Here is a 144,179-nt window from a genome sequence, read left to right as displayed (position 1 = left end):
GGAAAAAAAGAAATAAAAATCTCTCTCCACCCCCAGGTGCTAGAATTCTGTTTTCTCACCTCCATCCCACCATTAAACTTGAATCTGACAGTCATCAGCTATATTTTGTCCTCAGTCCCAGCACTCCAAGCTTAAACCTTTTGTGTTGGTATGGTGAGAAAAATTATCTAAGGGGACTCCTCCTAACACCACCTTCCTGTGTTTGAACCTTTAACAGCATCTTCTCTTAATCTGAAGACATTGAGAGACAGAGAATTCATTCTTTGCTGGATTGTTCCATTTATTTATCTTGGTCACTTGTTTTTTAAAAAGTGCTCTAGTCTTAATCTGAAGTTTTCTGGCTTCTTCTTGAAACCATAAATCTTGTTATGGCTTTCTGTACTAGATTTTAAAATCCTCAGTTCCCTGCATTTTCCATCTGGGATGACAACTGTAAGTTTGAAACCATTAAAAAAAAATAAAAGTAAACACGTGAAAACCTTTACATCTCTCACTCTAAGACATTTTCTGTAGCCTGCAAATGATTTCTACAGATTTAGGTATCTTGTCCCCAACTCTTAATCTCCTTTCAAAGCTGTGAATGCTGACTTGAACGCAGTTTTCTAACATCAGCCTTACCAATGTTATATTTAACCATAGACTCTTAGAGAGTTGCAATTTTTAAATTTTATTTTTAAATCAATAAAAGAAAGAAATAAAACCACTAAAAAATATTAGTCCATTCACCAGTTTTGTGTTTAGGAACTATGTAACATAAAACTTAAACCCCTAAGAAACTTTCCTAAGCAAATAAGTAGAAAACATCAAATAGTTACAGAAGTCCTCCTTACTTGTTGCCAGAAATCTGCTTTGAAGAATGATTTATTTCCTGCTGATTTTGTGAGGTGGAGAAAGTCCTTTAAGGAGAAGCTAGACTGATGACTTCATGGCTGCCACAGCTGCATTGTTCAGTTATGCCTGCCCTGAGTTTACCAGAAGAAAGAACAGATAGAAATCATTCTGGTTAAGTTTCCTACTTTTCTCTAAACTGTATCTTCCTTGCCAGGCAGGTGAGGGCAAAGATAAAAAAGACAGAACATGGATTTGAGTGCAGTGGAGTATATTTTTTTCTTGGAATAATTTAAGCAACAAAATCATATTTTAGATGCTTTTTTGGTGCATGTAAAATGTGAGAATGGAGTGGACAATTCAAGAGACTTCCTCACTGATGGTGTTAGATCAAAACATTGACATTTATTCCCAGGTCAGGGGAAACATTTTCCTTTAATGCTCTGACACAAATGCTGAAACTTGCCTGAAAGGACAATTTCAGGAATTTAACATTAGAGTCTATGTTAAAAAATTATTAATTTATTCTCAACCCCAGAATAGTTGCTACTAAGGTACATAGATACACGTCTGTAGCAAATAATTTGGGCTTCAACCAGACTTCGCCAGATTTTATTAGGTGACAAAGACTTTTTATTACATTTTTAAATTCTGTAAGCAATGAGTCCATTTAATTGAACGGAGGGAAGAAAGCAGCTCTTTAACCTCCTCTCTCCCTCTCAAGTCCTGTTACAAGTCACATTTCCACAGTGAGGCACTAATGACATCATTCACAGCCATGAGCCTGCTGCAATAAGACATGTAATTTCAGTGTGGCAAAGTGAAGCACCTCTCTTCTTATTAACATCAGCTCTGTTTCTTGTTTCATCACAGGAAAAAAATCTCCCCTGTCAAAGAACTGCTGTAAGACTTGAAAATAAGTGACTTCAAACTGAGAGAAGCTTAGCACAGCTATTAGTGGAAGGCTCCCTTTTGACTCACTTGGTAAACCTGCTTTCTATACGCCCCCAGGGTTCTGTTTCAAGGACTGGCTGAGTGCACACACAGCAAGTTCAGTTACCAGATTTAATCTGTCAGATGCAAACAGCTGTCATATCCATCTGTGGGACATGCTGAAAAGGTGGAGAGATCAAAACCTGAGATTCCCTGTGAGTTTCCAGGATTAACAGTCCCTGAAGCACCAGAGACCTAAATGAACAAATGTAAGTGAGCACAGGGTGAATCCGGGTAAGTTGGCAGGTCTGAGACAGGCTTATGGCAGGAAACATTGCAGGGCAAGAGTAACACTTATGTTTTTCTTTCAAAAGTGATGGTGAAAAATGTTCATTTTCCCATTGTGCTTTCTGTTTACCTTTAGCAACTGACCAGGCACTTGTCTTGGTGTCACTAATATAGTACTGTGCCTTCTATAGGGGTGTCCCTTGTCAGCATTCCTTTGACTATCTCTGACATTTTTGTCATAAAGAATAACCAGCCCCTCCGTACCATTGCTAAGCTAATTCATGCACGACTGTTAAGACTAAGATTTATCTTCTGCCTCATTTCCTTCATATCTGACTGCTGAGCTTTCAGCCCATCTTGTCAGTGTGTCAACTTGACTGCATGACTGAGTTCCTACCTTACAATTTTTACTGTGGGGAAGAAGGTATACAATGACATTCATTCAGAATTTACATTCAGATAGACAAATGTTTGATTAACTTTCATGACTTCAGATATGGCTGATTTACTGCAGAGAACTGAAAATGTGAGTCACAGAACCTTTTTGGGGTTTTATTAAAGTTGTTGAAGACCTTAAATCTGCAATGAAGTAATAATACACTAAAGAGAGAGTTCCCAATAACTAAAGTGACAATGCTTGCTAAATTCATTTTTTAGAGAGAAGGATCAACACAGTCTGTTTCCACAGCTGAGCTGCAGTTTCTCTGCAACAACTGAAGACAATGCAAAAAGGGGGAAAATACACATAGCCTGTCTTGTTTCAGATAATTTCCATATATGCTTATGCAAAAGAAAAAAGAAATGGGAAGAATTTAGGTCATATTTGAAAACAAAGTATTTTAAAGAGATTACCCTTCTTTAACAGGCACATGTAAGACACCAGACATCACATTATGAATGCTACTCTAAACATATAATTTTTTGCAAAGCCATGAAGCATGCTTGAACTAACTACAGGCCAACAAGTTAAAAATAAAAAAAGAAAGAACCTCTAAGCAAGGTCAAATGCTTCAAGTGAGTAACTTCTAATAAATCAAAGCCATAATGTTTTAATCTTCAAGTATGCTCTGTTAGTTACTTGCAATCTTAATCAGTCCTTCTTTTAAAGAACTTTTCAAAATTTTGAACAATGGCACAAAATTAGGGCTGTGATGAGCAGTTCCCCAGAGTTTCGAGTTTTGTTCAGAAAGTCCTTCAAAACTTGCAAACTAATTAGAGTTCCTAGGGAAGCAGCATTCTTCTCTGGATAGTAAGTGGAATATCAGTCACAAAAAGCAAGAGTAATATGTTATAAGCATAATCAAGTTAGCTTTAAACAGAGTAGAGTAGGCAACTAAAGAGTGAGCTTGCAGACAAGATTTATGGGCAGTTCTGAAGCCCACACTCATCTTTGTGTTGATGTGGCTTCTAATACCTTAACCACTTTTAAACTGGTAAGTGAATATGGACTTGATTCTATTGTAGGCAACACTTCAGACTTAGTCTTGAATTGCTCTCTTAGGTTAACTATTCAGACTTGAGAAATAAATGCTTTTCTCCATGAATCTCCATGACTTTGGAGACTAGGACCAATGATAGCCCTTGTAAAATTGCTTTAAAGGTTATGAATATAAACAATAATAGCATATCCCCTGAACAATTTAGGGGAAAATAAGATCTTTCAGGAGGGGGAACAAAAGCAATTGGATCTGGTCTGTATTTTCTGTATAAATTTCAGCCAGTCACTGGTTAGTGTCCTATCTGCTCTGCGTTCTTACTTCAATTAGCCCTTGTTGAGAGCAGCATAAAGTGCTCTGCAAGTATTTGAGGCATTTTAGACAGTGTAATTTCTCCAGAGTATAGTAGGCTTCTGATGCATCACACAATCCCATCTCAGACAAAAGATATTAACTATGATTATGAAAAGCTTATGAGTAGAATGAGTTTCTGAATCAGTTCTATAAGCCTACATGCTAATAAAACATTAGGTGATAGTACCCTGTGGTTTCTCTATGTTACAAATTTGAAAAGGAGTCACAAAACACAAATATAGCACTTATCAAGCAAGAATCTTACTCATTTTCATTGGCTTGATATCCAACATTTCCTTCTCATCTCTCATCCACCCTCAACCAACACAAACAAAAGGACAGACTAATATTTATGTTCCTCAGGATCAAATAGACCAAACAAACCCCCCCAACTACCCCTGCACAATCATTTTATAGAACACAGCAGATGCCCAAAACAGCTGAAAAGACAGGAAAATGTTAACACTAACACTGTAACAAGTCAAGCAGAATTTTGCTGGTCACAGGCTGCTCAGCAAGCAAGTTCAGAGAGTTAACAGCAAAACTGCTGCATATAGTTAAACCTTGAGCTGCAGGTCATGTAAACATTCTTTCCATGGAAACTGTGCTGGGAATGTAGAAACTCTCTGACCCTGCTGTGTCTTCCCTATAAGGTTTATCATAATGCTTGTGACATAACTACATACTGTATCTGTCAAAAAGATGGCATCTTGCTGTTTAAGAAAACATAGCTCATGTTTATCAGTGGAATCTGGAGAAAAGCAATACCACAGTCCTGTGCCATTGGAAACATTTCCATTGATCTTGACATTTTTTAAAACAAATCGTCATTTGAAAACAAATGTAGACTGTAAGACTGTAAGGGTTCTTTTCTAACAGTAATAAAAGCGGGTATAGAATTGAATAGGCATACTGGTCTTGAAGAGTTTAAATCTCACACTGCTTATATGGAATACTAGTGCTTCCTCAGATAATCAGGAAAAGAAATGGTAATGTTTAATTGTATGTATAATTTCTTTGCCTTTTTTGTATTATTCAGAGGCAGGGAATCTGGAGATTATACTACAGCATTCTAGCCATTTCACGGCAGTCCTAAAGCAATATGTCATTGTCAGACACTTTATCTGTCACTTGTACTCTTGCCTGTAGACAGTAGTAGCCTTCTGGGAGATTTCATGGTGACTTTTTTTTTTTTCCCAGGCTGCAGCAGGTGTGAAGTCCCCACAACTCTATTAGCTCCACTGTGGCAATGAAAGCACATTATTGTAATAGAATTGGATGTCTACTCATTGCTAGGGAAGCAACTTGCTCCAGGACTTGCCCTTTTTGTATGTAAGGCCACACTTTCCTGCCAGCTCTTTTTCAGAAGAGGCCTCAAAAATGAAGACATCAAACACTCAGCTGGAATTCAACTGCATTCCACCCTGCCATCCTCACAGACAGGATCTGAAAAGCTCATCTTCTCTTATTTCAGTCTTAACAAAAGCAGGACAATGGGTGGCTATTGGTAAAGTCTTTTTCTTGCAGTTAAGAGCCAAAAGCATTATCCCAGGAATCTCCATTCACATGAAGATAATGCACAGTCACTCTCTCCTTGTTTAGACTACAGCTCAGCCTATCTCAGACCACCTCTTACTTTCTTTCTTGCTTTTTAATCCTTGGCTTTACCTACTGGGCTATCCAACAACTGAACAAACTAAATAGGAAAATAATTGTGGTAAGCCTAAGTGCATCGAAGCCTTAGACAAAGATGCCTTGCCTTTTCCCCCCTCAGCTCCTAAGTTATATTAGTGGAAAGGAGCTTCCAAACAGATGTGTTTAAGACCACTGATTGAGTTTCTGGAGCCTGGAAAGGGTGAACATATTCTTGGAGAATCATCTATACTGCAGGGGTAAATGGAGTTGATCACTAATCTTCTAAGCAGTCAGCTTCTAAATGGGCTTTCTTACACACAAATCTGCAATTACACATGAGGTTATTACTTTAAAAAATCCTTGTGTATTGTTTAACAATTTCAGTTCCTACTGGTTTTGTTTTCTTTTTGTTTGTTTTTTTATTTTTCATTTTTGTTTTGCTTTGGGGATTTTGTTTGGTTTTTCTGTTGTTGTTTTTGTTCAGCTGGATTTTTTGTTTAATAAGAATATGCTATGAGGTTCAGAAGCAAACTTTTCACTTGCTAAGAGTGTGGCAGAGAGGGTGGCAGAGAAGGTATGGTTATGACCAAGGAAAGATTGCTCGAAAAAAAGCTTTCTTGTTTAGCAAAGATAGAAACTACTTGGAGTGTATATTTTAAAAAATTATTTTTTTAGATATATTTTTACATCTTTAATTTAAATGTCTCGGCTAGAATTGTTTTCCTTTACTCATTCTTCTACTGCTTCCAGTTCTTATCCTGTCACCAATAACAGCAATAAACAAGTAGCAAAAGGCTTGAAGTTTCATATCCTATAAGAGTTTGGACCATACTCCAAGGAACAAAGCCTGCAGATATTTAAATCCCTTCTCTACTCCATTCTCTATGTTTCTATGCCTTATACCACTAGTTTGAGAGGCTTCTGTTTGACTGCCACCTGGATTTGACCAAGTCCTGTCTTCTTATTCACAGCTGAAATGATCTAGGATCTATGACCTAGGACACAAACTTTCCAAAGTCATCTACAGGATTCAATAGCTGTTGAAACAATTAATTTTCTGAAAGATTATCCAATGTCCTCTGTGATCCTAACTCCAGCAATTTGCCAGTTATTCTTATACATCCTTATGCCTGGCTATATACAAATACATTTACTATATGATTGATTTCAGATCACTGTTCAATACAGACAAATCATTAGAGTTGTTGAACCTACTTAGGCACCTACACAGACTTATTTCACTATCTGAGAAACTTCTATAACTGCATTAAGTTAGAAATTAACTTTTTTTCACCATCTGCCTCTGAAAACCAAAACTAGGAAGGTACACATTTTCCATTTATTAAGTATATTGTCACGATGCTTATATATGTTAAGATAGAGAAGATTGAAGAAGCGGCTTTTCTTTCTCATGGGAAGTTGATCTAATAAACTCCTTTTGAATAATAATTACAGTAATTAACGTGGCCAGCTTTATTAAAGTCGTGTCTCTCTAGGATATGGGAAGTTTTCTGTTTGGAGGTTTTTGCCTGGACATGAGGATTACAGCTGTCAGTAGTGATGTGCCTCTAGAAGAATAGCTATGCTGGATACAGACTATGTAACGTTTTAAAGGTATGAATTGAGGCTGAGATCCAAAACAAGATTTAGATCTCTAAGTCTGTAAAACCAACACTTATCCTGTTCAGGGAACATATTTTTGCCTCACAAATTGCTTAGGTACTTAAGATTCTGCAACAAATCAGACCTTGAAGAATTGCCTTTTATCTGATGTGAGCACCTAGGTGTTCACCAGCTGCTTAAGCTGCCTAAAAGCTACAATCTCTTCAGCCTTATGCCCGGCATGGTCTTTGGGCTACCACAGGATTAACACACGCCAGCAATACAAAATGCAGCAGCCATGGTCAAATTTACCCAAAGGAAAATTCCAGAGGAGGAGGCTCAATGTCAGCATAGGAACCTTGTGTAACTTCAGTAGCTGACATTCTCCTCCCAGAATCTGGTATAATTCAGTCCTTCCTTGGCACATAGAGTTACAAATTCTTAACTTTCACTTTCAAAACAGTGTAAAAACAACATTACACAGAGTTACCAATATCCAATTTATATTTTTATGAATAGACATTTTTCATTGATGTTTGAATATCTGCAATTGCTCCCTTTCATTCAGTACTTTTTCTTCTTTGCAGTAAATTATCCATGGTATATGAATAGACTTTTTGTATGATCTGGTTTTATCAGATTTATATTAAAAAGTCAGAAACATGATATATAAGCAACATAGACAGAGAAACTGTAAGCTACCAAATATTTCCAACTGAGTTGATTTGTGCTGGTTAAAGCTGAAAAAATTTAAAAATGTGAGTAGTTTGTAAAAGAAGTTTTAAAATGTGAAAGAGAAAAAAAAAGAAACTCTTGACAACTTTCTCATGTCCTTCTATTCATCTCTTTCTTTGTATATACAAAAGATAAAATTCCACAAGAGATTTGAAGTTAATGTTTGAATTACCTGTAACTGACATTAGCCTTTACTGAATAAATGAAATATTTCGATAAAATTATGAAATTTAGTATAAGAAATATCTGACTGGCAAAGTTATGAAGGGCCTATGACTGAATAACCTCAGAAATCATGTGTAAAGGGCACTGATGATTCTGCTCTGTCTCTCAAGAGAGTTGGAATGAACCTGAGACATGAGCAAAGACATCATTCCTTTCCACTTAATTTCCTTGTTCTGGAATTACTTGGGATTTATTTTGTCTGGTGGCACAAACTAGATAGGTAGAGAAAAGTGGAAAACCTGCAAATTCTTACAATATCCACAAATGATAGAAAGGTATATTGCTTCAACTAGAAATATTCTTCTTCCTTTGACATAATCTGTAAATGGTGGAATACTTTATAGCATTGTATCCCCTTCATAAAGAAGATAATCATCTGTTTCAGCAATGCATATTCGAACCCTAACAGCAGCTGGAATTAAAGAGCTATATATAATAATATTCAGCGGTACCCTATTTCCATGAAATCAAATATTCAGGAATGTTCCTATCCGTGTCTTTCTAGTGTATTTTTTTATCCTTATTTTTGTTCATTTATCTACTTTTTTCCCCTGTTTATGGTCCTGCTTTATTTCTCTCTTTCTTCTTAATGACTTTATTACTTATTTTACTTTCTGAGTTTAGGGCAGAAGGGGTATTTGTGTCTTAATATTTACTGTTGTAAAGGACATAAATATTAAAAAAAATGAAAAGCCAAATTTTAAAGCGATGAAGTAGTACAACAATTTTTCAAATAGGAGACAAACTGCTGGTTTCAAATATGGCCCATTACTTTGGATACCACTACATCAAAGAAATGAGGCAATTTTTACTTTAGTGAAATTGCATGAACATTACAAAATTTTGATGTTAACATTTTCTTAAATTTTAGTATTTTTCAGTGATCTTGTAACTTAACCTGAAACATGACTATCATCTGGATCTAAAAGCCATCAAGCATAATAATCTAGCCAATATATCAGGCAAGAAACGGAAAGCTACATTAAAGAAACTGCTTAAATTAACCCACCTGTCTATAGGAGTACTATGGACATTTTCAAAGACAATTCTGTCATAGGTGAAGAACCATTCATATGTCTGGGCCTTGGTAGGTCTTTTGCAATTTCCAGCTTACCCTCCTTCAGAGAAGTCAAATAACAGTGGCAGAATGACTGAGTTACTTTCATTTACATATGTAAGAAAAAATTCTTAATACATTTATGTCTTTAGTAGGTGCTCACGTGTCCTCATGCTAATCTGGGAAGACTTTACATTAAAATGACGCCTTTAAAAATCCCTTTGTTTGAATACAATATTTTTTTTTGTAGTTATAAACCACAGATTTATCTATATCTACAGTTAAAATGACTAGACTGGAAAAAAAAGTATTTTCTGAATAAAACATCTTGGGGAAAAATACAATATTTTTAGCAAAAAATTGCATTAATAACAGAATATTAATAATAATCTATTTGAAAATTTTGCTTTTAGTTTGTTTGCAATGGATTAGAAATCCTTTTCCTCATAGTATTTTTTAAATAAACCCCCTGAATTAATTTAAGAAGCTAAATGAATTTTAGCAACATCAGCTCTCAAAGTCCTAAAGTACCCATGGGAAATATATACTTGTTTAAGTAGTCAGAATTAAAATTGCATGAAAAATTAAAACTAGCCCTTCTATTCATTGCCATCTCTCTTGGAAATGCAATACTGTCATCATCAGAAGATCAGTTTCAAACCCACATTACTGCATATTGTGCATGATTGTATAGGTATTCAAAAAAAAGGTACAAGTAATATCCTTCAAGTCATTCCTTGAAAGCCACACTGGGAAGAATGTGGTTTACTTGAGTATGGGACATCTCTGCCAAATAGTTTCTATATTACACTTCAGATGTAGATTTTCCACTATTTAATTGCGTAAAAAGTATGTGCTGCGGTTTGCAGAACTTTATCATTTTTATAACATTTCTTGAAGCTCAGCCATCCTGTGATAAAAAAACTGTCATGAGGCCAGAGGTGGCTGCAGCTCTATGTTCCTGACAGTTACTTTTGTAACACACACAAAAAATAATGAGTATGCAGAATTACCTGCTCCATACACATTTACATTTAAATTTGCAGACACTTTTCTTCGCAACAACAGAGAATTAGATGCAAATGTATTTTTCCACTAGTATTTGCCATCTGAATATTTGTGGAAGTTCAGTTCCTAAATGTTAGAAGTGTTTACAGTGTGTCTTTTTTTTCCCTTTTTTTGAGAAAGAACATCTATCAAATGCTTCCCAGGACTGTTCCAGTGTTTTCTAAAGTAATGTTGCCATCATGACTTGAATTATCTCTTTGAAGTTCTGTTCTAACAATGAGCAAAATGGCCTCAAGTTGTTTAGCAATGAAGCCTTTCAGATTGCTTCCTCATTCAGCATATTTTCTTTCCAAGACATTTATCTCCAGTTCTCATTTTCCTTACTTTTATTTGGAAAGAAAACCACAGCAAACATAGAAAGATGAGTTTTTCTGACCTGAACTTCCTTCCTCACCTTATAATTCCCAGTAATATGGAAATGATCACTTTGCAAAAGTTCAGCAAACCTGTTGCTGACTGAAAGTACTCTCCATCCTTTCATCAGCGAGTATCACCAGGCATCTAAAATACTTCTCCCCAGTGATACCAGGGGGCCATCAAGCTCTCAGTCAATGAACCTGCATTGCTTGTTGTTCTAAACTGACAATATCAGATGTTCTGAACTAGTTAATATTATGTAAATAGTATTTATGTTAATTTTACGTGCATGCACAGCCGGTTTGCTGGTATGCATCACTGTTTATCATGCTGATTATAATCATCTCATTGCTACCTTATTCTTCCCCCATCTGTTTGCTGCATTCATCTGCTGTCTACTATCTTATAATGAGATTGCAAGTTCTTTGCAACAGTGAGAATTTCCTTGTTATTTGTTTGCATGCAGTTAGGAAGAATGATTTGATGATATTCAAGGCATTATTGAGGTTTAGATGATGGTAATAAGAATGATCTAAATAACTTCTTTCCCCCTCTCACAACAGTTTGTAGGACAGATTTGTAGGCAGACATTTTGTCATACGGATATGGTAACATAACTAATGATGAATCATTTTGAGGAAAGATTTCTTTGAAATTCATCTCTTTTAAAATAATTTTCCCCTATTTTCAATTTCATGGACTTTCTAGGAAAAAGAAAAATTTGGTATGCAAATAAAACATTTAAAATTCTCTTCAGAGTTTGTGAAACAGATGTCTACTCAGATGATGCAATGAGACTACTTTTTTTTTCCTTTTTCGCTAGATGTGTCCCTCAAGGGTCTGTATTGGGACCAGTGTTATTTACTATCTTCATTAATGACATAGACAAAGGGATTGAGCCCACTGTCAGTAAGTTTGCAGGTGACACCCACTTAAGTGGTGTAATTGACACACTGGAGGGGTGGGATGCCATCCGGAGGGATCTGGACAAGCTCAAGAGTGGACTCATGGGAATCTTATAAGGTTTAACAAGACCAAGTACAAGGTGCTGCACTTTGAGTCAGGATATCAATACAGTGTGGTGATGAATAGACTTGGAGCAGCCCTAATGAGAAATATTTGGGGGTGCTGCAGGATGAGAGGATGGACATGAACCATCAATATGCCTTTGCAGTCCAGAAAGCCAGTTGCATCCTCAGCTGCCTAAAAAGAAGCATGGTCAGCAGGTTCAGGAAGGTGATTCTGCCCATCTGATCTGCTCTGGTGAGACTCCACTTCAAGTACTTCATTCACCTCCGGAGTCTGCAACCCAGGAAGGACACTGACCTATTGAAATGAGTCTGGAGGAGGGTCACCAAGTTGATCAGAAGGAGGGATTGAGCACTTCTCCTCAAGCGCAAAGTGTAGTGAATGAGAATCAAGCCAGAAAGAATTATATGTTACACCCTGAAAATACCTCTGAAGTATGGAGAGGACAGGCAACTTAAGTTTTCTGGTAACTGCTTGCACTGGCCCAGTCATAATTCCCACTTGTTCTGCTGTATCAAACTAACGTTATTTCACTTTTAAAATTTAGTTTCCCATTCCAAGTGTGATATGAGGATTAAAAAACAACAATAAGTAAATACCAGAAAATCACATATTAAAAGCACACAGCAAATTTAAATCTTGTAGGTTATCAAGTGCCACGGACTTTTAAACTTTTAAGCAGCATTATGAATAAGCCGTTACAGGCTTCACAAACTTTTAGTTTTATTGTAGGATTAATTGTTCACTGAGAAAAGGCCATTTTCCCCATGTTAAAGTAGCTGCCTACTGCTGATGCTGATAATTTTTATAAGGAATTTGAAAATCCCCTATAATTAGTTGATAAGTACCTATTAAATGCCATTCATATCATATTAATTAGCCCATGAAAGAAAACCTGACTCTTTGCTTTTTATCTTCCATGATTTATTTAAGAGATCATGAGTTCAGCTTTAAAAATATCAAATGAAAAGTAGCAAACCCCATCTCTTTTAGTCAAAATTGCAGACTTTATACCTGATCTTTTGATCTTTAGAAAATGAAATTTGTGATGCAGAGGTGGATAGGTAGATAGATAGGTAGGTAGATGATTAGATAGATAGATACATTGCAAAGCCCTGTAGAGACAGGAAAGGGTTGAAAATGGCAGTTGATAGGAAGCAGCTGGAAGCTGCAGACCCAACCCTGCATGCAGGTGGTTCAGGATATTGGTCATCAGAGACTTGAGCCCAGAGATGACAGTCTTCTGAGGCAGCATCCTGAACAACCAAGCAGCCTTTTCTAAGGACAACACTGCTTTCTCCACATGGAGAGGGGCCTAGCAAAGGTGGCCTAAACAAAGCTCATCTCCACACCCGGTTGGATAACCGCGGCCAACTGGCATCTTCCATGCGGTCAAACGAAAACAAAGAGATTTCAAAGGCATACACCTGCCTGCACAGGTGTGCTCAAACTAACACTCGCATGTTGGAACATCAGAACCACGCTTGATACTGGGGATAGTGGATGTCCTGAGTGTTGTTCTGCTCTAATTGCCCATGAACTCAACATCGATTTTGCTGCTCTCAGTGAAGTTCATCTTCATGAGGAAGGCAGCCTTACAGAACATGGTGCCGGCTACACACTCTACTGGTCAGGCAAACCCAAAACCAAAAGACACCTTTCAGGAGTTGGCTTCATGATTAAAAAACTCCATTTCCTCCAAACTTGAAAATCTGCCGACAGGTCATTCCGATCGCATTATGTCCTTACGCCTCCCTCTACACAACAAGCAACATATTGTTCTTTTTAGCGTATATGCCCCAACTCTCCAAGCTGACCCAGTGGAAAAAGACAAATTCTACACAGACCTGCGCCGCCTCACCCAAAATGTTCCTGCAGATGATAAAATCATAATCCTTGGTGACTTCAACTCCAGAGTAGGTAAGAATTCTGAAGCCTGGAAAGGATTCCTGGGCAAGCATGGCATTGGAAATTGCAACGACAACGGACGCCTCCTGCTAGAGTTTTGTGCAGAACAGCAGCTCACTATCACCAACACTATCTTTCAACAGAAAGACCGCCTGAAGTCAACCTGGATGCATCCTTGATCCAAGCACTGGCACTTCATTGACTATATCTTAGTGTAACAGAGAAATGTCAGAAATGTCCATCATACTCGAGTGATGCTTAGTGCAGAATGTCAAACACACCACCGCCTTCTGCAAATTTAACCTCCACTTCAAGCCCAAACCTAAGAGAGGTGGCATTCCAAGGAGGAGGCTTCAAGTCAGCAATCTTCAAACAGCCACAGTGAGAGACAACTTCCAGGTAAACCTTCAAACTAGACTTAAAGATAATCCCATAGATCTGTGCTGGTTTAAAGGTGAACCAGCAGGGGAAATGAACTCACCACAAGAGAGATTATAAGTCAGACCTAAAATTCAATAATAATATTACAATAGCAACACTGACACACAAGGGAAATTGCTTTCAACTCACAAAACCCCAGCAGTATAACCCAGTGTCCTGGGGCACAAACTCAAGGGGGTTTGTTTGCCCTTGTGCTGAGACCCCTGTGGTTCCCCCAAGTCCAGAGCAAAAGGAAAAGAAAAACCTGTTGGTGCAGGCAAGGGCTGTGGTCTGGGCAAGAGCGGGGATCTCCTCCTGTCAAGGGCCTGCTGCTGCTCTGGATCTGACGAGAGGTCCCCGAGGTCTTCTTACCCACCACTTATGTACCCTCAGGGAGCTCTCAGTCCCTCCCCCTGGGCGGGGACTCACACAATGGGTGATTAACTCTGGGAGCCAGGGGGTGTTGAGCTGTTGATGGCCCCTTAGCAGCTCCACCCCCCTCAGGCTGGGTGTGAAGTGATAATGGCTCCCTGGGCAGCTGCTGCTAATGGCCCATTGACCTTGGGGAATGAATAGAGGGGGTAGAATACACAGCTTTGATCACCCCCACACAGGGTTAGCTGGTCCCTCCTGCTGAACTAGGACATTATCCCTCTCCTGAAGCACTTTGGCAACATATTAAAAATTGCATCCTGCAGTCCTCTGAAGAGTCCCTAGGGTTCTCCTCCAAGAAAAACAAAGACTGATTTGATGAAAACAACCAAGAGATCCAGGAATTGTTGAAGAAAAAGAGAACTGCTCACCAAGCACACCTTGCTCAGCCATCTTGCCATATAAGAAAAGCCGTCTTTCGTCTTGCATGCAGTAAACTCCAACAGAAACTTCGAGACATCCAGAACAAATGGTGGCTCAACCTAGTAGAAAAGACACAACTATGCGCAGATTTTGGTGACAAAGAGGATTCTATGAGGCCCTGAAAGCAGTGTATGGACCCACACACCAGGTTCAAAGCCCCCTACTCAGTGCAGATAGTCAACTGCTTCTAACAGATAAAACCTCCATCCTGAACTGATGGTCTGAGCACTTTCAGACTCTCTTCAGTGCCAACTGGGTAGTCCAAGGCTCAGCAATTCAGCACATTACACAACAACCGGTGAAACATGAATTGGATGCAGCCCCTACTATGGGAGAGACACTCAAGGCCATACAACAGGTGAAAACTGGCAAGGCAGCTGGGATTGATGGAATTCCACCTGAAATCTGGAAGCACGGAGGTCAAGCATTCCATACCAAATTCCATAACCTTGTTGTGCATAGCTGGGAACAAGGGGAACTACCATCAGATCTCCGTGACGCAGTCATCATTACCCTGTACAAGAAGGAAGGAGAAAAATCAGACTGCTCAAATTACCGAGGTATTACTTTGCTCTCCATTGCTGGTAAAATCCTTGCAAGAATACTTCTGAACAGATTAGTGCCCACTATTGCAGAAGATCTTCTACCTGAAAGCCAGTGTGGTTTCAGAGCCAATAGGAGCACCACAGACATGGTGTTTGTTCTCAGACAACTGCAAGAGAAGTGTAGGGAACAGAATAGACTCTATGTAATCTTTGTTGACCTCACCAAAGCTTTCGACACTGTGAGCAGAAAAGGCCTGTGGCAGATCTTGGAATGTTTAGAATGTCCCCCCAGGTTCCTCAAAATGATCATCCTGCTACATGAGGATCAACGTGGACAAGTCAGTGTTGTAGTTTGGGATTATTATGTAAATTCTCTCCCCTGCCACTTAAGTGCCCAGGCCAGCGGTTAACAAAAGAAGCAGTTAACTGTGATCGCTGGGGTGGGGGCAGGTTTGTCTCTTTTGGTTTTTTTTTTGGATATTCTCCTCAGTCTTGGCTCGGCGGAAGGGGGGAGTGGGGACTCCAAGGAGGCAGGCTGCCCTGCTGGTTACTGCTGGGGTTTTCCCTGGCTGTCTTGCCGCTGCCTACTTCGGACGGCTGTTTTCCTGCCGTGCTGCTGCCTGCCTTGGATTTGCTGCTGGTTGCTCGTACCTTTCTGCTTCTTGGACGGGGAACACAGGGGGAAGAGACTGAGTCCATCTGAAAGCCCACTGCTCGTCTGTTTCACTGGAGAGGGACTGAAACTCACTCTGCAGCCAGCCGGGTTGTGACAAGGACACTTAAGTATAACCTTTTCTCCTGGAGGAAAACCTGCTGGGTTTTGTTGTTGTTTTTTTTTTTCCCTTATGGTGTTGGGGAAGTGGGTTGCACTAGTCTGTTTACATATATATATATATATATAGCAGTTATCCTTCTTGTATTAAAATTCCTTTTCTTAAATTTGATAAAGAGTGGTGTGATTATTGTGGAGGAGGCCCCTCCCCTTCTTGTGGGTAAAACATTTTGGTTTTTCCCCTCAAACCAAGACAGTCAGATATGGCGATGCACTCTCGGAGCCCTTTCCAATAAGCAATGGTGTGAAACAAGGTTGTGTTCTTGCACCAACTCTATTCACAATCTTCTTCAGCATGATGCTCCAAAGTGCCACAGCAGACCTCAATGAAGAAAACGGCATCTACATCCGATATCGTACCGATGGAAGCCTATTCAACCTAAGGCGACTGAAGGCCCACACCAAGACCCTGAATCACCTTGTCCATGAGCTGCTTTTTGCTGATGATGCCGCCCTCGTTGCTCACACAGAAGCAGCTCTGCAGCACTTAACATTCTGCTTTGCAGAGGCTGCTGAGTTTTTGGGCTGGAAGTCAGCCTGAAGAAGACGGAAGTTCTCTACCAACCTGCACCTCAGGAAGTCTTCCATCACCCCCACATAACCATAGGCAATTCTGGGCTTAGTCAGTCCAGCAGTTCACCTATCTGGGAAGTATCATTTCCTCAGACGGTAAGATTGACAAAGAGATAGACAACAGGCTAGCAAAGGCATACAGAGCCTTCAGAAAACTCCATAAAAGAGTCTGATCCAATAAACACCGGAAGAAAAGTACAAAGATTAGTATCTACAGAGCCATTGTACTGTCTACTCTCTTATATGGGTCTGAGTCATGGGTCATCTATCGCCACCACCTGCGGCTTCTCGAACGCTTCCATCAGCGCTGCCTCCGTTCAATCCTAAACATCCACTGGTCTGATTACGTGACCAATGTGTCTGTTCTTGAACAGGCAGGGGTCAGCGGTATTGAGGCCATGCTGATGAGAATGCAGCTGCGCTGGGCAGGGTACGTCTCCAGGATGGAGGATCACCACCTCCCAAAGATTGTGCTCTATGGTGAACTCACCACCGGCTGCCACAAGAGAGGAGCCCTAAAGAAGAGATACAAGCATTCCTTGAAACAACACCTCAGCCTTGGCCATATTGACTGCCATCAATGGTCCACTCTAGCCTCCAATCGGGATTCATGGAGACACACCATCCATGACACTGCTACTTCTTTTGAGAACGCACACAGAATCAGTCTCAAGGAAAAAAGACACTGCAGAAAGAACCGTTCCTCACGAATATCACCTAAAGAGACGTTCCGCTCTGCCTTTTGTGACCAGACCTGCCTATCCCATGTCGGCCTTTTTAGGCATCAGCACGCTTGCAGCAATTGTGGGTATTGCCCTTCCCAAATCTTCGTTCGTGGAGCCTAGCCATGATGATTAGATAGATAGATAGATAGATAGATAGATAGATAGATAGATAGATAGATAGATAGATAGATATTTTCCATAATTTTTATGCCATTACATAGATCTGAACCTGTCTATAATACATTGAATTAAAAAAAATCCCATTATTTTAGTTGTTATTATCTTACTACAGAAATGAGGAGTAGCTGGAAAGTGTGTGCAAGATGGCAAAATGCCCATGGAGAATAGGTTTTAACATCAGCTTTTCACATGCCTGTTACATTGACTCAGCCTGTACTGCTGAACCAACAAAAAGAAGTTCAAACTGTGGTTGAGGAACCTCTGGAGTCCACATGAGAAGTGCAAAAGCAGGAGAGACAGACAGACCATGTGTGTACATGTGTGTGTGTACAAGCTGCATGTGTATGATACTGTTCCCACGGGGGAGGAAGACAGTAGATTATGGGCACAAGGGAGCCATTCTTAGCTGTGCCATCAGGAATAATTCACCATTTTACTAACTGAAAATACCTGCTCCAGTATAGCCTGAATGTCAATAATAAGCCTGTGGTCTGCAGATTACAAATGATGTTACTCCCTGCCCCATAAAGCTGGCTATGAGTAGGGAGACAGTCTGGCTATCCCTATATGCATGACTGACGCTTGTTGTGACACTTGTTATGGGCCTGTTCTACATTAAAGGAAGATTATCACACTTCAAAGAGTGATCAAACTGCTCTTCTTCTTTAATGAAAGTCCATTTTGGATAAATTAGTTTTCCTTCTGTATTGGTGCTTATAATACAAAAAACCAATATTGCAGAAGGACCTCTTGAGTATTGAGCATGATCAGTTGTGTTGAAGGAGGATACAAGTAGGTGGGAACAGCAAAAAGCAGAGGAGGGGCAATCTATGTTGTTGTTTACTTTTTACACAGATTTGTAAGGAGAGCTGAAGAGAATCTGGTGATTTGAGCAGAGGGAGAGTGAATTTTCAGGGGGCTGTAGTAGACTCAGATGTGTTTTTTCCCTCTCCTCAGCTTTCTAAACTGATAAATTTATTGATTTATTTAAAAAAAAATCAGAAGGTTGTTCCTATGCAAAAAAGATTGAAAGTTTATCTGAATATACTTGAATTTTGTTTGCTTGGGCTTTTTTGAAGTGAAGTCTGAGTGTGTGACACATTTTACTTATACTTTCAGCTTGCCAGAAAAGTTACGAAAGAGAATAAAAATGACTCAGCTGGATTAAAATATACACCCCTACGTGTGAATGGGTATGTTTTTCTGGCATTGTTCTGCTTATATCTATAGTTTCTGCCTGTTTCATATAACAGTTAAGAAAGCAAATTTTTAAATATATATAAATGCACCATACATATGCAAATACAAACAGGCTTGAATCAATATTTTGTTCTCCTAGTAATGTTGATTACTCCTGGAAGAAAATCACGCTGCATTTCTGAGACAAATTCCACCATAGTTTCTGTCTTTGTGAGTATGTTCAAATACACATTCACCTTACATTAATATTTGCTGTTAACCCTAAACTGCTAAATATCCTATGACTCACAACTACATTATTATAATTTATAAAAGTGGAGTTAATAGTTCCCCTGAAGTTTGACCATCTGCTAATTCATTCAGCCATGGTCATGTTGAAAAACCAGTTAATTTTTACTTTCAAATCTAAAGTATCTCTTGACCAGAATGAGATTTACAATATGAAATTTAATAGGATATGCAGGCAGAAGAGCAGACAATTGAAACAAAATTTATTGTCAATTTCAGGCAGCTCTTTGAAGAAACTTGTTAGAACTCCACCAGTAAGATCCCTTAACTATATGCATAATTTCTTTTAATTTGATTCCTGCTGTTAAGAGACGATTTGGAATGAAAAGAGAAAACTGGTATGGAATTTATCACTACAACCAAGGTAGCTGATAAGCAAGAACTTAATTTACAGTGAAAGGGAACATATTTAAATTGCAAAGTCATAGTTATTATTTGTCTGATATTTATGATATTTTGTTTAATCACACATTTTTTTCAACAATGTCTATTATTCATGGGAAGTTGAAAAGAGTATTAAACAAAATGTTGTATAAATAGAGTTGTATGATCACACTTTTTTTTTTTTTGTATGTGTTTCCAATCACTAAGGACAAAAATCTTACTGAAAAAAAAATGTATAATCAATAACGCAGAAAGCCATGACTTTCACTCACATTTTGATGTGCATTTTCACATGACCTCTTCAGGGCAGACCTACAATCTAAGGAGTTTTACAAATAAGGTAAACTAAAGAGAGATGTGCAAGAGTAAAGCAGAAGTATAAACAAGGGTGCAAATGAGAGGAAGACATTTGAATCTGAATGGCTAGTTAATGATTCAATTAGTTTTTCACTTTGTTAAACTATGATAATCCTTCTCCACTAGGTCTCCATATTGAAGTCTGTTGAAAGAAAGAATGTAAAGTATCTTAAGAAAATTCGAAGAAAACAGTAAAGCCTTTTGCAAACCAATGCTTATGAACAATAATGTGTATGCAAGACAGATATTTCACTGAGTCTAAGATTCTGAACAGACTTGATCTGAATAAAAGCCATCAGTCTGAAGTGATTCCTTCAGTTATGCAGGCTGATTGAAGTGGAAGTCTGGCTTCAGGGTTGGTGGTAACCTATTAAATCATATGTACTGTAACTTACTTTATCCTTTTCTGTTCTCATCGCTTGATATTTATCCTTCCACCATACATTTTAACTTCTTTTTCCCTTTTCCACTTTCTCCCCTTTCCAACTTGTAAGCTTCATTAATACAGGTTAGATACCTTCTCTGTTTCTTCATAGTGCAGAAATATGGAAGTAGAGCTTTCAGAAATGCATGTTCATATACACATATCTGTATGTACAGACACATGTATATGGGTGTTTTACCACACGAAGGCTCTGCAAAGAGGGTATTCTGATTTATGGTTTCTGAAAGGCAGCTGTGAAGATAGATGTCCAAAACTGTTTATTACAATTGGTACTAATATGTACAAAGTACTGATTAAAATATACAATGTCTGACATTTGGCAGTAAGGTAGCACAGTACTCCCCACTCCTTGTGTTGTGCTGAAATTAAGCAATGGTTACATGCAGTCAAATAACTCTTAAGTAAGGGCTTACATTAATGGATTATTTAAAAATCCTGAGAAGCTATCTGATTACTTTACAGGCCAACAGATAATGCTATTTACTTAACTATTTTTCTTGGCAATCCTATCATTCCCAACCACAATGTGAATGATTATTAATGATAACATGGTAGCCATAGTATTCAGCACAGCCTCAGTCTCACTACATAATTTGAATGCCTCATGCAAACAGAGTTAGACACTTGTGATCTATTGCTTCTATGAGAAAGTAATCATGAGCAGGCAATTGATTACAAATTTTGGCTCCCATAATTTGTCTTAACCAGTTCCAGGAAGAAATAAGGCGATGTCTATACATAACCTTTTTCAGCAAGGGTAAATGTTTGTACTCGTATAGTGTAAGACTTCTGTAGGTTCCATGGGTTCCTCAAACTTAACCTGAATAAGAATTTACTCAAATAAAAGTTAGACTAAAATGATAAAATCTGCCTCATTCATCTTACCCAGTAAATATATTTTAAACTGCTTTATGCCAATTACCTGCAACGTTACTATGCAAATCAGAGATGGAAAAGAAAAGAAGGAAGCAAATTTCCTCTTGTAGGAAGTGGGTTGAGCAGGCAGATGTATTGAAGCTTGACTCCATCTCACCTCTGCTGCCTTTCCTCCCTTGCCTGTGCACACAGACACAGGCTCCCATATCACAGTGTTTCACCTGCCATTGCCAAGGTGTTTGCCTCATAGACCTATACTCCTTCACTCCCTTCAGTTTTGTCTTGGCCTGTCACAACAAAACCTGACTCTCTGCTTTAGATGGGAGAATCATATAAGCCACACAAAATGTCTGTTAATGTTACCACACAGTAATGAAAATATTTGTCACCTATTAATTGAATTTGCCCTATATAGGCAAGTATATAGGAATGGAAAGGAAATTAGGACAAGAACAATGTAAATAAATTAGGATAAAACTAACACTGTACAAAGCACTATACAACTCCCTTTTTAATGCTTAAAATATGTATCAAAAGATGTGTGTGAGTGTTGGATTTCACATTTTTAAAATTCCAAATGTCAGGTAAAGCTATGTTTCAAAATCATTTTTTTTTTAACATGATGCTTTGTAGTTTTAATACAATGTATCAAATATTCTCAAATAACAAATATGTTGTGCAATTGGTATTATTACTAAAGCTGATGGGTATATTCGAGTACCTTCTGTAGGCAGAAACACTTTTCTTTAAAACAGTAAACATAACTTTTCAGTTCCTTCAACCTCTCAAGTTAATGAGATGCATCATTTTTAAGAAGCTAAGCTTCCATTTTAAGCACTGGAATGATTTTTATTTAATTCAGCCATGCAATAAATGCAAGTCATGGCACTATTGCACAATTGCTAACATGTACATTTGAGATTCATCCTGCTTTATACTTAGTTTGTTATCTGACTCACTATAAGGATTTTCAGTTCAGTAATTTTTCTTCAAGTAAAAGGGAATATTTCTGACTTGGGATGACTGCAAGGCCTTAAGTCAGTTCTGAGGTGATGAATATATTCTTCAAATTTCCCACTTAGGAGAGAGACCTAGGTTCCTCCCGCAGCTTTGGTTTGCATATATATGAAAGCAAGAGTTACTAGAGATGAGTAAAGATTTGTATGTATGTATGGCCAAACTTCATGAACAAAGATTTGGGAAGGGCTCTTCCCATGTGGCGGTGTGCCCTTCAAGCCTGCACAGTGGGTTTTTTGTTTTTCTTTTTAGGTGAGGCACAGTGTGTGCAGAACTGGCCCCACCGTTTCAGTCCTGAGGTCCATCTGCCATGGCCAAGTGAGCTTGGACAGTGACAGTGAAGTCCGCAGGACTGTCTACAGCACCCGGTGCTAACCGGGGCTGACCCTGCTGAGCATCCGAGATCTGACGGGATCAGATGGCAGAGAGGCATTGAACTGCCCGGTATGTCTCCACTGAGACTCGAACTCCTGGCCTTGTGATCCAGAGTCCGGAGTGCTCACTATTACACCACGGGACCGCCCTAAGTAAAGATTTATGTGCACTTCTATTTGCATGTCTACAATTGAATACTTTATATAGCTGTGTAAAAGAAAAATAGATTTAATCATAGTTAAAAAACAAAGAAATAAAAAAAAGCAAACAAATGGTAGACAGCAGTAAGAAGTCCATTATTTCCTAGTTCCAGGGCTTCTGAGTTTTGTAAGACACTAGATATCTGCAACAAAAATTAGCCTATTTCCTACCTACATTGCTCAACCAAGTTTCTCCCAGTGCCTTGGTTGTTCAAATATTAATGTGTGGTAGCAATTTCCATGCACACAGACCCACTGTCTCAAAAAGGAAAAAGAAAAAAAACCTGATTAGTGACAACATTTTAAAATTAAAAATCTCAGTTTTGTGTTGATAATAATTTCTTGCAATTGCCTACTATGCTTGTAAGTTATTATGCAATAAAACAACAACCATAACAGCAAATAAAAGGAGAATAGGAAAATACCAGCTAGCCATTTCAGAAGGTCACCCATGGCAATGTTTCAGCCTAATTTAAAAATACCCGAATGAGAACACAAGAAGCCAAGTATTCTTTTCCATCCTGCTCTTTCTTAGTTATTCATTTGTCTAATACAATTCATAGCAATGGTTTACTTGCAAACTACAGATTTTAAATGTTACAGAATAAAATTCAAGACTCTTTTTTTTTTCCCTTAATGCCTCTTGGAGTGTTATGGCATAGATAATTTAGATTCAAGCTGCACTAAGTGCATACAATTACATTTGATTTAGGTCAGTCACCCTACTATAGGCCAACTAATATTTTCATTTTAAATCAAAGTGGAATTTTTCTGGTGTTAATGCTTTCAGAATGTGTAGAATATAACCCCTATGGATGTGGTTCATAGATATTTTGGCTTTACAAATTCTTCTAGAACTTGTCAGAATTCAGCATGTACTGCAGAAATGCTTCTATGACTAAGATATTTTTCTTTTCTTTTTGTTTCCTTCCTTCCTTCCTTCCTTCCTTCCTTCCTTCCTTCCTTCCTTCCTTCCTTCCTTCCTTCCTTCCTTCCTTCCTTCCTTCCTTCCTTCCTTCCTTCCTTCCTTCCTTCCTTCCTTCCTTCCTTCCTTCCTTCCTTCCTTCCTTCCTTCCTTCCTTCCTTCCTTCCTTCCTTCCTTCCTTCCTTCCTTCCCTCCTTCCTTCCCTCCTTCCTTCCCTCCTTCCTTCCCTCCTTCCTTCCCTCCTTCCTTCCCTCCTTCCTTCCCTCCTTCCTTCCCTCCTTCCTTCCCTCCTTCCTTCCCTCCTTCCTTCCCTCCTTCCTTCCCTCCTTCCTTCCCTCCTTCCTTCCCTCCTTCCTTCCCTCCTTCCTTCCCTCCTTCCTTCCTTCCTTCCTTCCCTCCTTCCTTCCTTCCTTCCTTCCCTCCTTCCTTCCTTCCTTCCTTCCTTCCTTCCTTCCTTCCTTCCTTCCTTCCTTCCTTCCTTCCTTCCTTCCTTCCTTCCTTCCTTCCTTCCTTCCTTCCTTCCTTCCTTCCTTCCTTCCTTCCTTCCTTCCTTCCTTCCTTCCTTCCTTCCTTCCTTCCTTCCTTCCTTCCTTCCTTCCTTCCTTCCTTCCTTCCTTCCTTCCTTCCTTCCTTCCTTCCTTCCTTCCTTCCTTCCTTCCTTCCTTCCTTCCTTCCTTCCTTCCTTCCTTCCTTTTCCTTCCTTCCTTCCTTCCTTTTTTGCCTTCCTGCCTGCCTGCTTTCCTGACTGCCTTTCCTGCCTTTATTTCTTGCCTTTCTTTCTTTCCTTTCTTTCAGCTTAATCCTCAGTATCCTGGTCACTACTAGACTGGATTAAGGTCCTGTTTCCAGATGAGAATAAAAAAACTACGAAGCTGGTGAATGCAAATATAACCAAACAGGCATTTTCTTTTCAGAGGAAGAAATGATGAAGCTTAAGCAGTCAGAAAAGTGGGACAAACAAATTTTGATAACAGTTACAGACTTGTATCATTGTATGTAAATATAAAGGACCCCGGGATTCATATATCTATATCTATATATACATAAAGTATAAACTACCACCTATTTTAACCTATTCCACAGGAATGAGATTCCATAAAACAGTAGTTCAATTTATTTATTATCATTAGCAGAGGCCAGAGAAAGCTTAGGCTAGGAAGTCCTGATTTAACAGCAAACAGTCTTTGGTTTAAGCCAAAGAACAGCTGAAAATACAGTCCAAGGACCAAAAGAGTAAAGCCTAGAGCTGATTGTTTTCAGGTCCCAAAAGAGGCTGTTTGGTCTGTTAAGGTTTTCAGAAGGTCCTATGGTTTTTCCTTCACTCTCTTTCAGCTGTACTCCAAAATAACAACTGTGTCCGGACACCATATATACTATACCAGATGCACTCTTATAGTTATTTCACTGAAAATGATCAATCGTGAGCTCAAACTGAGCTCTCATTGTAACAGCTCATGGTTAATCTGCTTTTTCATTTCGTTTGAGATGAGGCAAAGCTAAGAATAAAGTCTCAAATACACTACAAAGTCATACTCAGTGGACAGTAAAGTCCAACAAAATAACAACTTCTAGAACTGTGGGAGACAAAGCAATCTATTTTTTTTTCTCCATGCAGCATGTACTTGTTATCCTGAGGCAAACATTCATAACATATTGTAAAATAAATTAATTAAATTAATTATCTAAATTACTAAATGCTCAAAATCTGAATTTCCACGTTTTGGATTTACATGCTTGCAACTCCCTATGATATTAGCACTATTTACTAAAATGGAGACAAATTGTGAACTATTGGATTTTCTCACTGTCATTCAACGACTGGATTACTTTAATTTCTTAATCAAAACTCTTACTACATTTTCCTGAAATGGTAAATTTTAAACATAAGCACACTATTTGAAGCAATTTTTAGTTGCCATAGTCAGAGGGATAACTGAGTGATTGATACATACCATTGGACATGAAAGAATACTCTGTCCAATGCATGGTGTAATATTATGAAAGCTCAACACAAATTTAGGAAGATAAACATTGCAAACGAAGCAGAAATAACAACAACAAAAAAACCCTGATTTCTTGAAATTCCTGTTACATGCAAGGAAGATGGCGATTCATGGGGAGAAGGAAGCAAGAATCATACAAGATGTATTCACATGAAGTGATAAATCCTCAAAATAGAGCTGTATTGGAAAGGGGAAATCTTTAATAGAATCTTCATAGATTTAATTTTATAATGAAAATACACTGATGTTAATCTTATTAATATTTGATTTTGTGGCCCAGAAATCCAGTGACATAACCTGACCATATTCGCACTATTAAGCTTGACAAGAGAGTGTGTGAAAACTGCATGTTGGTGACTGTCCCTACTCCATGCTACCTTCTGAAAGATGTCTGGAAATAGTTTGAGAGATCTAGCTGTCCCAGGACAAAAGTAGACTAGTTCTCACTTCAGAAAAGTAATGGGTCAAATGACCAGATCTTAATAGGACTCCAAAGCCAGGAAATGCTTATTAGTAATATTTAATTTGCTAAAAAGATTTAGCCATGATGAAAGCAGTGAGAAAACAGTAAACTCAAGTTCTGGGTATATGAGGATTTCTTCAGGTTTTCACTATATTCTTCTGGTATCTTTTTTTCCTCCTCTACTGTATAATATCCATTCAGCATCTCTTTCACTGTAATCAGTCTAAATCCTCTACTAAATGGGAGATTACAAGGGATTAAGGCATTGCCTATTCAGCAGGCTGTAGCCTCAGTTTCTTTATGATCTTATTTTTCTTCAACTGGCTATTGAAATAACAGTAATAAAAATATTTCCTCTGGTTCATAGAAGACTCTAATATGATTTTTATCATGGATACTTTTGGTGCATTATAAAAAGAGGAATATTTCCTCTATGTTTTAAGAGAGAATTACTGAAATGAGAAAGTTTTGGCTACTTCTGGAAAATATCTTTCATAGTGGGACAATAGAGATATCTGGGGTTTTAAAGATGACTTTGAACATACCATTTTCCTGCTTTTTATTGTGACTGTTGAGCTAATAATTTAGCCTTCTTGGATTCAGCTTTTGGTCCATAAAATGAGAATAATGAAGACTTTTCTCATCTCATTTTTGTCTGTCTTTGATTTATCTAGATACTAAAGACTCATTCTGTGTTGTCTTTACTATTTGCAAATACTGTGTTCACTTTAATATATAAGGACTGCAATTTAGAGCACCTGGAGACTGTCAGAAAAATCTGATATAAATGAAAATGAAAATAAAAATTGACAATAATAGGTAAAATTGTGAAAGTTATTATGACTTGCCAAAATTACTAAGGGTAATATTTACTATTTAATGCAAATCCTGGCTCATATAGATAATCCTTGAAAATGGAACTGAATTTTATTACAATTTTTTTTTTTGCAGTTTGGAAAAGTGGAATAGAACAAAGAAGTTATAAAAAGGTAAAGAGATTAGCACCACTGTATTTTTCAAGTATCCATAAGTACTAAAGATATGATATTGTAGTAATTCTAGTAATCAGAATATATAAGATTAGATAATTTACATACTTTAATACATTTTTAGGTATTTCCAGGGAAACTTGAGACAAGGCTAATTGTTCAGGCTAGTGTAATGCAGCGTAGCAGGGAATTAGTATTAATAAACTGATAGATCCAAAACATCATGAGAAAAGTCACATCATGTTGAGAAAAAATTTGTAACAACTAAGATTAGATGAGCATCTTTGTGTTAAAGTAATTTAAATGCCTAATTGATAATGAAACATTGTTTTGTGTACACCACAAAGCCACTAACAGTCTTGTACAGATGGAATAGGATTGAGACGATGAAATATCAAAATTTTTTCCTGAGTCACAGATCAAAATGAAAAAGTCATGTTTCGAGTTAAATTGCTGTGTTTTGTTCTCATGGATAAAAATGTGGCTTTATCACTGGAAGATACTATGTAAACACCAATTTATTAATAAATTAAGAGACCTCCTACAAAATTAAATGAAAGGAGAAGCCAACTGAACCACAGTCTACACCTGCAACATAAATTTTCTGGCTGAGAAGAAGATAAGGCCTGGTAAAACCCGGATTCAGTAAAACTTAAAGTCATGGCTCAGATTCAACACATCTTTCAGATAATTATTTTGCATTTATTAAATAATTTGACAGGAATTTTATCACATTTTGTACCAAATGTTATCATCAGTATTTTGTAGCGGATTCTATAAGGGATGGTCAGAAGACCACCTTTAGGAACTGTTTCAGAAAATGAGGGCAAACCCAAAACTTGATGGAAGGAAAGAAGCAGCATGAAACAAACTCTTCCTTATTTAACTTCACATGCCTAATTTTGCATTAGTTTGTGTTATTAATGCTTCGTAACACCCTCAGTTAACCTCAAGTCTCTTGGCATATGTTAGAGAATCACTGGTACTCATTTGACTACTGGGAATACTTTTCCACTTTTGAGATTCATTAGCAGTACAAGTGTTGCCTGTGCCAATGGTTAAAAAGGTTATTACATGGGGACTTTATATTTTTCTTTTTGAAATCTAAAACATTGTCATCCTTTATTAAGGAAGGGGCACTGCTTAGTAGAAAGGGAAAGAAAAACAAAGGCCAGTCAACTGATGACATATTTTGTTCACATGAAATTCACCTGAATATTCTTTTTCTTACCAGAATTGAGTGGATTAGTTATTTTTTTCTTAACACTTACTTTCCAGGTAACTGATCTTTTCCCCTTCTCCCACAGTAATTGACCAGGAATTCTTTTTGTCAAGAGTTGTCTTGTTGATTTTCCTTGTTTAAATCAGACAAATTGCCACCATGTCTGTGTCAAAAATTCTACTTCTTAACACAAAAAGAAAGAGGATTTCTGTCATCGTGCTACTTGTTTTCCCTAAATAGTATAACTGAAATTAGCAGAGTAGCATAAAGTCAATTGAAATAACTCCACATACATAATTCAGCAAGTATTTTCTCAATGTTACGTTCTGATTTTGTAGCACTGCTGGCAGAACTAATACCATAATAAATTACTGTGGGTAAGAAAGTGTTTTATCTAATGAATAAGTAATTTCAACCATCAGCATTAGTCTTTGTGCAAGAAATTTCAGCAATGGCTTCAGAATACATATGGCCTTTCTTGGTTTTAACACATTGATACGTTCTGATAGTAAACACTGATTTTGAATAAGTATGTTTCCATATAGTTCCAATATAAAAGTTTGTAATAATTGAAGTTGTCAAAAAGAAAATAACATTCTGAGCCAAATATATAAAATATCAATTCAATTTCAACCTACTGTAAGTTTATGGTAGCTAGTGCCTTTGAAACATGCACTTACTTTTTATTTGGTGCCTAAAATTCAGTTTTCAAGTGTGAAAATTCAGTTACCCATTTCAAAGACGTGTATATATTTACAAAGGAATAGATGCTTCAATACATTTAATAAACTCCATTGGAAGTTTTTCTTCAATAATGCACACAATAGTAAAAACAATAACAGACAAATTATATGATATATGGTGTGGAGTGATAGCACTGATAACCTCTAGATGGTTTAAGGGGAACATCTCAGCCCATGGAGGGGTGTTCCCAGGAATCATTGTCAGGGGACAAAGTGACTCCAGTGGCTCCTTGAAAGTGCTCAAGTCATATTGATGAGATTACCGAAGAATGGAGTGTTATGGAAATGACATGACCCTTCTCTGCCACAAACCTGTGGAGACTCAAGGAGTCAGCTCTCAGGCATCTGTGTGTCACCCCCAAAATAAAAACAATTTTTTACTATAGTCACTCAACCTACCTAAGGAAAAAGGGTATGAAAAGAGATTGGACATGAACAAAAATTGGGGAGAAAAATTTCCACCATCTCTGTGAGGACAACCAACGAGCTATCCTGTCTCCCCTCACCCCATCAGACATTGCAGGGGTGAGCATCCAATTTTTACTATGTTTTTCTTTGCCTTCTACTTGTAGTTTTGTTTTGTTGTTCACCGTTAGTTTTGTTGCGGGGGGAGGGGGGTATACTGCTGGAGTTGCCTGTAGAGTGTGCTTTGTGCTGGTTTCTTATAAAGTTTTTTGTCATCAATTAAATACAATCATGCAGCTAAATGTTATCATCGACTAAGCAACCCATATTGGCATTGCCACATACTTGTATTAACAAAAGTTATTTTGGGAGCTGATACAGAGAAAGTTATTTTCTTGCTATTAAGTGTGGTCTCATAAACAGAGTGTCAAAGACCTTTCCAGGCCATGTGCTGTCCAGCGTTGTCTCTTAAGTGAGACGCAGACAGGCTGATCTGGATTATATAAAGCTTTGATGTTCAGGGCATGCTTATAGCTAATATCTTGATAAATAAAGTTCCCCTTGGCTAAAGTGTGGTCCTCATAAGAGTGTTGGTGACTTGTCCAATATGTGTTCTGTCCAGTGTCAGGTGGGCAGTATTGGGTTCGTATGACTTCAATATTCTCAGGGCGCTTATAGCTAATGACTTTGTATTAATACAGATAGGACAAGACTTCTTTGCATTTCTGTCCCTCCTTTTCACATGACACATGACAAGGTAATGATATATCAAACATTCAGATTTCCAATTCTAAAGTTGATTTGCAGGGATGATTTCTAGGTTAATATATGCATGTCTTCTCAAAAAAAACCTTCTTGAGTTGTCTGTCATCTTCACCTCACAATGCAGGAAAACAAACAAACAAACAAAAGAATAGAAAGCATAGATAGAATGTTTATCCTACCTTTTCTTTGTTTTAAAATGTTAAACATTAAAGCACAAAATTCCTTGGGTACAGATTTCATCAGCCATATGAAAAGCTATTTGTGAAAAGCTATTTGTATCTGCTCAAAATATTCCCCAAGAAGCACATCTGCCTCACACAGTGGAGTGTTGTGCAAAGATCTCTGTGCTGTCTTTGAGCAAGTTGGTGCATCCACCCAATAACAAAGAGCTGAGAGATTGCCAGTGGGTGCTACATTATCAGGATATTACTTAGTGCAGATGTGCCCTGTGTTTGCTGTGCTATTCTCCTCTGGTTCCCGCTTCTCTGTGCAAACACCTCCATCCACCTACACTGATTTTTAAAACAAAAGATATCAAACTGACAGCAAACCTGAATCAAAACCTGAAGTTCACCCACTTTTAGAGTCTGGAAAATTTCAGTTAAGATCCAATATTTCTGTCTGACTCAGCTATCTTTCTCTGTGACCAGAGCAAAACTTTGGACTGGACACATGTAGACATTTGCATCTAAAACTTTTTATGACTAGTGACACCATTCATTGAGTTCACAGGCCTAGCATAATTTGAGATCTTGTGGGGAGTATCTAATTGGCTAAATCAGATTAAGTAAATGACTTGGGTATTGAATGCATTGTATGCTTGAGGTAAAGCTTACCCTAAGTCATCAACTGTTCATCAGAGAGAGACTCGAGGAAGCAGCAGAGTTAGTCCAGTTGTTTACACACAGGCAACCAGTGAAATTTGGGATACCTGCAATTACTATTCCAGAAGGTCTCTAGTCTCCCACAGCTTTTATGTCATATCTGTCCCTTCTCTGCAGATGTCTCAGATACCCTGAGATATCTCAAATGACACTATATGCCTGTGTGTAGTCATCACAGACAATTGAATCACAGCCTAAGCATATACAATAAGCATCTGTCATACTTGTAGACATGTACAAATATAAAAGTTAACTCAAGTTCAAGCCACCTAAATTTAGGTGTCCACATCCAGTTGCTTCAAATTACACCAAGTGTTTATGTGTAGACAACTCAGCCAAACCTTAGCTGGTTTTGTGTCTGTAATTTCCATGGGAAGGATGCTCTGCTTTTCAGTGTCCTGAATGTCACAATTGGTGGTCAAAATTTTAACCTAAAATTGCAACAAACACAAGGATAATAATATCTTTAAAATGTAAATTGAGTTTTATTTCCTCTTGTGAATATTCTGGTCTCACTTACTCTTTAATGAGATAAAATGCAACTTGTGTATTTAGGTGAATTTCCTCTTTCAGAATAAGTGTGTGAATATGTGTGTAGGTGTTTTGGAAGGAGAGGCCAGTCTGAAGAGAACTGAAACACACCTTCATTAAGACAAAATGCCAATGAGATATGTCATTCCACTCCATACCCATCTTAAAGGCAAATATTATTTAAGAAAGTGATTGTAAAATAAATAGACTAGAAGATTTTACCAAGCCCTGTGCAAGTAGCTAAAATGGATAACTGATAGTTCAGATTCTGCAAAGTTCTTCAGGAACTAACACTAGTTTGTAGTCCCTTCCCTTTCTCAGTAGTTACTATTGGAAATTGGATTTTTTTTTTAGCTAAACACACATGTAAACCCACTGAATATAGTTAACATGCAGCTAAAGGCATGTACAAGAAAAATGTGCTATGTATTTTGATAATGTATATTTGTGACCTCTATAAAAAAGAAATAAACATTTCCATTTTTATAAAATTTAAACTATGCCTTCTTTAAAAATAAGCACTGGAGAAATGTTAAGAGGCATCGCTTTGTTCTGAGCTATATGTATTCTTTAACCTGGCAGCTTTGCTGCTTTTCTTGTGGTTTTTTTTTTCCTCAGTAGAAGATTAGAAGCCACTCCTTGCTGAAAGTAAAGGGAGACCAAACAACTCAGAGGGGTTCTTACAGAGCAGATGATAGATTTAACATGACAAGTCTGTGCCCCCACTAACTGGGAAAGGGCATCTGTGAGGGGTTACTGCAGGGATCTCCAGTTCTGGGTTTTCATCTCCTTGATGCTCTTCAGTGCAAATGTGCATCAGTCTGAGGTGAGTGCACTGACTTTCAGTTTGCACTGTCAAAATATGTCCTCATTTTTGACTCATTTCTGTCTCAAAAGAACTTTGAGCTGTTCATTTTCATGGTTATTCTCCATACTTTTCTGTACATGTCTTCAAATGTTTTGAATTATATCAACTCCTATTGCCAAAAAAACTGAGCAAGAACATGTGCAATTCACTCTTTGCACTATTTAAAAATTCATTATCTGGATGATTTACCTCTTCAATTTAAAGATCTGAATGTGAGGGTCAGAATCATAGCTTTTTTCAAGCCTTCCTCTGGTTCATTTATCAGAGGAGTTCAAAGTAATAACCTCCTGTAGCCCCATTAATTAAAAGTAAGTTTCTTGGATTCCATTCACCTTGTGTCAAGATGTACTGGTTTTGGCTGGGATAGAGTTAATTTTCTTCATAGCAGCTGGTATGGGCTATGTTTTCAATTTGTGCTGGAAACACTACTGATAACACAGGGATGCAGCATTTGCACAGAATTAAGGACTTTTCTGCCTCTCATTCCACCCCACCAGCGAGGAAGCTGGGGATGCAAAGGACTTGAGAAGGAACACATCTAGGACAGCTGACTCCAAGTGGTCAAAGGGACATTCCATAACATATGGCATCATGATCAGCATAAAAACCAAGTGGAAGAAGAAGGAAGGGGTATTAGTAGTGATGGCAGTTGTTGTCCTAAGTAACTATTACATATGATACATGCCTTGGCAGAAGATCTGGCCTGGTGGTTGTTACCATCTCGAAATGGTTTATTCTTTATGTGATCCCGGAAGTTGTTGCTTGTCAGATATTAGTCCCTACTCAAAGTTAGCAGATTTCCCAGAAGGGGAATGCAGAAAGTCTCAGCAACTGCTATACTGAGGGGAGAAAAACATTCTGTATGTTTTTTGGAGGGGGACAATAAAGTGAAAAAGAAACTGCTTGGTCCTGAATTTTCTTTTAACCACAAAATACCCTCCTACTCATTAACCATTGGCCCATTTGGAAAGAACCATATCAATCATACTGATAATAGTTGGGTTACTGGTAAGAATCTTGTAGGAAACACTGAGACAGAATTATATTGGGAACATTTGAACTCTGATCATCATCTACCTCTGCACTCTACACAGATTGCTAATGAAAAACAGAGTTTAGCGTCAAAAACTACTTTAGATCACAGGTAAGTCATGCAAAACCACAAGGGAATTTCTTTTCATTTTTACTTTCTCCATTCTTTGGAAATCAAAGGGCCCACTGATTTCAATTTATACTAGGAATTTTTTCACACGGTTCTCAAACTTCTCTTGTGAATGAGGATGTTGTTCACTGAATCCTATGTGAAAGACTTAGTCCTGCAGTGCTCTGAGTGCTCCTTCTAAGAAGAGACTTCAGCTTGGACTGTCACTACTCAGTATTCATCCAGAGAACTCTCAGGGTGGTTCTTGCTTTTTTAAGAAACTTTTTTAAGAGTTTACTGAGTTCAGCAGGGACTTTGACAGTGATTTCAGGTAGACAAAGGTTTTTATCTAATGAATGTGTGGAGTGCCAGCTATGTTAGTACTTAACTCGTAAGTCAGTTTACTCATATGGGCAACTACACAAGCCACCTGGTACAAGTTTATGTTTTATACATCAGAGTATTTAAGGCTGTAGAAATCCAATAAATCTTCTGTATTAATCTCTAGTTTGTCAAAATTTGTTAACATTCACCCACACACTCCTTTTTGGGGTGATATGACTTGAGCTAAACCAAGTACTTCAGTCCTCAGGTGCCTGAAGTAGTAATTGCCAGAGGCTGGCACTAGCCAGGCATCAACCAGCAAAGTGGTTGATGAAAAATGGTTGAGGAATGTACAGTGTGATTTTTTTTTTACTATGCTTAAAAAGCACCTTATAAAGCACTTCTGTCATCCAGATGTGGACAAAAATTTATTCCTATTCCCAAATTTTATGATTCTTGAAGATAAATAACTCCTGAAGAGCACTGAATATTTGGGTTTTGTGCAGAATGACACTGCTGGTGTACTGAGGACCCTGAAGAACATACTTTTATCTTCACAGATCATGAGCCTGGGATTTACATATGCCACATAGATTCTAAAGCCCAAGAAAACTACTGTGGTGGCCAAATAGAAACCTACATTACATTAGGGTTGGGGTTTGTTTTTGAAAAGAAAGACATGTTATTGACCCTGGGTCATGGTTGATCTATGGTTTTGCTAGAAGGTGGTTCCTTCATTAACTGTCTTAGTTAGATTTCTTAATTTCACTTTAAAGTTTTAGGTAATTTCTGTTTTAGCAATACAGAGTTTTTATGGTTTTATTGGCTTTTTGATGGGTCTATGAGCAGCAGGCATGATTATTCTCAAATCATAGTGGCTTTTGCTGATATCCCATCATTAATGATGCTATTTAGGCACAAATCATCTAGTTGATATATGGACTACTATTTCTCTGTAATTTGTATTCTTTAAATAGTTCAAAAACAAAATGTCAGAAAATATGGGGAAATCAGATAATCATAAACAATGTTGATTTCATCAGCCATTTTTTTTTGTTTGGTCTGAATTAAACTTTAACATTACCATATTATATATTGTTTTTCATATAGCTCTACACTCAGTTTAGAAGACTCAGAATTAAATAGGCTTCCTGAAAAATGTCATCTCTCTGTCCAATGATATTTTAAATAAAAAATTTTGAGAGTTTATAGGAGAGAAGGAAATGGAACTGATTAAAAACTTAGCACTGCCATTTCAGAGTTTCACATTAGCTTTCTTTTTTTTTTTTTTAGGAACGATATATAATGTGACATCAGAATCCAGCAAGTATGAATTGTAGCCATTAATTTACTTAGGACATGCAATTCACTGAAGTCATTAGTGCTGACTCGAAAAGCTTATTCAGGAAGTGCTTTGTGACATGAAGTCCTATCTGTGCTTCTAGAAGGTGGTACAGTAATTTGCATTCCAAAAATGACAAATAAATCAAAATAATTCAGAGTCTCCTATTTCTTATCAGTTCTTCACATCCACTCTGCTCAGATTCCCCAACAGCAATCTGAATGACAGGAATGACAGATTCAGATACTTCACATCAGACTTGGCAGCCTCTGTCTGTATCAAAAACCCCCATTTCTCTTTACTATTTGCTTCTTTGTTTGTATAAAGCTTGAGAAAATTAGTCATACTTTTGTTATATACTCTGAGTTATATATGAATAGGACAATTAGGAGATAAAAATTCAACTCTGTGTTTGTAAAATATTCTAAATCTCAGAGACTACATATGCATCTGAATATAACTATTGTGCTGAACATATGTATGGTGTTGACATGCATGGTGCATACTAAAGTCTCTTATGGTAAATTTCATATATCATGTACCTTTGATTGCCTCCTGTGTTTTAGAGCCCTGTCCTGTCTTCCCTTTATTATTTTTCATGATGGATGATTGCAGCTGCTCAGTGGAGTGGAATGTTAGAAGTCTCAACCCAGAAATGTGGAGTTGCCTAAAGTCTAGGGGTTGAACATTGAGTTTTAGGTAAAAGGCACAGTACATGGTGTCTGACTAAAATAAAAGAAGCTTGATTACAACTTGAAAGCTTCTTCTAGAGAGGAATAAGATATTCTTCCACTGTATGTGTATTCTAAAAGTTTTCTGCCTTTGACAATCAACTTACTTATTAAAAGGAAGTTATTTTTATATTGTTTATAATTTTTCCTTTCAAAAGCTGCAAAACTGTACTCATTATACTGAAATAGATGTTTTTTTTCAGCAGTGGGAAATAGAAATAAAACATCAACATAAAGGAAAAAGAAATGTCAAAAATATTTTATTGATACCCACTTGAGATAAGCTGTATTTTAAATACGTTCCGGAAAAGTTGGAAAGAGCTCAACAGAATTATACACAAATACAATTTGAAATGTGAATAAAACACATTACAATGAGACAAAATACCTACTTTACTTTTTACAAATAAGTCTGTGAGGTAATTCAGAATGTTCAACAGTATCTATGGGGAGAACAAGTTTCCTTTCTCATTTATTGTTTAGGATTATCATACTGAAAAGGAAAATAAGATCCCATGATTGGTTTTGTTCATGGTTTGGGTGTTGTTTTTGTTTTGTTTGTTTGTTTGTTTTTGTTTGTTTGTTTGTGGATTGGTCTTGGGACATTTTTAAATGTATAAGATGTAGATTTTCTCATCATGAAATTAAATAACCTTTTCCAGTGCTGTACGTAATTCTGAAATAAAGGGTTGATAACTCTTGTTTGACACCTATGAAATCTATGGCCTGACTTAAAAGACTGTTCTGATAATGCTTATACTTATGAATCCATAAGTAGTGCTCATACGTCATCACTTTGGTTAAGTCAAATGCATCCTAATAACACATTGTTACTACATCATGTAGCACACATAAGCATTTAACTCTGTGTACATATAAATATATATACACACATAATATATATATGTATATATATGTGTATGTATGTATGCGTGTGTGTATATATATATATGCCACTTTATGCAAATGTGAAAATATGATACACTATTATTATGTCAAAATTCAGTTCTGAAAAATCTCTCTCATGGATCTTAATATGACTGTCTGTATAAGAGATTTCGATGTCCAAATGGACATCAAGAATGCAGTCTAAGCCCCTCTGAAATCCCTTGAAAGCTTTGTCTTTAACAGAGACTACATAAAACCTTAATTTAAATTTTAATTTGACATATCCTTATCCAAGTCATCTGTTAGAATGTGAAAATGTTCTCCTGTTATAATGATAAATAATAAAAATTAGTGTTCCAAATTTGTTTGAATCTCTTGCAGTCTAAGTATATACAGATACACTTTTTTCTTATAATGCAATCTAAGATTCCAAAAATTCACATAAACTATAATGTTTAATTATTATTTTGTAGTTTTTCAAATGAAAAATAATGTCAGAAAATAATATCCTGGTTTATACTGTACAATTAAAATAGTAACTGTCTCGGTTTGAGGGGAAAAAAACCAAAATGTTTTACCCACAAGCAGGGGAGGGGCCTCCTCCTCAATAATCACACCACTCTTTATCAAATTTAAGAAAAGGAATTTTAATACAAGAAGGATAACTGCTATATATATATATATATATATATGTAAACAGACTAGTGCAACCCACTTCCCCAACACCATAAGAGGAAAAAAAAAAAACAACAACAACAAAACCCAGCAGGTTTTCCTCCGGGAGAAAAGGTTATACTTAAGTGTCCTTGTCACAGCCCGCTGGCTGCAGAGTGAGTTTCAGTCCCTCTCCAGCGAAACAGACGAGCAGTGGGCTTTCAGATGGACTCAGTCTCTTTCCCCTGTGTTCCCCGTCCAAGAAGCAGACAGGTACGAGCAACCAGCAGCAAATCCAAGGCAGGTAGCAGCACGGCAGGAAACAGTAATCCGAAGTAGGCAGCGGCAAGACAGCCAGGGAAAACCCCAGCAGTAACCAGCAGGGCAGCCTGCCTCCTTGGAGCCCCCACTCCCCCGTTCCACCGAGCCAAGACTGAGGAGAATATCCAAAAAAAACCAAAAGAGACAAACCTGCCCCCACCCCAGCGATCACAGTTAACTACTTCTTTTGTTAACCGCTGGCCTGGGCAGTTAAGTGGCAGGGGAGAGAATTTACATAATAATCCCAAACTACAACATTATCCACCCCTAAATTCTCTTCCATGCCGATACTCTACATTAAACTTAAATTTTCTTTCAAATAATTAAGTGTTTACAAATACAGTAATATGAGTCGTTTACCCAGAGATAAGTTCCCCTTGAGGTACACATCGTGTCTCTCCATCTTCCTGCATCACCCACCAGGTGGAACCAGATCCTTGAGCAAAGACAACCCCACGAATGGGTTTGCCTTTGCCTGAGGCAGGGTTGATCCAGACTGTTTTCCCTAGCATACCTCTCAGGTGTATTACAGGGACTTTGTCTCCATCTACAGTGTGAAGGGGTTCTGATTGGGCAGGGCCGGCTCGATTGACAGAGCCTCTAGTGTTGACTAGCCATGTAGCCTTTGCTAAGTGTTGATCCCAGTGTTTGAAAGTCCCTCCACCCAACGCCTTCAAAGTGGTTTTCAACAGTCCATTACACCGCTCAACTTTCCCGGCAGCTGGTGCATGGTAGGGGATATGATACACCCACTCAATGCCATGTTCTCTCGCCCAGGTAGCAACTAAGCTGTTTTTGAAATGAGTTCCATTATCTGACTCAATTCGTTCTGGGGTGCCATGTCGCCACAGCACTTGTTTTTCCAGGCCTAGGATGGTGTTCCGAGCAGTGGCGTGAGGCACTGGGTGTGTCTCCAGCCACCCTGTGGTTGCTTCCACCATGGTGAGCACATAGCGCTTGCCTTGGCGGGTCTGTGGCAGTGTGATGTAGTCAACCTGCCAGGCCTCCCCGTACTTATACTTATCCCAGCGTCCACCATACCACAGGGGCTTCACTCTCTTAGCCTGCTTAATGGCAGCACATGTCTCACAGTCGTGGATAACCTGAGAGATAATGTCCATGGTTAAATCCACCCCTCGGTCTCGTGCCCATTTATAAGTGGCATCTCTGCCCTGATGGCCCGAGGCATCATGGGCCCATCGAGCCAAGAACAGCTCTCCCTTGTGCTGCCAGTCCAGATGTGTCTGTGATACTTTCACTTGCGCAGCTCGGTCTGCCTGTTGGTTGTTGAGATGTTCCTCATTGGCCCGATTTTTGGGCACGTGTGCGTCTACGTGGCGGACTCTCACAATCAGCTTCTCTACTCGGGTGGCAATATCTTGCCATATATCGGCAGCCCAGATGGGTTTCCCTCTGCGTTTCCAATTGGTTTTCTTCCATCGGTCTAACCATCCCCAGAGAGCATTGGCCACCATCCATGAGTCGGTGTAGAGGTAAAGCTTTGGCCATTTCTCTCGTTCAGCAATGTCCAGGGCCAACTGCACGGCTTTAAGCTCTGCAAACTGACTCGACCCACCTTCTCCTTCAGTAGCTTCTGCAACTTGTCGTGTGGGACTCCATACAGCTGCTTTCCATTTGCGATTAGTCCCTACAATGCGACAGGAGCCATCGGTGAAGAGGGCGTAGCGTATTTCCTCTTTTGGCAATTGATTGTATGGTGGAGCTTCTTCCGCACGTGTCACCTGCTCTTCCTCTTCATCTGCTAGACCAAAATTTTCACCTTCAGGCCAGTTTGTGATGATTTCCAGGATCCCAGGGCGATTTGATTTTCCTATACGGGCGCGCTGCGTAATCAGGGCAATCCACTTGCTCCAGGTAGCATCAGTGGCGTGATGTGTAGAGGCAGCCTGTCCTGACAACATCCACTTCAGCACTGGTAGTCGAGGTGCCAGAAACAGCTGTGCTTCTGTGCCAATCACCTCTGAGGCGGCTTGGACTCCTTCATAGGCGGCTAGGATCTCTTTCTCTGTGGGGGTATAGTTGGCTTCAGATCCTCTGTAGCCTCGGCTCCAGAATCCAAGTGGTCGGCCTCGAGTCTCACCAGGCACCTTCTGCCAAAGGCTCCAAGACAGGCCATTATTCCCGGCGGCGGAGTAGAGCATGTTCTGTACGTCTGGTCCTGTCCTGACTGGTCCAAGGGCTACAGCCTGAGCAATCTCATGCTTGATCTGGTCAAAGGCTTGTTGCTGCTCAGGGCCCCAGTGGAAATCATTCTTCTTACGGGTTACCAAGTAGAGAGGGCTTACGATCTGACTGTATGCTGGGATATGCATCCTCCAGAACCCTATGGCACCCAGGAAGGCTTGTGTTTCCTTTTTGCTGGTAGGTGGAGACATTGCTGTGATCTTATTGATGACTTCTGTTGGAATCTGACGGCGTCCATCCTGCCACTTCACTCCCAGGAACTGGATCTCTTGGGCTGGTCCCTTAACCTTACTCCGTTTGATGGCAAAGCCAGCTCCCAAAAGGATCTGGATGACTTTCTCTCCTTTCTGAAAAACCTCTTCTGCTGTGTCCCCCCACACAATGATGTCATCAATGTATTGCAGGTGTTCTGGAGCCTCACCCTTCTCCAGTGCAGTCTGGATCAGTCCATGACAGATGGTGGGACTGTGTTTCCACCCCTGGGGTAGTCGGTTCCAGGTGTACTGCACGCCCCTCCAGGTGAAAGCAAACTGTGGCCTGCACTCTGGTGCCAGAGGAATGGAGAAGAACGCATTAGCAATGTCAATAGTGGCATACCACTTTGCTGCCCTGGACTCCAGTTCATACTGGAGCTCCAGCATGTCCGGCACAGCGGCACTCAGCGGTGGGGTAACTTCATTCAAGCCACGATAGTCCACAGTCAATCTCCATTCTCCATCAGACTTATGCACAGGCCAGATGGGGCTGTTGAAGGGTGAGTGGGTTTTGCTGACCACCCCTTGGCTCTCCAGTTCACGGATCATCTTATGGATGGGGATCACAGCATCACGGTTCGTTCGGTATTGCCGACGGTGCACTGTCGTGGTGGCAATTGGCACTTGCTGTTCCTCAACTTTCAACAGTCCAACAGCAGAAGGACTTTCTGAGAGACCTGGCAATGAGTTCAATTGTTCAATCCCTTCTGTCTGTACAGTGGCTATTCCAAAAGCCCATCTATGCCCCTTTGGGTCCTTAAAATATCCATTCCTGAGGTAGTCAATGCCCAGGATACATGGGGCGGCTGGACCAGTCACAATGGGGTGTTTCTGCCAATCTCTCCCTGTCAAGCTCACTTCAGCTTCTAGCACAGTCAACTCTTGAGATCCCCCTGTCACCCCAGAAATAGAAATAGTTTCTGAGCCCACATGTCCTGATGGCATTAATGTGCATTGAGCGCCAGTATCAACCAAAGCCTTATACTTTTGTGGGTCTGATGTACCAGGCCATCGAATCCACACAGTCCAATAGACACGGTTGTCCCGTGCCTCTACCTGGCTAGAGGCAGGGCCCCTCTAACACTGATCCTGGTCATAGCGGTCAGAACCTTTTCTCGATGAGTACACCTGGGAGGTGCCCTCCTGTGGGTCAGATTCTTGCCCGTGGGAAACTGGGACTGCACTTACTCTCACTGACCTTCTTCCATTCTCCTTCAGTTCTTGTACTCGGGCTGCAAGGGCACGGGTAGGTTTCCCATCCCACCGTCCCATGTCTTCTCCATGTTTGGCCAGGAAGTACCACATCTCAGTTCGTGAGGTCTGTCCACTTCCTCTGGCTGGGGGGCGTCTGGCTCTGACTTCAGAGGTTCTCATTCGCACTGGTGCCACTTGGAGACTTTCCCTAATTTCCTCTCTGATCGCTTTTACCTCTGCAGGCAGCGTCTTGAGACTCTCAACCAATGTCTCTACAGCAGAAATACGGGCCTGCATTGGGCTGTGGGTCATGCTTTCATATATCCGGAGCTTATTTGCTACTGCGCCCACTGTTTCATGGTTCTCTTCCCTATACATGGATGCCAGGAAATCGGTGTATTCAGCTGGCCCCGAGCGTGAAAGGTCCCACCACATATGTGGTGTGCATCTGACCTTGTCAGGGTCATTATTGGCTTGCCCACCTCTTCCAAAAAGCACGTCCATCATTGCCATCTCCCTCAGACGTAAAATTCCTTCTTCCATCGTCTTCCAAGTCTTCCTAATATGATGTTCCTGCAGGATTTCTCTATAAACAAACTTCTCTCTTACACTCGTTAGAAGTCGTGCCCAGAGTGAAAGGGGCTTTGATTCCCTCACGAACACCTGTTCAATAGCCACGTCCTGGGCCAGAGCCCCCAAAAACCTGGCTTCAGCACCATCCAGTTGTAAGGTTTCACCCATAAGGTCCCAAACTCGGATCAACCAAGTCAGGATGGGCTCACCCGGGTGTCGAGCAATGTCTTTCCGCAAACTACGGAGATTATCAAATGACAATGACTCAGTGATAATCTCAGGCTCTGGGTCTGCTTGCTGTGGAGGTGCAGCAGCCCCCTCATCGTCTGCTGGATGGTCTAATTTGGTCTTATATTTCCTTTTCTGAATAGGGGCAACTTCCATAGGCTTGGCCTGTCCTCCTGGTTTAGCCTCATCCTTTTCTCCCTTCACTGTGGCATCAGGGGTTTTATTCTCTCGCTTTTCCCCCTTCACTGGGCTAGGTTTCTGAATGCATTCTGGAAAAACCCTGGCCCTACCTTCAAACATTCTGTAAGCTGCAGGGATACAACCCTGCAGAAAAACCATAAAGAGCAAGATATCTCTGGCATCCAGGGAGAATTTAAACATCTCAAAAGCTGTTGTAGCAGACTTGAATGGGGAATGGACAAAGGGTTGGGAGAAGAGATTCCCCTTTGTTCCTTCCCAAGGGTCCGTACTATTATCACTGAATCCCCAGAGGTAGCAGCTTAGGTTGCGGCAGGAAAACAGCCTGGAGAGCACCACCCACATGACATCCAAAGGCATCGAATTCATGGCACCATAAATCCAGAGTAAGAACTCAATAATAATTGCGGCTATTTGAGTTTTGCTCATTGATTTGTTGATAAGACTTAAACCTGCCGCTCCTTTTGGCATGAATTTGTACCAACAAAAAGCCAATATATTATACAGGATGGTCCTGATGAACTCTAAGCTCAAGACCCATATGGTGCCACAAAATAGCAGTTATCCTTCTTTGTTTACAAGCCCCACACGTTGGGCGCCAAGAAATGTCTCGGTTTGAGGGGAAAAACCAAAATGTTTTACCCACAAGCAGGGGAGGGGCCTCCTCCACAATAATCACACCACTCTTTATCAAATTTAAGAAAAGGAATTTTAATACAAGAAGGATAACTGCTATATATATATATATATATATGTAAACAGACTAGTGCAACCCACTTCCCCAACACCATAAGAGGAAAAAAAAAAAACAACAACAACAAAACCCAGCAGGTTTTCCTCCGGGAGAAAAGGTTATACTTAAGTGTCCTTGTCACAGCCCGCTGGCTGCAGAGTGAGTTTCAGTCCCTCTCCAGCGAAACAGACGAGCAGTGGGCTTTCAGATGGACTCAGTCTCTTTCCCCTGTGTTCCCCGTCCAAGAAGCAGACAGGTACGAGCAACCAGCAGCAAATCCAAGGCAGGTAGCAGCACGGCAGGAAACAGTAATCCGAAGTAGGCAGCGGCAAGACAGCCAGGGAAAACCCCAGCAGTAACCAGCAGGGCAGCCTGCCTCCTTGGAGCCCCCACTCCCCCGTTCCACCGAGCCAAGACTGAGGAGAATATCCAAAAAAAACCAAAAGAGACAAACCTGCCCCCACCCCAGCGATCACAGTTAACTACTTCTTTTGTTAACCGCTGGCCTGGGCAGTTAAGTGGCAGGGGAGAGAATTTACATAATAATCCCAAACTACAACAGTAACCTTCCACATGGAGGAGTCTCAACTCTGTACTGTAACATTTTTGGTGGTTACTCTGATTAAGAAGAGGAGCAAGCACATTAGGGGTCCACTTAACATTAAGCAAAGTAATTTTTGATATGTGTTAGCCTAAACCCAGAGCAATTATGGCAAAATTTACTAAATCTATGTATAATTAAAGCAATTTTACAGAAGGGTCCTGGCTTTGTTTTTAAATTCTGAGGTACAGCATTAGAGAATTATGTTTTTATTGCAATATGCAGACCAATATGAAAACAGTTTTAAAAGATATGAAATCATTCTGAGAGATTTTTATATTACTATAATTATGGACCATATACAAAAATTTTTATTTGGGAAAAATAGATTTATCATAATAACCATTATTTAAGAAATAATGATTACTTTCCCCTCTTTTTATATAATGTTGCAGAATTAAATATACCACAATATGGATATATATTTATAAGTCTATGTGCTCATGAGTAATACAGGGAAAGAAAAATATAAGAAATCAAGAAGTCAGAGAATTGTAGGGCACACTTTATACTGTGGTGCTGTAGGCACTACACATTTTTTTGACATAAGCTCTGTGCTTATGAGCTCTATGTGGAAGCTTGCCACAGCTTCCCACTGATGGCAAATAGTGTAACAACACATACTCAAAGTTATGTGATATGGTTGCCAGTTCATTGGTCATGAAGTGTAAGAAGACACATAATAAAAATCAGGGGAGACTATCCCACTATCTAATCTATCAATTAGAACTCAAAATAATCTTAAATAGAGGAGGTGACATGGAGTAGTTTCAATTTGCAGTAACCAAATATATTGGAAAAAGAAGGAAAGATGTAGTCTACTCCTCTGGATGTTCTGTCTGTCTTAAAGAGTTTCACAACCAAATGGCTTGACATCAGGTTAAAAACTCAGAAGCATATAAGAACATTAGCAGTAGAATATGATGGATTTTTTTTCCTTAAAATCATAAGGAAAACCTATATCTTTCAAAGAATATAACCTGGGACAGAGGAAAAGCAGATTTATTCACAGTAAAATTTCAACAGTTCTGCTACATTTATGCTGTATATTATGAAGTCATCCACAAAAATATATTCCGTTTCCAAATACATACAATCCATGCCATTATTGCAGAAAGACCTGGCTTTAGAGAAAACAGATGACAATAGGTAAGCAACAGGGGAATGAAACAGATTAAGTATGGATCTTCTTCATAGCATATGGGCATCACAGTTAAAAGTGATAATTGAGCTGAATAATGAGTCTTCATGCCATTGGCTATTTCACTCATGCAGTGCTTAATATTTTAATTTCTAAATAAACACCATGGCAAAATAGATATTTTTGAATAAGCAAAATAAAATAAATCAAAACAAAAACCTCAGTGTAGCTGGTTCACTTGTAGGTATGAAGGTTTCTCACATTTGAAACTCAAAGTTTAAAATCAAATTAATCATATAGTTACAACACAATTGAAAGCATCTTCTTCTGGGCAACACCTGTGCAAAGCAGAACACAAATCTACCTTCCACAAAGAGGTTGTGAAAACCTATTTCTGTAAATAGCACTTGTCAGACTTATTTGCTTGTTTTACTTCTCAGAGAACATTTTGATGGAGATCATCATCCCAGTAAATTGAGCTCCACATATATATATATATTAGATACAATAGTTGCTGGGCTAACATAGAAATGGAATCCATGGGAAGTAGACATCCATTTCTACCTTCTCTCTGCCTCTTTCTCAGCAATGCCAGTCATTATATCATTATTATGTCCTTGGAAAACTTTTTCATAAATGACATTATTAGATTTGGGCAAAATGTCTTTCCCATTGTGGAAAAATGCTCAAGATTTTTTTTCTCTAATCCTAAATGAGGTCAAATGTCCAAATCTGAAAGAAAATAAATGCTCAACAACTGTCCTCCAAAGTAATGCTATTTGGTCTTTCCATTTTTTTAATAATTAAAGTTTTAATTTAAAAAACTGATTTAATTAGTTTACATATTGGAAAACACATTCAAAGAGAAAACAAAATTATTTTTTACAATCAAAAATCTAAAAATATATTTGTTAAAACGAATCTTATAAATAATTTTGCTTTCAGAAGGTAGGCATTTTGTGCCAGCAAACACTAGGTCTTGTGCAAAGGTTTGAATTACTTTGATTAAAATTTTTATCTTAATGACAAATTATGTTGACAAGTGCTTTCATTAATGTGTGTGACTAACAAGCTGTAAAACTGAACTTAATATTTTCTAAAATAAGAGTTCAGATGATTAATCTTCAGCTGTGTGTATTTGGTAGCAGATCTCAGATAGAAGCAGCATGGTATGAGGGTTTTAAAAAGTTCATGAACTCTATGTTATTAGCAGGACAAAATGCCAATAGCAAGGATTCCAGTACTATACAAAAAACTTATACAATCACCTTTCACAATTTAATAATGGTACAGAATTAAATCAGAGGCAGACTAAGTAATATCAATGTCTGGCATATGCTACTTTTTATTTTAAGACAAAAGAATTGAAAGACCCAGAACTGTGCTGCTAGTACCAAATCATTCCTAAATTTTATGTTTCTAGTTCAAAAGTTTTTAAGACCTAGACCAAGTTTTGTTATCATGAATGGCAGAGAAATGGCATAATACTGGAAAAGAATATCTTAATAACATTCATACACAGAAGTACTTTGAGGATTTGCTAAAAAAGTATTGTTCTGTTATGTTTCTGGAAAGCTGAAACAGAGCACCCCTAAGTACTTCACCTTGACTGTGGTTGCTGCTGAAAATGTTTAGTAGCTGGTTTTGGTAGAACACACATAAAGAAGAATGGGAGGAAGAAGGGAAAAGAGAGAAAATTAAAAAAAAAGAAAGAAAAGAGAGAGAGAATGGTGAGAGGACAGCTACAGTTCTCAGTTTCCATTGTTGCAATATCTATCACTGCATTTGACTGACTATGTTAAGGTAAGGAAAAATCAAAACCAAAAGCAAAGCCAACAACAATACCAGAAGAAAACTCAAAACAGCTTGCACCAAAACAAGAGGAACTGTTGACTACTCTCTTTGGTATGCTCCATTGCTTGCTTATTGATGTAGATGGGGTAGAGTGAATGTGGCTGTGAATGTAGCAGAAGAGTGAGAATACAGGTTAATAACACTCAATTCTAAGAGAAAAGAATAACTGATTATAGATTTTAACCACTGAAGATTTCCTAGCTTCCATCTGAAAACCACAGAGGACTTAGTTTTCTTCATTGTTTCAGTGAATTTGGTCCAGATCTTTAGCATTGAAATATTAACATTAAATCCGCAGATTGATGTTTAATTTGATTTCATAGATCAGATAGGCAACCAGGGGAGCAGATAATTGGATAGCTGCCATCTGCTCTTCACTGTAGAGGGTCTTTTAAAAATCTGACAAGCCACTTATTTTTTTGATTTAGTGGTTGAATGATTCACTGTAGAGAATAATTTTCAAATGTTGCAATAACTTGTCAGAGTCCTTAGAGTACAGGAAGCTGATAACAAAGAAGCCATTACCTAATTTAATTTCTAATGTAATTGTAAGTGTTGATGACCATAAAAAAACCCCTCAGTGGTACTGACCAGAATATCTCAGATGTCATTTCTCTAACATGTGCTGTTATGACCGGCTTGAATACTTTGATTCTCTGTCCTCATGTTGAATCCTGGAAACTGGGCTATTGAAGGAGGATCATAAGATCATTGTCTTTGGGATTCACTCCCTCTTGTGGCAGGAACTCACAACCATTGATGGGGTTTACACACTTTGCACACTTTTGTTTTGTTTTGTTTTGTTTTGTTTTGTTTCTTTTTTTTTTTTTAACTGTTGCTGCTACAATTATTTCCTGAGACAACAGTTATGCCAGCATTCAGTCTGACAATTTTAAAGACAAATGAAACACTGTTTCAATTTCAGTGTGTATCAGTGTATGTTCACACATAGTATATACATATTGTTAGTGTATGTGCAGCAATACATAGTCAAATCATAACCATTTAAGCAGAATGGCTGATACTGAAGTGAAGTAGAAAGAAATAAAATCTTTCCTGAAATAATACCTGACTGCATTTAAAACACCCAATTTACTTTCGAAGGATTTGTTGCTGCTGCTAAACTGTCTTATCATCTCAGTGACAGTCTGCTGCAGATTCTCCATAGGTACATATAAGATTTCATGATACTAGGTGTATTTTGCAAAAGTACTGCATGCGCTGCTGAATAATGAAGTACTTAATATTCTTCAGAACGTCAAGCTTTTCAATTTATGACACCCAGGTTACTTCAGTGTAGTGGAAAAAGTTTTATTTTTAAATTACTTGAAATGAAAAATAAATACACACTCGATCATGATTTAAAATCGCATTCTATTAAAAAGAGTTTTATATGAAACTGTAAGGTTATCTGGAACATGCCCTGAAATGGGCAAGAGAGTAGCTATATGCTAATACCAGAGGGGTGGCTGTGTGGGGGCATAAGGGTAGAAGCAATTACAGTTTTGTAAGCACAAAAGTAAGGGACTTATAAGATTAGCTGCTTAGTGGTTAGTGTGTCAGGTGGAACCCAACTCACATAACATAACAAAATGAGATGAAAACTAGGTTATTCTGAAAACTTAATAATTTTTTAGTGAGGGCAGACTAGAAATGGTGCGGAGGCTTAAAGAGACAAAAGAACCTCACCTGTCCTCTCTGCCTGCACCATCTTATCCCCAATTTTTTCCATATGGCAATAAAACACAATTATGATCATATAATATACCATCCTGCAGGAAAGTTAAGATCAGAGAAGTAGATTGTTCACACACAAAAGAATGTGCAGAGTGTGAACTACATATACAAAATGTAGGACACAAAAAAAGGATGAATTGCAAAAAAAAAAATCTGTGTTCTCAAAATACAGACAGTGGGGAAAAAGTTATTTCTTTTTCTTCTTCAAGAGCATCTTATATGAAATAAAAATCTGAATCTACAGAAGATCTTACTGACAACATAAAATGTGTCGTATATGACACATTTTGGGGAGCCTGTAAAATGTTACTCATTGATTTTTTTTCTTTTGTGAATTTGAACCTTGCAGAGAGACTAACAGTTGAAAGTGCTAAACTCCTAAGAGTTAAATATACTCATAATTACTTCTGCAACGGTGTCAAAGAAAAAAATCATGTTGCTTCTCTTAAGTTGGAAATTAACCTCCTGCCTTCCTGTCCTTTTCCAATTTTATGAAAGAATTGCCTAAACCCAGAGGATTTTACATGGCATCGTTTAAAAGGTCATGTTAAATCTCCATTAACAATGTTTTTGGTGTAAAGACTAGAGTCTTTGTTGGAACTGCTCAGTTTAAGAAAAGGAGTAGACACAAGAAAACCTTTAAAATCCAGTAGTCTCCAAACAAAACAAAACAAACAAAAAAGCAAACTAGTAGAGTAACCAAAAGGTGGCAAATGGATTTACTGTCCAGAGACAATCTGAGCACAAGCTGGTGCCATTTAAACAAATGAACTGCAATTGAACTGCAAGCTAGATCCATAAGAACAATTGAATGTTAAGTGAGATCCGTAAGAAATCTAAAGAGATTTGTTAGTGACTTCACAATGCATGCTGAATGAATTGATAATGATAAAGTCACCAAATTCTCCTTGTAAATGTCTTCCAGATGTTCACTGTTCCCATTATGGTAGGGAATCTGAAGACCCATGAACACCTATGAGGATGCATTAGTATTCTCTCAGACCATTTTAAAACATGCTACTTCATCAGTTTCTAATATTTCTGTTGATTTAAGGGTCCACTGTTAGGATATTTATGAGACTGAATACTTAAGTAAGTTCTCCTGAAGTTTTTAATAGGATTAAATCTATTTTTTTTTAAATAAGTCTCACCATGTACCTGCCTGCATTGCAGATAACCAATGTAATTTAAACATCTGGAAACAGACATTACCTACTTGTATGTAATACAAATTACATATATGTGAAAACTGAGAAGGATCTCACACCAGCTGGGTTTTGTTTGTACCCAATGTCCTTGTGAGAATTTGTATTCATTACTGTGAAGTACTTCCTTCTTCAAGTGATAGATTTATATTTAGTAATTGATTAAGTGTGAGATTGCTTTTATGTAAATTTGGCCACCAGAAATGAAATGTCTTGTCTTAACTTTTTGTGTAGACAATGAAGAGACATTCTTACAGAGGGTGTTTCTGTCTATCCCAGAACAGTTATCAAAAGCAGTGGTGATGAGTTGCCTTTTAGGAGTTTGCAATTTGTCTTCTGAGTGTCTTAACTTTAGGCACTACAGAAGGAACCTAGACAATTAGCTGAAGTTTGACACATAAATCTAGTCATTGACTTTATATGAAAGGAATCATATCCTTAAATTATTACGAACTTTGCAGGGTGATGGGCCACTCATCCATCTGTTTGACTCAATCACAGGTCTCTGACAGGAGCTTACAAGAGATACTTGACAGGAAGACACAAAATCAAGCAGGGGACAGCTAAGGAACAGATCAGTGTGGAACTTTTCAAGTTGATTAATTGAACCTTGGTTTATGTCTTCAAGTAATTAGATGAATATTAATTACTATCTTTAGATGTTGAACATATTAATTATCCTTGGAGTTAACAGAAAACCCCAAGAAAATAATTTCAGCACTTCATTTAAGTGTAGTAGAAGAATTGTGTCACCTCTTTATAAAACAGGGAACTTCTGTGCCTCTGACCTCTACCACAGCATAACTTCTGGTGACAAATGAACTCTGTCAGGGCAGGTAGTTCAATGTTGCAATCTGCCTTGGAAATGCAATATGACCACATTGCTCCTAAGGCAAATATTATTCTCTCAGAATACTCTGCTGTAAGCTATAATTTGCACATTCCAACCAGTCATGCAGTGCAAAGTTAAAGGGAACCTTGTAGAGGAAACCAAGCATATTGGGTTATGTTGTGTGATACTTATTAAGCACTGGAAAATAAGATGTATAAGATATGAAGAGAAATCCCACATGCATTTGGATACTTATTACACATGAAGGCTTTTCTATGGTAAATTACAATGACATAAAAGGAGGGCTGTAGTATTCATAATGTGCAAACAAATTGTCACTTGAATTATCCTCTAAATATAGGTGCTGTGGTTGCACTAAAACTATGAAGTAATGGCATTAGTTTCATAACAATTATAATGTATATAAACTTAGTAAATGTTAAATAACAATGAAATGCAGTAACCTCTGTACTCATGCATTATGCTCCGTTGAAATACAAAAGTATATTAAATACTTGGTTTATTTACCTTTTGTTAGTGCTATTATTAATTTAAAGTGACATCTATAATTAATATTGTTAGACTTTGCACCTTGAAATAATGCATGACACTCCTCAGATAAACAATCTGCCTCTATTGTATTTACAGAAATAAGCAAATCATAACTCTTTTACAGAATAAATGAGGGCTAGCCTATGTTTTGTTTTTAAGAAGTCCTTTTCATTTTATTTCAGAGATCCATTCAAGCAATAGATGATCACATAACTCTTCAAACTTTGTGTTTTCGGAAGTTCACAAGCTGAGTACTCAACAATTTCTTATTCTTTTCTGTTCCATTCTTTCCATTCAGGATTAAAAACATCAGGTTAGACTTCTGGAGGACTCTTGCACAGAAGTTTCAAATTCATGGGTTTAAGACATTGCAGAGATCACAAAATTTGGACTTCAGTTGACTTTCTTTGAACATAAGGGAAATGTGATGTGTAATAGTCAAGCTGATTTTCATTGGAGTGCCTAAATATTATATACAATTCCTACTTCAGATGCCAATTTTGATTTATTTCTCTTCTCTTTCAGTGTTGTTAAAATGTGCTTCTAGCCTCTGTTTTGGAGTCAATACTATCACCACAGTGACCCAAAGAGTCTATTTCTAGACTTTACCAGCCTTATATTGCCTTGCAGGAAATGTTTGTTAGCTTTGAATGCAATGACTGGAAAATGCCAGGCTTATTTTCGTAGTCAAACAGTGACTGCAAACAGTGCCATCCATCCTACCTTTCTGTGTATGACTTTATGCAAAGTGTGACTTGAACTCATTCTTGGTTATTGGAATACCTCACTGAAAACACTAAAGAAGAGGGGAAAAAAAAGTCAGCAATGAATTTCAAGTAGCACCTCTCAAAGAAACCCAAATATTGTAATGTGTCTTCCACCCTGCTCCTGCTGAAATGTTGTCACTCTGTGTCATCTCCTGTGACATACAATGTTTACAGCTGAGACTTGAAACATTCCTTCAAAGGCTAAAATCCAACTGGAATTGATAGTTTAAATCCAGAGACTTTAATACTATTTTACCTCTTGTTAGAGGAAATTAAATACATTGAGCATATACCTAAATTATATAACTTGATAAAAGAAGTAAATACCTTTGAAATACTATTTTTTAAAAAAAAAGATAGGATAATAGTGTGGCTTTTAAAGTAAAATTACTATAGTATTTTATATGTGTATGCACTTAATTAGACTCAAAAAACTGTATCTATATTGACAAACTTAACAGGTCCCCGTCTTGTAAAAAAGAGTCCTGTCTTGAAAAAAAACCTAAAATGTCCCCCTAAAAATGTATAACTATTCTGAAATTGAGCAAAGAATAATTTTTAAATTAGAGAAGTTGTATTTTGTTAATTAGTATGTTCAGATGAAATATTGAACATTATAGTTAATTATCTTGTATACTCCTAATTGAAACACTACAACATACTTGGTTACTACTTAGTTAGAAAACACATTAATTATATATTAAGGTCTTCAATTGTTTATATAGTCAAGTCTCCCCTTTGAAGGGAATTCAGCAGTAAACAAGCCAAGACTCAGCAGAGCATTCTGGCATGAAGATGCAGCATCGTGTTCTTGTGACTTACTTTGATTTGCATGGACTAAGCACTGATCAGTGAACAACTCCATGGGAATTCAGACTACATTGCTCAGATGAGTCACAAGAATGGGCACTATATTCAGAATGTGTTATGTGTACTTGCCCAGATGCAGACAATGTGTAATCATATGGAAAGATGCTATATTAGCAATTACCACAGAAAGTCCTTAAAGCATAATAAAGGAAAGGAACCAATTGTAAAGGAAACAAATTTCTTGCCATTAATTTCTTCTGATGGAGTCTATTGCAGTTCTCTGAATATTTATTGAAGAAAAAAAAAAAGAAAGTACAGTAGTTGCTTTTTGAGATATATTTCAAATATTTTGCTCTTCTGGGAGGCTATACATTTTGATAATTTATTCCCCAGCTATATATTGAATTATTGTGTAAAAGGGGAAATCAGTCTAAGTAGCCTGGAAATGACAATACACAAGAAAATCTTTATGTTAGTAATATATTGAACTAAAACAAACAAACAAACAAAAAATCCCTGAGTAAACGAAATAACAAGACCCAAGTCCACATAAGTCTCAGGTTTTATGAGGGTTACAATTTGCAAATATTTTAGCAGAAAAAAAGAAAATAAGCTCAAAGTTTTTGTCAGTCATAAAGGTATCACAGTAACAAAATTGTCATTTTTATTCTTGCAGGCATTCAGAGTGTGCTACATTGAGGTTAACTTCAGAGCATACTGGAGTCAATGTAAGACTATATAAGGAAAAAGTTCTATTTTCTCCATTCTGTTGTTAAATCTTTTCATTTTTTATAATATGCGTACATTCCTTTATTTTTGTATTTTCATTCTTTTATTTTCTGATCTCTTTTCAAATATAACAAGATAGCAATCCTAGACTAAACACATTAGTATTTCTTTTCCCTCTGAGATCCCTCTACTTCTGCTAACATTTTTTCTGGATGTTTGGATCCCAGGAATTTTGTCTTCTCTGCCAGAAGAAAAGGGAGTGCATGGCACTAGAAGACTTGTTAGCTAGACATGATTTGACTGAATTCCATTGCAAAGTCAATTCTCTGCTTCCTCTATGACAGGGGAAGGATAATATATTAACTGATATTGCTATGATATGTGCATAAACCTTGAAAAACTTTCCCAAAACACAAGAGAGAAGAGGTTCTGAAAGTTATCCCTTAATGATAACAGAATACAAAGCCCAGAGAATAAGGTAACAAACAACAGAAAATAAAAATAATTTTAGATACACAGTAAGTTTAAAACTGCGATGAAGTGTGAAATCCAAGCTTCATCTGAAAGGCAAGATGCATTTCATTACTGACTTGATGAAGATCAAGATTGCACCTCTCAGTCCTGTTTTGAAGGAAATTGTGGACTTATATCTTCCACTGAAATGAGAGTTCAGTGAAGGCTACTTAACTTTTCCCTCAGATGTAGTTAACTAATTTTTGCCAGAAATCAGCACAATTCCAAAGAATTTGACACAATTATATATAAGAAAAATTGAACTATACAATTAGAAAAGCTTGAACATAGATTCAAAGGATATGGTGTCAAAAATGATGCTGATCCTCAGACAGTTTTGCTTCCTGCACCTAACTCCATCAGAATAGTCAGGAGCTGGCTCCTGGAGCAGCCATGATCCCTTTCTCATTGCCATGCCTGTGTCAATGTCCACACCTGAGAACCTTCTTGGTAGGGAGAAAGGGAGGAAAGAAAAGACTGGCAAAAGTATTTTAGGAATTATGTAAGTTATTGGGCCAAATCTTCTTTGCTAAAATTTTATACCATGGGAGAAGTTTACTAAAGCTGCTACCAGGATCTAATTGACTGAAAAACAATATTAACCTTCATAACAACATTATAGGGAGTAAATCAATGACACTTCTATTAACTTTGAGGTCTGTCTGTCCCACAGATTATAGAGAGATGTGTGGTTTTACATTTTACCAGCCACTCTGTTATAATGTATATTATTGTACATATATATATATATATATACTATAATATGCCTCCTTTTACTCCATGGCAAAGGTGCAGCAGAACATCCATCAACCAAAGGGAGTAAATTACTGTACCTCACATTTGATGACAGAAAATGAACCAGAAAAGTGGTTACTTTGCAGTAATAGCTAGATTGATATAAATTCATTACTTAACTTACTAACTATGACTTTGTTTATGTCCATTCCTGTGGGACTATGAATGGGCTTTCCCATATTTACATAGCTATAAGGATTTATATTTTGATTTATTATGGATATGTTTCAGCAGACCACAGTCTGTCTACATCAACCATATTGGGAACTTGTATTTAACTGAGTTAAGAGTGAAATTCAATCATGACTTTGTATAAAGTAGTGGAAGTGATGGATATTAAACCCTATCAAGGACATATTTTAGTACTGCTGCACTGGAAAATACTACTCAGTCTTATTATGCAGTGGTTTAACCTGTCATTAGATACAACATCCTTCAAAAATATTTAGAAATAGGTGAAAATAGATTTATTTAAAATCTAAACAATGTAGATTGTGAAGAGAAATATATTAGTTTGAATTCCAGTTACATAAATTTGCTCTCGCTTAGAATATTTCTGTAATCACATACAACTAGGATGCTAGGGAGCAGATTTTTCCTATATGGAGCTCTATGATTGCATTTGTGATATGAGTCACTTTGCCTCTTTTTCAGCCTATTCAATAAAAGCCTGAAGAAAACAAAGTCCTGGCATTGAAATTGTTCCAGAAGAGGCATGAAGACCAAATGCCTTATGGTCAAAATTGTTTTCTACTTAAACTCACAAGACAAAATATGAATATATAAACCTGTTTTACTACATAACTCTACACATTTTTCTATTTTACTATAAATACGCATGAATTATGACATGGAAAAATGATGTTTCAGAACACTAATGCTTAAAATGTTATTCTAGTTTCAGTGAAAATTTTTTCAAAACCAGTTCGAACGGCATATATTTTTTTCTCAAGATCTAACAGTGCAACTCCACCTTTCTGAAATCAGTAAAAATACAGAATATTAACTGGGTTTACATACCACAGGACATGGTAGTTATCAGTGTCAGATACAAATGACATCAGTCTTGTAATTAAAGGAGATCAAAAGAGAGAAACCTGAGAAAATGCATTGTCCAGAATATGACAAGATAATGACTATGCAGTTATTCAAACTCAATTTTTATGGTGTAGAGTATGGTTTCCACTGCGCAAATTCAAAGGCATATGTTTATTTTGAAATTATATCCAAAATGGTGTTTAATAGTATTTTTTCTTCTTTCCTCATAATCATGTTGAATCAAAAATATAAAATTTAATCCATACTGTCTCCTTGTGTAGTCTTTGGAAGAGATGGAAAAAGATATAACCAGAGAACTGGGAATGAGATGACACCTATCATATTGTGTATTACGGTAGGTATCACCATAAAACCAAATACATAAATCATAGATTAGAAGACAAATATTCTTTAGTAAGGTTTGTCTGATTCTATAGAAGGCTATGAACTGAGTGTCAGGTATGCTGAATTGCTTTTTGCCATCAACAGGAAATACAAGTTGGTAAAGAAGGATGTGACATTCTCTGAGGATATGTGCTAACAAACATTGTGTAGGTGTCCCTGTCATGAGGATACTTCCACTGTTTCACCGAGGTGCTCTGGGATGCTTTTGGACATTGTACTTCACTACTGTTCCTGTTGCAAGGCAGCAGAGAAGGAACAGTGTAGAAGGGAATTTCTGTGAAACTTTGCTTCCAGACCTCAGACTGCCAGAATCATCTGAATCAGATAGTCCAGCATTTATAGTCTTAACATTTGGAGTGAGACACAGTGGGTTTGTTTTAGGGGAAAAAAAAATCCAACAGGCTTTAAAGGATAATACTGTTAATATTCAGTAATTTCAGTAAGAGCAATTACAGAGAACTACATATATACAGACAGGATACGCTATCAATCTGAATTTACAAAATAGATATCTCTGTCACATACAGAATCACAGAGGGAAAGAAGACAGAAAAGCATTTGCCATCTAAGAGAGAGAGCAAATTGTAAAAGAACAAAATCCACCTGCTAAATAAATTCTTCATGGCTGTAAATATATGTCTTTGCCAAATTTGCAACTGTTCATGGGGGAAAAGCATAATGAGAAAATTCATCATCAAGCAGGAATTTTCTAGACAGGAACATTAGCACTCAGCATATAAACTTGACATTTAAACGTGCATATTATAGGTAGAACTGAAAGAATATTAAGTTTACAAACCAGAATTCTAACACATGAAATAATTTTTATCTTGCAACTTGAATACGTAGTTACATCGAGGTCCCTTTTAGCTACCCAAAGAGTCCCCAGTGGCCATCAGCTACTACAAAATCCCTGGAGTTGCATCTCAAGGCTGGTAACAAACCAGTCTTTGTCATGCATAGGAATCTAGCTTGCCATTATTTTTCTTCAAAAGCTGTAGAAAGGAGAGTATAGAGATATTCCAAAGCTGCCAATGTCAGGCAACCGATTCTTGGAAAGTCCTAAGAAACACCAAAATGGCTTGTAGACAATCTCGCTTTTCTTGATCCAGGCACAAGAACACTGTGAAAATAAGGCCCCTTTTCCCCCTGAAGAAATATTTAGCTAATGTTTTGTTACCACATACTCAAGGTATTAACTGCATATGTGTGATATTGTAAGGAAAGGGTTAAATAACTCTGTCATCCTTATCCCCAAAAGTAACAGATGCTCCATATAATTTATGATGACAAAAATTTATTATCTCTATCTTTTATAATATTTCTTGATAAAAGAGTTATTCCCAATTATAAATGAAGCAATTTTAATGTCCTCTTGTTTATTCACTTTGCATTCTATTTTGGCAATTTAAAATAACCTTGCAATTGCATTTACTTTAGTAACACCTCTTCACACTTAACAACAGGGCTTACTGTAAATGAGACTCATGTGGGACATAAGGTTAGCATAAACTGATGAAACACCACACAGGATGAATGCAGTGTAAGATATGCTTTAGAAATACTTAGAAGTCAGAGTAAAACTTAGTTTTTGTTAAAAAAAAAAGGTTTAATATGCTGTTCCACTATTTAGCAAGTATGTTTTTGCTGACTATTTTGTGACCCTAGATTTGGTCCACTTCATTTATTCATATCAGAACTTCAATAGTCCTTAAACTGAATGCCTTCATTTTACTGCAGGTCAGTTTGAGGCCCAAATAACTTCTTAAGATTGCTCTGTCAGATTTATGTATCAGTGTACATGTTTTCAGTGTTCATTATTTTTTTGAAGTAACTTCTTAAAAGCTTCAGACCACAATGATTTTACATTTTATTTTATGCTTTTCATTTACTGTAGAAAACTGAAATTTCCTCTCTTCTCCTTATTTTTATTACACAGTGGAAACCTCTTAGTGTTTGCAGGGGAAAGATAGCTCTGGAAAAGATATATCTGTCACTTGGCTGTTGTAATGCACCAGTACCCAAAAGGAGGTCTTTGCACTTCAAAAAATTTTGTACTTGACCGCTTTCATGCTATAGAATTCCAGAATGTCACGTATTCATCTGGAAGTATAAATAACGATGCCTACAGAGACTGAAACATTCACAAGAAGCTTAGCAGTTGAGTTTCCATAGCTCCTACTCACGACACAAATATCAGAAGCTTCTGCTTCCTTCCATAGAAAGGAACAATAAAGAAAGAAAGAAAAGGAAGTAGCATTAGGGTCTGCTAGAAATGTCAGCTCTGTATATCTTATCTCTTCATAAGTCTCCAGAGTCCACTAGCCAAACAGCAGTTGAATGAATACAATTTACACAGATGCAGTGAGGAAAGCCTAGTGGTGACTAGTGGTGATTCTGAGGCATAAAATCCTGCCTGTTTGCTGCATCACAAAGAGAAGTTTAAGGGATTATAGAGCACAAGAACTAAAGACGTTCAATGAAACTGTCAAGTGGCAGGATTAAAAAAAAAAAAAGAAAAAAAAAGAAAAGCTAAAGATATGCAGACAAATGTTTATTCTTCTGCATGGGCTGTGCAAATCACCTGCTCAAAGATTTTCTTAGTCTATTGTCCATACTCCATACACATTAGACTGCTCCTGGCACAGACAAAATGGTCTCTCCTCAAACAGTGTTGGGCAGGGATTTGGTAATTAGATTGGTTTATTGACCAGTTCAGTAAGTAGCAGGGACAATGATAGTGTGACTTCTGTTTCTTTTCTCTGTGCTACTGATATTTCACACATCTTTACACCTGTCAAGTCTATCTGTATCAGCATTTTTCTCATCCTTTCACATTAAAAATGAACAGATTCCACGGCATTATTTGTTTTTATTATTAGCTTTTTTCATGATGTGTCCAAGATGCATTTTAAAACCTGAAAAAAATTTTCACATATTGCATATCCAAAGTGGCATAAAATAGAGTAAGAGTAAGAAAATGCTTGACAATTGCTGCCATGCACTTCCAGGTATTTCAGCTTATAAAAGGAGGACTAGTCATCTTTCCAAGAATCTCTCTAGCCATATACGGAAATGTATGTAGGATTTGTTTGGTTTGTTTGTCTGTTTTGGGTTTGGTAATTTGCTGTTTTTCTGGAATTTTTTTTTCTGAAAATCTTCAGCACAATCCCAGGAATTGCCATTTGAAATGAAAATAAAACTTCTAAAGGTATTTTTCATTGAGAAGCTGATAACTGGTGGGATCACATAACATACATAAATTACAACAGTATTGTATGTGTGTTGGAGAGGTTAAGCAGGAGAAAGACCAAGGACTGAGCTCAGAAATGCAGTCACTCCTACTCTGAAACTTATAAATGATTAAAATATGGCACAATTTTAGTCTTTGCATTCTAGCATTCTGACCCTTGTTTTTCACACTGCTTTGACAGATCAGACCTGGAAAACCATTTGCAATTTGGCAACTTATTTCAAAATTTTCCCCTAGCATACCTGGGAATCTAAAGTGGGTTCTCTCAAAGCACAGAGAATGCTGCACTATTACAAGCAAGAATAAGAAAACTGTAGGGGAGAATGCAGGAGAGATTGGAGATCTGATACTATAAGTAACAAGGCGATATTGATAGATACAGATTATTGACTTATTTTTTCTTAGTATTAATACATTTTTAATCCTGGAAGGAAATGGTCTGCTGTAGCCAAGTCTCTCATGTTTCTTTCTGATGAAGAGCCTCATAATCTATATTTTTTCCTAATATTTCTACTAAATCTAAGCTTTTCCTTGAATGTGAAGATTTTTATTTGGGATAAGATTTCTGATGCAAAAAGATTGTTCTGCAGATATAGTTCAAATTCCATGTTTTATACGCATAACCCACATTTTATTATAAATATACTGGGATGCTGGTTTACTAATTGAATCTTTGATGACCAAGTGACATGTGACCATCAGATATCTATTATTGCTCAGCATATTTTTAAGGGCTTGAGACATTAGTTGCTAAAAGCAATGATATTAAGCTAAGTAGTTTTGAATAAAGATTTGACATCTTTCTTTCTCACATAACTTTAGATTTGGTTTCAGCTTCCAGTAAAATTCTGTGTCTAAGGTTATATAACAACTGTCAGACAAACAATCCAATGAATTTTAACAGTTTTATTGTATAGATTTGGTCCTTGCTGAAGGGTAACCTGTGGCTAAAACCTTTCACTAGCATTCAGGGCCCTAGGTTTTCAGCCCTTAACCATGCTTCAACCATTTGAGTGAACCTTGAAAAGTCATGTAATTCTGGACAAATTCTCAAATGCATTTCTTTGCTTTAATTTTGTAAACCAAGCTTCTCAGATATGTTTCAGATTAGCATGTACTCATGTTTCACTATTCCATGGCTATCTCTGCCTGTGGTTCAGACCCTCAACTGAAAAAGAGAAGTAACAATACTTATCATAACTGTGAGAATAAGTCTCTCAATACTTGTTTCCTTACTTCAGTGACAGATTACTTAGATAATAGGAAAGGAGAGAAAGTGGAAAAAAACTGACTCCTGTCAAATTCCTAATAAGGATTAAGGTCATAGTGATGGATTCCTAGATATCTTGCAGTTCCTGTGTGTGTGTGGCTCAGCTTCGCGAACGAAGATTTGGGAAGGGTTCTCCCCACGTGGGTGTGCCCTTCCTAATGTGACTAAAAAGATCTAAAATCCCTTTAGTGTTTTCTGGGTCTAAATTCTCCTTTCTTAGGACCGTGAGAGTGGTGGAAATTCTCAAAGGCATTTGTACAAGAAACTATGCAACTGCAACCAGTTCTTAAAACAAGAAGACATCTTTCTTCATGAAAACCAAGAATCACTCCATCTACATTCAGTAGTATGGATGGAATTAGCCTTCATCAGATTTGTTGGCTTTATTGCTGGTCCTTTCTGTTCCAGCAGATGGATCGGCTTTTCTTTAAGTGCTTCCTTTGAATCCATTTTAGGGGAAAAGAGTACTGTCATCATCTTGAATTCTACTTTATTCTGGGTCTAATATACTATGGATCCCAAAATTAGAATTTTTCCTTGTTTTTCTGCTTTCAAGTGTTTATCAGTAGAAAGAAGGGTTCAGGTGTATTGCAATTCATATACATCCTAGGCATGTATGCATCAGGCACCTGGAAGCTGGTTACTCCTGGGCATGTGTTCTGCATATTTGGGTCAAGAACATTTGGCAGTTAAGTTAGAAAGAAAAGAAATAGCATGTGAAAATCAGATATGCTATGTTTTTGATACAAAGTTCATGCCGTAGTTTTAATAAATTGTTATGGGTTCACCTAGGTGGGCCTAAATTTGGGCTCTGGAGTTTGGACTAGGCCGAAGCTGTCAGCTGACTTGAGCTGGGCTGAGCTAACAGCTGACCTCTTCTAGCCAGTAATTTTGTATTCCATACCACATTATGACATCATCTCCAGGGAAGTAGGAACCAGTGTGGGAGTGGTTAAGGCAGTCACTTCTCAGCCCTCCTCTTGGGGGGACGCACGATGCTGCCCCAGGGGGGATGGAGAGGACCAGGTCCACCACTGGCTCACAGGGCATCTCAGGAAAGTAAAATGTGTGGTTCGGGGTCTCTCCTTTTCTGCTTGAGTTTGTCTCCCTGGGGAATAAGTCTTTTCTTAAGTAATGTGTAGTTAAGACAGTAGAATTTGTGTGTTCGTTAAGAAGGGTAAGTGGGGAATTTGTTGTTGCAGACTTGTGTGAGTGTATATTGTACTCTCTTCCAATTGTCTCTTTCTTTCTGTGAAAAATATATGTAGTTTTAGTATAAACGTGGTTTGAGGTGTTTTTTTTTTCTTTCCCCTCTCTTTTCCTCCCTTTCCCTGGTGTTAGAAGGGAGGCTTTTCTCTCTGTGCTTGGGGGGGTTGGCAGTTGCTTATCTCAAACCACGACATAAATTTATTTCTATATATATTCTGTAGAATATCTAATATTTTGGCCATCTGAGCCAAAAAGCCTTTTAAATATGAATATATAATGGACCTGGGAGGAAATTACTTTGGGGAGTTTTTCAGTTGTATATTTCTCTCATGGAAAACACAGCACATTTGTGTTTCTTTCTGAAATCTGACAGATAGATACATTTATTTATCGTGAATGATACTTTTAAGATTGCAAAGTAGATTGCTCAGTATTATAGGGAATGACATTGTATAGAGCAGTCAGGCATAAAAAGAAGAAATACAATGAAAATGAAAATGTTAGCCAATGCTATTTTGTACATCTCCCCTAAAGAGGACAAATAGTTTTTAGAACAGTGGAAGACTTTACAGGGCAAACTAAACAGAGTAATCTTGACACTACAATTCCTCTACTTTTCATAGACTTAAAACTGCGAGGTCTGGTCCTCTGTAAGTTTGCTTTGTTCTTATTTACCTATATTGATTCAAAACTTTTTCCAATTTTAGAGCTAGAGTCCTTTCAGTTCTGTGCTCAAATTGACTCACCACTGCCAGTATTAACAGCTGACTAGGTTGCTATATTTCATCTAAACACACTTTATCACATTTTTCTATTGCCTATATGACAGTAACTCCAAGAGCTTACTGCAGCAGTGCTGCAATGGACTGATCCTATGAAGTACTAGGCATCCCTTGGAAAGATGCTCAGCATCCACAAACCCAGCAGGGTGAATGACATTCAGCATCTATCAGAATCAGGTTCTTAGCCCTTGGAGGTGTAGCATTTCAGCAGAATGAAGGCTTATTGTCCTAAATCTATAACATTGCCCCATAAAGGAAATTTTGGAAAAGTTTATTTAACATTTGAAATTATGACAATATTAATTACCTTTGTGCCTTTATTCATTGCATCTATTTGCACTGATGCTGTTCTTAGCTGTTTGTAGCTGAGAATAACCCTCTGTAGCTGCTGATGTACCTTGCAGGAGAACGAATGACTTTTTGATTCCTTTGATTGGAATTCAGAAAGAAAGCAATAAAATTATCTCTGAAGACAGTTTGTTGAAAAGAAACCCTAAAGGCAAATCCATCAAAGTATCATTTGCCCATAAACTCAAAATGGAAGATAAAGGAATACAGCTATTTTTTGAATAAACTATATAAGATGTAGAAAGAACTGAAAAGGAGAAAGAATGTGCTCAGTAAGAACGTACATTTCAGTACTGTTTTTCACCATAGTAGCTGATTTTATTTTGACTTGATCACAATGTTCTGATATTTGACAATTATAAATTTTAAATGGTAAGTATTCTTTATGGTGGCAGAAACTTTTTTTTTTTATAAGAACTGCATTCAATATCACAGAAAATTTTGGAATGCAAGTAATTAACATCAATCTCCACATGAGATTGCCTATATACAGTTAATCTTCAGACCCTAGAGTCCACTTCAGGTGCTGTAGAATTTTTCCCGAGTATGAACAAAAATTTCTTTCTGTCACGGGAATGTTGCCTGTAATATATTCTCTGATCACTTCTCAGAAAGTTTATTTGAGCATTGATACTGAAGATTCCTTCAGAGATTATAGATCATTCATAGAAAGTTAATTTTTAGGGACTGAAGAAATCTGAATAGCCATACCAAATCTGAATCTATAGCTGCTATAGTGTGCAAAATGTGTCTGCAGTGTCTGGATCTACAGTTAAAACTTCTTTCTCCCTGACAGTATAGCATGTGATAGTCTGCTGTGGGAAATCATTGCTTAGTGTGGCCAGCCAGAGAGATCCTGTGACTTTCAATATTTGATGTATTTAGAGCAAGACTAAAAAAAATCCCAAAATATATCCAAAACAGGTTATCAACTACTACTGATCTTTCACGGGTTTTTTTGCTTGTTTGTTTTATTTTAATTATCTTTACTAAAGTCTATAATTTTGTATTCCTCAGACACATCTCTGGATCACAGTATGAGGTGCCTTCTAAATGACAGTGGCTATTGTATCTAATTATCACTGCGGCATTAATAACCTTATTATATATCACAGAATACTCTGAGTTGGAAGGGACTGACAAGAATAATTGAGTCCAACCCTTAGGTGAATGGCACAATTGAACGACTTTAGTATGATGTAGCTTAAGCAAGATAGAAACTGGAAGGAGATGGAGCTTTCCTCTGCTGATATAGATGTAAATATCTGAAAGCTCCTATTGGGCAACTCTTACTGTGCCCCTGGAACAGCAACACATAGGCTTGTCTTAGTGCATTAGCCACACTTCTAACATACATATCACAATTTTTTCCAAAGGTTCAGTGTGACAGTACTCTGTATGCTAAACTGTCTCCCCTTTTCTATTTACATCCAGTTCAATGTTACACTTTTAATCTTCAAAGCTCTGTCAGTATGCCCTTTGGCTACTTCAGTGATTGCCTGCCACAGAACAATATGACTTTTCCAGACAGGGATTTAGGAAATATGGAATTTTAAAGTGCAAGGATGAGTCTAGGCAGAGTAGAAACTGAATTCAGAATTTTCAATTTGTACATGGAACTAATTTAAAGAAGAAATGAAAATGACCTGTATAGTCTCCAAAACTAAATGTCAAGGCTCAAATATTTACTATTCTTTTCAACATTTGCATCTTATTTGGGCAGGAAATATCTAGAACTTTTCAGCAGCACTACTGTTGTAGGAAATATTTTAAGATTTTTTTTTGCTTATTTTTTGTTTAATTTCTGAACTTTAACTAAGACTCGTCATTTCCTTTAAATTTATATCACTTTCCAAATACGTAGGCACAGAAGAGTGTCACACAGAAATAGCATTTATGAAATTCAGTGCTCTTACAATTACTGAAAAGGTAAAAATATTTTCTAGTACAGCTTATCCCTACAGATCTAGTCCTGAGAGAATGATTAAAAAAGTATTAACTACAGATAATGTTATCATTAAACAAAGCTGGACAGATCTTACATGTAATACAGATTATCATTTGCAAGGGCCAACATTTTGGCACTGTGGTTCATGTAAAGTTATTCCAAGCAATCATATTAAATAAGTTTTTGAATCTTTGAGATCTTTGTTTAATGATTTGCATTAAGGCAGAAGAAATTCATGACTATTTAAGGATGAACCATCCAGACAAAATTAGTACATCATACATTCCATGATTTCCCAGAAAACAGATAATATTAGCATAGTTTTAACACCATTGAAAGAGGTTATAGTAGAGTATCTGATATAAAATTCAAATATTTACAGGAGTTTTGAGCTACACTGGAAGAATTAAGTTGAGCAATACATGGTGCAATTGATGTTTTCATGATCCTCATAAAAACATAGCAAAAGTTGAATCTCAGAGAATTTATGCATGGTATGAAATGATATATGATATGATCATCTAAAAACTGATCCCTGGTTTTCTGCAAGCATCTGAGCAAGAACTGAAGAATGGGCTCAATCATTGGAAAACATTATTTTTAGACTCCCCTACAGCAGAGGTTGTCCAGACTGTTTGTACTACTATGCTACTTGTTCCATTAGGATTAGAAATAACCTGGACCTTTACTTCACTCCTTCAAATAAGGCCTTGTTGAGCATCTAAAATTTAGCTGCTAATTATCAAGTCTACAAGCAGCAGTTGACAATACTTATACCTTTGTGACTTAGGTATCAGACAGACTTCATCAGTCAGAGCATTGACGTTGGGGGTCGCTCTGTAGATGCTGTATTACATTGAGTGGATCCTTGTACAACTCAACATTGGTGTGTTTGGAGTAGCCAAATTTAGATCATGAAAGGAGTCATAACTGCCTTTCCCTATAATATACTCTAACTTCCATAGGCATAGCAGTGATCATCTACAGTGAACGAATTAGCTTTAAGTGTTTATTTGACACTATAAAGAACAGCTAAAATAAAAATTATTTCCTCAGAAAACATTGAAGAGAGAAAATGGCTTCAAGATAATGGATGTTGTGGTATTAATCTATGCTATATTTTACAACTTATTAGCAATGTAATTAAAGAGTTAATTAAAGGTAAAATATTACTCCTGTGAATTGTTTCATGCCTCTGATAGTATGAGATATGCCACTCATAGAGTGTTTTACCCATAAAGCCTGTAAGTTTACAGCCTTCTTAGAACATTTGTAATCATCTATCTAATATGTTTGGGTGTTACTAAACATAACTCATTGAAAGAGTTACTTTTACTTGAATAAATGTCTGTTGGTTTGTAAACTGCCTGTTTCTAAACTGGGACTTGGGCTGATGAATTCCAGAACTGTTATGTCTGAAACTAGCACTGCAGCTATAATAACTTCAATGAACAAGACAAGTCTTCTGTTTCCATCACTTTAAGTTTGTCTGATCAGAGCAGCACTGAGTCAGATCAAATAGACTGGTACTAATGTCATTCTTTCCAGTCAGTTAACTGGTGTTGAATGACTCTAGAGAAGGTGGGAATGGGATGCGATTAATTTTTTTTGTAACAACAAAGTAGGTGAAATCTGTTAGCAGAATTCTTTAGATTGCATGTATTGAACTAATATATGGGTCCCTGGGTAGAGTCAGTGTATGCAACTTTTGTGGTGCATTTTGCTTTTTTACTGCTCCATAGACTTTCTGCTACAGAAGGTTAAGAAAATAGAATTGCTGTCTAGGGTCAAGTTAAACATAATACAAAAACAAAAGGCTCACCTCTCCACATCCACACCACACCAATGATTTCTGATTTCAGACAGCTCTACTTTCTATCCATAGCTATGGAAACATGGGAACACATATTTGAGGGAGAGTAATCTTTGCTGGGATCCACATCATCCAGTGAAATAAGAACAAAAGAAAAATATTTTACAAAAGCAAAGGAAAAGAGTCTGGAAGTTCCCAAAGCAGTCATTTAGTATGTCTTGTTGCCAAAGAAAGATCAACTCTTCAGAATTTCTAGAGGAACTTTTGCAGCAATGCCTGGGTTCAAAATTTAGGAATCCTTAATACAGTGATGTCTTAAGCCACTACCTACATATCTGACAAAATAAGACAAAGTGGAAAATACACAGGACAATATTCAATAACTAAATTTCCTTTACCCAAATGTATTCATAACTATTACAATTAATGGTCTCTGAATTTTTAGTGAAACTACTCATGCCACCTTGTTGAATTGTGCCTCCTACACCTACATTCTCTTTATATTTTAAATTATTAACTCTTATTTTTTTAGGTCCTTCATTTTATCTAGACCTCATTGTACTGCAGCTGCCTCATTACTGCGTTTCATGGTCATACTTGTTCCTTCAAAGGTACAACTGCTCTGATAAAAGCAGATATTTTCAGTTATTGATGCTCTACAATAAATGTCTTTCATACAAGTTGGTCATATGTAAGAAAATTTATTTTCTTGAATTTAAAATTAAACCTTCATGGGATATCCCAGGTCAGATTGAGCAATGTAAATGCTGTTACTAAATTTTAAAATAATTTCACTGTTTGTTATTTAGAAAAAATATTAAAACCAAAACGACTTGAATATCAAATTATACCAAATAAATATTAAGGGATGATAACACATAAAACACAAAGTTTTATGTATGTCACACTATATGGTATTCTTTCCAGTGTTTTTAAAGCAAATAATCAATAAATATTCACCATTCTATGAAGGAAGGATACATGTATTTATGAAGAGTGATACAAGCAGTGAATCTCATCCTGATCTGAACACAGGTTGCACATGGAGTAAAGTCAGGATCTTGAACTTTAGGAAGGAAGATTTTCAGCTCTTCAAGGAGATAGTCAATGGGATCCCCTGGGAGACTTCCCTCAGTGGAACCGAGCTGACAGATCTTTCAAGATTTCTTCCATAGAGTACAAGAGCTAGCGATTCCCATGAGCAAGAAATCAGAGAAGGCATGGCTGAGTAGGGAAGTGCTGGTAAAATTAAAGGGCAAAAAGAAAATGTATAGGGAAGGTGTCTTGGTTTGAGGGGAAAAAAAACAAAATGTTTTACCCACAAGCGGGGGAGGGGCCTCCTCCACGATAATCACACCACTCTTAATCAAATTTAAGAAAAGGAATTTTAATACAAGAAGGATAACTGCTATATATATATATGTAAACAGACTAGTGCAACCCACTTCCCCAACACCACAAGAGAGGAAAAAAAAACCAAAAGAAACAAAACAACAACAAAACCCAGCAGGTTTTTTTCTCCGGGAGAAAAGGTTATACTTAAGTGTCCTTGTCACAGCCCGGCTGGCTGCAGAGTGAGTTTCAGTCCCTCTCCAGCGAGACAAATGAGCAGTGAGCTTTCAGATGGACTCAGTCTCTTCCCCCTGTGTTCCCCGTCCAAGAAGCAGAAAGGTACGAGCAACCAGCAGCAAATCCAAGGCAGGCAGCAACAGCAGCGTGGCACGAAAAGTAGTCCGAAGTAGGCAGCGGCAAGACAGCCAGGAAAACCCCAGCAGTAACCAGCAGGGCAGCCTGCCTCCTTCGAGCCCCCACTCCCCCGTTCCGCCGAGCCAAGACTGGGGAGAATATCCAAAAAAAAAAAAAAAAAAAACCCAAAAGAGACAAACCTGCCCCCACCCCAGCGATCAACAGTTAACCGCTGGCCTGGGCAGTTAAGTGGCAGGGGAGAGAATTTACATAATAATCCCAAACTACAACAAAGGGAAACTAGGACAGGTAACCTGGGAAGAATATAGCAGAAAAAGAGTACAACTATGTAGGGAGCAGATGAAGAAGGCCAAGGCAAAACTGGAACTCATCATGGCAAGGGGTGCAAAGAATAACAGACAGAGCTTCTACAGCTATATTAATCAGAAAAGGAATTCCAAATAAGCTGTACCCTCTCTTATAAACAGGGCCGGTGAACAGGTAAGAATGGACAAGGAGAAGGCTGAGGTACTTAACAACTCTTTTGTCTCAGTCTTCAACGGCTACCTCTCTTCCCACATCTCTCAAGTGGATGGACAAGATGAGACCTGGGAGGGCAAAGTCCCTCCCACTGTAAGCAAAGACCAGGCTCATGGCCAGCTGAGAAATCTGAATGTGCTCAAGTCCATGGAATCTGACAAGATGTACCCCAGAGTCCTGGAGGAATTGGCTGATGTATTTGCCAAGTCACTTTCTATGATTTTTGAAAAATCATGGCAGTCAGGGGAAGTCTTAGGTGAGTGGTAAAAGGAATCATAATACCCATGTTTAAGAAGGGAAAAAAGGACAACACTGGGAACTACCAATATGTCAGCCTCACCTCTGTGCCTGGGATGATCATAGAACAGATCCTCCTAGAAACTATACTAAGACATGTGGAGGACAGGGAAGTGCTTGAAGACAGCCAGCATGGCTTCAACATGGGAAAATCCTGTGTGACCAACCTAGTGGCTTTCTATGATGGAGTAGCTAAATCAGTGGACAAGGGAAGGGCTACAGATGTCATTTATCTGGACTTCTGTAAAACCTTTGACACAGTCCCCCCAAACATCCTTCTCTCAAAATTGAAGAGTGATGCGTTTAATGGGGGGACTGTGAAGTGGTTTAGGAACTGGTTGGATGGTTGTATCCAGAGGGTAGTGGTCAATGGCTTTTATTATTTTTATGAATCAAGACCATCATTGGCTCTCCACCATGCACACAGAGAAGTTAATTATATTTCCTTGAAGATCTCTTATGCCTCAGTATGTTTGGATAAGGATAAGGCCAATGTTCATTCATTCCCAAATTCCAGTTTCCCTGATGAAGAATTCAATTTGATGTACTCAAAAATCCTGTAACTGTGAGATCTTTTTTTCACCATAGAATAAATATGTTGATGTCAGATACTCCCAATACATTTAGAATTTTTAGCTATTCCTGGTTGCCATGGCTGGATAACACAGACAGTCAGATCTGAATTTAAACTGAGCAATTAAGTGAATGGATTTATTTAAAATGTTCTGGAATAGATGAGATTTACTCTGTCTTGTCCCTCATATTTTAGATGTGACCTCATATATCGCATTTCTTTTGTGAAACACCACAGTTTGATAAACGGACAATTTAAAAACCATAAGTAATATCCTGTCCTGCCCGCTATGAACACCACAATTAACCTGATTCATGAGACATGGGTGTCATGAAATACATTGTTCAACAAGCACTCTAATTACTTACACTAACAGCAAGTCTAAAGACTGCAATTGAAACAAATCTGAGCACATATATATCATAAACTTTGCTGTATTTTTCTCCACGTAGTGTGCCATTCTTTACAGGGTAAAGAATTTTGTGCAAAATCTAATAAAGTCTTAGATTAATTTTAGATTATAATTTATGCAGAGCTGTACTTGGAATGCAAAACAAAACTTTGTATTCTGAATATGATACTGAGATAAGTATTAGAAATAAAATAGTAGTCAAGGTTGTGTGGGAATTTGTTGTTGTTGTTTCTGTATTTTTTATGATTGCTACAAACATTTAATTTTCTTCGTAGGTCATTAAAATGACTATAATATTAATTCTTGAACTGTCATAATAATCAGAAACTTAGTGTTTATGTCACAGCCTCTTCCCATTCTTTCTGATTGCAATTGCTTTCTAGACTAAAGAACTTTTTGTGCTAAAGTAAAAGATAATAAGAGAAAGAGCAGAGACACCAAATGTTTGTCTTTGTAGAAAGTGTTTTCATCACTAGTGACACTGTTATTGGAAAGACTGTACTCCAGCTTTCCTAATGCTCTACAGTTTTAAAATATCATCTCAGCTAGGGGCTGACTTGAATAAGTATTAGAATTTTTGAGTTTTTAGCTATTCAATGACCCATAGAAACAATTTTGTGGTTTAAGTTCCCTTCGTCATTTACCGATATCTTTATCATTAAAATAAACAAAATTTTAGTAGCTGAAGTTAGTTCCCAGGAATGAGTCTGAATTGACACTCAGAATACATTACAGTCTGTTATGATTACTTATTATTTGTGTTACAGCATACTCAAAGTATGATAGAAAGAATATTTGCTATTTTTAAAGAACAGTCCATGTATAAAAAAGCCCCAACAGATTTCTGAGCAAAAATCAAATCATACTCCTAAGCCTGATTTTGAGTTAAAGCATTGCAATGAGCTATCTGTGACAAGTGGCAGGAAGGTAAGATACATAAATAATTTATTTAAAAAACATTTTATCATTTCTGTCTTCATTCTTGTAATCAGAGATAATTACACTTATCTAATTATTGGAATTTAATGAATGACAACATTTATATTCAGAGTTAGGGCTATAAATTGATAGATTGAAAGTTAAAATAATAAATAGAGAATATAAGGAAGGAACTGAAAATTTTTTTCTGTGTAACAGTGTTGATAGGAGAGAAATACAGAAAAAAAAGAAATTATGAAAATTAAACAGGTAAAAATCAAGCCTAGGAGAATAATTGGTTTGAGTGGATGTTATGGGTTCACCTAGGTGGGCCTAAATTTGGGCTCTGAAGTGTGGACTAGGCCGAAGCTGTCAGCTGACTTGAGCTGGGCTGAGCTAACAGCTGACGTCTTCTAGCCAGTAATTTTGTATTCCATACCACATTATGACATCATCTCCAGGGAAGTAGGAACCAGTGTGGGAGTGGTTAAGGCAGTCGCTTCTCAGCCCTCCTCTTGGGAGGACGCACGATGCTGTCCCAGGGGGGATGGAGAGGACCAGGCCCACCACTGGCTCACAGGGTATCTCAGGAAAGTAAAATGTGTTGTTCGGGGTCTTTCCGTTTTGGTTGAGTTTGTCTCCCTAGGGAATAAGCTTCTTCTTAAGTAATGTGTAGTTAGGACAGTAGAATTTGTGTGTTCGTTATGAAGTTGAGGTGGGGAACTTGTTGTTGCAGGCTTGTGTGAGTGTATATTTCTACTCTCTTCTAATTGTCTCTTTCTTTCTGTAAAAATATATGTAGTTTTAGTATAAACGCGGTTTGAAGTGTTTTCTTCTTTCCCCTCTCTTTTCCTCCCTTTCCCTGGTGTTAGGAGGGAGGCTTTTCTCTCTGTGCTTGGGGGGGGTTGGCAGTTGCTTTTCTCAAACCAAGACAGTGGACCTTAGAAATGATTATAAAAAATAATCATCAGAAACAGAGATAAAAATAGGTTGAATATTATCAAAAATTTTCTGAGGATAAGGTCTAGGAAGGTGAATCACTTCCCCAGTGAAGTGAAGAAATTGAAACTTTACTCTTCAGATTATTTGGATGTGTATGGACAGAAATAGGTCAAGATTTACTACAAGAAGCAGGAATTTAAATAAAAAAAACTCCCCCAAATTAAAAAATGTCAAGTTTTCAGGAGCAAGTATATCTTTTTATACACGTGATCAGTTCTAATCAAAGTGTACTGAAGATGGGCTTACTGATCCTGTGAAAATTTAACATGTTGCTGCTTTGTATTTTTTACTTACATGGCTCTGTGGAAGATTTCCTGTCTCAAAATGTATCATAAGTGTCACAGACTATGTTTTTTTGCCCCTTAATTTTACTATATTTCTTTGTACAGTTGAGATTTTATCTATTAAAGAATTCCCTCCTACACACACTTTACAGGTGGAGAATGGAGTCACAGAGAATGTGGTATGTTGTCCATGGTAGAGACAAAACTGTAGCAGAGGAACCATAAGCAAATATCTGACAAGCTAGGTTAGTGTTCCAACAAGTACTAGAGACCATTTACAATTTCCTATCTCACTGTTATAAAGGAAAAGAAGAGATTGGTTTTTTCAGATTGAATTAGTAGCATTTATTTTCTTGTTTTCCATACATCCTGTCACATCCAATGAACTTTTCTGAAAGATGAAATTTTTGCCCCAAAACCTATGTCATATCTAGTGAAAGCTGTTGTCCAGATTTGATGTTACAAAAAACTTTGATCAACTTCTTCTGTCTCATTTTAAAACCAATAAATGTTATTGTGTATGGTCAACAATAGACATAACAGTTGTGTAAGTGCTTAAATTATGACAGAGTTAAAAACTTTTCCCAAAAGACTGAGTTTTGAATGTAATAGGATTACTCTCATAAACCATTTCTTTAACCCCAAAGTGAATGCAAAAAATCAAAATTCTGAATCTATATGCAGTAATGCTTACCTATGTGAGAGCCATGGTGAATACTTCTGAAAACAGGGTTCACTTTTCCCATGTATATCATTTGTACATGATATGTTTGTGGGAAAGAATCATCAGTGGGTAGATATGAGCTACCTTATCTTTGAGGAAACTGAGGTAACTGCCTCAGACAAACAAGTTAAAAATGAAGCTTTTAAGCTGGATAAAGAAAAACATACTAATGGAAAAACAAATGCTAGATAGCAAGAGTATGGAGCAAGAAGCTAGTCCTCAGGCAACAAAATGCTGAATATTTTGTCTTTCTTGAAGCATGCATTTCTATCCATTAGTGTTAATCTAGCCATTAGAGTTAATCTTTTCATCTGCTTTGATGCATATCACTTCTGGTGGGGTAATGGCAGAACCAGGTATATACCTGCAGGTAATTTACTGACATGCATTATACTTATGGGTGACATACTTGGATCTGCACCAGCCTTTCTTTCACCTTCTTTTTGGGTGTGGAGTTTCATGTTGCCAAATATGCAGAGCACATCTTGAACATTTTACTGTAGTTTGATTTCCCCTCTTTTTTACACAGGATGTTTCAGGTTCCAACCCTGCAGAATTCTTGAGCAGTTCTTGCTAAAAAGACACACACACCCCCCGCCCCCCCCTCCAATTTTCCTAAAACTCAGTCAAAAAGATATGCTAGAAGTTTCCATGGAAAAAAATCCTGACTTTTTTAAACCATGTGTTGCATGCAAGAATATGTACATTGTCATGCCTGAATACCTACTGGTAGGTCAGACAAACAGTCAGACAATCAATTTTGGACTGTTCTTGAGTATAATGTACTATGAACTTTACTATTGTAAAGCTTTTACACTACTTGAAAGCATCCCACAGAGTCTGTGAATCTTGTGCTTTTGCATTTTTGCATGATTTGAAGTTCCTACCTGTTAGAATTGGATATTTCAGTATCAGAAAGCAATTAACAAATTTAATGCATAAGTAGGTGTCTCAAGCTTTTTCTAATATTGTGGTGACACTTTTACAAGCTAGTGTGAGGCAAAACCAATGTATGAAGAAGCATCTAAAGCGTTCACTAACATACTAAATTGAACTTTCTGTAAACTCAAATTCATGAGATAGATGCTCTTGCTCTAGGTTTTTTAAAGTTGCTAATGGCTGGGATAATGAGATAGGAGACTATGGTGATCCTTAATCATATAACTTCATAAATGTTGAATTAGTGCTGACAGTAGTATATCTTATGATTCATGCTACCGTTGATGGGTTAGGAATGTCACAGTTACTGGTATGCCTTTTCTTTCTAGAGCAGATATTTCTAATCAGGAGAATTATGCTAAGTGAAATTTGATAAAGAGAAAACTCTTGTGTGGGCATAATCATTTCAGTTTGGGAAGTGAGATTTCAGCACAAAACAATAAACCAAAAATCTGGTTATCAAAAATTTTCATCTGCGTCTCTGCCATGTGCGCATCTGTGCAACTTACAAAAAAATCCAAAACATTAAATTCATATTCCAACCAAGGTGAATAACAGCAAAAGCAATTGTGACATACAGTCAGAACTTACCGGGAATCATCACACTGTGTTACATTAGAAAATAGATGATCACTTTGTTTCAAGGAAAGAAGAAAATAATTTCTTGTATTGTTATGTGCTCTGATTTCAAAGTTTTTTCAGTTTTGTTGTTTTGCTACCCCTCCCCGCCCCTCTCCGCCCCCCCCCCCCCCCACCCTGCCCCAAGTATTTTAGATGGGCTTGTTAGAACAACCATTAAAATTTCTGGTAAAATTGTTTTCTTCAATGAAGAAATTAAATAAGGAAAAGTGAGCCAAATAAGTGACCCAAAGGGTTGTGGATTTTTGTTTTTGGGGGTTTTTCTTGTTTGTTTGTTTGTTTCTTTGGTTTTTTGTACTTCTAGACTTTCATTACATGAAGTTCTATTGTCTCAGTTTCACTGTTTAAGAATATACAAAGCAGGGAATGGCTTCGGCTCACAATGAAGACATTGCACTTCACTGTAACAAAAGTTGAAGCTTTGAGCACTGACACATGGAGAATAAATGAGGCCAATTAATTCTGGGGTTTTTTTGAAAAGAAAAATACATTTGAACATGAAAAACATGGATTTAACTAATGGATTTGCACCCTGGAGATACAGTATTGGCCACAAACGCTTATTATGAGACAATGTGTGGAATGTCAGGCATTGCTTTTGAACACAATAAACTATTTTTTGTTAAGGATAAAGGAAATGTTACAAAACTGTCTATAATGGATAAGACAAAGTAAAAAACCTGAGTATTCTGCCACAAAACTGTCTATAATGGATAAGACAAAGTAAAAAACCTGAGTATTCTGCCAATAGTGGTGAAACACAGAGGCCAGGAACAAATTAAATGTGTATATGCAAACATATTTAACCCTTCCACACCAGTAAATAGGGATAGCTCTTCACAATATCCTCCCCACCTCTAAGAAGTGACATCTCTATTACAGCCTGAAACAATGATCATATTTTTGAATTGTGCAGTCCTTTCTACTTTCCATGCAGTTTCTCCAGTTGCCCTTTGAGTTCCTGCAGGCTTTCAGCACACCCTCATCTCGAGCTAAATAGCTTAACAGCTTAACTACAGACTGACAAGAAATACTTGCTTTTCTTCTATCTGAACTTGCTACCTACTACTTTACTTGATGCTAGTTCATGATTCATAATTAAAAGGGATCAACTGATCCCTCTTCAAAGCTCCATATCACTACAGATGCTCTCTGGGCAACTCTATTGTTTGCTTTAAAGCTACAGACTTAGAAGTTTCCTGTATATGTACAATGACTTACATTGAAAAATATATCTATATATCCATGAAGATAAACATTAAATATGTGGTTGCTTTAGAAATGTAAATAGCAATATTTTGCAGAGACTGGATCCACATCTTGCCAAGCCGTCTTTTCTTTTCCAGTGATTTTGTACTCCACAGGAAATGTAAAAGGCAGCGGTCATCAGAGGATTACATTGCAGAAGTAAGCTCTTTATTGGCTTTAACCTGATGCAGATACTTTTTGCCAGCCATTGGCCTCAGTGCTATAGAGGGCACGGGGCATTTTTTTCTGTCTGGAGGCCGTGAAATAAAATGGAACCTAGATGTTATCATTCACTTTTTTTTTTTTTTCCCGCTGCCAAGCTCACCACTAAGTCACATCCCCAAGTGTCACATCTATATGTGTACTAAATATCTCCAGGGATGGTGATTCCACCACTGCCCTGGGCAGCCTCTTATAATGCTTGTACAAGCCTTGTAAAAGAGTTTAACAAAACAAGTAAAAAGAAGACAAAATAACAAATATTTTCTTTAAAAATACCTATGTATTTTGCCTTAAACAGTTAAAACAGACATCTTTAAGCAATGATGGTGATATCATAAAAGTCAAATTTCTTCTGAAATGAGATGACTAATCTCACTTAAGTTCACTCTTCTTATTCTTTCCTGGAATGGACTGGAGTCTCACTCCCATGGAGACTGAGTAGATGAGATATCAGTAATCTCACTGTAAAGAATTCAGGTTTGAGCTCTGAAATGGAACTCGTACACAGCATTAAATATTGCTGGCTAACTTCCAATGTGTAAAGAGCCCCAATGCTTTTGATAGGAGCAGCAAAGAACTGACTTGCAGACAGCTAATGATTCAGTTTCCAGACAAACAAATCCATTTGGGAAATGGCAAACCAACTGTCTTTAAAAGGCTTCCAACACTGTAGGTCACTATACCATATCTAATGGAAAGGTCATCTCTTAGGAAAGGTTAGAAAACAGTGGGAGCTTTTCACTTTTTTTTTTCTTCAGATTATTCCATTAGAATGGACCACAAAATGAAGGAAAGAAGATAGTTCAGCCACATGGCTGCACATCCTGACTGCCTAACTTATCAAGAGTGTGGAGCTTTAGCATAGAAAGATGTATGAACTGGGACAAAGGAGTTACAAACACCAGTAGAAAATGTATGTCTTATTGCTGCTGCAAAAACAGCAGTTGAGGCTGGCTTCCTGATAATGCCACCAGCAGTAAATTTTTTCTTAGCTATACCAAAAAACCAAACCAAACCAAAAGGAAAAAAAAAAACAAACAACAAAAAGCCATCAAAAAATCTACATGAATTTAACTACTCATATTTTAAATATTTCTATTTTAATTGGCAGATAGTTCATTCCATACATCTCCCTACATATTTCTCTGACATCAGAATGTCAAAAAAAGCTGTGTCTTTGCTAAGGTTCAAGGATAAAAAAACCCAACAAACAAACAAAAAACCAAAAACAAACAAAAAACCAAACCACCAAAAAACAACTTACCCTGTCTCTGCATACACTATATTTATTAAGTTTCAGCTCCAGAATTTATTTTTATTTATGGGTTCTTATCAGATGATAAAATGAAAATGGGCCAAATCCACGGCAATATGATATACATTTTCACAAAGTCTGCTGCTGAACCTGTACAAATCTGTGTTCTGTTTTACCAGTGTTCCTACCACAGGCAATTTTTATTACTGAGGTCTTGCTTCCAGATAATAGAGGTCATTTCCTCATCACACAGAATCAGTTTCTTGAGTTATAGTAGCATTACTTATCTTACAGTGCTTTTTAGCATGCAAGGTTCTCAATCTTTTTCAGATTCATAATTCTTGAACTGCTTTTCCTCAATATTTCATGATTTCAGATCTTTGTCTGTAAAGTTCTTACATTTTGTCAGTGATGATACTAATCCTGTGCAATTCCAGACTAGAGAAGTAAAAAGAAGGATCATCTTTTGAGGAAAGCATTGGATTATTCTTTGCCTCATTCTTTATTGTGAAGATTAGTTTATGTTTAATTTTTAATTGTGAAAGGGAGAGCAAGCCAAAAGGAGTTCACATATTTCAATTCAGCAGATTAATAAGTTTTATTTTTAAAAGAAGAAATTCAAATTATAATGAGAAATAGGCATTTTCTGTCACTTGTCATTAATTTATACTTTGATGTATATTTTGATGAAAAGAGGTAGTCATTGTAAAGGCAACTTTTGAAAAAAAAGGAAAAGAAAAAGGAAAGGAAGTAAGAATTCTTTAAAATATCTTTCTATGTGCCAAATCTCAGTCACAGAAAGATGATGCAGCTTGTACCTTGAGGATTCTTTAGGGAAGATTTTTTAAATTAAGTTGAATTATTTCTAAATCGAAGGCATTTTAGGGTTATTTTGCATAATATGCAAGTCCTGTATTATTTGTTCTTGATAGTATGTGACCAGGAGAACTACTGAGAGAAAACTTTTGAATGTGAACTACTTAAACATGTTTGTTTTTTTTCCCTTTAAGTTCTTATGGTTGGTTCAGATTAAAAAAAAATAATAAAAAAATATAAACAGACTAAAGGCTTTTCACTAAATAATGTTCTTAGTGCAAAGCATGTGAGAACGGAAAATACATAGCAAATTGACATAATTTAAGTGCTCTTTTTCCATGGTCATTTGCACAGAGTGAATAATTTTACAGCAATAATTATGAAAATTTCTGCTATTTAATCCTCTCATAATATTCACCAGGTTTTGTTATTCAAAATTCACTTTTTTTTCCAGGGAGAATTTTTTGGACTGGAAGTCATTTTAATCAAGAAAATTACTTTCGAATTCACAATGGAGAATTCTCATGTAATAGTATTAGGTAAATAAATTATGCATTATTATTTGTATTTCATATAATCATAAATATGTAATTTCTTTTTGAAAGTAACGGATGTACTTTGAATTTCAAATAGCAGTCTGACTGTAACTTTAAAGGCTTTCATTATGCTGTTTAGTTATGTCCTTTATACACATGAAATGTAGATTACTGTAAGAAATATTATAGGGGAATACAGATTGAAAAATCTCTTGGAAATACTGGCATATGAATAGTAATTTCTATGAACATTCACACTATCATATATCAAATACATAAATATATATAGAAGTACATGAAAAAGAGCTCTAGAATCAAAATAAACTAATTCATTAAAGTTGTGCCCATCATTCATTTAATACTTGTCTCTGAGCTCTTCAAGCAAGTGCATTTTCCGTGTACAAATAGCTTCATATACATTTTAGTTCACAGAATCATCATAGAATCATAGAATGGTTTGGGTTGCAAGGGACCTTAAAGAACATTTTTTCTAACCCTTCTGCCATGGGCAGGGACACCTTCCACACTTGAGCCCACATTGCTCAAAGCCCTATCCCGCCTAGTCTTGTACATTTCTAGGGGTTCTTGTGGGTAAAAATCAATAACTGCCTACATTCTTTAGATTCAGAGACTTTACATTCAAGTTATGTGTATTGCTTTATTTTATCTAAATGACTGAGCCAACATGTAAGATCCATTTCTCAAAGAGATGCTGATGGTCATTCTTCTGAATACTGATGGACTAATCTGCTTACTATAAGTTTTTATTCAAAGCTGTCTCTGTACTAAATTTTATTGAAATTTCAGTGCTTCTCATGAGTTATCATACCCATGAAATCTATTCAATCCTGTATCATGTGGGTTTGAACTGTCACTGAGAAAAATGGGAAAGGAGGAGAACTACATCTTTCATGCCAAGTATTGATTCTTTTACTTCCATTTTCCACATTTCTTTGGACATTTTTGAGTATTACTGGTGGTTATAACAAACAGAATGGGGAATAGGTATATCAGCATAAGGTTGTATTTACTCCTTACTGCTTTAGCTAACTATGAGCATTATCTGATGGTTTGCTTCACAGTATCATTGTTTCAGCAATTTTCTGCATCTAGTTTCTTGGTCACTAGTGATTTTTTAACTTGCTTGTCAGAACTGCAGATTTAGTCTTTGCTCTACATTATTCTTTAGGAATCAATATGTAACTTTATGAAAGTATTAAAATATTTGGTTTAAGTTTTGTGATCTAAGCTATGGACATGGCTTTACATTATGAAACTGGTTTTTTTTCTTCAGTAGATTTCAGTATGGTTTATCTATCATTGCTGCAATTATTGCCCCATGGTGCTAGAAAACTGAATAGCAGAAGTTAATTTTATAGTTATCTGTTATTCCTGAAAGTTTTTACCTCTGTACTGTGAATGAGATAGTTCATGCTAAAAAGGATCCTGTTATTGTATAATTGTCTATTTTCCCCAAATATTTTTGAATTATAAAGCACTTGAATGTTAACTTTTGGAGGGGTGGGTTGAGGGGGTGGGAATGGGGGAGGGAAAGAGGAGGGGAAAAGGATATGTCAAAGTATTTGAGGGCTTGAGTAAACAGGATATTAAGCAAAATCTATAAGCACTGAGAGCTCTATAGGTACAGTGTATAGTATTACAAAGAATGCCAACCAGCCAAAGAAACAGCCCCCTCAAAAAAACCCCAAATCAGAAACAAGCTTTTTAAAAACATAATATATGGAGACAAAGTGCCTCAGCCTTTGACCAAAGTTTCCTTTGTTCAGTTTTGAATTGAGCAGGACTCAGTCTCTCTATGAAGTGCCCTTGTAAGGTAGTGCAGGCTGAGTACAGAATGAAAGCAGCAAGCAGCTCCATTGAACAAACAATGTAGACATTGCAAACTTATCCAGCACCTAGAGCACACTAGAGAAACCTGTCGCCCTGAGTGGTACAGTCCTAGGCTTAGGCTTTCCCACACTACTCTTGCACAGTGCCCTGGCATTGATCAGGAGATCAGTGGGGCTTCACACCCAGTTTATACTCACTGAATTTTGTGAGCACCATTTTCCCATTAGATATTGACTAAAACAAGCTGTTTTCAATCCATGGTAACCTTCAGTTTGACTTAAACTAGTCTGCTTTAGTCAACATTGCAATGGCCTGAAGAATATGCACTTGATCAGATAACTATGGCTCAGCTGGGAGTATAATCACTTGTGGAACCTTCCAAAACAATGACAAAACATGTCAAGACACTTCATGCCATGCTGAATAGAATCACAGTTCTCAACAGTGATCCAAAGGTGAAAGGTTTCATTTACCTTTACCTTCCCCTAACTCGAGTTAATCCCTCTTATTCCTCCTTATGTAAAAATCTCTCCACACTGAAATGTCTCGTACAGGAGTGCCACCATCATTTCAGAGAACAATGACCTTTGAATGCCAATGAAGTGGTATTTAAAGCACTTGTGTTATTTGCGGAAGACTTTTAGAAGGCATACTAGGAAGTCTACACTACTGGAAATTAATTAAAAAACCCCACTAAACCCCCTAGTACTTTTAGTCAGTGCCTATATGAAGTTCAGAACAAAGAATTATGAAGATAGAATTTGAAATTTATTAAGGAGTCTCAACTGTAGAGTCCAATTTCCTGTATACAACAGCTTAATCTGGTTGGGGCATGGTCTCTTACACAATACACACTCAGTAATGTCACATTTCAAAGAAGTTCTGGCAAGCTTGTATAATTCTCTCAGTCAACAGAGGAAGTTATAAATTTAATCGATTTTTAGGTAACCATGTCCCATTATTGATCTTTTGCAGCTCAGCCTTGGAGTCCACTAGCTCAGTTTTCCACAGAAAAAAGAATCCTTGCCTGACCTTATATAGTATTAGAATAAACTATGCTGCAAAACTGATCAGCAACCTAATAATAGTGTAATGAGACAAACATTAAGTATCCAAGATCTCTAACAGAGCTGTTAAAAATTATTTTTTTTCTTCAAGATATTTCCCTCTATTTTTAAATATATTTTTTTAAAATATAAATATTTATATTTTAAAAATAAATCCACAATTAGCAAATCTGAGAGAGTGTTTCTCTTCCAATACACAGTATTTTCTATGCGATGCTACAGTTTCTCCCTCAAACAGTGAGGGTCCATGATAAGGAGCTGATCTGTGTTTCTACACTGCGATCAATAAAAACTAATAGGAATAAAAGATATAAATGACAGTTCTTCTGAGTTACATCAGGGAAGTGATTATTGTATGATTACAGTCAACTTACAATGTCCAGAACACATATTTGCTAGTAATCTGTAATATTTAGAAAATTATTTGCTTATATTTAGCAGATGTAAAATTTATTAAAATAATTTGCACTCACATTTTTTTCAACCTGACCTTTTATTCTTTAAGTGTTTTTTATCAGATATACTACTCTGTCTTAGTGGCTATCCTACAGAGTTTAAGCAAGTCCTTAATTTATGGGATCAACTTAGCCACAGAGTGAATGATTGTAACCAGGGATTATTCTCTGCAGCTGAATAGGATGCTCTGCTTTGTACAATTTTCATTATTCCTTTGCTAATCCTGAGAAATTCCTTTATATATATATATATATATATATATATATATATATATATATATATACATATATATATATATATATGACAGTGCCTGCCATTTTGTATTTCAGGTTCGGCATAGAACATTAATCCTCTTTCTAATGTGAATTTAAAATTAATATTTTAAACTATGAAAGAAAATGTTTTTGCAAAGCAGAGATTTTTTAAAAATAATTTTAATTAGGAAATGCATATACCACAAAGAATGGAAGTTTACACTTCTTGCTATGCTATTTTCCCCTTTTACTATTATATGAGAAGTCAGGATTTGTATTACAGATCTGTCATATTTTATCTTTAGTATGTGAACTTTAGGTCAAACTCAGAAATGCAGCTCAAGGAGAAAAAACAAATGAAAGTTAAGATACATTCCAAACTAAGAAAAGTATATTATTTTCAGTTTTTCATCTTCTGCAATATTTTATATTTAATTTACAGTAGTGTAATTGAAACTTAATGCAAAACATTTGTTTCGCATTAACTGCTTTCCTTAAGAGCAAGAAGACTTCTATATAAACCATGTCCAGAACTGAAGTAAACTTTAACCACTACAGGGTATTTCTAATTAGTTTATGTTTCTTAGCTGTGACAAGTTTGTGAATTACACTAGAACCCAAAACTGCAGTCATGTCAAAGTCATGTTGAGGAGATTGCAAGAGATTGCATCCAAAAGCTTCTTTAATATCAGTACCAACTCTGCTAAGTTGACTTAATGTTTAGTTTGAAACTAGTAGACCCTTCTGTCTAGATTGGGCAAAGTCTGTGAGTGCTGCTCCTCCTCTACCTGAACATCAGAAAACATCCACAGAAAACATCCACAGGAAGCCCAATCAATCAACCAACACACAAACCCCCCAAACCCTTTCCAATGCCCTCATTGTATCAGGGCACCCAAAACATTTGAGACAAGAAAGGACAAATCCACATCGCAGTAGCATCACAAATCTTCAATCTCCTCTTACTATTTTACACATGTAACCTTCAAACTAACATACCTACCAAGGCTCCACACTTTAGGCTTGTGAAAATCCATCACTTCAAAAATAATTTTTACTACAAGATGAAGTACCTTTTTATAAAGTGACAGTAAGGCTAAAGCCTTCAGTTCTGGATCAGGCATGAAAAGACATTGCCAGACTGCTCAATCTCCCCCATCAAGCATTTCCTCACTGCCAGGGAGAGTACACACCTCACTCCCCGCTAGTCTTCATGACCATGGATGCAGATCTGATGCTGATGATCTGAAAACTGGTCCATTTTCTTGCTCCTCTTCTGCTGCAGGGAGCGGCACGTGGCTGCCTGACTAGTACGATCAAGCAGCATCAGACACACATCTGGACACCTGTTAATACCTTTCCAGTTTCTTGGCCCTCTTTTTAACACCTTGCTCTCCCCTTTCTCTGTATTTGCCCAAATAAACAGCCTTCTCTAATGAGTTTTTCTCCCCTGGTGCCAGCTGTATTACATTAAACCTAAATGTATTATTTCTGATAATGTTACCTAGATTGTGCCAGTGCCACTATGACTAGCCAGGTGTTACTGGTTGTTTAAGACTCTATTCCCCAAAGGTGCCAAATTTCCCTTCAGTTTTCTGTGAAGTTTGATTGCTTCTTAGTCAACTTCTACCTTAATCATCTGTGACTCTGGTTGTGATTCATGACAGGATTTGTAACTTTTGTTAGCACTCACACAATTTCTTATGCTATGTCCAGTAGTTTTCCATCTCCTGCTCAGTTCTAACCTCAGGCCTGGTGAAAGTTCTCATCATTTGCCTGCAGCCCTAATATGTCAAGCATGCACTGAAACCAAGTTTATGAGCTGAACAGCATCAGCTGTCTTTCTTTAGGTAAGCTTAGGTAAAAGGGTTGAGAGAATGATGCAGTTAAACTGATGGCACTGTAATGTGTACAGATGTTCTGAAAAAAAGAGCATCATTTAAGCTAGGCCTAAATTTAGACTTCAGTTTTCAGAGTAGGTCAGAGATAATCAGCTGACTTGAGCTGGGTTAGGCTAGCTGACAGCTGACTTCTATTGGCCAGTGGTATTCCATACCATATTCTGACATCATCACGAATATAAAAGCAAGTGCAGGAGGGGCTTAGTTGAGTTCCTTCACAGCTTCTCGTCTGGGAGGGATATACTGTGCTGTCCTAGGAGGACCAGGCTTTCTTTTAATTTTCCCTTTTCTGTATAAATATATATAACTAGTTTAAGTTTAAATCTTGGAGGGTGTTTTCCCTCTCTCTTTTTCGGGGAGGGAAACTGACTCTTTATTGGGCAGTTGGCATTTTGCCACCTCAACCCAAGACAACATGTAATAAAAATAAAAAGTTTTTTCTCTACTACACCAGTATTAACTCATGTACAAGTGATTTTTAGTTCCTAAATTTCCTCAAATTTATCATGTCTATGCAATAAATAAGTGCAACAACAGTAACTATAATAATAATTTATAAGGTTCATAAAAATGGCATAAATTAATATATTAATTTTATACAATGTCCTGAAGAAGAAATGAAGGCTGGAACCAAGTAACCTCTGGAATGCTGACCTTTTGTCATGATCCTGTGGATTCCTTGAAGAGCTGTGTATAAAAGACATCTCAGCAGCAGTAAATATGAATACCATGGTAGTTCAGGCATTAACAGATGACACTGATTGGAAATATTCCTACTTTTATCAGTAGCTAAATTGTTGTTATTGTGGGGAGATGAAGTGTTTAAATAGCTTAAAATCTATGCTTTAAAAAAATTATTTCTGTTTGAAAGAAGACTCCTGGTTGTACACTAAAATATCATAACTCTTGCAGAATGATGTGCATTAGTCCTGTATTTGGGATTTCTTGTGTTCAGTATATCTGAGTATCACAGGCATCTCCTGAGAATACTTTTCAATTGCCTTCTCAGAAGCACAAAGATGCTGCATTATGATGTGGTAACAAGGGAGCAGGGAGTCCACCTTCAACCTTCATTAGATAGGTTGTGACTTTTATTAATATAAATTGCTTCATTATAAGAGATCATCTAATTATTTCTGAATTCACAAAAGGATATTCAAATAACTTTCAGGGGGATTTAAATTTAAGACTTTGCTACAGAAAGATGGACACTTGAGAAAATTGTTTGGGAGCCTCTTATTACAGGTAGACTGAAAATTCTGATGAAATGAAAACTCAATGGATTGACAAAAATTAAAGAAAGAAAGAAAAGAAGATATATGTGTAAAACTTTGCATAAGATAATCAAAGTGCTAAGAATTGCATTAATCTAACATCAGGGGTTTGTAACAGAGTTATAAATAATTTATTGGATTTTTAATGATTAAAAAAAACCCTTAATGGATATAATATAAGATGAGTGCACTACTTCTTGAAAGCTCTGATGTATGGAGACTTCAGCAGCTTTGAGCTGAATCAATAAATCTCACAAGTTTGTGTTATGATGGCTTAGGATCTTGTCATCTACTATCCATCTCAAAAAAAAAGTATAATAAAAGCATAAGACTGTGGGGTTTTTGTTCAGAAACTGAAACACTTAAAGAGATTATAAGTAGGACAGTGCAAATAGCTGATCTCTTTATTTCTGTGGAGCCAAATAATTTATTAAGTTGACTTTATTTTTTAATATTGTCTGGAAAATGAAGCGCTCACCAGCATGTGGAAGATAAAAATTCAGTGTCCATATACATCCAACAGGTTTAAACTAGAACCGTCCCCAAGGAACTTGAGTAAGAAAGTACCAGAGATCTGTGTCTTCTCCTTTTTTGATACTGTTTATATTCTTTTTCAAAACAAAACATATACAGAACAAAACCTAGTACTTAGTTTTTCCCTTCCTTTAAAAACAGAATTTTCAATATAGTAACTTAATTCTGTTTGCTTGTGGACTCTCTCTCATTAAGTATAAAAATATTTAAATGCAAAGCAGAATAGCCTGAATCAAAGGTTCTGCAGTAGCTCTGATTCAGAGCAGTGGGTGGCCTGGCCTTTCAATTAACAGGAAGATTAAAATCTGTGCTCTGAATTGGACTCTATCATTTTAAACTTTGAGAAAGTGGTCACACCTTAGAATTATGAGGCAGAAGAGAACATGTCTTCGCTTTATCCATCAGTCTCACCTGAGAATAAACAAATTCCATCTGCATTTGCCAGTAATTTCAGAAAAATAATAAAGTTAAATGTTTAATGACTTTATTATTTCCTCGCTTTTGTTATCACACTTTTCCAACTAAATTGTGTCACCAGTGCTCTCTGATATTTTATTGCAAAAACACAATATGTGTAAATTTGGCTACTTTATAAATATTAAATAAGCAATGCTTTCCATTTGGAAAGCAAATGGAAAAAATTATTTGAATATAAAGAAAAATATTAATGCAGGTAAAAATAGCTTTTAATAATAATTACCAAAACCTTAGTTCCTCTTCTTCTTGTGATTTTATTTTTATTAAACCAGAGCTTAGACTACAATTTCTAATTGAACAAAAGTTTAGGAAGTTTGTTAGAAGCTTTGAAGACTTTCATAGAATCATAGAATCACAGAATCGATTGGGTTGGAAAAGACCTCGGAGATCATCGAGTCCAACCCTTGGTCCAACTCTAGTCCATTTACTAGATCATGGCACTCAGAGCCACGTCCAATCTGCATTTAAAAATCTCTAGGGATGGTGAATCCACCACCTCTCTGGGCAGCCCATTCCAATGCCTGATTATCCTCTCTGGAAAGAATTATTTCCTGATATCCAACTTAAATTTCCCCTGGCAGAGCTTAAGCCCGTGCCCCCTTGTCCTACTTCTGAGTGCCTGGGAGAAGAGACCAACCCCCACCTGGCTAGAACTTCCCTTCAGGTAGTTATAGACAGTGGTGAGGTCACCTCTGAGCGTCCTCTTCTCCAGGCTAAACAACCCCAGCTCCCTCAGCCTCTCCCCATAGGGCTTGTGCTCCAGTCCCTTCACCAGCCTTGTTGCTCTTCTCTAGACTCGCTCCAGCACCTCAATATCCTTTCTGAACTGAGGGGCCCAGAACTGAACACAGTACTCAAGGTGTGGCCTCACCAACGCAGAGTACAGGGGAAGGATCACTTCCCTGGTCCTGCTGGCCACGCTATTTTTGATACAGCACAGGATCCCATTGGCCTTCTTGGCCACCTGGGCACACTGTTGGCTCATGTTGAGCTTCCTGTCAATTAGTACCCCAAGGTCCCTTTCTGCCTGGCTGCTTTCCAGCCACTCTGTGCCCAGCCTGTAGCGCTGCAGGGGGTTGTTGTGGCCAAAGTGCAGGACCTGGCACTTGGTCTTATTGAACTTCATCCCATTGGAATCAGCCCATCTCTCAAGTCTATCCAGATCCCTCTGCAGAGCCCCAACTTGGTGTCATCAGCAAATTTGCTGATGATGGACTCAATCCCCTCATCTAAATCATCAATAAAGATGTTAAACAGGACTGGACCCAACACAGACCCCTGGGGAACACCACTAGTGACCGGCTGCCAGCTGGATGCAGCTCCGTTCACCAGCACTCTCTGGGCCTGACCCTCCAGCCAGCTCTTAATCCAGGAGCGGGTACACTTGTCCAAGCCATGGGCTACCAGCTTTTCCAGGAGTATATTATGGGAGACAGTGCCAAAGGCCTTGCTGAAGTCCACATAGACCACATCCACAGCCTTCCCCTCATCCACCAGGTGGGTCACCTGATTGTAAAAAGAGATCAGGTTGGTCAGACAGGACCTGTCCCTCCTAAACCCATGCTGGCTGGGTCTAATCCCTTGTCCACCCTGAAGGTGCTGTGTGATTGCACTCAGGATGAACTGCTCCATAACCCTGCCAGGCATGGAGGTCAGGCTGACAGGCCTGTAGCTGCCAGGGTCCTGCTTGCAGTGCTTTTAGTGGGTTGGGGTGACATTGGCCAACCTCCAATCATCTGGGACCTCCCCAGAGAGCCAGGGCTGTTGGAAGATGATGGAGAGCGGTTTGGCAAGCTCTTCTGCCAGCTCCCTCATCACCTTGGGATGAATCCCATCTGGTCCCATAGACTTGTTAGGATCCAGCTGGCTCAGTAAGTCAGTAACTATATCCTCCTGGAATACAGGAGGGGTATTCAGCTCCCTCTCCCTGTCTATCAGCTCCAGAAGCCAGTTGTCTTGAGGGCCACCTGTCTTACTGGTGAAAACTGAGGCAAAGTAGGTGTTAAGTACCTCAGCCTTCTCCTCATCTTCCTTAACTATATTTCCCTCCAAGTCCAACAGAGAATGGAGGTTTTCCTTGCCCCTCCTTTTGTTATTAATGTATTTATAGAAGGACTTTTTGTTATCCCTAACTGAAATAGCCAAATTTACTTCAAATTCCACTTTTCTTTCCCTAATTTTCTTTCCTGGATGACCTAGCTCTATCTGTAAATTCTTCGTAAGTAGCCAGCCCTTTTGTCCATAGTCTGTAAACTTTCTTTTTATCCCTGATTTCTTTCAGAATCTCCCTATTTAACCAAGCTGGCCGTCTTCCCCTCTGGCTGGCCTTTCGGCACACTGGTATAGCCTGTTGCTGTGCACTCAAAATTTCCTTTTTAAAACATATCCATCCCTCCTGGACCCCCTTGCCTTTAAGGGTTGTTTCCCAGGGTATGCTCTAAATCAGTTTTTTGAATAGGCCAAAATCTGCCCTCTGGTAGTCCAGAGTAGAGGTTTTAATGGTGGCTCTCCTTACATCCCCGAGGACTGAAAATTCTATTATTTCATGGTCACTATGCCCCAGGCAGCCTCCAACCACTACATCATCTACCAGCCCCTCTCTTTTTGTAAACAGTAGGTCTAGCGGGGCCTTACCCCCGGTAGGCTCATTTACCAGTTGATGAAGGAAATTGTCCTCTATACACTCCAGGAACCTCCTTGACTGCCTCTTCTCTGCAGTATGAAGCTCCCAGCAGATATCTGGCAGGTTAAAGTCACCCACAGGAACAAGGGCTGGAGATTTTGAGACATCCGCCAGCTGCTTGTAGAACAATTCATCTCCTTCATCATCCTGGTTGAGCGGTCTGTAACAGACTCCCACAAGGGTGTCAGCCTTGTTGGCTTTCCCCCTGATTCTGGCCCACAGGCACTCAACCTTGTCACTGCTGACCTCAACTTCAACAGAGTCAAGAGACTCTCTAACATATAAAGCCACCCCTCCACCTCTCCTTCCCTGCCTGTCCTTTCTGAAGAGCTTGTAGCCCCCCATAGCAGCACTCCAGTCATGTGAGTCATCCCACCACATTTCTGTGACAGCTACTATGTCATAGTTTTCCTGCTGCACTATGGCTTCCAGCTCCTCTTGTTTGTTTCCCATACTGCGTGCATTAGTGTACATGCACTTCAGCTGGGCCATTGATTTCATTCTCAACTCTGGCTCTATGCCCTTAGGCTTATCTCTGGAGAGCCCAGTTGCTGTCCCTTCCCCCTTCAAACCTAGTTTAAAGCCCTCCTAACCAACCCTGCCAACTTATGGGCTACAGTTCTTTTGCCCTTCCTAGATAAATGAAGCCCATCTGGTTTGACGAGACTGGGCAACACGGAGTTTGCCCCATGGTCAAAAAACCCAAAATTTTGATGATAGCACCATCCCCTAAGCCACCTATTGGTAAGCTGGGCTTTCCTAAACCTCTCCTGATTCATCCCGGCTAGCACAGGAACTGAGGTAATTACTACCTGTGCTCCTGTCCCATGAAGTGATTGGGTCAGTGCCTTGAAATCTTTTTTAATTACCCTGGTACTCCTTTTATTGATGTCATCACTTCCAACCTGGACAACCAACAGCAGGTAATAGTCTGAGGGTCGGATTAGTTTAGGAAGTCTTTTGGTAATATCCTTCACCCTGGCCTCGGGAAGGCAGCAAACTTCCCTGTGGGATGGGTCTGGCCGACATAGAGGGCCCTCAGTTCCCCTCAAAAGGGAGTGACCGATTACAACAACCCTTCTCTTTTTCCTCTTACCTGTAGTTGTAACCCGTCCGGTAGACTGGGGGTAACCAGAAGACCTTGTAGACAGATCCTCCTCTTGACTGTCCTCCAACAGATAGTCCGAGTCCAGGGCCATATACCTGTTTCTTAAGGGCATCCTGGCAGGTGAAAGGGGTCGAGAGGGGGTGTTTTTGCCTCTATGACCAGACACCTGTTTCCATTCGTCCCCAGCCATAAGGTCCATTCTGTCCGCCTCATGGCAGGAGGGGCTGGGCTTCACCGCCTCCTGCTGGGCTTCCTTAGGAGTTGAAAGGGTGTGACTCCACCAGTCAATTTCCCTTTCACTCTCCCTTATGGTTCTGAGCCTATCCACCTCTTCCTTTAGCTCTGCCACCAGACACAGCAAATCGTTCACCTGCTCACATCGTATGCAGGTGCTTCTCACACTGTCCTCTGGTAGTAGGTCCAGGCTCAGACAGTCTATGCAGCCAGAGGCCTGAGTGGCTGCATCCTTTTTAGAGGGTTCTGTCTGTATTGACACCCCTCTACTGGTAACAGGAGCAACAGCTTTCATTTTTTTGGGAGGCATGACTGCCTTGAGCTGTGGGGAAAGGTAGAAAAGAGAAACAAACAAACAAATGGGAAAAAAAAAAGCCGCAGAAATACCTAGGCTTATGCTCTGCCTGTTCGCCCTGCCTGTGCGAACTGCTGTGCCACGCCCTCACTGCTGTGCCATGCCCCTGTTTGCCCACTCCTGTTCGCCGCGCTCCATGTAGTATCATGATTTAGAAACAGGTGAAAGCTGTGTGGGAAATAGCTACTGTGAGTAAATAAAGGTTAAGCAGTTGAATGTTGACCTGAGTTTTTATTTCTAGTTGCTCAGTTTTTCTAGTTTCCTGGAACTGACTGGATCCATTTCTCCATCTTTAGGACAGCCTTTATGCATAACATTTGCCTTAAAAGAACTCCCTTCCTGATGTTTTATATACTTCACATGCAGCAAAACTGCTTTGTTTAGTAGAATCTATATTTCTAATTTCTTAAGAGAAAGAACTCTCTCCTATATTCTGAGTTTCAAAGAAATGTTTTATTTTATTTATAAAATAAAAAAACAGAGTTCTTCAGGGAAGCCACAGATCCAGGGGTGGATCTCAGTACAGCTGAAGCTATAGGAATTTTAGAGCTGACTTTAATGAAATTATGGTTTAATTTTTGATTTTCACTTTGTTTTTTTGAAAGCCTCTGTGTGTGCTTAATTATGTATGAAAATACTCAGACTGTTGAGAGAGTCCGATTTTTGCATGGGCACATGGCCAATTAATACAGGATTCGTTATCATTATCACCTGACATTAATGACAATAACTTTGGTGCAATACATCTTGCCTAATTTTATTGATTTCAGAATATGTTCCACATGATTAAGGACTGTAGACTGTGCTCAGATATCTTACAATTTCTTCATCCCCCTTGTACATACAGTGTGGATTTTAAATTTTATACCTCCAGGTTTGCCAAGGTTAACATCATTTTTTGTAATTCAAATCTGAAAATTCAGAGAAAGGGATGCTTTAATAAATCTAAGAACAAAGAGAATATAATATTAAAAATCTGTTCTGTGTCTTTATGTGAAGCAGTTTAAGTAATTTCTCTAAGATTTTTTTTTTTTAAACTGCATATCTTACATTGAAAGAGCTGGCAAATACAGTTGATTTTTTTATTCATTCTAGAAAGCTGATTTCAGGTCATGGGTCAATTTGCTGAAGTGCCATCATATCAAGCTTTGGCATACTTCACAATTACAATTTCCAGGGCCATGTATTGTATATCACTGAGCCAAAGTAACCACAGAGTAATAATCATTCATATGCCTCCTCAATCAGAATGGGATTAATTTAAATGTCTGGTAAAATAAAACCTTTGTTTGGTGCTATTTTTGCATTATTTGTTATTAAAAATTTCCATATACAACTATTTTCTTCAGTCCTTTTATTAGACCAGTCCTGAAAAAAGCACCATTTTTGTCCCCTAAAATTCATTTTTATTTCCAGTATGGTTTTTAGAAGCAAGTCCTATGGGTAGCAAATGAGTTAGTAGTACTAGTCACATGGCTGTACTCTACTTTGAAGAAAAATTCAGTCCAGCGTTTGTAATCAGAATCATTATTTCTCATAAGAAACAGGACCATCATTCTACCTGATATGATTCTGAAAGTTGCTCGGCTTTTCCAGAGCAATGTGTTATTTTTTAATTCAACATTTCATCTCTCTGCTTTTCCCTTTCAATTTCCTGGACCTCTAATAATTCTGTGATGTTTGATTTTTTTTCTTTTGTTTTTCACTATACAAATGGTTCCATGATGCAGTTAAATTTTGATAGTAGATAGGAAAGGTTGTTTAGTGTTTATATCGTATTACCGCAGGATACTCTTTTAAAATTCAGATATTAAGGAACTATGTCCACTTGAAGAATTTTACTGAAAAGTAGTGTTAGTTAAATTTCAAAAGTTCATTTACTTTATGCATGTGTGTGCTGGTTTAAAGGTAAACCTGCAGGAGAAACAATCTCAAAACAAAAGAGATTATAAGTCAGAGTTACAATTTAATAAAAATATTAAAATAAATGCAATGACACTAAAAGAAATTGGGTTTAACCCACAAAACCCAGAAGTATAACCCAGCACCCTAGGGCACAAACACAACGGCGTTCGTCAGCTTCTGTTCTGAGACTCACGTGGTTCCCCTGAGTCCAAAGTAAAAAAGGAGGGAAAGAAAAACCTGTTGGTGCAGATGACAGTCGCAGTCTGGTTGAGAGTAGTGGTTGCAGTCCTATCAAGGTTCTGGTCCTCCTGTGTATCTGATAAGTAGTACCAGAAGTCCCCAAGCTCCAAGATTATATACCCTCATGTCCAGGTGGGACCGCCCAGTACCTCCCCCAGGGCAGGATGTTCCACAATAGGTGATTTAACTCTGTGACTCATAGGGTATTTTGGAATCATTGATGGCCCATTAGCAGACACACCCCCCTCAGGCTGAGTGTGGTGATGCTAACGACTTCCTGGAGGGGAGTTATCACAGCTCCTATCTCACAGGCTTCTTTAACACCCAGCATACTGCCTGAGGGGTCAGCTGTGCCCTGGGCAGCTCCTGCAAATGCTCCATTGTTAACAGTTCATGGGAAATGACATAGAGGGTTTTAGAATGCACAGCTTTTGTCACACCCACACAGTGATAAACTGGTCCCAACTTGCTGAACTAAGATAATGTACATGGATGTAGATATAAAAATGTATGTGTGCATGACATCTTATGTACTAGACAAAAGACTTCCCTTGCCAACATCTTTTTTTTTTTCCCAAAAATGACCTGTTGTCCTAGTTCAGCAGGAGGGACCAGTTAACATTGTGTGTGGGTGATCAAAGCTGTGTTTTCTACCCCCTCTATTCATTCCCCAAGGACAATGGATCATTAGCAGCAGCTGCCCAGGGAGCCATTAGCACCTTCACACCCAGCCTGAGGGGGCATGGCTGCTAATGGGCCATCAACAGTTCAGGGATACTCCATGACTCCCAGAGTTAATCACCCATTGTGTGAGTCCCCGCCCTGGGGGAGGGACTAGGTGCTCCCTGAGGGAACATAAGTGGTGAGTAAGAAGACCTCGGGAACTTCTTGTTGGATCCAGAGGAGCACCAGGACCTCAACAGGAGGAGATCACTGCTCTCGGCCAGACTATGACTACCACTCTCAACCAGACTACAGTCATCACCTGCACCAACAGGTTTTTTCACTTTCTTTTGCTTTGGACTTGGGGGAACCACGTGGGTCTCAGCACAAGGGCAAACAAACCCCTTTGGTTTTGTGCCCCAGGACACTGGGTTATACTGCTGGGGTTTGTGAGTTGAAAGCAATTTCCCTTTTATGTCAGTGTATTTATTGTAATATTATTATTAAATTTTAGGCCTGACTTATAATCTTTCTTGTGGTGAGTTCATTTCCGCTGCTGGTTCGCCTTTAAACCAGCACACCCATATCAGATTTTAAGTGAAAAAAAATCATATATTGTTATATATGTCAAATAATCATTCTCCTTATACATCTCCTGGCCTTCAATAGCATGTTGCATCCAGGATTTCCTACTACATCTGGATTTCCATGTCTAGAGACCACTAGAGAATGTTATGAACCTGCCCAACTATGGATATGTTTTACCTTCCCAAAAACCCAAGAATATTTTTATTTCATAATTTCATTATGCATATTTCAAAAAGCCCCTGCGTTTTAAATTTTCTTAAAATATATTGTAATTGATTGTGCTTATTTGTCCTTTTAATGAAAGTTACAGTAAATAGGAACACAGAATATGCTAGTTAAATATAAATTGATTAGTTAAGCTAGACCAAAAGTTCAGAACTAAGCTTTTCTAACCTTGGATTTTTTACATGGTTGTAGACTTTTGAAGCTATGGCTGTGGTTGCAAATACCTATCTTTGAAGAAAGAAACTAGTGTTAAACTGAGTCTACATCTTTCATGAAAATGTCACTAATGCCAAATGTTGAATAAACACAACTTACTTCTGCTGTTGCTTTTCTTTTATCAGTTTGTAATTTATGTTTCCTGGGGACCAGTTTCTTTTGAAGACCAGCTATCTCTACAAGTTCTAGGAAATCACAGTAAATGGTCATTTTTTTGTTCTTCAGTGTGAGGGAAAGGAAGAGAATGGCAAACAGAATGAAGGTCAAGTCATACAAGCATCAGTTCTACACTTATAATGCAGAAATGCAGAGACTGTATCCAGAGGACAGCACAAAATCTTTGAGGCTCTGGGCCTATGTGAATTTTAAACAGTTCTGTACTTTTATTGATTTAATTGAAGCTGAAGATCTCCTTTCAGTTCCAAGGAATTTTATGGACAAAACATGGAACAGAAGCTGATCTCTGCATAGGAAAGCATGCAACATTTGCCCAGCACATCACCTTCACACAAAGACAGTGGATGCATTGGGAGTATCTTGTGGATTATGGCAGTATCTAATGAATAAAATTACATTTGGTCAGTTATGCAAGATTTTTTGGAGAATGTCATATAGAAATTCAGCCATCAACATTCAGGTAGGCTGATGATGGAAGTCATAGGGATGGATAGATAGAATGGATTAAATTCAAATATGAAATTCTACCAGGATCTTAAATACATTGGCTAGCTGCAGGATACTCAGGACCACTGATACATATATTAGTTGTTTCACCATTTCACTAATTTGTCTTTTACTTACCAAACTCTAAAGTGAAACTGACATCAAGTGATTGAAAGCCAGCTACAATCTTCTTCTGTCAGTTTCTCATTCACATGCCTGTGCTTGTTGCTCCTTCTCAGCCAAGATTTGTGTACAGTTTCTGCTATCTTCCTCAATCTTATTCTAATGCCCTTGTGTGTTTCATCGTCCTAATACAAAGCCTTTCAGGTGTCATAATAAATAAGATTCATGCAGCTTATTCTTGCTTGATATTGTCTCACAGTTAGTGCTGAATTTCACAGATTTACTCATTATATTATGAAAGCCTCTTTGTCATCACTCAGCAAACACTATGTAGTGAAGAACCTGATAAATTCATGAACTAGGAGGCAAATTCTGTGCCATGGAGTAGCTACAGAACTTGAACTTGCTATGGACTATTTCTGCCCAGTTGCAAATCATCAAAAGTGAAACCTGCTTCAATTTATGTCTAAGTCTCAGTTAACTGGAGACTTAGTACCAGACAACAATCTATTCCTTGTACTCCTCAGGTGCTTTCATACAGTCATGTTCTGGCTTGGAAGATCTGTGAGCCCATAAATATTGTCTTCATCATCTATTATGTGAACATGTTTTCAACTAGTAGGTGGGTGTCTAGTGACTTCTATTTGTTCTCTCAGCCCAGGATAGACACCTTACCTTGAATTCAATGCTGCTTGATTCCCCAAATACTTATGGAAAGAAGACATACTTGAATTAGGTAGAACAGCATTGTCTCCTAAGGAGTTATGTGACTTCTGACCTCTTTCCAGCATACAAAAATTAGAGGATGTGTTTGGATAGCTTAGTTACATTTTTTTAAGGATAAGTGCCTAGAATCATAGTGAGACAAAACATACTATTTTTTTAAGCTACATCTAAATATGTTTCAGATATATGCAGTTTCTTAGTATCATGAAAATAATAATAATTCAAATGACACATAATAATATGAAAGAATCCAAAGTAAAAGGTTGTTCAGAGTTAAATGAGGGGTATTTCTTGACATTGACTCTTTCTTTTCTACTTTATATACTCTGAAGTACAGTGAAAATATATACAGTATTTACAGTAATCAACATTGCTAACTATGTATCCTATATCACTCATGAATATATGGAATAGAGACACTTTATGTTTAAATACACTAGCTGGAATTCCAGAAATGGTTGAGACAAAAATACACAGAATTCAGCAAAAGTTAAGTTACCTCAGAGATGTCAGCAAATATACTGGCGTAACCAGTCTCTGTTTGAACCTGGACTGCTGTCTGAAGAGTTGTGGGGTTTGAAGTGAGTATGTTTGTCTCACATGAGTTATTGTTTCACTCTTCCAGTAACCTAGGAGGAAGCATTGTTGTCTCAGTTATAATTTCAGGCTTTCTTCACAGCCAAAACAGGTATAAATTTATTTACTTTTTTAAACAAACAAACAAACAAAACCCCAAACTATAGGCCTGTAATTTAGACATTTGTTATTCTTATATTAAAATAGTAGGGATATTCTCCTAAGTTCCACAAAGTAGGGGCCAGCAATGGAGAGCACTGGCCCCACACCTCATCATATCCTGTAGATACTCCAACTTGGTCACAAAGGTTTACAATTCTCCATTCTTACATTCTCTGTAAAAATATGAAGTTGCCTGTGATTATATTGGTATTATCGCTTACCATCTTAGTAGGCATTTGAAACTACTATGTTCTAGTAATTGGAACTGTCTGCTTAGATTTCCCAGATTAGGAGTATTCAAGCACTGCCAAAATAGTGTATTTTAAAAATGCATCTGAAAAGTATAATGTCCAGACTATTTCCTTCTAGTCTGAGGGACAAAATTATTAAATCTGACTGAGCTAGGATTGAAAAATATGTTTATGTTGAAATAGAAATAAAACTGTTTTATTTTCATGTGGTTCTCACTAACCAAAGCAAAACCTTGTACATAGATGATTTGAAAGCTGATAAATTCCTACACCATTAGGGTAGTTCATAAACTGTGATATGAGTCTGATTAAATATATGAAAATATCAGAGTTGCTGAACATTTCTAGGGTGAAAGTCTCAATTAAACCTTTAGCATCCTCAATATTTCTGGTTTCCCATAGGGTGATTGCACTCTTAATGTAGGGCAAGATTCATATATTATTAACTAATTAATTAGTTTCTACCATATGTGAAAACCTTTGGCATGAAACATCTCCCTAGCTATTAAAGGTGACTAAAAGCACAGAAAAAGGACAAAGGGGAAGAGTACTCAAAGTGAGAATCACACTTTCACTTACCTTTGTCATAATTATAGCTCATATCAAGTTCAATTTTCATGAGTAATAAGCAATGAAACATCCTTATAGTACAATATGAGGAGTACCCTGTGGGCTTCAATTTACTGCCACTTTTTCTATTCACTTTTAGAGGAAGTCAAGCATAAAATTTACTCATGTAGGTCCCTCTATACCCATTATAGGCAGAAGGCAGGGATCACAGAAGGATCTCTTGGTTATACATATGCAAGGTGTCTGACTTAGTAGATTTTCACATGTGAATATGAAATAAAAATGTGTCTTAGGATTTACTCTTCACTTTCTTTGCCTTCTCAGTGGAGGAGGAATAAAACCAGGCACATAGAGTCATTTTTACACATTACATACATAAAGGTTAATTTGAAAACCAATTGGCCCTCTGCACAGAGAAGAACTTGCACCCTAAACTAACAAATCTTAAGTTTCAAATGCTGTTAAAAGTAGCAGTTGAAGTGGGCTGATAGCTTGTGATAGATACCATGTGGTATTATTTAACAGAGCATTAAAACTTTTCATCGCATCAAATTATGCCAAAAACCTTCCAAATTTTTGGAAATCCTGATTTAGTACAGCAGCCTTGTTTTAACACAACTTCATCTCTATAGAAACTTGCATGACAAAAGTCTATATAGCATATGCAATAATTGATAGTAGTGATCTATGCAAACTCTGCTTGTACAGAGAGTACTCACCTGTTGCAAAGTGCTAGGACAGCCTGGAACTGCTGCCTCTAAGAGAGAAATGGAACTCTCTACCTGTGAGTCATACTCCTGTGAGGTTTATATAATTTATTCATGGAACTATGTTAGAAGCAGTACCTGAAATTGGGGTCTCACATGGACATTGTTTATACAAAAAAAATGGAGCTTTGTAGGTAAAGAAGATAAAGCTTAAGTCTTTGAAACTCTTGCTCTTAGCATTACTTTACCAAGCATTTTCTTTTTCTACCAAAATGAAAATTTGTAATCAGAACTGAGTGAATTGGAAATTTTTCCTTTAAAATTTCTGCTTGTCAGTAAATGGCTTTTTATGACAAATAACATATTTAATATTTTTTAAAAAATATGGTGGGTTTTTTTTTCACAGCATAATCTTTTTTTTGAGAAAAAGCTGAAAAAATACAAAATAACCTGTCTGATCTATTTATGAATGTTACAGACAAGTTGGAAAGTGGAGTTTCAAACACTATCCTAGCAAATTCTGAAGACATGAACAAATATTTTTTTTAATTCCCATTAAAGTACAGAATTCACAAAACAAAAACAAAAACATGGTGACATTTTCAATTTATTAATGAAAGAGACTTTCCATTTGTTCAGGCAGCTTTACTGTTTTTTCTGAAAAGCAGAAAATACATTGGCATGATAAGGAACTGATCTATGTAACTTTGCTTCTTGGTTATTAACCACAGACCACATTGAAAAAACTACAGCAAAACAGGAAAACCTATCACCTTCCATGTGTTTCATGAGCCTCCAAGGATTTATTGCCCTTTCTGAAAATACCATAATCAAGAAAAACTTGATAACTAAACTCCTGTCTGCGTACCATTGCCTTAAAAATTATTAAGTTTCTTTGCAGATCTGAGAGCCTACAGGGCTCAAATTTATAGAGTGATTTTTTCCCCCAAATGGTTATAAACATTTACAACATTACATCATAAAATATTTGTCAAAACCACTGTTGTATTACCTATCAAAAACAAGAACAAGGATGTCATAAACCTGACAAAGAAAGAAAAAGCACATAGATATTATTTTCTTGCTTTATACAAGGTACAAAACACTTTAAAAGAGAATGTTTTGATTTTCTTGTTACTGGGTATGTCTATAAAGTATGTGTTTCACTTTTTTTCACATGCAACCAAGACAACTGTTTTCTAGTTCATTTTGCACTCTCCAGCCAAATAAACTAATGCATTATCTCTACATATAGTTGAATGTTTAGACTATATTCAAACTGAAGCCCTTAAACGTAAGGCTCTCTCTACACCTTAAATCCACATAAAAAGTTAAATGTTGAAGGCATAACTTGTAGTAGATACTAACTCTACTAAGTCTCTCTGAGTATTGGGTATCCGGACTCATGGGAGGTTTAAAAAAAATGTCTCCTTAGGCTCCTGAATTAAAAGAAGGCTGAGTTTCAGACAGGGTGGGATCCTGCAGCTCCTGTTTGATAAACTATTTTCATTAAACCATCTATAGAACACTCTCTTGCATGTTTTTCCTCTATGACTTTATCCCTTATTTTGACCTCCATTTATATTATTGTCATTAAGGGTTATTTTGAGTTTCCCACACATTTAAAAAGTGAAGTTAAGTAACAATTTAAATAGAAATGGTAGCAAGTACAAAATGAAAATAGTCCTCAATTCTGCAAGTAGGGCTGGTGTAATACATAAATATGAATGAATGAATGAATGAATGAATGAATGAATGAATGAATGAATACATACATAAAATATAAATACACTTGGTACTATAATAGTTTCTTAGGTGACCAGAAAACATTAGTTAGTCAGATTAAAATTTTTGAACGTATTCTTCTTTTGGCCCTTCAGAAATACATGACAAACACACTCCAGTTGAGTTATGCTTTGTCTGGTTCCTGAAGTGGAACTGAACAAATTATTTTGGGAAAGAAATCTTCAGTTGAGAAGAACTGTGGGACATTGTTAACTCCTGAAACAACAACAAAAAAGTGAGCCTTTTGCTCACATAAGACCACAGTATTTATTTTTTATAGTGACCATATTGTTTATTAAATTTACATTCTCACATATAAAAATAGATTGACAATATTGAAATTCTCTTGGTTCAAGGATGATATTGCCCATGACTTAACCATTGCAATCCCTGTTCATGTCTTTACAGAAATCAGACTACCCATGGGTAAATTTGGAATCAGGCAATTTTCAGAAAAATAGAACCCATGAAAAATTATGAGTTTTTAATCCCCCTTTCAGTGGTTACATAGAAAGCAGGAAGATTTTCACCACAGCCTTAAATTAAAGACTAGAAGCAAAATTGCCTATACTGCTCTATACAAATAAATAACAGTCAATATGCGAACATGTGTTTTGTAGATGTAAGAACAAAATGTAATTACGTTATATCACAATGCTAAATTGTATGTGAAATTGGTTTTTAAATTAAAATAAATATACAAACAGTAAGTTGATTTTGCCTATGCTGGCAATAACAAAGAGCAAATGAGATAATAGATCTTACCCACAGAAGGGGAAATATTTCCTTCCATCCACATTTGAGACATTATTCTCTTCTATTGACTTGAAGAGGAACAAAGAGTGAGTAGCAATTTCTTTTCTGTTTTGAATTATTCTTTGCTCTGAGCTGACATATTTGCTTAATCTTGGCTTTCCCACAAAGTGCATACAATAAAATACAATTAAAATTAACCTTTGCCCTTGAAAAATAAGATACAGAGAATAATTTCATTTCATCTAAGTTTATTGGAAAATCAGCTGCAGAATGGATTCTTTATGGGGAAAAAATGCCATTGAACTGGGGTAAAAAAAGCCTCAATTCTGCAAACCTTTAAGCACTTAGCATAAGAGTAGACTTGAGTCCCAGTGACAACAGCTAGATTTCAGCACAAATATTTATTGAAAAAGTTGAATGGCAATATATTTTCTGACCTCCACCATTATAGTCGTATGTTTCTATATCTGTGAAAGATGAGAACTAGGTAAAAGAATACAATATGAGAGAAGTTAAGAAATATTGATATGAAACTAAGGAAGGAAAAAAACCTCAGGCTTCCATGATCCAAGCAATATTCTTCTGAGTCCTCCTGACACAAGGGAGCACAAAGACAACTTTCTGCTCTCTGAGCAGAGGTGTCCCAGAATAAAAAGAGTAAGTAATTATTTAAGGCAAAGAAATGATTGTGTTTTGACGTGAGTCAAAGAATCATCCCAGAGCTTCTGTATCATGAATATTCATAGAAAACAAGTTAAGGCAGCTTCCCTGGTTGTCCTGAACTGAGCAGTGAGAAAATGTAGAACAAGGAAATTGAGTGTATTCCTTTTATCCATAGGCTATTCTTGCTTGATTGTAAAGCTTGGCAAAGAAGAGACAGACAAGTGCTCACTTTTTTTTTTTTTAACTATTTTTTTACCTTTTTTTTTTTAATGGATAGGTGGAAATTCCATAAAAGCTCTCAGTAAAATATTATTTCATAGTGTACTGTACAGCATTCACTTTTACTTACATTTCTAACCTTTTAAAAAGAATTAGCAAATTACAAAAGTGTTAAAAGTAAGCTATAAAAACTACAAAAATGTGGAACTCAAGTTTCATTTAAACTCTAGGGAGGTGCAATAAAAATTACAGTATTTCCTCATGAATAAGTAGCATGACAAGTCCCATAGAAGAGTGACACAAAATTCACATGACACATGAAATGGACTGAAATCTGAAAAACTGACAGGCTTCCAAATCTAACTGCCAAACATGAAATCTGAACGAGAAGCCATGTTCCAGTGAAATTGTGAATTGTGAATTATCCATTGGATACAGACTTGCAATACAACATAGAAGCTATAGATGTATATGCAGATCTATAGCACTCTGAGCAGAAAAGAATCAAGAAGTAGCAAGAAAGGTATTTCCTTTGTTACCAGCAAACTAGTACCATTTGAGTACTGCCTTAACTTGTTTAGTTCATGATTGTACAGCAAACAAAAGCATTTAGAAAAGAACAATTAGCACATTGATCTATTTCAAACATGCATATTGTTGAGAGGCTCAAGATTACAGCCTTTTCAGAAAGAGTATCACAGCTTGAATACTTTCTAGAGGAACAGCTAATACAAGTGCCTTCTATTGAGACAGCTTTGTAGTGAATTGTCTGGCACTAGGAAAGTTTACTTGAAGAAAGAAAAAACTTTCTAAAGAGTATAATTATTACAGGACCTACAGGTGCTACATCGTTGATAATCACAACAAGGTTTTCTGGTTTTATTCCCTACGACATAAATATTCAATATTAACTTTTTAACATAGTCCTCTTCTTGGAAATCTCTAAATATTTTTAACTTTTTAAAGTTGATGAGGAGACACCTAAAGACTGTGCTATAAATTTTTAGTAATATTAATCAATCTCGTATAAAGATAGAATGACTATTTTAAAAACTGAATCAAGTTACATATAGGTGATATAGATTTTGGAACTTTTTGCTACAGGTAAACAAAATATGTGCACAAATAGGAGTTCTAAAAAGAATGAAGAAAACACATTGACTTCTCAAGAAATTTAAAAAGTTCTCTCTAGTGCAAGAAGTATGTTTCTCTTGATGTCATTTCTTGGGCAAATATCCTATCACAGGTTAGATTTTTTCTTTTACTTGAGACTGAAAATTCTACAAATTCATAATTCTTCACTGTTATATGGAAAGAGAAAAATATGCTGAAATGCATTTTACAGGCAATAAGTCAATCACTGAAATTTTACTTCATTCATATAGAATCACCAGACCAATTCAACTAAACTCAACAGCTCACAGGAATTCAAAAGATATTTCAAATCTGTATTTTCCCTTCCACCCCTCGCCTCCACTTGAGAAGGTAGACATTGTTAGCATCGTTATTTAGGTTAAAGGGTTTATTTTGATAAAGGAATGATCTATATAAAAATATATAAGACAACTACATTTTTAGTATAATAATTTCTGGATAGGAAAGAGGGTAAGTAGGATTAAATAACACAAAAATAGCTTCAAAAGTTACCTTATATTATTTTTTCCCAACACATTCTGTAATAATTATATAATATCAAAAGAAATAGGATAATTTGTGGGTAATTCTATCTTTTTATTGCAATTGGGAACAAAGAGAACTAAACAAAAGCTTTTGATATTAACTCACTGTTTATAGAGAGGAATTTTATTCTGCCTGTTGAGCATAACCTGTGATAAAAATTATCATTTAGAGGTACGTTTCATTAATCTTTAGATTTTGCATATTGAAGAGAGTCTTGAGGATTCCTTAAAAATAAGAGAAATGTAAAAAATAGCTGTATCTGTGCACAAGCAGAGAGAAAAATAGCATTATTGTTTTCTTTTTGTGAATCTGTTCCCTGCTTCTTTAAACATATAATTTGTATTTACGCTTTGCAACAAGATAAAAAGCCCCACTTTGGCATGTGGAAGCTCACACAGGATCTATTTCTTTCAGTCTTTATAATTTAGATGTTAAGACTCAGTAACCAATCAGTCCTCCCAGTCCCCTGTGGCTGCAGACAGAGAGCTGAGGGCAGTGCTGCTCTGTGTGTGGATGTGTACATCTCTGCTCACAAAAGAGCTGCCATTCCTGATTGATTTGTGGCACAAGCATCTAAAGAGAAGTTGCGATTACCCAGAGGGTGACAGTGCTGTAGTCACACAATGCAATGGATATTCCCCTCTGACTTATGAGCATGATAAGGTGTGCTTGCTGTTGATGGCAGTGTGCTTCCTGGAACTTCAACTCTGATATAAGTGAGTTAGAACAGTCCCTTCTGGTCCATAAATTCTGATAGTATACTTAAAATATTAAGAAAGTGCTGTGGAGTCAGTGGGTCTTTACATGTTCCCATGTGTCAATGCAGAATATTGGGTATTTTCTCTTCCTTTATTGTTAAAAGAATTAGGTGGAGTAGGTTCAATATAAATTGTTTGGATGCAGAGAAATTGCTGATGCTTTTTATAATTGCTGTTTCAGCTAGGCAGTGATTATCTATGATCTTTTTATGCACTTCACATTTGATTGTAAAAAAGAACCACCCCACAGGTGTTTCAGTATGAAGCAATCATATTTAATCTGAATAATACATTTATGACTTAAGCAATGTTTAATTTTCTTTGAAAGTGTTGACATTGATTTTTTAATATATGTAATTCAAACTGCTCATTATTACACAACTTTTATAAGCCTCTGCTCATAAACTGCAGAGGCAGCATTCCATAAATCCCATCATTCAGCTACTATAATGCCCCACTGATCTAAAAGTTGAGTACATTTGCAAAACAGATAGAATATATCTTGCTTTTGGGTTTCCAGAAGTTTAAGTACAAATCCTTCTCCTGAAAAAGCCAGAGGTTACTGCAGTCTAAAGTTTTAACCTTTACAAACCTTTCACATATTACTGAGCTATCAGTTGAAACTGACATTTCGACAAACTCATAGATAGTTGTGACATATTAAATACCATCAAGTATGAAGCATTTCATTCTCTAGTGCATCCATGCACTTGTTTATATCTAGGCCAAAGTGCAAGTGGAAACTCTGCATGTCCTGCATTGTATACGGTCTGACACACAAAAACTGAAGAAATGTTAACAAGAGGGAAGGGCAAGATACCCCTGCATCACACTGCTCCTAGATTACTTCAGAAATATTGTCTCAGTTTCCTGTAAGAGAAATGTGAAGGTTTCACCTGGTGTATGAGACACATCTGCAGCCTTAAGTCAGTAAGAAGTGTTACCATCTGTCCAGATGCAGTGAGAATTAGTATTTCCCAGCACACTCCAAAAACTAACCTGGTAACTTAAAACTAGTAAGTATACTATTCACATGAAGACAGTTCATTAGAGACAAAGGATTAATCTTACTCTGCTTTTCCTTAAATAAGTAATGTGTGATCTCAAAGCCACTCCAACTTTTTTAGTTAAGACACAACAGAGGATGATTCATCCCACTTGTCTTTAGCACTACAGCAATGGGAGGGAGCTGAGATGAAGCCATAGGCCAGCTGTCTAATAATAGTTAAGTCAGACAAATCCCAACATGATATTATGATTAAATTAGTGTTTCATTTCTGTTTCAGCAAAGCAACACAGTCTCAGACGTGCTGGCATGCACATAGGTAAGCTGAAAGTCAACCATGTTTTCAAGTCAATCATTGTTTTACGCTGCACATTGTTATATTTGTTCTTCATGCAGCACAAGCTGCTATTTTTCAGTTACCTACAAACAGAAATTAGGTTTCATTAGTCAGTCTTTTGCTGAAGAAAATCAGCAGTAAAATATATATGTAAACAGAGGTTGAATTATTGTTATTGCATTTCATATATTCATATGTTGGGTTATTTCTTAAGAAATAGTTAAAAAAAACTGTTGAGAAGAAGGTTACATTGGGGGGAATAGCAACAGAACTTTTTCGGAAAATGTGTAAAACCCAGCTATGTATGCCACTAGTATTAAGATCCTCCATGTTCTTCAGTCTTTGATCTCATACACGGCTAAACCAGAACTGTAAATAGCAAAGCTGTCTAGTGTCCTAATACTGTGGCATCACTGAATGTTTACAGTGCCACAGGGACCTTTTATGTTGTCATCACACTGATACATGTCATGTAAACACTGTTCAGATCTTACAAGTATGCTTCCAGTATTTCTGCCCCAGTTTTAGGAGCTTTGTGAATCAAATAAGCCACATTTACAGGTACAGGCCATAAATTCTAGGTTATCTTATTCATGTTTTATACCCTCTGGAGAACTATACAGATACTAAAATAGACAACTAGTCATTTACTATTTGCTGTCATAGTTTTAGGCTGCATAACCATAAATACTGACACAAGGGAGGTGGTATGAATATGCAGGATGTTCTTGGATTGCACTAAACTGATAATAAAACCACAACTTGCAGTTGCATTTCCAATCAACTTGTTGATGTAATTGAAGTGTTCACCTCCACTGAAAGAGGGAAGCCCTAGTCATTATCACTCCAGATACATAGTTTCACTGTAAGCCTTGTGCCCCTAGCTATTTCTTACACAAGCCATGAAGTAATGAAAATAATTTCTGGCAGAAAATGAACCATAATGATGATAAATACAAATAATTTGCAACTTTAAGCTTGTGATCTGGAGGATACTGTTCATACCAGGGCTAACATGAAACTGTGACCATGCTATTAGAAGCAGCAGCAGGGGTAATCAGAGAAAAATGAGGGAAAGGGAAGAGGTTGTGGCAGGAGCAGGTTATTTGGTAAATTAAGCTACTCAAAACCCACAGTTTGAATATAGGAACTGCTATATTTATGTGAATGAGTTAAGTTTATTCATGATTCCCTGTGAAGTTAATTGTAGAATCTGATCTCTCTCTTTTTTTCCCAAGATTGAACTGTTCTGTCCCCAAGATGTCAGCTAGAAAAATTCTACATTTAGGAACGAGAAATATCTATTAGTATTTAATGTTGGAATGCAATGGATGAAGGAAAGCAGAAAGTCTTCTTGAACAAAGCATAAATATAAAGAAGAAAATCGTGCAAATGGAACCACAGAAGCCACCCTGCAAGATATCATTCCTAAAGAGTGTCTCCAGAATCTAGGTTTACACCAGTTTCTATTCTTCATGTATTTGTTGTTTCATTTCTTTTCCTTCTTCTTCTTCCAAGTTCAGATTTTCCAGTTCTCATTTTCCTTCCACATGATAAACACAGAAAATTCAAAATTGTAAGAAATAAAGTGTTAAAATGTGGAATACAGCTCCCTTAAAACCTCCTACTTGATCAAGCTTTATGATGTAATACAGATGTTGGCTGATTATGTAAACAGAATATTTGCTGATTAACAGAGGGGCTGCTAGCACATCTCATAATGTTTTCAGTATTCTGGCACTGGGGTAGGATACGAGATTGATCTCACCTAAATTTAGCTACCCAAAAGTTTAGTCTAAGATGGTAATCTATGCTACTTCTGTGGTTAATGGAAGGAGATGTATATCTTCAGAGACTGAAGCATCCTATTTCTGTTGGATAGGCATTTTGAAATGGAAAAAAACTTCTCTTAGGAATTGCCTATCCCTTCTTAGCACTATAGAGAAAGCTTGAATTATTAAGTTATATCAGACACAGCTTTAATATCAGATAATAACCAAGATGACTCCAGAGAAGTAGAGATTTGGTTTTGGACACCTATCTTTTGATAGCACAGCTAGGAAATGTGATAAGAATTAAAATGTTTATAGTTCACTAAAACCACATAGGTAGCATGAATGCACAACTCTTAAAAATATTATGTACCTCATGACAAGATTCATAGTTATTTATCTATATATTATCTCCTGTCAAAAAAAACCCTAAAAACAAACATATAAAACAAAACAAAGCAACAACAACAAACAAAACACACCACCCCCAATAAAAAAAATTTAAAAAAAGCTGAAACATGACCTTTAACATAATTTCATATCATATTAATTTAAAATACTAAGTTACCTTGAATAAAAAGTAGTCCAGAATCACAGCAGGGAATTTTAGTGCATATTCAATTGTCATATATTATAATATTCAAATCTCCTTATTATTGAGCAATATTATAACTAAATAGTTTTCAGGTGTGTTTTTTGATCACTTTGCCATCTGGGTTGGATAGAAGTCGGTTTTGGATTTAAAGTCTTTAATTAAACTTCTCAAAACCTTTGCAATATTTTTCCATAGAAAAGTAGAACAGAAATTGTTAATTTACAGAAGTAAAAATGCACTGTCTACATAGTATGAACAATATAACAAGCCTTCTGTATAAAATTGTTACAAAATTTTATGTTTTTTTCAGGAGCTAGGATGTGTCATCTTGGAATTTCCCTAAATACTTCACAAAGCGTTTTCTGTATTAATGTTAGTGTCATTACCTCTATAATATAGATTTAGGTACTATATAGACCTTGTGGATTTAGGTATAATAGGGTATCAAATCAATACAGTCCAATATCATATTCCTTTCAAGTTACTGAATGCCATATCAGATTAATGAGTTGTACTAAACATGTGTGACAAACAAACTCTTAATATATCATGAAATTAATTTGCAAAATTTAAACAGAAAATTACTTCTTCAATGAGGCTGTCAAATTTTATTATCAATTTTGGTTGTAAAATTGTTAGATAAAATTTGGCAATTCAATAGCACATATTGAAATATGCCTTTTCTCTTTCAGAAACATATTATGATATGACTGTGAAACTGTCATTAGGGTGATAAACTTATCACACTAGTGACTCAAGAATATATTAAAAGTGATCACCAACTTATACCCATCCACCTCCACCCTTTAAGTCTGGAGGCTAAAATAAACCTCCATCATTCAGTTATAGTTGGTTGGTGAAGTGATTTGTTTGTTTCACCCACAGAATATTGATTTTGATTTTGAGGAAGCATTTGCTTTTTCCATGAAAAGCATACTCAACCCTAGACCATTACTATATACATACAACTCTTACTGTCCTGAGGTTTCCCAGGGTAGCATGAATTCCTATGAGGCCCCTCCAGTAGAAATAGCAAGAAGCCATCAATGCAATAATATCAGCGAGATTCTTCCTATTTCATTTTTGGTAAGATTAAAATATTTTTTCTTCCTGATGTCTCATGGACTCTCCTTGGTTATTCCCAATTGCATCTTTCCTGGTCTGAACAACACCAATGCAGCACAGCACCAGGAATCACAGAATCATAGACTGGTTTGGGTTGGAAGGGACCTTAAGGATCATCTGGTTACAACACCTATGTCATGGGCAGGGACACCATTTACTAGGCCAAGTTGCTCAGAGCTCTGCTCAGTCTGGCCTCGAACACTTCCAGGGATGGGACATCCACAACACTTTTGGGCAACCTGTTCCAGTGCTTCACCACCTCAGGAGTTGGAGAATACTGCAGTGTGCCACCTAGGAAATAGTGGTTTTCCGTAAAACCTGTTACCTGTTCAATATATTGCTCTATTCATGAAACATCATACTAAATTCAAGGTCTCTATCATCTTCAAGGCCGGCCAGGTCCAATCTTTTATAAGGCAGTAAACTGTCATCTTCAGCTGTATGAAAAAATAAGTTTTGTTTCCTTGCATTTAAAAATGAATTGTTATGATGATAAGTAGGAGATAAACATTTTACTGGAATCTTTTAAAATACTTTGGATGAATTTTCATATAGGACAAATAGACCAAATCTCAGTGGAAAGAAAAAATTCTAGTTCCCAAAGAAGTTTTTTAAAGATTATTTTTATTTTTATATGGAAGAAACCCAAAATAATTAGATTTATTTTCAGTATGTCCAGCATTTCAGTTGCTCATAATAACAGGAAACATGAAATTATAAATAGAATACTGTAGAGATTATTCCCATTTCAGTTTAAAATCATCTATATTCCAAACAAACTGAATTAATAATGACGTAAGGATTTAATGTGTATTTGCCTCAGGTATGGAAACAGAAAGAAGTGGCTGGTAGTTGTTAACACTTTCTGAAGGTTGTATGAGTGATGACAACAGTAACATGATAGTTGACTGGGTGGAATGTGAAGAGTAAGCATACTGCTATGAAAATATCTGTGCAGAAGACAAAGATGGAAGACAATATGGGTGAAAATATTCTATTACAACAGAATCTGCATTCTCATAGTTTGCTCAGTGTTCTTTTTCTTTCCAGCCAGCATAACTGAAATGCATTTCTACAGGATGGGCAACTGGTCTATTTGGAATTTATAAATACCTTTTAACAGAGCTCTACATTTTCCTAGCTTTTAGATGGTGTCATATGGTATGGATTAAAATATCAACAGGCAGATTCAGATCAGGTTGAAATCATCAAGCTTAAATAGCAGCCATCAACAGTTTGCTGTCAAGAAACTAGGAAATTTCTTGATGTGGGTGGTCCTGCAGAGATCTGTCTTGTGTCCTTTTTTTTTAAAGGTTTCATTAACAACTTAGATGACTTATCAGTCTTGACACCCAACAGTAAGTTCTGCAAACCCTTTGGAGGACAAGTTGTGAATTTAAATTGATCCCAATAAATCAATGAAATGGTTAGAAGTCTTTCAGATTAAACTGAATATGGAAAAATAGAAAAACTATACACATGAAGAAAAATAAATCAAAATGTATAATAACAATGAGGCTGGGAAAAAATGCAAATCTGGGATATGAAGGACTGAAAGTGTGTCCAAATAAGCAACCACTGTTATACAAATGGTGTTTTCTGACATGAGAAGAAATGTGTTGCAAACAGAGAATAAGGTGAGGTATAATTATTTTTGTCCAAATAGTGTAGCTACAGAAATAATTCCAGGTTCATATGTTGCGAGAAAGCTGGAAAAAAACTAAAATCAGGCAAAGGAGAGTAAAACTTCAATAGAGCATGTGGGACCAGTGAAAAAAAGAATGGAATAGCTGGCCAATTGGGTTTAATTTATTTTAAAAAGAGAAGATTGTGTGTCTGGAGAAATATATTCCAGAGACTTCATAATAGTCCCCCAGGGTGAAAGTATTTCTTGTTAGGAGGATAGTGATTTTCAATCATAGAATCATAAAGTCATAGAATACCAGATTAGAATTGGACCTCAAGGATCATCCGGTCCAAACTTTCATGGCAAAAGCATGGTCTAGACAAGATGGCCCAGGAACCTCCCCCACTGAATCTTAAAAGTGTCTAGCGTTGATGAATCCAACGTTTCCCTGGGAATATTATTCTAGTGGCTGATTGTTCTCCTTGTAAAAAATTTTCCTCTTGTGTCTAATCAGACCTCCCCAGGACTAATTTGTAACTGTTATGCCTCATCTTTTCCCCATGACTGCTGATAAAGAGGGAGTCTCTATCTCTCAGTAACCCTTTAAATGCTGGAACATGGTGAGGAGCCTTTTTTTCTCAACATTGAACAAATTAATTTCTCTCAACCTTTCCTCAGCAGGCTTCCCAGTCCTTTGATCATCTTTGTGGCTTATCGGCAGGTGATGTCCTTGTTGATGCAAGTCAGCATCCCATGGGCTGTCTTTGCAGCAACAGCACACTGTTCACTCATATTCAGTATCTTGTTCACCAGGACCCACAGGTAGATCCCAGATTGTGCTGAATTCCTGGGGTATATTTTTCCATGTGCAACACTTGTACTTGTTGAACTTCATAAGACTCTGGTTATCCCACTCCTCCAGCCTATCCAGGTCTTCCTGCAAGGTGGTTCTGCCTTCCAAAGTGTCCATTTCTCCACTCAGTTTGCAATTTTTAGGAACCCTCAGAGTACATTTTAGCCCATCTTCCACATCACTTATGAAGACAGCAATACTGATCCCTGGGGGACTACACTTGTGACAGGTTGCCAGTTTCAAAAGAAGTTGTTTACTTCCACCCCTTGGGTGCAGCCAGGAAGCCAGTTGGCCACTCCCTGCACTGGCACCTGGTCTAGACCATCACACATGGATTTCTCTAGGAGGAGGCTGTGAGAAACCATGCCAATAGCCCTGGAGAAATCCAGGTAGAAAATGTCCACCACTCAACCCACACACATTTTCTATGTCTTCAGTATTCTGATCACCAGAATGAGAGGTATTTTTTGTTGTTTTTTTTTTTTTTTCAGAAACCATGGTTTATTTGAAGCAATAGGAAGACTTTAAAGTTACTAGAGGTGTGTTAATTGATCTTCTCTGGGAGTAAAGAGTTGATATAGCTGATATCTCTTTATTCTTGTGTTTCTAGGCATGTTTCAGATTTGTATATTTTGCAGTATGTCTATTTGTTATTAAACAAAATGTAATATAGTAAATATAGTAAAAAAACCCCTAATCTTCTTTTATTTACATATAGGGTCAGAAGGGTTAACTATGTACATATGTTAATTATGCATATAGTCTCAGCAATTCTTAAGAAAGCCCCTAAAATGGATAGAATTTTAAAACTTTTATAATGATTATTATAAAATCCACCACAGAATGGAGTTCTTTCACACTTTTCATGACATTTTACTCTCTAATTTCAGGGAAAAATGGAAATTGGATACATTTAGAAATGTTAAAGTAAATTGGAATAACCTCCTTCTACATCTATTGTTTCAGGTTTTAGAACTTTTTAATAGTTGCTTTCATTTTGAAAATTAATGAAATGGCAATAAAAGAATCTCAAAATGAGGATTGTTGAAAAAAAAGTTCTTCCCTGTAAAAATTTTGTTTCAAAAAGGAAAGATTGTAAAGAGTATCTGTTTCTGTCCATAACTACAGGTTTAAATTAAAAACAAAACCAAAACACAACAACAAACAAACAAACAAAAACCCAAATAAAAATTATTAAAATGGGAGGACGGAGTATGTAACAAGAAGTTGTTGCTTGTTTGAGCACTTGCATGGACTATTGTCTATTTTATATTGCTCCTTGGACCTAGGATTTAAGATCAGCTTGAAGGAAACAATTCCTCGGCCCAAGCATATTTCCAGGGAACTTGAGATATCAAGGAGCATATCATTGCATTAAAATTGGAAGAGAACAGGTACAGTTATGACATCTCAAAGGACCAAGGTATGTTTCCTAATTTATCTCTACTTAAGGGGTAAGACATCTTCACCTGTGCTTCTCTGGTGTGGATTTCTGCATATTTCAGCTCCAGGTTCCAGGCAGTGTCTGATCTTGCTGGTCCCTGACACATGTGCTCTAACCAAGGATAATTCTGAAGGTAAAGCTCAGGCTGCTCATGTCTGTTTCCCTGTCTTTCTGGAAACCTGCTACAGTGTTTTACAACTCTCATCGTGACTACTTTTATTTTAATTTATATATCTATTAGAATTTACCTTGTTAGAACATACAGACTCTCCTTATTTTGTCGTGTGACCACGGGAATTTCCTTGAGAAACTTGCCTCCAAGACCTTGCAGTAATTCTTGATCAATTTAAGAGCTTTCAGTTCTTTGCTGTGTGCCCTAGGGCCACAAGCAAAAGCTTACTTATCCCCCTTATTACTCCTCTGTTTTCACAGAGAAGCATACCTGTACCCAAGAACTGGCTAAGCTTGTGGTGAGTCAGAGACCTTATGAGTGATGTCATGATATTGCATTTTTGGATTTGTGTAGGATCTGATGACATTTTTTCCCAGCTAAATGACAGTAAGTAGTGCTTTCCCTGAGGGAAGAATGGGGTTTGGAAGATGCAATGAGAGCAGGAGAATGAATGATGGGTGAATGGAAAAATTTAGTCTTCCCTCAGGCTTATATGCTAGGTAAATTTACTTGAAAGGATTTGTGAAAACCCAGTTTACTTCACATATCCTGGTTCTTGAATCTTTACAAGCTAATTTCCACTATGAATTCCTCTTTTTCTCTGCCAAGTATATTTATAAAGCAACATCTTGTTCTCAGTTTCAGCAGTATTCACATACCACTTCACAAGTTGTCAAAAGCTTAGTGAAGCTCTAAGGAAACCCAAACTCACATAATTAAGTTAAACTCAGAACAAATGTTGTCAGCCTGTGTTTAGACTAAAGTTTACTACCTCTTTCAGATGGCAATGGCCTCAAAGCTCAGTCTTTGCTCAATTACACCAGCTGATCCAAAAATAAATTGAAAACCTTGATTCAACAAAGAGAACAAAGCCAATGTACATCTTGAAAGCAGCCAAAGTGACAAAAAGCCAAAAGTTGTCAGCAATGCCTTTTTGTTATCCAAAACCTGCAAAAATGGAATCTGCACAGAAGATTAGAGAGCTGCTCTTCTGCTCATTTCTCTATCACCCATTCTTCTAGGCAAGGCTTTGGGTTTTTTTGGCTTTGTTATGTGTCTGGATTTCTTTGTTTAGATGCAGATGACTAAATCAAAATGTGTCAGACCTGGGCAGAAAAACAAACCAAAGGAAACCACCCAACCTTTCTTCTAAACTTTTTCCTGAAAACCCTTTAGTATTAATAGAGCTGTGTTTCTGGCCCACATTGATCTACTATTCACTGCATTGCAATGACAGGAGTCAAACTACCAGTTTATGGCATAGAATGTAAACACAGAATATCAGCTCTACTGCGGGTGTTTCTTTGGTGGCTGAAGCCTAAAGGCACCAGAAAATATAGAACAACACTTTACACTTTTTCACATGAAACATGAACAAATTCCTGTGCAAAGGAGCTGCCTTGATACCTGAAACAAATTGATATTACTAGAAGTGAAGAAGTGCTTGTTCTGACCCTGGCCTTTTTTTCTTTTTTTTTTTTTTCTTGCTAGCCTTGCTGTTCACAGGTTTCCTTACTGACAGTGGAAATGATAGGGTAAATGATTACCCAGAAAAATAACCTCTTTGCTTTTGGATTGTTTTTTCAGCCAGGTCTAATTCACCCTGCAACTGCAGAACCGTTTGTGCTGTACACTGGAAGAGAAGGCAAGACATAGAGAAATCCTGGGGGGCACCAGCTGCTAGAGGACTGCTGTGGAAGAGTGCTTGAACTAGCTATCTATTTGATGTTTGAAATTTAAGGAACTCTTCTAGGTTTGTGTTTTTTCCTGCTGATGTTTTCTCAATCTTTCAAAAAGCCTTTTCTCTCTCTTCTTTTTTCTTTTAAAAATTAAAGAGAAATGCAAATGGAAATATCAGGGTATTGCATAAAAATGGCTTAATTATTGCTTAATAATTAAAACTAGATTTATGACTTTAATTTTTCTCAGTTATACTCTTACTAGCAAGACTAGACATTATTTTAATTTAGCAAATTTTTCACTTGTGAGCAGAAGATCAGAAACTACCTTGACCATTGCAGTTTTGCAGCACATTATCAGTAGGTCCACTGTATTGTCTGAGTATTGTATAAAATCTATGTTCAAACACTTAAAAAAAATTGAATTTGAGCAAGATGTGGTCACATGAATTTTCTGCTCTGTCTTATGAGGACCTGAACAGCTGTCAGAAAATCTACTCTGAATTCACCAACATCCTTTTGCCAACAGGGACAGTAAAATGTAATTTTACAGTTACAGCAAACTGTATATGAAGATACCTCTCAGGTTTTAAACAATCTCAGCAGCAGATGCTATGTCTTCTAGCATTTCTGTTTCATCATGATAACACTAGTCACCCAGGCAGATGATATTATTCAGTTAACCAGAGAAATGTCACACTACTTTGTAGATACTTAACTGGCATTAGGATGAATCTATCTACAGCCCACATTTTCCAGTGTTTTCCCCTCTAAAATTTACTATTTCTTTATATTTGTTTAAATTGTACTATTGTCATTATTAGTTGTAAGCTGTTCCTCTGACTCACTGCTTAAAAGAAGGATTTTGTACCCTTTGTTCTGCAGTACTCCCATTTTATATCATGCCCATTAAAAAAAAAAACAACAAAAAACCCCAAAACATAAACTGCTGAAACTTCACAAAATAGAAATAAATACAAGAGAACAAAAACTGCAATCTCCTCAATGTTTGCTTGTTTGTTTGTTTTTTGTTTTTTTTTTGTTGGTTTTTTTTTTTTTAATATTTAACCCCTTTGCTTTTATTAGTTTGCAAGAAAAAAGCAGTTTTTTGGCTAAATGCAATAGGACTATCTTTTAAAATTATTTTTAAATTTCTTTTAATTTGTCATGAATTATTACTTCTTACCACAACAGCACCAGTTGCTACAGCATTAACATTTTTGAACACTGGAGCATCAGCTTGGAATGAGATGCTTCCCACTGAAGCATGAATATACACTAGAGCAAATAGTCATTTCATTCAACCAAATTAGTTAATCATTAGTGACATATCAACCTCTCTTCTGTCTTGATAGCTAAACTACAAAGAGTGTATTTAATACAAAAAAAGTAAAATGCTGAAGGTAAAAGTAGAGGTAGTTTTATTGTTCACTCATAATATATGGAATTATTTGTAGCAGATTGTATAAGAAATACCCATAAATTGTTGTTATTTAAAAAATACCTCTATAATGTCACTTTACTGGCACTCTGACTAGGTATAACTTTTCACTGTAAAGCTCCTGGGAATGCTAAGAAATTTCAGTTTATTAATATGGGGCATGTAAGGCTTTCACTATATGGATTTTCTTGAATCTCCGGGGGTAAGCAAGGATCAATGCAATCCCCATCTGTAAACCAGAGGTATTAATAAGTTATTAAATTTTATATTATGTTATATTAAGACTAGTGTTATTTACATATTTTGATGATGGATCATGAAATCTGTGCTGCTGATATTCTGTTATATGTTATAAATCCACCAGAACCCTATACAGAAAAAAAATGCAAAGTATACGTATGAAGTTTAATGGACAAAGGCAGCCATTTCTCTAACTATGGCTTGGGATTGCTTCCATATTCAGAAATTTGCTGATGTTGCCTTAACTAATATATCACCTTGAATCACAGAAAAAATAAGCAGGATTTTTTGTGAAAATAAATAATTAATGGGATTTTGTAATCTTATTTATCCAAAAAGTAATAATCTGCTTAGACTCTAAAATGTTCAGACCAAGACTGTCTCCTTGTTTTGCCCAGTTCCTATATTCTGGTGAAAATTAATTTTTAGTTTTACTTCTTCTGCCAATGATTTCTACATTAGTTCATTATACACACTGACATCCATGAATTAACCTAATCAAAGCAGTTTTGCATTTGAACCTCTGAGCTCACAGCTTATCAGAAGCTGAATTTAGCAATCTCATCTGGGCTGCAAGATGTCCCTCTGTACTGGAGTGGGCTAATCAAACTGGGCTGAATAAATGTGCATGCCTTTGATGCAAGGAAACTTCTCAAAGAGGTTACCACAGAAATTACTGACCATTTCTTGTACACTCTGGAGCAACAGGGTATTCGTAGATGCTGCTCTTGGCCCACAAGAACAAGTGATCCTCAAGGCATCCATCCCACGCCATGATCAGCATAATGTGCCTCAATATGTGAGAAAGGTGACAATCTGAGATCCCAAAGCAAGTATTATCAACCAACTTCACTGGAAAGTGACCATGGAAGTAGACTTTCCTCAAGTCTATGTGCCACTGCAAATAATGTAGCTACACATTTTTATATACAATATGTAAAATATGGGAGGAGTAAATAACAAAATTTTCAGCAATATCTTTTAAAGAAACTACTGTGCTCCATCATATCTGATCAAACTAGTATATTCTGAAAGAATATTTCCCATGAAAAAATTCACCTATGAAAAACTGAGGCTAGCACTAAGTTGCATTTTAAGTCTCAATAAATGTATATCTTACTTCAGTTTGATTTACAGCACATTAAATCATAAGCAGTTTCTCTAAAACAGGTAAAGACTTTGATTCATGTCAAACCTAGTAAGCAAGACTGGAGTAAATACCATCAAGTTCTTACAATGTTTGATTGCTATACAGAATGTGTATCACAACTTAGCCTTTTTATTCTATGCCTTAAAAGGACAGACAGAATTTGCTGTTTCATTTCATTCTGCATAAAGCCATAATTCAAAATACTTTTTACATCACCTTTTCTATGTACATTTATTTCTGTTTCACATTTGGTTAAAAGTTTCAGTACCTTCGATATATTGCACCAGCACACATGATGAAGTTATTGGTGACATTTGACTTGAATTATATCCTATATTCCTATATCCATAAAGGTTAATGATGTTCTAAAAAAAAACCAAAAAAACCCCACCTTAAGCTTCGAGGTTTGGTTGTTTGATTTTTAGTTTGTTTGTTTGTTTTTGCTCATTTGCTTTAAAAACAAACAAAACAAAAAACAAAACCAACAAAATCCAAACCCCCAAAAAACCACAAAGTGCAGATACCGATTTGGACATATTCCAAGGATCACAGTTCAGCAAAATCCTTCCTTGAAATTTTAGAAGCATAATTATTTGACACATCTACAGTATTTCACAACATGTGAAACTGTCCAGATCCCAGTGGAAATACATCATAATTTTATGATTTATTTGTAAATTACTTTGGCTGTTGTTAATTTTGGGGATTTAATTCTTTGTTTAAGAAGAAGTCCTGAAAATTAAAACATGCTTTGAATATTTCTTGCATTTTAATTTACTAAATAAACATACTTAATCCAAGAAGTACAAATTCTAAACAACATAGTTACATTGTTTTCATTAACTATGGTGGATTCTCAGACTTCCTTAATTTCTTTCATCTTTTTTTTTCCCCCCTGTAGAATGTTATAAAGAAAACTCCAATAAATATAATACTCTTCTTTTTAAATCCTTCTTGCCTGGTCTGATTTAAAACATTGCATGACTTCATCGGCTACAACTGTTATATGCAGTACATGACAGTCTAAACACAGCAATTAAGGGGGGTAGATTACTTTAAAATTAAAAGGAACAAGAGCCTTTTTGAAATTTGTTAAATGAGAAAACTATTTTATTTACGTTGGTAGAAATTGTGTAGACATCTTGTTTGGCTGTATCTATTGGATTTTGTAGATCATAAAATCCTCTCCTCTTACAGATTTTTATAAGACTTTTTTCTCAGCTTCATAAATTCCTGCAAGTAACAATGCACACTTTCCAAATACATACTATTTTTAATTATAATTTTTATTTCTGCAATCCCTTAAAGACTCACTCAGGAACTAAAGCTAATGAAGTGTCTATAAAGAAAACACTATTGAAAACATTGACATGGTCTTAGAGGTCTTAAAACCAAAGACATCAACCTTGCAAAGACTTACACATGCTTTTTTCCTTATGTGTCATGAATAAAGCCAGGTCTATGCTATAATGTTATGTGAACACAGCTATGTCAGCTAGGAATGGAAGGAAAACAAAATCTCACTCCCAGCTAACACTCATGCCAGAAAAACTTACTGTAGACTCAACTCCCCTGACAGAGCTCAATATATACCATGGGAGGACATGTCACACTTGTATAGACAGAAAAACTCTTCTGACAGTTGCTGCTGAATTTCGATTTGAACATGTTGGCAATAGACTCTTAATTTCATTTCACATTTGCTTTCAATTAAGAAAAATGTAAACAATATAATAATGTTATTTCGTTGCAAAATGAGAATTTTCTTTTTTTTTAAAAGTTTGATTCTGATTTTTTCTTTCCTCTAAGAATACCCCATATCCATTATATGAAAATTAATTCACTTAAAAATAGCATGGCATCTATGAAAAGTGTATAATTTCAAAAATGTATGGCAATTTTCATAATTTTAAATGCAATTTTCACATGCTGATCGAAATCAAATGACAGTAATCACTATACACTGCATTTTCACATATCTCTATGTAGTATAAATGTGACTTTTTTTTCTGGAAATCCATCAAGGCCAGAGTGTTTGTTTTCAGATAGTCCATTTGAAGTATTCTAAATACCTATCACTTTCTAAAAATAAACAACATCAGAATAAAAATTATGTCCTCAAAAATTGTTTAGAAATAATCTTGATTAATAAATAATTATTGAAATTAAGACCAAACCCAAATGTTTATATTAACTACTGTATTCCTAATGTTAGCAAACAAGAGTACTTCACAACCTCCATGTGCCCTCACTCCAGCAACTAACACTTTTTTGTAAGTCATCATCTTTATTTTCTTGATTAGACGGTTAGTGACTGATCTGCCTCTAAGCATTTTATTTTATACCAATTTACTTTGTATAGCTTTATATTGTCATATAGTCTTAGACCTAGAGGATCTTGCCATGAAATACTAAAATGCAAACAAGGCAGTGTTTAATGTACTTTGAATTTACACTCATATACATACACATATGTGTGTGTAAACATATATGCAGAGAAAAAAAATGCTTATATAAAGGGACTCATTCTGAAAAATGTGTTTGCCTGCATATCACTGAGCAAGTCAATGGATTTTCCTTCACAAGATTTCTTTATTTTCCTTTAAAGAAAGAAAAATATTTGCATTGTAAATAACTTTGTATCTGCATATGAATCTATCATTTCAACCATTCTCTATATATTCTTAAATATTTGCGTAGCTAACCAAAACCGATAAAAAAGACACCTCAGTCTTTCCCCAGTACAGGCTAGGCCAATATTTAACCATTCCAGCTTTTTAGAAATCCTTGGTAAGAGTAAATCAAACAGCTTTTCTGAAATGGTATTTCAACCCATTTGGACCTTTCTATTGCCACTACATACCATGAAGAACTCTGTAACACTGGTCAATATGAGTTGCACCATAATAGCCTGTTCCCTGCAGTTTTAGTTTAGAGGTTTTCTTTAGGCCTTTTATATTTTTCTTTTTTTTTAAGTAATTTTTCATGATAGCTTTGGTTTTAAGCAGCTTTACTGCAGTGATAGGGTGCCCTGGTGGTGCCCAGGAGATTTTTTTTGTCAGTAACTGAAAGATATAATAGTAGCCTGCTAAGCATCTGCTTGCTCAGTGATTTGAGCTATATAGTAGCTGTCCTGAAATTGTCCTGGCTGGTTGCAGTCCAATAACACTGTTTGCAATTGCTGTTGTTACTACTGTCATTACTATAGGGTGAAGTTCACCCTGATGCAGAGGACAGCACAAGGTCAATTTGTATTATAAAATCCTAGCTCAGCCTTTTCTGATGCTGTTAAGGGAAATTGAATTTGTGCCCACCTCTTGTGCATTCTCTTTGCATAGGATTGAATGTAGCACGTGTTAGGATTTTTCTGGTATTTTAAATCTGTAAAAATCTGCTTGGTTTTTTTGTTTTTTTCTTTTTTTTTTGTTGTGGTTGTTGGTTGGTTTTTTGTTCTGTTTGGTTTTTTTTCTTTTTTTATCTTTTTATTTTTGAGTGTGGAAGAAACGTATTGAACAAAATATAGTATTCTGTGCAATCATATGTAAAAACAGCAAGAAGAGTAAGAGCCTGCCCTACACATCTCTCCAAAGAAGTAAAAAAAGAGAGGTGCTGATCTCTTCTCCCTGCTACCCACTAATAGGACAGGTGGGAATGGCCTAAAGCTGCACCACAAAGAGGTTTAAATTGGACATCAGGTAGCATTTCTTTACTGAGAGGGTGGTTAAGCACTGCAACAGGCTTCCATGAGTGATGGCTGAGGCCCCAAGTGTGTCAATGCTTAAGAGGCATTTGGACAATGCCCTTAACAACATGCTTTAACTTTTTGTCAGCCTTGAGTTGGCATGTCCAGGCACTTGGACTAGATAATCATTGTAGGTCCCTTCCAATTCAAATAGTCTATTCTATTCTATTCTATTCTATTCTATTCTATTCTATTCTATTCTATTCTATTCTATTCTAGGATTAAATTTGACTCTGCACATGAAAAAAAAACCCAGCTAGCAGAAAATAAAGAACAGATATAGGGAAACTAAGCTAGAAATCGTCCATCAATTTTTAAAAAAATTCAGCCTCAGATACACCAAAACAATACCTTGAAAAATTACACCAATGTCCCTAAACAATAGATAATAGGTAAAGCAAACTCTGCATCTTAATGTTATATGTTATCTTAATGTTACTCAAGAGTCTATCTTGCCATATCACAGCCTGCAAGAACAATGGAAAGTACAAATCCCAAATAAACCTAAGCCAAACCAGACCAAACAATCTAACAAAAAACAAACAATTTTTTTAAGGGGGATTAAAAATATCAATCAAGAAGGAAGTTTAGATAAATTATCATTAATAATCTTAATATTAAATAAGTTCTGGCTTAAGTACAAAACTTACAGAGAGCAAACAGAAAAGTAATGTTCTCCTAAACCATACCATGGACAAATATAACCAAGCCTCTCTCCTCCATTCTATAGAATCTTCCCATTCTACAAAATATGATGCTGAAAATACTGTTTTGGTGTTTAAAGTGTGCATAATTTATTCTCTAAATCACCTTTTTTCAAACAAGCAATACCCTACACATGCATAATCTTTATAGGTAAATTACACTGTGTTTAATCCATCTACATTGCAAAATAATTTTTATGTATGGTGTTGTTGCTGCAAAGGCCATGTATCTGAGATTGCAACCTTACCTTTCACATTTCTGCTCTTTTGAATTCTTTATGTTCTCCATTCTTCTATTATCACTGAAAAACAGTAAATTATATATTCATGAGATTGAGCTATGTTAAATATGCACGGTAGAGAAGAAACATTTTGCCAAATGTCAGAGCATACTATCCATGTTCAATACGCAGGTTTTTTAACAAAGGGTGTCTATTCCTACTTGTCTCACCTGTATGACATACTTTTAAGTAATGATTTCATTGTGACCTTTCTGCTCTGAAGTTGTAAGTGAATTTGCACAGTCACACCAGTTATGATGACTTATAGATTTTCTTTTAGTGAAGACTGAAAAAAAATCTCACAAACAAGTATTTTATATTGAAAGAGCAGAGTGATTACACAAAAAGTGGCCAATCTAGCAATATACTGTGAGATGTTGCTACATTTTACAAGATAACTGTACTTATGTCTCCTTTGATCCATCAGGGTTATTTGAGGTAAAAGGACTGTTGCTTCTCACTAGTTAATAACTTGTTTCTCTCTCTTCAGATGGAGCAAAAGTAGACTGCCTTAAATACAAGTCTTATGAGGTGCAGCTGAGGGAGCTGAGATTGTTTAGCCTGGAAAACAGGAGGCTGAGGGAAGACCTTTTTACTCCTGCAACTACCTGAAAGGAGATTGTATACAGATGGGGGTTGGTCTCCAAGACAGCAAGAGGAAATGGTCTTCAATGTGCACCAGTGAAGGTTTAGATTGGATGTTAGGAGAAAAAGAGTTGTCAAGCATTGGAGCAGGCTGCCCATGAAAGTGATGGAGCCATCACCCCTGGAGGTATTTAAAAGATGTAAAAGATGTGTAGATATGGCACTTAGGGACATGGCTTAGTGGCAGACTTGGTTATGTTAATGGTTGGATTCAATGAACGTAGTTTTCCAACCTGAGTGATTCTATGATTCTATATATTTTTATTTACAGATACAATGTGAAGCTGAGGGTGAGATCACTAAAATATTCAATGTAAAAGAGAATATTCCTCTTTTAAAATTTTGAAAGGATACACAACTTCCTCATTTTGCGGGATTTCTCATATATATATATGTTTCACAAATGCTTTATTTTGGATAATTTGTGATCTCATCTGTGGTGTATGAAGTCAGATTTAGTTAAGGAATGACTTATCCTGAAGCTTCTGCCACTGTAAGAGTTTTAAGAACAAGATAGACAATCATTTGCAAGACTGCCTTTATGCCTGTACATCAGTATTTCTTTCAGCTACCAAAAGTTCTGCAAATTGGGATTGTTTTGTTTGGGATTGGTTTGTAATTGTACTTGCAAATAATCTGGTTTAACAGGTTTTGGCTGATTAACCATGAGGTCTTTTGACAGTTCCAGACTTCAGGCACTTGCTACAGGAGCTAAGAATCATATTTTGATGTCTTCATCAGTCAGAGCAATCTGCTTTTCATTCTTCAAAAGGAGATGAAAGAGAAGGATGTCTGTGATATATTTTGGCATTGTCAGGGCTTCTGCTTTTACAACAAACAACATTAACACATATTCATCATATAAATATTAGGATTTATTAAATTGATCACCTAGCCTGGGATATCAAGAGGTCATGAGATGAGTTTCAAAATATTATAGAAAATGCAGAGTGAACAGGTAATATTTTTAATCTTATCCCTCACCTTTTTTTTTTAATAGGGATGAGTTTTCTATAACTCCATAGCTCCTCCAGCAGACATTTTTCCAGTAACAAGGAAGATCTTGATAGAGCTCTCATTTTCCAGAGTTTCTTTATAGGTGTTTTGTTGAGAGAGATTGATAGCTCAACAGTCAGACCAGTTATCCTCAGGCCAACTGCCTCCTGAGCTGGTTGACAGGGAGCAGAATGGACCCTCTGTAACCCAGGAGGAAGCAGTGACCTGCTGAGCCACTTAGATGCTCAAAACTCTATGGGACCAGATAGGATCCATCCTAGGGTGATGAGGGAGCTGGAGGAAGAGCTCGCCAAATTACTCTCTGTCATTTATAATCAGTCCTGGCTCACCTGGGAGGTCCCAGATGACTGGAGTCTGACCAATGTGTTGCTCATTCATAAGAAGGATGAGAAGGAAGATTTGTGGAACTACAGACCTGTGAGCCTGACCTCAGTGCCTGCCAAGGTCATGGAGTAGGTCATCTTGAGTCCAACCACATGGCACATGTAGGACAGCCAAGGGATCAGACCCAACCAACACGGGTTTAGGAAGGGCAAGTCCTGCCTGAGCAACCTATCTCCTTTTATGACCAGGTGATTGACCCAGTGGATGATGTGAAAGCTGTGGAGGTAGTCTACCTGGATTCAGCAAAGTCTTTGATGCTGTCTCCGATAACATACTTCTGAAAAAGGCAACCCAGGCTTGGAGAGATGCACTTTTCACTGGGTTAAGAGCTGGCTGGCTGGCTGAGACCAGAGACTGCAGATGAATGGTGTTGCAACCAGTTGGCCGTCGATCAATAGAGATGTCTTTCAGGGATTGGTGTTGGGTCCAGTCGTGTTTAATATCTTTAAATGATGAACTGGAAGAGGGCATTGAGTCTATAAGTATTAAATTTGCAGATGACACCAAGTTCTGTCAGAGTGTTGATGTGGGGAAAGGTAGGAAGGCTCTGTAGAGGGACCTGAACAGTCTGGATACATGAGTCAAGATCAACACCATGAAATTCAACAAACCCAACTGCTGGGTCCTACACTTTGGCCACAACTACCCCAGGAAACATTACAGGCTGGGAGGAGAGTGGTTGGAAAGCAGCCTAACATATGAGTATCACAGGGTGCTGGTTGACAGCAGCTGAACATGAGCCAGTGTTCTCAGGTGGCCAAGGAGGCCAATGGCATCCTGGCCTGTATCAGGAATAGCATGGCCAGCAGGACCAGGGAAGTCTTTCAGCAGGATAGGAATTCTTCCCATGTACTCAGCACTGGTTAGGCCTCACCTTGAGTACTGTGTGCCGTTCTGGGCCCCTCAATTCAGGAAGGACACTAAGGTGTTGGACTATTTAGGTGGTCCGAGAAGGGCAATGAGGCTGGTGAAGGGTCTGGAGTGCATGTCTCAGAGGAGCAGCTGAGGAACTGGGAGTTTTTTAGCCTGGAGAAGGCTGAGGGTTGATCTTATCTCTATCTATGGCTACATGAGAGGAAGTTGTAGTGATCTTATCTCTATCTATGGCTACATGAGAGGAAGTTGTAGCCAGGTGAGGGTTGGCCTCTTTCCCCAGACAACCAGCAATAGGACAAGAGTCTTAAGCTGCACAAGGGAAGGTTTAGGTTGGACATTAAGAAGAATTTTTTCACAGAAAGAATGATTAGACATTGGAATGGCTTGCCCAGAGAGGTGGTGGAATCACCGTCCCTGGAGGTGTCTAAGGAAAAACTGGACATGGTACTCAGTTCTATGGTTTAGTTGACATGCTGGTGCTTGGTCACAGGCTGTACTTTATGATCTCAGAGGTCTTTTCAACCTAATTAATTCTGTGATTCTGTAATATAAGACTTCAGTTTCCAGAGGTTGAGAGCAAATACTTTTCTGGTGACTAATAAGAAGCTAGAGCATGACCAATGAAAAGAAGAAACGATCAACTACTTCTTACTGTCCCTTTAGTCTGCTGAAGATTCTAGAGTAAGAAATTCCATGATTGTCAATGAAATGAAAACCATGGCCCAAGGCGAACCACTGTCTCTAACTGATCATCACCACATCCCTGATTTAAGCTTCAAATGCAGCATCTGCAGGGAATAAATAGCACCATTGGCCTTGATGTATATCTATAAAGTTTTAACTGTGCATTTAAACTGTTAAATTATGAGCTGCAAAACTTTAAGTAGTGTCATCTCAGCTCCTAATGCCAGCTTCTATGAGATTGTAAGAGACAGTATGTTTTCCAAGCAATTAAGTTTATTTATAATTGGAAAACAATTCTGAATCATTTCCTCAATGCAATGATGTGCAATGTTTGAGATTATAAACAGGCAATTATCGAATTACATCTGATGAATTATAGATTTTAACTGTCAGAGAAATAGATTTTTAATTGGCTATTAAATATTCCAAGAAATAACTACAAAGTGAGACAAGGAATTACAGAAATATTGAAGTTTTATTCATAAAACATTGCACATTTAGGTAACATTTGAGTGCTAAATAACTATGCAGACAGGAATTAGAAATGTGCGTATTTGTGTTAATTTCTATCAGTTTGTCCAAATAAATAAATAAATAAATAGACTATGGTAATTTCTGAATGACATTCAAAGCATAGAAAAATTAATCAGCACTGAACCCTTTAGTAATCCTGATGTGCACAATCATGATTCAGATTAACACATTGTGTTTTCTTTTTCCCAGTGAGAAGGCTAGTGAAAGCAAGGTAGACACACACAAGTGTGTGTATGACAGAGAAAAAGATTTCATGGTATTTTGTTCAGAATTTAATTTTTCTTGAATGATGTAAAGAGTAATATATAGTTTTTACACTGTGCTAATGCTGTATAGCTGTGTTATGTATAACAATATCTAAATGATGTGACCCTCACTGCAAAAAAGTTCCCTGCAGATTTCATTGAAAAGCTCATATCACCTTCACTGACCCATTTGCAGGAGTACATCATTTGACCTGTAGCTTTTTGACAATACAGATTTGCACCATAGAATCTTGTTAATATACTACAACAAATGCTGCTATGTTGTATACACTGCATCGATAACAACTCTAGCTTGATAATATACACAAGTATTCCTATGATCTAATGCTAAACTTCTAAGTGCCTAAATGGGACATCTAGTATAACTATGGTTCAGATATCATAGAATCACAGAAGCAAGAAAATCAGAAATGGCAGATGATATTAGGAGTAAGTTCTTTACTGTAAGGGTGATGAGGCACAGGAACAGGTTGCCAAGAGAAGCTGTGGGTACCCTATCCCTGGAAGTGGTCAAGACCATCTTGGATGGGGCACTGAGAGAACTGGTTTAGAGAAAGGTGAGTTGGAACTAGATGGTCTTTAAGGTCCCTTTCAACCAAAACTATATTTTGTTTCTATGATTCAGAAAGTTCCATAGAAAGGAACAATAAATTGACATGGCTGGACACTAGGGAAATAGATCCTTAGGTATTCTTTGGTATATGTGCAGTATCTCCTGCGAAATTTTCCTTGACTACACAGTTAAAGAATCTGAATTTAGTACGTAAAAAATAATTATATTAGGTGGAACCATGCCTCCTTATGTCCTGGGCAGTCTCTCCTCAAGGAGTATTGCAGGACTCATAAGCCATGTATTAAATAGATAAAATAGTGGAACATTAGTCAAAATATAGGACACTCAGCTACTGAGAAATTATGATTGGGACTTACAGGCCACTTCTTTAGATTTCATTTATATGTGAATGCCAAGAATATATTGTTACATGCAAAAGCTCTTTTTGTGGAAAAATGTTCACACTATTTATTGAAGTACAATCCACTCTTCTGAGACAAGAGAAAAGCTCACCTGGATGAAGGAGATTACTTCAGAGAATTTTCATGGCATACCCAGAGAAAGTATTTGAAAGCATTGGAACAGATTGATTCAGCAGAAGGAATCCACCTGCCATGTGTTACACAGACTTAGTGTATTAAATATCATTTTGTTTCTTAATTAATGCATGAAATAACTACAACTGAAATGAAAAAGTGCTTTCTCTTATTTATTCATTTAAAAAATATATACTTGGCAAGCTTTCTTTTGTTTGACTCTTTCAGTGAACAGTTTGTCCCTTTAGGGCCAAATATAAAGGCCTCCATATGGGGTTGCAGCTCTAGGTAGTTGTGAAGAGAGATATCCTTACAGTAGCCATAAAATGAGGATGATGAAATGGAATTTAAAAGTGAGTTCAAAAGTGAAGGATTAACAGAAAGTGGTTTCTGTGTGGCCCTCTTCTATATTCTGGCTTGCTACAGAATGGATCTGTTGATCATTCAGACATTTCTCTGGGTATCTTGGTAACCTTGTGTTGGCAAAAACATTGAATTAGATTAGTGTAGAATTTTGCCATGGTTGCCATGGTTGCTTCTTTGATAAATTTTATATCCATACTCCATGATCATTATCCTAGAAGTATTTGTCCTGGCTTATTCTTTTTATATAAGTAGTCTTAAAGAGTTGATTGCAATTTTTTTTTCCTCCCCCCAAGTGAAGTGAGCCACATACAAGTTCTGGTAAGAAATGAGTCTTTTGAATACACTAAAACATATTTTCTGGAAATAGCATACCTACATAAGAAATCCTGAGGCAAGCTTTTAGTTTTCATCTTGTTTACTTCAATATTAGTTGCATTCTGATCTCTCAATAGAAGATAATTACGTTTTGCGGGGTAAAGGTACTTAAAATATTTACAAATAAATATTAAAAAAAAATATCTTGTCACTCCTATGTTATCTTATAATACTTCAAAGGAAAAAGCTTTATTCCCACAATCACCTCCCTCTTTTGGAGGGGAAAACTATTCACAGGTTAATAAATTTCTTCATAATGAAACCAATGTCCTTTTAAATGGAAAGAAGATTGATTCAAACTCTAAAGTTTCTTAAGCTTGTTCATTGACTGAAGAATATATTGACAGAGTATCTCACCTGACCTTAGTGTAGCAGTAGAGTACAGAGCGGAAGACAAGTTTCAGCATCAAGCCTAGGCCAGAAAACCTAAAAGCAATTTTGCATTCACAGTCTATGCATTGACTGAGATAGATGCTGGGACAACTCCTAAAGTGACCTCATCTACTCCTCCTCTTTTACCTACATCCTAGATTCCATGAAAAAGAATTCAAGAAAAATATTCCTAAAAACCCCCAGTACATTCTCTAGAGCTACCCACTCTGGGCAACCTGGGGATCAGGTCAATACGAGTGCCCCAGTATGCCATTGACAAATGTGTGAGTGTATTGCTGCATAGAAGATAATGTCTGCCTGTATTTGGAAAGCATCATTTTACATTCAGATATACTAGTGTAAAGTAATGAAGTCCCCTGTGGTAAATGTCAATCAATATCTATTTCAAGGTTAAAGTACAACCAGCAGTTCTGTGATAGGAATTCAAAGCACAGAATCAATTCGCTTTCATTTTGGTTAGTCCTTTTTTTTTTTCCTAGAGTCTTCTAAAGGATGTTTATGAGTCTCAGTGAAACTTGGTGTAAACTTACTGTATGTCATAAAACATTATTCAGTGGTGCCCATTTATGCATTTGGATGTGCACATACACACCCATGTAGAAATAGCAAATATGGCAAGTGGGTTTAGTAGATTTGTAAGTTTTGTGGTTTTGTCTTTGGGGGTTTTTTTGTTTTCTTTTTCAAAGGTTGTTTTATTGCACAAAATTATTGAAATATTAGCACTAATTACAAAGTATGCAACACTTCATACTCTAACTATGCTTAATCTGCAATGTTTCTTTCCAATAATTCATCTGTAGTATAAATGCATATGGAGATGAGTGATTGGAAAATCAGATTAGGTCATTTAAGTTAGTTGCTACATTAATGGACAAGCAACATGGATCCATCACTCTAGTGTCATATATATAATACATGTATATTTGCATGCATACATATACAGAAATACAGCTTTGTCTCATTGACTACAGTATAATGCAGGTCCTTACATGGATTCCTATGTATATATACTGAAAGAGAAGTCATGAATCATTGATGGTATTTTGATTAACTTAATATTAATTAGGAGAATTTCTTTCAGAACACTACTTGAAATTATTAAGTATCAGAATCTCAAATGAATTGTGTTTATGTTCATGTCAGGTAACAGTTTGTCAAATTACCATACAAAGCATGGAGCAAATTTGAGTTCTGATAACAGAAAAATGCAGCTCTGCTTCAGTGGTGAGTGAGTATGTCTGTAACTGCCTCTGCTTAGCAAAATCCCACTTTTTCAGATGGGATAAGTGGGGTCAAGTTCTAATCCAGCCTCACTAGCAGAGTTTAACCAGAGTACACTAAAAGTAAGTGTTAAGTAGGCAGTTTCCTTAAATGTTATGTGAGTATTTATTGCAAGGCCAGGTATATCACTGTAATGCCCCAGGGCACTTTATAGAACACAGGATCCAGATAGATGTGTTTAGAATCACACCAGGGCTCACACAGTAAATCCCAAGAAACTACCTCTCTGGATAATAATCAATAGCAAAATTAAACAATCACATTATACACCTATATCTCCATGCATATGCTTTGCCAAGTGAGGCAATAACTGAGGAATGAGCTTTTTTTTAATGCATTTTCAAGGTCATATCATGTACTTGTTTCCTCTGAAATAGCTACAAATTTGCTGAATGCACCCATATGAGCAAACAGTATATAATAAATGGACTCTCTGAGGTAATCTAAGATTGTGCACTCAGTTTCTATTTCTGGATCTTGACTTTTAACACTGTTTCACTTTCTGTAACAGTGATTATACTGTGAGAAAACATCCAGACAGGTCACAAATATAACACTGACACACACAGACATACAGAGCAATTATCGCTCACTTCACTGTGTTCTGGGGATGAGCACATACACATATATGAAGAATCTACAATTAAAAATCCAATTAGAAGAATGTTTACTTTGTCCACAATAAGACAAACTATGCTGAGGAGTAATCTAACTAAGAAATTTTGGGTCCATGGGAAGCCAGAGGAAAAGCTGTTATGTCTGATGAAGTCATAGAGATCATTTAAAAATCCCCACTACTGAAAACAGACAAACAAGCAAAAAAACCCCCAACCAACAACAACAACAACAACAACCAAACACCCCCCCCCCAAAAAAAAAAAAACCAACAAAAAGAACCTACATAGAAAACTAGAAAAAAACCCACCCAACACAATCATTTGATTTTCTTTCCAGGAGGCTGAAGGTGTAACATTGCTGTAATATCAAGGTAAGGGAGATTGGAGGATCACAATTCCATTTAAGCACTGCTTTTTATCTGAGATAGTCCAAGGTCTTCCGTACCAGTTCTCACGCTGCTTTGAGGACAATGAGTGTTATTCTCCCTCTTCTAAATAAGTGCAAATGTAAACATGGAAAGTTTAATTGACTCAAGTCTATGAATCAAGTTATAGGCAAAAGAGTGAACAGTCTCTAAGAGTTTTCTGTTTTTCTGTTCTCTGAATCTCAAGCATTAAACGTCTTAGTGTGCATTTAGTTGCCAATGCTCTTGAGTTTTTTGTGCAAGCGTTTTACTTAGTGCAGTTAGCTTCTGATTTTGGAACGTTTTTCTTTTCTTAAGCGTCATTTCATTGGAATAACAGTACAGGAAATGTTACAATGATCCCTACTATTTCTGTCTTCATTTCTGAAAAGATGAGCTCTGCATGAATGATTAGGCAAACGGTGTTAAAGTTTGATTTTTCTTACACAAATAAAAGTTTTTCATATACCTATCAGTTTTCAGAGTCAAAACTCTAAGACTTACTAGGTTGAATTTATAGAAAAATTTCTTCCTTGAATGGGTTATCAAGTATTGGAATGGGCTGCTCAGGGTAGTGATTGTCACCATCCCTGAAGGTATTTAAAAGATGTGTAGATATGACACCTGGGGATATGTTTTAGTGGTGAACTTGGCACTGTTAAGTTAATGGTTGGCCTCAATCTTAGAGGTCTTTTCCAACCTAAATAATTCTATGATTCTGTGAATATGAAAGGGAAAGTATCAAAATTCATTTTGTCTTGTAATGAATTGCCAGATGTTTCAGCTATTGTTCAGAGGAGGTCTCCAGGAGAGGGCAGGCCTATGCGTCTTCAAATAGCTGGATTTTTTTGTATACTTAGAAGGCTGGCTATAACAGCTGCCACTTCTAGTGAATGAATTATACTGGAAAATTTATACTGTGCAATATGCTGAATAATAACTCTATTTTAATTTGTACATTGTTTGTTGGCAGCAATCTGTGACAGCATCAACTTCAAACATAATTACTGACTATCTCAAACTGGCAATCACTGATATGTTGCAGCAGGCTGATAGGCAATTATTATAGTGTCCACAACATCAAGTTCTGTGCTCAGTAAAGCTAGCAGTGCAATCTTTCTGGAGCTTCTGGAGGTAGAGGTGATGTGTATGTAAATCTGCCTTTTAATTAGATCTGTATTAGGATGGACTTTTCATCTCTCAGCTTGTTAATATTTCTCTTAGGCTTGATGTTTGTCAGTCATATACATGTAGAAAAGTTGTAGACAAAGACTATCTGAAAGCACAGCTCAGAGAGTGGTAACCTCTACTATTGTGTTCCTGGTTCTGACGGACTGATTGACCTGCTCAGACATGGAAAACAAAGAAATGATAGAGGAACTTTGTTGTGTGACTCTTGCTGCACTGACTTCACCCATCATATAACACAGATAAACTGAGAAAGCAGAGTCCAACAAAAACCTTTAACTGGTCTCATATATGGTGAAAGCCAAAGGGATTGTCCCAGCTTCATGATTAACAGGGTCATTAGAGGTCTATGATGACAATCTATAGAGAAATTAACACTCAGTTGGAATATAGCCCCTCAGAGGTGGAGTGAAACATCCAGAGATTTGTGATGGTGTAGTGGAGGTGGCATTGCTAGATGAGGGAGCCAGGTCAGTATCTTCATGGAAGGTGCAAGCAAGTGTTTCCTTTCCCAGAGGTACCCTTGGTGGTACTAGTAAGCATTTGGGCATGGGGCTTCCTTGGTATGAGCGTGATGCATGTCCTGCTCATTAAGTTTTAAGCCGTGTGTCACAGAGTGTTATGGTTTGGTCCTTCTGGCCACACAAGTTAAATTTCCCTGTGACAAAAGACCAAAGAGGAAAGGCTTACTTCAAGAAATGGACAAATATGCAGCCAAAGCTAGAGCACAAATAGACAATTAAACTAAGTGCAGCAAAAGAAATAAAACTGCTATACCAGAAGATATTTTCCAGGAAATCATTAGATCCTCTATAGTATATCTCTTTTCAATACAAAATTCACAAAAATAAAATAAAATAAAAAATAAAATAAAGTTACATATTAAATATATAATTCTTAAGCAAATTAAGAGCTTCAAAATAAATAATAAAATGTAATCAAATAACACATGACATTCCACATTATGTGTTTTAATGACTGGTACAGAGTTGTCATGATTTAAAGTTCTAAAACTTTTAAGACACATTTTTCTCAGTGGCCATTACATAAAATTAAATAAAATTTATTGTCAGAATTTAATAGTATGTAAGTGTTTCAGGACTTTTAATGTTTCTCATCTGTGGGATGATTTTTTATTGTAGTTCTGTGTAGTGTGTTTATCTATCATTGAAGATGTTCTTTGCTGTGCTTCATGCAGTTTCATTTTTCCCACCTGAGCTTTGTATGTGCAGAGCTGACTATTAAACATGTTGGAAAACTTAAATTAGCAGGGTTTTATGAGACTTTAAGTACTCACTGCATTTCATTTTACTTATATCTTCAAACTATTGCAGAGAAAAACACTTTTTTAAAAACCTAGCACTTTTGATATAACAGAAAAGAGGTGGAGAAGATTGCAGCAGGAAATTATATCTAGTGGCACTGAAGACAAATTGTATAATCAGAAATCCCTATGTGCCATTGCCATAATCATTTATCATTAGAAGACACATTTCTAAACAGAAAGGGGAGTAAACACATTCTCCACTTATATAGAAAAAGGAGTTGAAAGCCATAAAAAAGGTATTCTTTGCTAAAGATCACATATCTGTTGGTCCTCTGTTAATTTATCTGTGATATTCAGTAGGAAATACATTGAAACTTACTTTCTACAGAGCTTGCATAGTTTATCCATTCAGACCTTGACTTGTTGCAATATGCAAACATCAGAAAGGTGTACTCCTTTTTCTAAATTCCTTGTTTAGTGGAAGTGATTTCTTTCCCTGGAACAAACAGTCCACAACAACCCTGGTAATGGAAAACTGCAAAATAAAGAGTTACATTTATATGTAAGTAGCCAACCTTGCTGAAAAACACCTGAGGGTCACTCATAGCATAAATGAGATGCTTTGGGAAGTGATATGCTAGTACTAAAGTGTTTGGGGGATTTTGTGTTTGTTTGGGGTTTTTGTTTGTTTTTTGGGGGTTTTTTTTGTTTGTTTTGTTTTTTGTTTGGTTTTGGGTTTTGGGGTTTTCTTTTTGTTTTTTTTTAGTTTTTTTTTTTTTTTTGCTTATGCTATATTATCTGATGTCAAGTAGAACTCCAGTTGTCAGGGTGATTTCCTGGAGAAGCAGTTCAAAAGTATATTGAAGATAGTTGTATTTATTTATATGGCAACTCAACTTCAATGCAGTTAGTTTCACATAAAACATCTTGGCTATAGAATGAACTCTCACAATCTGGTAAAGTGAATTTATTACTGTTACCTCGTTATTATTTATGATGTACTAAAGACCTAGAAATCCCATTCAGGATCAATACCCACCTAGTCCTGGGTTGTATAGACAAGTAAGAATAAGAAAATTCTGGACTTCATAAACTTTGCAAGTAACTATTTGCAAGGTCTGATACCATTGACAATAATGTCTGTTAGTTTCCCAGGAAGTAGTACAAACATAGGGATTACTTTGCTGAAATCCTTTGCTGTTATTATAGTTTGTTATGAGGATTAAAAATAGATGAATAGACATACTTTTCTGGATCCATAGTGCTCAACCCGATAACTAAGAAGAGACAATAGAAATTCACAGAACTGTGAAAATGCATTTGTGTGTCCAACTGCAAGACACCACTTGAATAATCTCTTACACCTGTGATGTGAAAATTTAAACTGGAGATTTTACTGTGTAATCATAGAACCATTCAGTTTGGAGAAGACCTTTAAGGTCATTGAGTCCAATCTTTAACATAGCCAAGTCCAACACTAAACTATGTCTTTAAGTGCCCCATCTAAAACATCTTTTAAATACCTCTAAGGATGATGATTCCACCACTGCCCTGGATAGCCTATTCCAATGCTTTTCAACCCTAGTGGTGAAGGAGTTTTTCCTAATATCCATTCTAAACAATCCCTGGCACATCTTTGAGGGCATTTTCTCTTGTTCTATTCCTTATTACTTGGAAAAACTGACCAAACTCCACTTTGCTACAACTTCCTTTCAGGTGGTTCTAAAGAGTGATAAGGTTCCTCCTGAGCCTCCTTTTCTCCAGGCAAAACAACCCCGGCTTGCTCAGCTGCTCCCAGAAGACTTGTGCTCCAGACCCTGCATGAGTACTGTTGTGCTGCTCTGGACTCACTTCAGCAACTCAATGTCTTTCTTGCACTGAGGGCCCTAAACTGAACACAAGATGCAAGATGGGGCCTTACCACTGCAGGGAGATGGTCACTGTCCCAGTCCCGCTGGCCACACTACTTCTGACTCAAGTCATGATCTCATTGCTCTTCTAGGCTTTCTGGGCACACTGCTGGTTCATATTCAGCCAGCTGTTATCTAGCATCGATAGGTCTTTCCCCACCAAGCAGTTTTTCAGTCACTTTTATAATCATATAATCATTAAGTTGAAAATACCTTTAAGATCATGGAGTTCAAATGTCAATCCAAGCCTGCAGTGCTGCATGGGGTTGTTGTTACCCAAGTGCAGGACCTGGCAAGTTGCCTTGTTGAACATCATACAATTGTCCTTAGCCCATTGACTCATCCTCTCCAGATCCCTCTGTAGAACCTTCCTATCCTCCAGCGGGTGAACAGTCCTGCCCAAACTTGGTGGCATCTGTGAACTAACTGAGCATGTGCCTGACCCTCTTGTCCAGATCATTCATAAAGTTATTAAAAAGGACTGACCCCAATACTGAACCTGGGGAATACCTTTGGTGACCAGCCACCATCTGGATTTACCTCCATTCACCACTACTTTCTGGGCCTGGCCATCCAGCCAGTTTTCTATCCAGTGAACATTGCACCCACATAAGCCATGAGCAGCCAATTCCTCTGGAGAGTGCTGTGGGAAATGGAGTCAAAGCAGCACCTGCCTTTCATAAACTCATGCTGACAGGACATGATTCCCTGTTTGTCCTGTATGTGCTGTGTGATGGCATTCCAGATGATCTATTCCATTATCTTCCCCAGTACTGAGGTCAGGTTGACAAAGCTGCAGTTCCCCACATCTTCCTTCCAACCCTTCTTGTCAATGGGCATCACATTTGCCAACCTCCAGTCAGTTGGGACATCTCTGATTATCTAAGGCTGCTGGTAAATTATTAAGAGTCTTGGTGAGCACTTCCACAAGCTCCCTCAGTATCCTCAGGTGGATCCCATCTGGCTTCATACACCTATGTGTGTCTAAGTGGTGTAGCAGATCACTGACCATTTCCTCTTGGATTATGTCCCCATAATTCTGCTCTCCATCCCTGTCTCCCAGCTCAGGGATTTGCATAACTGAAAAGAACTGGCCTTACTGTTAAAGACTGAGGCAAAGAAAGCATTAAGCACCTCTGCCATTTCCTCATCCTTTGTCACTGTGTTTCCCCCATTGGTATGATCAGATTCTTTAAAATTGTTAGACAAATGCCTTTGCCAAATTAAGGTGCAAAGGAGATCATATGCCAAAGTCAATAGTACTTTGATTTTATTTAACAATAAATGTAAGGGAGAGAGAAAAAAAAAAAGGAAAAGGAGAGAAAGAAGGAGAGAATGATGGTGACAGAGAAACTGATTAAGTAGGAAAAATAATCACCACTTCATGGATTCTAATGGTGTCCTGTTGATCCTTTTCTGGTGGTCTTTTCAGTGGTGAGACTCTCAGTCTTGTAAAAGTGATGGTTCTGTCAAGGAAAACCAAGGGTGGTGAGGAAAAAATCCTGTGATGGTGTAGGAACTCCTGTGTGGTGAAAGAAGTCTGTGGTGGTAAAGGAAGTCCCGCGTGGTGAGGGAAGAAGTGCATTGGTGAGCTCAGTCCAGAGTGGTGAGAGAAGACTGTGTGCTGAGTGGTCTGTGCTGTTTTTTACTGGGCTCAAGCTAGGTGGGAACGGCTCTGCTATCTCCCCTGAGGCAGAATTTTACAATGGATGATGTAATACTGGATCACGGGATATTTGAGGAGTCTTTGATACCTTTTAAAATGTTATAGGTGATGTGTCAGCACAGTAGTCTCAGCCCATCAGCAGATATTAATATTACAGTGGTAGTGGATCAAGGGTTGGACTTGATGATCTCAGAGGTCTTTTCCAACCCAGCTTATTCCATGCTTCTATGATCTTCAGATTATGTGTGAGTTGCCCCTGAAGAGGAGGTACCACAGCCGACTTACTTATGTAAAGACAAAGAAACAATACCCCTCCTCATATGATTTGCCACTCTCTGTAGTATCTTGTTCAACATCCAGTCTGTAGCCTGTGGAGTTGGGCTGTGCATACCCTCAGCCACAAGTACACCTTTATCTTATGTCAAATTCCCAACACAGTTTAAATTAGCAGGCATATTCAGCGAGGGCCTAGCTTTGGTAACAGTTGCTTCTTAGCAGTTTGCTACACTGAACAAAAGTCCTTCAGTGATTTTAATAATGTTTAAGCCATAAACCATTTCAGTGTCTCACACCCCTGCATCCAATAAATGTGGGATATAAAACTATCTCTTCTTTTGTTGTTAATGTTTCTAGAAAACTTCTTTATTGTCTTTTATAGCAGTAGCCAGATTAAGTTTTAGTTTGGCCCTGCTCTTCTATTACTTTTCTGTAGGCACATATTTTAACTTTTTAGGTTTGGTAAAGAATCCAGTGAAATTATTGGAAAGTGTTCTAGTGACTTCACTGAAGTATAAATTATGGCAAAAAAGGTTATTCCCTATCTCATGTGGTGTGTTCCACTATCCAGTTCTCGAAGAATATTGATTTCTATTTTTCTGATGAAGGCAGGATTAATTAACCACTTATTGAGAGAAGGCTTCTCCGGGGACACCCCCTTGTCGCAGGGGAGAAGCTTGCGTGCCCTCATGAGGTTGAGAGCTATGCTGGAGGTGGTTTGTGCCGCCAGTAGGGTCTCCCATGCCAGACAGGTCTCAGCTGAAGGGTCAGACAAAGTGTGTCCACGGGCAGGATGGGCTCGCTAGCCGTCTGGCAACCATCCTAGGAGAAGGACAACTCCAACCCCAAATACGGGCAGATGGAGCTCACTTAGCCGTGTAAGGCCATCCATCTAAAAGAAGGATACTCTAACCAAACCTACATTCTGAGGTATTCACTGTCACTGTCCAAGCTCGCTAGGCCATGGCAGATGAAGCTTAGGAGTAAAGGGTGGGGCCAGTTCTGCGCATGCTGTGCCTCACCTAAAAAATCCATTGTGCAGCCTTGAAGGGTTCACCCACATTGCAAAGCCCTGTAGTGACAGGTGAGGGTCGAAAACGGCAGGTGATAGGAAGCAGCTGGAAGCCGCAGACCCAACCCTGCATGCAGGCGGTTCAGGATATGGGTCATTACACTGCTGCTTCCTTTGAGAATGCACGGAGAGTCAGTCTTGAGGAGAAAAGACAATGCAGAAAGAACCGTTCCTCACCAATGTCACCTAGGGAGACGTTCCGCTGTGCCTTTTGTGACCGGACCTGCCTATCCCGTATCGGCCTTTTTAGCCACCAGCACGCTTGCAGCAAGCGTGGGTAGTGCCCTTCTCAAATCTTCGTTTGCGAAGCCTAGCCATGATGATGATGATGATGATTGAGAGAAGGAGTAAAGGCAGGAACTGGAGAAAAAAACATTTTGCCTTTTTTAATTGGCTCTTATTTGCATATGAGCACATTACCTGAAGGCAATTTTAGAAGTTCTTCTTAATACTGTCCTTTAAATCTCATTTCCAGTATTTGAACACAGTATCAAAAAGACCAGTCTACAACACCACAACTATCACCTGCAAAACACACAGTGTATCTTTACTCTCTCATTGATATTTTTAGTTAGTGTAAAGCAGACCACATCTTATTAATAACTAAGCATATTTTTATCACACATTAATATTTCCTTACCTGTATGATAAAACTGTAGTTTTATAACCAGCTTCTTAATTATTTGCTCATCAGCAAAACAAAACAATACATATAACTCCTCCATTCTTTTTTAACACTAAACTTTTAATAAAATATTTCAAATGCCTTTGCCCATGTATACTCTGTCATTGAGCAAAAGCTATTTCCACTAAGTCAGCACAGAAACTCCAAGTGCCATTCAAAATGTCTATGTTTCCTGGTGTACAGACTTCTGTCCAAGGGAATGTTGTGGTATAACATGTGCCCACATGAACAGTTTTCCACATCAAAGCATGGATTACAGAGGAATTTTTCATATTTGTAAGTAAGAATCAGTCTTAAGAAAAATTACAGCTATAGTTATCACTTGTGTAAAGAAATAGTTTCAGACACTTCTATACTTTCAACCATTTCCATGCTTCTAGAGGAAGTATTTTTAAAATGTATTTGCCACTAACAAAGTTGTTTGGAATTACACTGAGATCAGAAATAGTTACAATATTGCTTCCAGCACTGTAAACTCAGAAGCTTCACATTCAAGTTATTTCCTCTTACTGGTTTGTTTATTTAGTCATTTGACTGGTTGGATTTTGTTGAGGTTGTTTTTTCCATTTGATTTTTGTAACTGCACAACTCTGGAGCTGTGGGCTCATAGGTTTAGCTGGGAGTATTACTTTAATACCCAGAGATAACGTTAAGAGAATAAGCCACAGACTTGTTCCCAAGATGTAAGAGAACTTGGCAAAGGTCCAAAATGGGCACTGCACAAGCTCTACAAAATGTTCCACCACAATACTAACCCAGCACATATTAATCCAAAACAAATAAAAATCCAATCCCTCCAGCTCCAAGCTACTCAAAGCATCAAGAAAGAAGCAAAGAAAGAGAAGAAGAGAGAGGAAGAAGAGAAAAGGAGAAAGCGGGAGAGGCAGATCATATAGCTACCACTGAACCTTGTGGAAGACCAGCTCTCACTTGTCTAGATGGCAGGGCTGTGACATGTGGCAGACATATGCCTTTGGTTTTATCTGCTCTGGTCCCTACGGCCAAACTCCCCAGGGGGGACCTCTGATGCCATAACCAATCTGGGGTTCCAGGCCAGGGTAAGGGGCAGCATTCCCACTGTCTCTGCCAATCTAGCTGGGTCAGAGGCTCCAAGAACTGTGAAGTGTTGTAGTTTTCCCAGGCTGTTTGTGACTGGTAGCTGTTCTGTGGCTTACCTATGCAGGCTCCAGGGGCTGCCATGAGGAATAAGAGGCCACCCCCCCTCTGTGAAGTTTGACCCCTCCCTTCCCCCTCCACACACACACTCACACCCCCAACAAGGTGGTTCTGACCCCATAATCACTGATCTGGTGTCTAACAGGTTTAACAGAAGGTAAGTATGATTTTTATTTTCAATGTTTCTATTTTTGGCACTCAAAGTTTCTAAATATTGACATCTTTGTCTAATTTTTGGTACTCAAGTTTTTGTATACTCCTAATTTTTAAATTAAATTCTAGAATAGAATCACCTATATCCTTTACTCAGTGGATTTTTAAAGACTGAATTTCTTAGGATTTATAAAAAAGAGAATATGGCTAGATTTTGGAAAATGGCATGTTATTCATTATATATGTTCCATTTTAAAGGGTTTCCTAAGGGCAAAAGCCATTAATACTAATCTTCTAATGAGAAGAAACACTCTCTTAACTGTATATTTTGCTGAAGAATACTTTGCACTTTGCCCTCAACACCTTGGTGATTACACTTTTTTTTTTAACATTCATTGGACATGAAATGTAAAATAGTTCTTGTTGCATTTGTGGTCTTTTTTGATGTTTCTTCATGCACTTTTAGTGTAGTTTCTGTATTTTTCATACTTTCCATTGTAATTCCTTGCCTGGAAGTCCTGATGAGTGTGTCTGGGAAAGGCACAATGAAGCCATAATACCTGATAGAATGTTATTTTATGCTGCTGTAATTCATATTTTGTGTGGTGTTAATGTGTTTGCATATAATTAGATTGCTAATAGTGAATTATGGAAATGTAGATCACATATTCCAATGGGATTAGAAATAGTTTGGTTTAACAGCAGTCCAAAATAAAAAAAAAAAATAAAAAAAAAATAAAAAAAAAGAGTGAATTCTTTTTTCCTAGAGAAATCATTATTCTAAGTAATTATAATGACTATTCTTTCTTTTCCCCCATTGAAAAAAATACAGGATCTGATGACACACCATTGAAATCAATTCATAGTTTTCGATCAGTATCAAGGGATATAATACTAAATGCATTTAATCACTGTGTTTTTTAAGAAAAAAGACTATATGATGTAGTCTTAATTCACTAAAAATAATATGAAAATAGCATAAATGTATTTTAAACCTCATAAAGTCTATTTTCTAGTACAAACTACTTTAATGCCTTGTTCAAGACCTACTGCAGGTTTTAGCAGAAATGTCAGCCTTGAATATATAATGTCTCTCCCCTACCTCCTGCCTAGCAGCAGAGTTCAACAGTACTTCAGTGGCATCTGAAGTTTTAATACTTCCAATTTATTTTCTGAAGAGAAGGTAAAACTTTAAAGTAGATCAACTGCCTTTGACAAATTTGTTGCCAGCAGAGAGCTAAATGGAAGAGGAATCCACAGCACTCATCTTTCACACAAGTTGTATATGAACCATGGATTGACTGTGGGTAGATGAATTTAGAAGGTGGACACTCCTGTTCTGTCTCATCTGAATGTTGCATGTTGTGGCAGCTTAAAACCAGCAGGGATGCTTTCAAGTCTGGTTTCTTTGTATGAAAAGCTAAATTTTGGTAACAAACTTGACTCTCAATTTGAGCACAAATTCTACTTGAAAATAGTCTTGTATCTTTTACACTAAAAACCAAATGAATCTTTTAGTTTTGAGGGCTGTCTCCTTTTTTTCCTTCAGCCATTAGTTTGAAAAGAGTTCCTCATATCAGAATTGCCTGGTCACATATAAAATTCTGTAACCAAGGAAACCATCAAGCACGTTATATGAACTTGTCTTAAAGATCAAAAATCAAAAAATTTTATAAAAATTTAAAAACAAGAAAAGAACTCAAGCTCTCAAAAGAGTATGCTTTTTTGAAGCTTAGTTTCAACTAATTTTTTTAAATTCAATTATTTATTTTGATAATCCATTTCACAGGTATTATTCAGCTTAACATCTTACTCTTACACCGAGGGCTTCATTTTGCTCTTGACTACCTTTCTTTTTTTTTTTCTTTCACCTCTTGTTAGAAGCAGACGTTGTTCTTGAGATGGCCCTAGGGCAAAATAGACCTAGAAATTCCATGGTATTGAAAGCCTGAGAAGCCATGCATACATGCTTGTCTACATGTTCTTATGAGTTGTAAGGTGGTCTACATACACAAAGGTTAATACATATCAACACACAGGCATTTTCTTTTTTTTTTTTTTAACTGAGAAGTAAAACAGAATTCTCAAACTTTCAAATCTGTTTTAAATCAGAATATGTATTACTTAAAGAATATTTTACCTGAAGACTGAGAAGTGATAATTTCAGTCTTCTCCATCCAGAGCCTTTCCATTGATTGCAGTGAGAGTTCAGGTATGCCCTTAAGACACAACATTTTCTTTCATAGAAGAACGTCTGCAATTGGGTCATTTAATTTATTCTCACACTAATTTAGGGTTATTTCCCTACAGTAAATGCATTGGCTAGTTTTGTTTAAAATATCACAAAAAGTTTTCACCTGTTCTGAAATTCTTCTCAGAATTGTTTTCAAGTTAACACATTGTATCACAGCAATTTTAAAATTTTGAGTAACTAACAAACAAAAATAAAAGCTTCCCCCCCTCCCTTCAAGTTCCCTCACTCATATTCTTTATAAACCTATTCTTCTTGCTATACTGACATTTTCAAGACAATTATATATTTTTAATATGGGTTCCATTATTTAATGGAATAGAACCTGGGTTTAACAGCTCCTAAATGCCTGTCTTTTGTCGTTATAAATTAATATCAGATTAGCTTCTCACAGGTGTTCCTTTTTCATATTTTGCAGAAAAAATAATTACCTATGCCTGCTATTTACATATTCACTACACTATTATTTCTCACATATATATGCAGGCAAAATTAGCTTGTCTCTTTCCCATCATACTTTTCTCCTAAAGAAGCAGTAGTTACAAAAAATGAAAAGAAGGATTTATCACCAATGAAATGAAGTCAAACAGTATAATAATTTAATATTGATATTTTAAACTCCATAGAAATTACCACTTAATTTTAAAATTAAAGTAATCCTATTCAGTAAAATGCTTAGATGAAAGAGCAAAGTTTAGATTAACATAGATTTTTCAGATTCTAAGGTCTTTCTGTAGTAGCAAGTAGTAGAAAATGTAGCA

The sequence above is a fragment of the Pithys albifrons genome, chromosome 2 (assembly GCF_047495875.1).
Source record: "Pithys albifrons albifrons isolate INPA30051 chromosome 2, PitAlb_v1, whole genome shotgun sequence".
NCBI classification, from domain to species: Eukaryota; Metazoa; Chordata; class Aves; order Passeriformes; family Thamnophilidae; genus Pithys; species Pithys albifrons.
Note: the sequence above shows the minus strand (reverse complement) of the source record.